At 39.7% G+C, this 115,957-nt stretch overlaps 1 protein-coding gene and 1 long non-coding RNA gene across 3 annotated transcripts; one reads left to right on the top strand and one right to left on the bottom strand.

The window, feature by feature from the left end:
* Positions 1–37,303: 37,303 nt before the first annotated feature.
* On the top strand, positions 37,304–48,228 carry LOC141775574 (uncharacterized). Its single transcript, XR_012595620.1, has 3 exons — positions 37,304–37,485; positions 47,422–47,541; positions 47,659–48,228. It is a non-coding gene; the product is annotated as an uncharacterized LOC141775574 (long non-coding RNA).
* ankrd50 (ankyrin repeat domain 50) lies at positions 38,465–80,795 on the bottom strand. Of its 2 annotated transcripts, XM_074649065.1 has the most exons (5): positions 80,502–80,795; positions 78,065–79,195; positions 62,348–62,580; positions 41,049–44,584; positions 38,465–40,216 (listed from the first exon to the last, which is right to left on the bottom strand). In XM_074649065.1, exons 2-4 carry the CDS (start codon positions 78,568–78,570, stop codon positions 41,052–41,054), a joined length of 4,272 nt encoding a protein of 1,423 aa, XP_074505166.1. In that variant the 5' UTR covers positions 78,571–79,195; positions 80,502–80,795; the 3' UTR covers positions 38,465–40,216; positions 41,049–41,051. The 2 variants fall into 2 exon arrangements, with proteins under 2 accessions (XP_074505166.1, XP_074505165.1); XM_074649064.1 differs by having other exon boundaries at positions 38,465–44,584.
* Positions 80,796–115,957: the final 35,162 nt, after the last annotated feature.

The raw sequence follows: 115,957 nt of genomic DNA, 5'->3' as shown, positions 1-115,957 counted from the left end.
GTTCATCTTCCTATTTATTGCGAACTGCTGCTGCTGCAGCTCCTTGTGGCTCATCACCTACTGTGTGCCACCAGACACATGTTGTAAAAGCTTTCAGGAACTTGCTTTAGGTTAAATCGCTATTTTGAGGGGCAATTAGCAGTGTCACAAAGCAGAAAGGTATAACAAGCTAGCCATGGTTATAGGTTATGGTCCCAAAATACAATTGTCACATGGATAAAAATAAATGGCAGGAAACGTTGCTGTTTTTTAGATCCTTAGTGTAAAGTCTGAGTTTGGCAATGGAGAAAAGATTGTGACAGTGTCAGTTGGTAAATTCACTGTACAGTGGCCAGATAGGACATTTCAGATTCACCTCGTCAGGCTCAGCTTTACATAGTCAAACTTGGCTTAACTCTCATCAGGCTAAATGGGAGTTAAGCAATCCTAAACCACTTTTAGACATTGTTTTGACATTTCTCTCTTTTACTTTTTCTCCACTGCCTCACTTGAGTGAAAAGCTATTGTAAGGCAGTTGCATTTTACAAAGTCAGCAAAAAGGCTTACCTTTATCCAAAAACATTTTTTCCATCCATGGTATCAAATCAGAAATTCCTACACACATAATTCTCAGTCGATCTCTGAACCCCATGAGCTATCGGTCTGACGACGGTTTAGCCTCTGGAGGCAACAGCCACTATTTCTGGGGTTCCAGTTTAGCCAGCGGATATCCGGATAACGGAGTCACACACGGATTGTGTACCTGCATGCAACCCTAACCTATAACCCTAAATTGAAGAGATTAGGCAATGTTTTCTACATTTTGCATAACCAAAGAGAACTACAGTAGCCTAGTTAACTCATTGGTTCAACAGAGCATGCAATGAGTGAGGAGGTAGATGTGTTAATCATCCAATAACAGGCTCCTGCTGTCCACATGTTGAAGCGTCGATGAGGGGAGGTTAGGTCAGTGCCCTGCATGGTAGTTCGGTACCATTGGTTTGTGACTGTGCGTGTGAAAGGGTGATGAGAGACACCGTTTAAAGCACTTTGTATATATATTCTATGTAGTTCACTTAACATTTACCAAGGACGTGTGCATTTTATACACACGTGAATTTTGAATTCGAAACAGGACTTTCACCAAGGAAACCATGGTGTTTTTACTAAACCGAACCAAGTAGTTTTGTTGTATTTTTGTTTTGTTTCAATTTACAACATTAATCACACGTTTAAAACTGCAACCTTAGTCCAGGAGAAAATATGTTTCCCTTAAAAAACCTAATTGAGAATACAGTTTAGTTGTATGTGAACATTATTTTGTAGGAGACAGGGTTGTTTTTGAAGTATCCTGTCATGTACTAACTGATGGTGGCACTACAGAGGAAGCATCCGGGATCACCAAAGTCATTAGGATTTATCCTTTGGGGACTATGAACATCTCCTCCAGATTTCATAGTATGATCAATCCAATAGTTGATTTCAGTTTTCGTTGTGGCTCTGACATGTTAGGCTGATCCTGTTTTGCAGTTAGCAACATTGAGAGAATAGCAAATAAAAGCTGAATGCCTTAGTGGACTGCAACCACAAGGTGGTAAATGTTGGAGGTTAATATGTCTTCTGAACTTCTGTGAAGGTGAGCTTGTTAAAGTCAAAATGTTCTATTAAGGGGAAATGTTGCTTTTAAACGTTCAGTGAGTTGACTAGAGCATCCTGCTAGTAAGCTCTGGAATAGAGAGACCTAGATCTGTCTCTGGGGATTCAGCAGTATTGACCGTAAAAATGCAATGAAGGAAGAAAGAGAACCATGCTACTGGGATTGCATTGGGTGAAGTTGTAGTGCTTTTATCGATTCTGTTCCTATGTTCTGTTGCGTTTGTGATATCGTGTAAAACTAACTCCCCATCAAAATTCCTAAATCTCCAAATCCAGACACTGTATTGCAGCTCTTCAGTAATACAGCCAAAGAGGGGAAAACATCAGGTAACGCTGTTTTCTGCACCCTCAACAGACCCAAGATGGAACAACTTGTACTCTGTACACTTATTACCTTAATACCTACATGTGGCTGCCCTCCTTCCTCTCCATCTCATAGGAGAGAAAGTTGGAATTATTTGTTCTGCAAAATCAATAATCAGCTTTCACCTGAATCCACAGCCTATTTGTGGTTTAACCTTTATAATTTGTCACAACTCGCTCCTGGTACCGCAATTACCAACAGGAACAAACTGCCAAGAGTTCTAAATTATATGTCAGCAATGACGGAACAACTCAGCTGGAAAGCACCAAATGCTGGGAACCTTTATCTTGAGAGTCGATCAACAGGGCTCCATAGGTGATAATGGTGCCACGCTATAACACGCATTTCTCCAAATTGCATGTAATTTTAAGAAATGTCAATTGCGTAATGGGAAATATAAAATCTATATTTAAAAGTATAAAGTGCATTGATCCTTTTGTTGTTTTGCATCAGGTATACGGCCTGCCATTTGTCTGCCATTTGAGGGCTGTTAACATCAATGACTACTCTCCCTGGTGGATGTCTGATATGAATGTCAATCCAATGACTCCTGGGAAATAAATCCAAAGTACTGCTTGAGAATAAGGTGAAAAGGTTACCGGTTTGAATCCCTAATATCCAGGGTCCCGGAGAAAAACATCAAACTCTTACCTGTTCAGTTATTGTAAGCCCCTCTCAATAAGTGTTCAGCTCAACGTCTCGAGGGTGTTATTGTTTCTCTGCTCACACTGGCTTTAGTTTTATCGATGCTTGCCGTGCTTCTGTCTGTGCTTCCACTGTTGGAAAATCTTTACAATGGAGTGCCGTTGTAGAGCCTAGGGAAAGCAGCACAATGGCGCCATTCGTCACATATATTGGTGTGTTGTCGTTTGTTTCAGAATACAAAATAGGTTATCCTGTTGGTACGTTCTTACTTTTTAGTCAATAGTTTCCACGCAGGTGCAGTACTTAACTGGGCCGGTATGAAAGTACATACATCACATTGTCATCACTGGGATCGATGTTGTGATGTTACTTGGTTGAACAATAGGCCATTAAGTTGGCAGTCGAATCAGTCAATCAAAACAACAGGAATTATGTTGTTACCATCACATCTGTAGAGAAATATGGGGATTTTTAATGATTGGATTGTTGGGGCACATAAGGCCATACAGATTGAAAAATGGACAGGTGACACTGGTGCTGTCTTGTTGATAGATCTTTCTTGTCATTTGTCTACGATGCAGACATAAAAATGGCCAGAGTCAGCCAAAACATCATACTGGTACACAGGGTGCCACTTTCTTATAAGTTTGCCTTTACAAAGGGCTTATAAGTTCTAACGAATGGCTTTATTAATGGTATAAAATAATTTACTAATGCTTTATAGCATATATAAGAACAGTTTTTGGATTGCCTGGTCGTTATGAATACATATTATTAATGAAGGGTCAAAAGTTTGTAGTTTTCTAATAAGCTGAGAGCAAAAAGTCTGCAACTATAAATGCTCATAAGTCATAAATGAAGGGTTTGTAAAATAAACCAAGTCTGCAGTTGCAAATTTTAATAAGTTCTTAATAAATGATTTTGGTCCGATGCTTTGCAGCATTTTCTTAGAAGGTCAGACGTAAAGTGGTCCAATGGAAGGGTCTACCTGACAAACTAAAGAGCTAAATGACTTGAGGAGGATACATAGCAGGCTAATAGATTGTTCATAGCAACCCCAAAGTTGTTCTTAAACTTATCTATAACATATTAGTGACAATCCATAAACAACTTATAAACCTTTTATAAATTGTGCCTTGTTATAATGTGGTACCGCAAACAGCAATCTGCATCCAGCCAAGCAACATGTTTTTTTTTTTACATTTTCAGTTAATTGCACTTATCACTTGACTGAAATGGTAGGAACTTTTAACTTTGTGGTGCTAAATAAAGTTGAAAACGTATAGATTCATTAGAAAAATCTGGGTAGAGTAAGCATTTATTACTTCCCTGGAAAAAAAAAAAGACCCTCGGAGTGTGCTTTAGAAAAGCACTTACCCACCACCTGCTCTAGTGCAGCTGCTCAGTAGCCAACAGAAGACAAACTAATTGAACTGCAAAGCTCCTGGGTGTGAATATATGCAACTGACTGAATGAGAGGCAGGGTGCTGCTTTACCAGCACGTGGCCATCTAAAAGATGCATGAATAGATAGATGGATTCAAATCTGCATGGATGTTTTTCACTCTAAGCAAAAGCAAAACAAAATCTCATCCTCCCCCAGTGTCCTGTACAATCACCTTCTGGTTAGCTTTATGACAGATGTGGCACTTTGGCAATCAATTCCAGGCTGGTGTCCCCCTGTTTATCTGCAGGCAGGGCACTTCGGTGCCCATTCACAGTATTGATGGTCGGGCCGGAGCGGACCCTAATCTCCTTCTATGACATGGCTGTGACGGCAGCCTGTAAATCATCTTCTGTAGGGAGGCAGCACATAATACAAAATATATCTCACCACATGCACTACATGCACAACAATACATACTTCAGGCTCTTTGATTTCAGTTTTTTACAGATTTTTCAATGAAAAAATACCGAGATATTTTAAAAGTAAATTTGTTTAAACCAATGTTCACGTGGATTTTTTGCAGTGTTTACTGCTGCAAGAATACATACATCACTATATTTTGCAATAAACTAGGTCCTCCTGCGATTATGACAGCTCCCACATTATCTTCAGATAATAGAAAATGAAAAATCACAAGAAAGTTAAGTAATAATAATATTTAAAACCAGTTTTCACCCACTTTTAATAAGCCAAAGAAATATGGATTATTCCCCAATGTTTTTTTGTCAAATTTCTTGATCAACAAAGAATCATCATTTGATTTTCAAGTCATACGGCAAAATAGGTTATATGACTTAAACACTTGGCTTAATGGTATCGTCTGTAAAAAGCAAAGGTCTTTAATCCAGCAAACACACAACGCACTTGTGAGATCACTTCTTCATGCACAAACACACAACTTGCACCTGTATTAAAAGAGTGTTTTCCTCTTTTTTTTTTGTCTCCATCCATTTCCCTGTTTTCCATTTCACTTTCTCCGTCTGTCCTCATCTCACTTCAGAGAATTTAATTTCTCTGTTTTGGCCCTCCTTTCACCTCCACGTCTGTCTCCGGCTCACGGAGAGTGTATCTTAGGTCTTAGCGAGCAGCTCCACTTAAGCGCGATAAGAGCAATTGAATGCAACGCCACAAGCCAATCCACTGTCAGCTCTGGCTGGAGGGCCGCTGAGGGGACGTTGCGCTGCTTTACAAGTAAATAAGCCACTTGGGAACTTATGGAGTGCCTCCCTGGAGAGATGGAGAGTGAGGACACAAAGAGAAGAGGCCAAGAGAGCAAGCCTAATGGAAGCTCTGCCACCCAGGAGACCCCTCAACCTTCCTGAAAAACCCACCATTATCAACTCATTAGCTGTAAAAATATTATAGCTTATACAAAGAGGTATTTTCTCTTCCCAAAAACACTTGTTAAAGAGAGGGAGATAAAATTAGGCTACATTTAAATGGGTGAAGAATCACTCCTGGTCCACACGTGCCCCCCTTACAAATTTAGATTGTTTCAAGTGTTTGGGAACTCGGGATGAAATCCAAGTCAACCACCTGTTATTTAGAAACTCAATTCTTTAGGCATGCAAAACAAAAAGTAAAAGCCTCTTCATTTAGCCAGTTAATGTGTTACTCTGGCTAAACACGGTTTCTGGATTTCCTGACTATAGCATTGTGGCCACAATGTTTCTGAAACAGACGGCAACCTCCTAGTCTGAAAAGTGAAGCCAATGAGGAAGTGCCTTAAATTTGCATTATTTCTAATAGCCAGCAGGGGGCGACTCCACTGGTTGCAAAAATAAGTCAGATTGTATAGAAGTCTGAGAAAATGAGCCTACTTCTCACTTGATTTATTACCTCAGTAAACATTGTAAACATGAGTTTATGATCTCAATCGCTAGTTTCAAGTCTTCTTCAATACAGCATGATGTTCATTTAGTAAATTATGGTCCTATTTAGAGTCAAATGGACGGCGTTGTTCGATCTGGGTATTGTCTGTGTTTTCGTCTTAGAACTTTAACCCTTTCACGGTGTGTTTTCAGTTCATGAAAGTTAATTGCAACATTTTGATTGCCGAAAAATGTCTTATTCAGCATTTGGTTGTACTTAGCTCCATGATCTCGTGTCACTTCTGGTTGCAACAAAACAAGATGACAACGGCCAAAAACCAAGATGCCGAATTGTAGAATATGTTTTACTGATTTTGGTACATTATATATTTTCTTGGAGCCAGCATATAGTGGTCATTTCAGGAACTGCAGCTGTGGCACCCCCAGGCACTGATATCAATTCTCAGTCGGAGCCATTTGATTTAAAGACCGATAACGTGATGGTTATGTCCTGACCTTGCTATGTCTAGCTGATGTGTGATTATGGTGCTTCTCTCTTGCTTCCCTGCAATTTTTGTTGTTTATTTCTTGTCTATTTTATGTTGTTTTTTTGTCTGACTTGACCAAAGATCACCTTGATTTATATATTTGAAGTTATCATCTTCAAAGTTTCTTTCGGAGTAGATATTTTGGAGTACTTTGTTGGTCTATCTGAGAAGGTCGTCTGGCATCAGACGACCTTCTTTGCTGATCCTGCTTCTGACATGGGTTGAAAGATGGTTGGCTGCTGACCAGCTTTGGTGACCAGACGTCTCTATTAGGGGTGGAATTTAATTTTATTATAGTGACATTTAAACATCATTTATCCAACTCGCCAAAAAGAGAGAGAGAGAGATAAATAATACATGCACTGTTTCTTTAATGGTGACAATAAGAGATTAGCACATGTGATAGGTGTCTTATATGAATGGGTCCAATGTGCATTCAGTAAACCCGTGCCATATGCACATCTTCATTATGAAATAGTTATTAGTGAACAGGGATGTTAGATGGACGCATTTGAAATTATCAGAGACACGCAGAGGATTGTTATGGCTGCTAGTGGAGCATTAGCTCAACAGCTATTATATGTTATGGAGATCATGAGTGTTTCCCTTTTTTTTTTATTAGCATTGTGCTCTGCTCCTCCACTGAGACTCTGATGTAAAACGCTGTCATCTCAGTGCCAGCATGCAACTTGTCAGCTCCTGAAATTAATAAAATCAGATTTGTTTTTCAGATATACCTGGCGACTTCATACGCTTAAAGAGGTAGATTGTGAAAGATGTGAGGCTGGTGTTAATAGGGTAAAGATGGAGAGATTTGAACCATTATGTTATGGTTTTCTTCTCCCCGTGAATCAATGGTAACAGGATTTGCTGCAACCAATCTGAATTGCTTTGTGTTCCCTGCGGTTTAACAGGTCTCCTTGCACTGTCAGTGAATGTTTCTTCATTTACCTTCTGAATAATTTGATTAGTCAAATGCAATTTAGTGGATTTATTATTGGGCTCTGTTGAAGCCTAACTGCAAATGGCTGTGACAGAAGTGGGTTCTGAAACATATGCACACACACAGACACACACAGAGACACACACATACTGGCTGTACACTACATCTGTGCTAGCCCGTCCGTGGAGATTGCCCAATGTGACAGCTGTTGGCACGTTAAGTTTTTTTTTGTCTAAATCAGGATAAACACAGTCTTTTCCCATGAACCATTCTCGAGGCCTTGCCAGCGTACAACTAAACCCCCACACATCACCGTTCATTCTCACACACACAGACACGAGTGGTATGTCAACAGCTGCACACTTGTCCACATACGTTCTCGCTTAGCAGTTATCTTTAGATTGGATATGTCGTTAGATTAAATTCCCAGTATAGGGAAATAATGCCCAGAGACAGCCAGAACCACTCAAACTAAAGAGCATTGAGTGGTAAATGCCACATGTCCCACTGTGTAGCCTTTCATCTCACTAGCTATACACAATTAGACTCTTTTGTTTGTATTTGTTAGGCCTGTTTTAGCCTTGTTAAGCTGTAAATGTAACAATTCCTCTCATGATTTCATAAAGAAAAGCTGCATATAAGTGTATCTTACATTTATAAATACAAAGAACCACTTATTAAACAAGAAACAAGTAAATATATGAATTGATTTGAACTAACTATAAGGTGCCTTTTCAGTTTATCTCCATTGATATGGGATGTTGGATAGGAAAAAAAGCAATCCTTATCCAGCATGAAAGAAACTGCTCTGCATAAAGCCCTCATTTGTGGCATGAATAAAGAACCAAACCAGAAAATGTCTGAAGTGTAAAATGGTTTGTAACTGACAAAATGAACTTCTGACCTCTGTAAGCTTTGGGGCTGAACACAAGCGGACTCCCAACATCTAATCATGACCTAACTGACAAGTAATGTTAGTCGCAGCATTCGAAATATGACACGGGCGTCACATCTGACAAGTGGGTGTGGAATGTTTGAATTGAAAAGTAAATCTGCTTGATTTCAGGGCGTGGTTGGCGTTTACATGTAGTTTGTCATTTTTGACAACTGCATGTTAAGAAATAATCATTTTAATGGATATTTGTGTTGTTTTGGTGACAATAACAAGAACGTAAATACTCTAGCTAAAGTTTTCGAACTTTAGCTCAAATTAGCAAACCGATTGTGGATGGAAAGCTCAATGCAATAATCAACTTTAATGGCACTGTTCAGTACAAAATGTGACACTTTTGCTAGAAAAGTAATACGATCAATATTCAAAAGCTTATAGTACTAGTCAAACAACACATTTCCTCCCAGCTTGTCACATGACACTTGGTCAGGACCCCTTGGCGTCACTTTCTAACGCACTTTTGGCCACTGCCCAAGTGTCGGTATTTCATGCCCTGGGAGTGACACCAGGCTGACACACATACCAATGTACTGCCATTTCTAAGTCTTGAATGGAGCACTGTATAACATTCTGCTGTTCAATTTCATATTAACTATTCAAAAGAAAGCTATTTGAAAAACGTTTGACATTTGCAATATTGGAATGCTGTGGTCAGTGTTTTGTAGTGACTAATGCCATAGCAATCAGTTGTTTTGCAGCACAATATTAACAACAAAGCATCAGGCATATCCAGAGGGGTGAGTCCATCCCAGAGCAATGATGAGGGCACTCACTAACTGGGGAGCAGTTATCAAAGGTTACAAGGGAGTCGGGACATGACACCATGTTGGAGGAGTTACAACAAAAAGGAAAGCTTTCCTTAAGGAGAAGCTGATAATGTTGTAAACGTTCTCTCTGTTGTCATTCCTCCAGCGTGGTGGCCTTTCCCTCGCAACCACCAGTAAACACACTGTAAACACGCCACAATGGATCCAGCACTCTGCTGTTAGAGGCCTGCTTAATGACTGGACCCAAAACACTCTGTCTGCTGGCTTAAACGTGCATCATGGGGTATGAAATTAATAGCTTATCAAAATGTTAATTAAAAAGTTCATTATCATGCAAATTAACGAGGGGTGAAATAGGCTTTTTTGACCACCTCTGCTGCCAGAATCCAACAAGTCCTCAAAAGGGCAAAATGGGTTGTTTCTGCATTTGAAAATCCCTTTGAAGGTTTTTGATCTGACATTTCTACGGTTTGGGTATAGTTCATGCTGCACTAATATTGTTTTTATTAGCAATGGATTAAATGCCTCAAGTCACTCGTAATGACAAACCCACAGAGAATTATCACTCAACTCTACAATTTGTTTGTGCTCTTCGGAGCTTTTTTAGCATTTTTCAGCTCATTGTTTTGGTTTTATGGTCCACAATTTTACTCTCACTGCTCTCTTCAACCCTTTTTCCAGCAGTAGCCAGTGTGCAGCAGCTGTTTTCAGTGAAAAGGTGAGCTAGTGAGCATAGTTAGTAGCTAAAGAGAGAAATATTTCTCTGTGGAGTTGTTGGAGACCAAAATGGACCTAAAATGAAGGTGAATGGGTCCAATAAACACAGGATTTTCAACCAGGAGACCATTGTTCGAGACCAGTGTTTTGTAAGTGACGTTAGTGACATTTGTGACATGTTTTTTTATTGACGTTTGTTAGGTGTATTCCGTACTTATGTTAGGTTGTTTCTGTAAGTAATTCACTTAGTTTATGTACTTACAGTATATTAAACCCAACCATTAAGTTTTCCTAAATCTAAGTGAGTGTTTTTGTTGCCTAAACCAAACTGCGGATGTTATTGTAGTTTTGTTGCGTGGCATACAAATGACACATGCGAAAAGGCAAAAATTTGTCCTCATGACACCCATCTTTGTAATGTTGCGCTATTTATACGCCTTCCCGTGAGATCGGGTAGCAACAAAGATAGTTTTGAAGACAAATACTTTTAACTTTTCATTATTGTGCTATTAAAATGTCTCTCTACTTTTTGCACTGGAGAATCCAAGGTGTGGTTGGTAGTCACGTTACAAATCTCCCCAAAAAGACACCACGGTACCCCTTTCAAAGTTTTCATATCAAGGAAAAGAAAATTATCTCCTCCTTTTCAGTGTAGCTGAGAACGAAACCAGTCATCAGTTCGTCCCTATCTACCCTCACAGCATGATATTTCAAGTTTAAGAAATTCATGAATTCTTGCATCAAACTTTCTTAACAAGACCAGAAAGAGGATTTAGGGGGAGCTTTAAGCAGCCTCCTCACAGGTTGAGAAGAGACTTTGATCTGTTTGATCAGGACATACTCTGAGCTTAACATTATAATGCAAGAGATTTTTTGTGAGCGCACCAATTTAAAATCTGCCACGAGATAAAGAGCAGTGATGCAAGTGCATGCTTCAAGTCTCTTCAAATAACATCAGTGTCTTTTTTATAATAATGACAACTCCAGTGTGTGCTTTTGTCTAGCACTGCCATGGTTTTATTTCATTCTTCTGTGCAGTACGGCAAAATCTGAAAAAAACAAAAACATCTGGTCATTAGGTTTAATATGTGAAATGCAACTCAATCTGTTCCACCAATTTCCATTAATAAAATTGAGGTTTCACGAATGGTGAAGATTACTGTTGTCAAGACTGTCAAGAAATTTCTTGGGACAACCAAATCTGCGTAGGAAACAGTCAAAATTAATTTTAAAAAATGTGTGTTTAACACTGAGCAACTAAAATGGTTTATTTTACATTAGGATATTTTCTGCAGTGTCTGTCTTTTACTTCAGAACATCAGCAGTGGGTTCCTGGGTGGAAACTGACTACAAAGCATTACCAACAGCCTCCAGCTCCCACTTCTCCCCCCCCCCAACCCCCAACGCCATAATTGCAGGGCCCTTGCACCCTTCAACCAAAATGGCTTCCATCCACGGTGATGCTGTTTGATTACATGAAAGGGTTCAGTTGTGTAATCATGGAAGTAATCAGGAACTAGAGGAGGAAAAAGGAAAAAAAGTACAGGACATCTATAATCTCTTTTAGAACTGAGATGGATTGGAATAGCCTGCATGAAGAATCTAATATCTAAAAAAAAAAGGACAGATGGATAGAAAAATGGATACATGGATGGCTGGTTTGATGGGAAAATGGATGGATGGCTGGATGGATGAAATAATAGAAAAATGGATTGAGGGATGGAAAAATAGATAAATGGATGAATGAATGGATGGAAAAAATAGATCCATTAATGGTCATGAAATGGATTGATGAATGAATGGATGGATGGAAAAAATAGATCCATTGATGGGCCATAAAAATGGACTGATGGATGGAGGGGTAGAAACAATATGAATGGATGGAATGGATAGAAAAATAAATCAATTGATGGATATAAAAATGGATGGGTGGTAAGATGAGTATACAAAATGATGGACGGATGTATAGATAGATAGATAGATAGATAGATAACGATGAAAATAATGTTTAGTAATATTTTCTGCAATCTATCATATCACCTAGCCTTTACACAGTGGCATCCCACTAATGGAAACCTTGCCATGTGCATGTAAGATATGCACACCCACTGCAGACAGTGCATGTGCATGCAGACAAAGACAAATAGGAACCAGGAGCTTCCCACAGCTCAGGTTGAAACTGGCCAGGCTCCCCTGCTGTGGCACCCCACCTTCCTGTCCGGAGCAAACTGACGCAGGGTGCTAACAAGTCAAGCCTCCCTTTCATCTGGGCCTTGGGGGGGTGCTGAGTGCTGGTGGAATTGGGGGAGAGGGCATGTGTGTGCGTGTGTGTGTTTGTGTGTGTTTGTGTGTGTGGAAGGTGGAAGGTTTAGAGAGCCGGGCTCGCATCCGTTGATAGTCATGAAATATGTATAGACGCTGTGCCTCAGCCGGGCCATAATTGATCTGAGGACGCCATTAACCATGGCACACCCCCTTTTGGCTGCACCTGTGAACCCCACCCCCATCCTCCCGAGCCCCCATCCCCACCCCCGTCTTTAACCAGCTACAACGATCAGACAGACAGAGAGGGGGAAAGAGGGAGATTAATGAACGAGACACGCCCAGAAGCTCGGTCACGGCCAAAGCAATCATTTCCCGTCAACGTTAGCATTCTGTCATTTGCATATTGTTGGACTGCTTTTTCACGCAGTCAAGCTCGACTTTAGCAAATATTTGCGGCTGAGTAAATATTAAGTACACTATCATGTTTATGACAACACAATCAATATCGCAAAAAATTAAACTGTCAGTTTACCTCTGCAGGCACACTTTTCTCTCTCTGGATGGATTGCTGTTTAAGCACCTTTTCAGCTGACCTGTAATCAGAAACCTCAGTCACACTCTGTGAGGAAATGACACTGGAAAAGAGCCATGTGGAACGGTTTCATTTCATTTACATCCAGGAGATTAGCTGACATTTTTCACCTCAGAGTGACTTACTGTACAAACACTGAGATGATGGTGCTTCATTGCCTTTTGCTAAGGGCCACTTCATCACGCCATGTTGTTATTTATGGACACGTTGGCTGTTGTGAGGCTAGATGGACGGTTTGGGACAGGGTTTAAAGAAAGAGAATTGGGGAGTTAAATTAAGATAAAAACAGGGAGTCTTTGCAGGAGCATAAAAATGCAGATAAAGCAATAAAAAAGCAATAAAAGCCATAAAGACCAATAAAAAGCTATAATGCTGGCTGTGATTCAGCCACGTTTTGACATCATGACATGCAGTATTGATATTCCAATGTTAAGTTATAGATTAATTCACTGTGGCCAACTAAATGATGTTGACAATCTCCCAGCACAAAACAGTAAATTCCTGCTCTTCTCAGGAAAGACTCGCCAAAATAGAAATCAATGGTTAGTGGAGTGCACAGATCAGTTCCTCCTTTCAGAGTCGGTCTGCGTTCTCATTAGATGCAAGATGCAATACCAGTTATTGTGTTGATGGAAATCCAATTTGCAAAGCCAGTAGAGAAAATGGTTCCCATCAAACAAAACGGTGGACTGCACTGGACAACAAACACACCGCCCCATTAACAGTGTTCAAGGTTGAAGTATTACTGCTATCACTGCATTTGTAGTAATGTAGTGTGCGCAGTATCTTCTTCAGCCCAAATGACGCTGCACTAATATGACACATGAGTGTGTTTCCCTCCAAATTACCATGTAAAGTTGCTGTCGGCCTTTATTTAGAAAAATGCAGGTTGTCTTCCTGATTTAGTGTAGAGCTCAAGATAGCCGGTAACTGCTGTTCATACTTATACAGCTGTCTCAGATTTCATATGTCAATATGATTTGACACTCATCCATGAAGACAGGAACTAGATGGAATTCCTTTAAAGGATGAGGCTGGTGTTATTCCTTTTTCAAATTAAACATCTAATTAATTTCCTAAACCAACTGGGCACTGTAGATTTTAGCAAACGTCACTTAAACATGACTAAATAGTACATTTGTTATGGACTATTTCTAGCAGCGGATTAATACACATTAGGTGCTGTACAGAGTATTTAGGGCAGTAGGATGGTGTATGTTGGATTGACTCATAATAAACTACAGAGGTTGTGTTAATGATGGGTTATTATTAGTTTTTGGACAACAATTGGGCTCTATCAAAAAGAGGATTAAGGTATATCAGGATTTTTCTACACATACAGTAATTCTTTGTTGGGATTTGCTGGCAATTCTGAAAATATAAAAGTTATCATTTAAGAGTCTCTCATGAAACAAAAAAATAGACAGGATGTTGAATTTTCACATTCAAATATGTTAAAATAATATTTTAGAATGAATCAACAAATAAAATCTAGATTTTTTTAAAAGTCTATCCTTAACCGGTCTTTCATAAGGCAGGGTTAGGGAACTTCAGGGAAGACGGAAAGTTTATCTGAATGATCATCAAATTATGTCATCATGCTTATTTACAAAGAACGCTGTAAATCCACCCCAAGTGGTCAACTTGATTTATTGTTTCAAAATCAAAAAGGGAGACCAAAATACAAATGTTCTATTGAAAAGCTAGCACAGTCTCACGGCAGTTCCTGAAATAGTCATGAAGTTTATTATTTTTGATTTGTATACATTAACACAAATTCCCCTTTTTCAGCATGACTTTCCAAAATGTATTTATTAAAACGTTTTCCTACGAATGTCCAGCAACACGTGATGCACGTGCCAAGTTCCGCTCCAGTTTTTAAAAAATAAAACAACTCAGTTAGGTTTAGGAATAGATCAACTTGGTTAGGCCTGGGCAACAAAACTACTTAGTTAGGTTAGGAAAACATCCCAGTTTAGGGTTAAAATAACTCCGGAAGTGCCGGAAGTTAAGTACAGAAGTTATGTGACAAATAAATCAACTCTGACTTGTGGTTTCACACGGGACACAAACACTTTTACTTCACACGCTCTTTATACTTCCCGGTTCACAATTATGTGGATTACATACAAATTTATTTTGTTCTAACCATCATGAAAAAAAATTTAAATTTGTGTCTATGTACACGAATCAATACATTACATTTTGTGACTATTTCACAAACTGCTGTGCGACTGGGCTGGGAAAGCAGTTAGCAAGCACAGAAGAAGAAGCTGGACTGACCACTCTCACATGCTTTGCATTTCCTTTATGTTTAGTGTTAACTGGAAAACACAGGGGCTGCGTTCAGTCTGATGACAGGATGTTTTGAGTATTGACCTTCAGTTTTAAAGAGGGAATGCAGGTAATCAATTTAAAACTGTCCTTGAAAGGGCGCTTGGTCAGTCATCAGTAGAATCCGTTTCAGATAAATCCCAAACCTTCCCTTCATGAGGACTGTTGATGGTCTGCCTTGCACACTGGGCACAAGACTGTTGATGGTCTGCTCTGCACACTGGGCACAAGGGATGAATTATCCTTCATTCACTCCAATATAGTGATTCCTTGTGTCTGTCCAGCATCTATCAACTATCTATAGCCTGTCAAATCAGCTGTTAGCTGTGTCTGTGTGTGCAAGACTAGTGGGGGATGGTACCTAAGGAAACCTGTGCAACACGTTTGGACAGCTGCTGAGAGGATATTGATTGGCTTAGAAATTATTAAACCCCCAGGAGTCAAAAGAGGCTGTTGCCGTGCTGCAAGACTCAATTTAAAATCGCTATCCACTCATAACCAATATAAATAACAGTTATAACAAATCTTAGTGTGTCACAATTATAAAAAATGCTTCTGAGAAAAAAGGATTGGTACAGTTTTGTTGTGATTGTTTTTAACAATAGTGTATCAAGGTCACCAAATTACCTTTGTTCATACAAAAACCAGTGAGGAAAAAAATAGTGATAATGTTAAGCGTTGGTATTTCCATAACCGTAACAACGCTTGTTTCTATTTCTGCCCATTTTTTTTTTAATGAATGTAGCTAGTTGGCTATGTAGAAAGATCTCAAACGTGTGTACAACCGTATTTAATGAATGAACGATATAACGTTTTTGATCATTTGTCCACACATGAATTACTGTAGTCATTTCTACCTTTTAATTGATCATATTTTTGCACAAAATAATACATAACTTAATATTGTCATTACATTAATTCCATTTGTCCCCTGTATACTTTGCTTCTCACATAGTGTTGATGTTGTTTCAGCACTCGTTCACTCATTGTTTGCTGACTTTGGCTCCAAAGTGCCCATATGCTTTTATGTAATGCAATGCAATGCAAAATGCAAAGTTAACGGTTCTCTATACGATATACAGAGCATTGATATAGCAGCAAACAACTATTTGATGTGTAAAGATATAGAGGAGTAATGTCTACCTGAGCAGAGAATGAAGTCCCTCTCTCTCTATGTATGTTGTAAAGACATCGCCGAGCCGTCCGTGTGTGCTTAACTAACTAGAGGGTACAAATATCTAATATTGTGCATATGAGTTCCCCCAGATACCTGCTGAGCTCCATACTGCTGCCAGTTATGGTTGTCAGAAGATTTGTGACTCAGCTGCAGAAATATATCTTTGTCCCATCCGATTTCCTCCCCGATCAATCAGTTACAGCATCAATCAATATGTTAGTCTCAGTTCTCCACATTGAACCGTCTGTTCTGTAACGTTGTAGCAGTTGGTCGTGCGGTGAGCAAAGTGATCCTCTGATTTTCTGAGTGAGGCTTTCAGATTTTGTTGCATACTTCATAGTCCCGTCTGATTGCTAACTGATTGCAAGCTTCTCTTTTTGTTTATTAGTATTCTGGAGATTAAAGGCCATCGCCGTGTGCATCCGTTCCTCTCATTTAAGTTCTTCAGCCGTGAAATAAAACGTATTAAAAGTATGATGCCTGCATACAAATTGTGACTGTTTGGTGACAAATGTTGTGAAGTTATTTGAAGAGAAAGAAAGTTTCCCCCCATACTTACAGGTAGGCCTATGCAGCCTAATATTATATAGTATAATATCCATGAGCTCAAAGAAAATACACTTGAACATATTGTTTTCTAAGGAGCGAGTTAAATGCACTTCCAATAACGGTTTAAGACAGGAGTTGACCTAAGTATTAGCAAAATGAAACTGTGGAAATTAGATTGGATAAAGTGCAATAATGGGTGTTAAAATTATGTAGTACATGGAGTTGTAATACAAACAGAGAAGGCTAACACGTACTTGGATATTAACGTACAGTTATGGCTCCGCTGTAATGGTACATGATGCAAGGAAGAAACAAAATATCATTAGTGGAAAAAAACAACATCCATAACAAGTGTAACACAACATAATAGTAAGTACACAAGATGAATAAAACACATGCAGTAAAACAGTATCCGAAAGCAAAAATATTGTGAAGTGACACACAAAGCAACAGACAGGAGGTATACATTATTATTGTAGACAAAGTAAAGCTCTAACAAGGCCATTTAAAAACAGGATAAAAGATGTTTGCTTTGCCTCGTTCTGACAAGATGGTGATTGTAACAATGTAAACGGCAATAACTATGGAGCAGTGGGGGTTGCTAATAGCAACAGGACATGCAACTGGAACTAACTACTAGTGACATAATGTGGTTTAACTTGGGGTTAGTATAATAATACAACTGTGATACATGACATAAGGCAGTGGTGTGGATTCTTACTAAGTGACCGAACTATTTTTAAAGTTGTAGGGCAAGTCGAAGGTCTTTTATGGTTAGAAATCATACAGAGAAGAGGTAAACCACATGTACTGTAGCAATGGATTATGTTGCTTGATACTTAGAAGTGTAGGCTTAGCCTAACCAACAAATGAATTGCATTGCCCCTCTGTGATGGTACATGACGCCAGGAAAAAAAAAAAAATTCTTACTTACTACATGCACACAAAATCGCAGACATTGGCTTAAACATATTGGATAAAAAATGCCTGTCTATATTTGTTTGTATTTCACTGTAGGCCTATTTGTCACAGACTCCTTCTGAGATGGTGGATAACAATATGTCAGTGAAACAGCTCTGGGACTGTGCCAGAGGAGGTTGCTTATAGCAACAGAAGTTGAAACTGAAACTAAGTGCTGGAGGCAGAATGTGCTCTAACTTTGGATTGGTGGCATAAACACCAACAACAACAACAACAACTGTTAGTTAGTTCAATCTCAAGTCCTCATTTTTGTGACTTAAAGGTGTGTAACATTGCAGGAGATCTATTGGCAGAAATGGAATATAATATTCATAACTATGTTTTCATTAGTGTATAATCACCTGAAACTAAGAATCGTTGTGTTTCCGTTAGCTCAGAATGAGCCCTTTATATCTACATAGGGAGCGGGTCCTCTTCACGGAGTCCGCCATGTTGCTCCGCCATGTTTCTTCAGTAGCCCAGAATGGACAAACCAAACACTAGCTCTAGAGAGAGCCTTTTTTCATTTTTATGTTACCTGAACGCCACTGTAGTTCTACGACACACTTGTGAAACTGCAGTAATGTGAGCCACAGAGTGCTAAACTGTGGTATCGCCAGCCTCCGCCTGACTTCCGTTGATCCTAAAGTAGTGTTATGATGGTAAGGATGACCTCTGAGCGAGGCAACTGCGTTAACACAGTTTTGCACTCGGCGGCTCACATTACCGCAGTCTTGGGGTACTCAGTTGGTTGCAATCTGCAACCACACTACTGATGTTGTCAAATCCTACACACGTACCTTCAAGTACATTTACTCAAGTGCTGTACTTAAGTACAAATTTGAGGTACTTGTACTTTACTTTATTTATTACTTTAAATTGGACTTTTCACTCCACTCTTCATTTATTTGATGACTTTAGTTACTTTGCATGTTCAGATTAACAATACAAAATAACATCAACAAATAAATTAAGTAAAATTATGGATTAACATTAACCTTGATCCCTGGGGTGATAATGTAAAGGCTACCCAGCAGATTAAGTATATAAAGTAGTTGAAATGAGTCACATCTTTACCAGTTTCAACAAGTGATGAACACATTAATGTATAAATAATTATAATCCAGTAATATACATTATTCTGAAATGGGGCTACTCTACCTAATGATTACTTTTACATTTGGTATTTTAATTTTGAATCTAATACGTTTGTACTTTTACTTCAGAAAACCCCCCCAAAAAAAAAACATTTACTTGTAACAGAGTATTTCTACACTGTGGTACTGATTTGAGTACTTATTCCACCTCTGCCTACAGACCAATGAAAGTACTACCCCTCTTCGCAGGGAAACATAACTTAACAAAACAACAAAATACAGGTCGATAACCTTTTACTGGACTTTACCGTATTCAGTATTATCACATAACAGGAAGAGGATGCAGGCACAGCATTGTTAATAGACAGTTGTGTCTTTTAATGACTTCCTGTGGTTGTACAAGGCCAGTCTGATGTCATTGTTCTCTCAAAGGATGCTGTATGACCTACTCATCTCGTTGTACCGTGTGACCTATATTCTCTTGTACTCGCTACTGCCAAGTTCCCTCATGCCAGGAAACACAATGGGAAAGGTGCAATGAATCAAACAAGGACACATTGAGCGACAGACATGAAGCTCCTGTACAGGTCATTGAGTTAAATAAATGAGGTGAGTGAGTGATCGTGGTCCAGTGGGTTTTCTATGCACAACACAATGACTCCTAACAGACACTATAGGGATGGATAAGCCCTGAACGAATGCGAGTGAGATGCTTTCTCTAGCCACAAATTACTCATTATTGTAAAAAAAGAAAAGAAAACTCTGAAGTTGATATTTTTTTCAGATGAATTTTAAATAAAACACATTAAAAACACGTCTATTTAGAGCCACGCAAATTAATGTAGATTGCATTTAAAGGTTTACACAAGAGCTGAACAGATCAGAGAATGTGTAGGTAGTTTCATTTAGTTCACGTTTTCCCTCTAAAGGTGTTAGGACTGGAATTGCAACTGAAATTTAGGGCTTTTTTTCTCTCTTCATTGTCCAGTTTTGACATTTCATTGACCCATGTCTCATTAAGAATTCTCTGTCTTTCACCATTCATTCGCCCTCCATGCAGGCTGAGCAGTAAATTGCTGCAGGGGCGTTGATGTGCAAGAAGAGACGGCCGTCTTAATGGGGGACATGAGTGGGTGGTCTGCTCTCTGAGGGCCCTCTGCAGCCCCTTACCTTCATGTAATGACTCATTCAGTTCAGCTTAGTCACCCTAAGCTCTTTGCTGGGTTTGTGCATGGTATTTTGAAACATGTTGCAAAATTGCATCTCTTTCCTATGCCTTTTATCATGAGTCACTTATAACTATCAGCCCGGAAGATTACTGCTGTCTGGAGATGTTCTTGTGGCTTTTTGGTCAAATTACACCTGATGTTTGAAGGAAACGGATATGATTTTCATTACGGTCATTGGCCTTTAATCTGAGAGCTGGTGCAGTCTGAAACCAGGGGCTGTTTTCACTAAAGGGGCCAGGGAGTGAAATTTCTTCCTGTCTTCCCATGCCCTGAGTAATTTATTCCTCTTTGCAACTGGCCCCTTGACTTTTACTGTTGCCAGTCTTGTCCAGATGCGTGGATGAGTAAAAAACAAACAAACACAGGACTTTCACCAAGGAGTCCGCTGTCCTTGTGAAACCAAAAGTAAATACTGGCATTACGTTTGTTAGTTAACGTTGGGTAAGAAAGTCCGCTGATACCTCGTTTCTACACAGTTTTGTTTAATACCCGTAAAGCTGTATACAGATTACGCCCCTAGTGTTCAACACAAGGAAATGCATCCCTTGGATGGATAGAAACACCACCGCAGATATGGGAGAGAAGGTATGACATTTGTTATTGTCTATTTTTCGCTGTTCAGTCTAGACGAGTCACATCAACGTTCCATTTTTTCTAAGTGAAAAGTTCGACAGCATATTCAGTTAACATCGGTAGCATGCTAGCTGTGTGACAGAGTGTTAAAGTGGTTCATACGTCTTTTGGCAAAATAGTTCACAAACACTGCTAAAAAGGCCGTTGAACTAGAGCTATATTGTATATTCATCAATCGGTATATTATTTCACTAGTTCCACAGGAAGTTAGTATACCATACTTACTTCCTGTGTTACACAATGCATGTTGTCTGTCTGTGATCTGCACTTTGAATTGCCCTGTTGTTGAAATGTGCTATACAAATAAAGCTGCCTTGCCTTGCCTTGCCGCAAAAGTTCAACGCACTCGAGGTAAATTACGGACCGAAAAAAAAAACTGAAGGAGGAGTTTCGCTAACACATTGGAGACCTCCGAGGTTCCCATTGAAATGAATGAACTTCCGGTTGCATACGTACACAGAGCTATGTGGAAACAGAGGGCAGTTCTTATTTATTTACAGTAGTTAAGTCGTCATGGTTGTTGCGTCACGCTGTTACTCTATTATTTTAGCACAAACCATCATTTTCAAATGATCTTTTTTCTAGCCTTAGCCAAGTAGATTTGTTGCCTAAACCTAACCAATCATTTCACAACGTTAACCATGTGACATTGTGCGTTTCTGCAAGTGTGATACGAGGCTGATATGAAACTTTTTTTTGTTGTTGTTCAAAAACATAGACATTCAACGTATCCCGTGATTTGTAGAAATGTACCATGCCAACATTTTTTCTGCCGACTGGGATGAAAATGTAGTCTTTTCTAGCCTAGTCTGTCCTGTTTTTTTTTTTAGTTCACACGTCCTTCAACTCTGTCCAGTGCTTATTGTGTTTCTACTGTATCACATACTGGTCTGTGTCTGCAGCAGGGCAGCCATGACAGATGTGTATTTATATATCTAACAGTTGGCAAATAAGGTGTTCCTCATTTTGAATTAAGTTACATACCCCCTATTTTACTAAACTCATAACATGACACTGTTGTTCTATGTAGATAAACGTTGTTTACACACACGTGTGTGCTGATAAAAATAGCAACGGCCCTTTTACTGTAACATACAATTATACAGTGATTTTGTTGGATATGCTGGTTGTTTACTGCACTCCATGTTTGAAGGCTGTGACAAACATAGGGTTTAGCGAGGCTTGGCAGAGCAGCAGTTATAGAGTCATCTTTGATTGAGGAATGAAGGTTTGTTAGTTTAGAAACGGGTGTACAGTGCACTGTACAGTGTGTCCATCTCATCCGGAGTAGAAACCCATAAACTCTGTTGTTAAAGTAAGTGTTATATTAATACTCTATTACAGTAATATGCACCCGGAAGGTGAAGTTATTGCTCTTTGCCCAAAGAAAATCCATTTAGAAAGTAGTACTTTTCAATAAAGAAGGGGTATAGATTTGAATATTTAACAACTGATTAAATTACTTTATACATGGGAGACTTTTTGGAGACACTGTGCGTTCATCTCCCTCACTTGCATAATATCTCGAATGCCAAAACTCAGTTTAATAAAATGAACACCGCCGACAACTTCAGCTTGCAAAGTTTATTGAGGAAGGAATCCTCAAGCTATTTGATAAAGCCATGCAGCAAATTAATTATAGGTTTGTTTTTCTCTCAAGAAAAGCTCAGAGGTATTTTTAGTAATATCAACTAAATATATTGGAAAAAGAAGTAAGAACCAAATGTATTTCTGCTACTGATTTGCATTGCATTTTAAAAATACTACGTGAGAGGCCACTCTTCGCAAGCAGGAACATTTTCAGGCTATTCATTTGGAGCGTCCTTCAGTTTTAGGGATACCGAGGCTCGACATCCATTCCGCGAGACACCTTCCTGTCTCCTCCTCCAAACCTCTCTGACTGCACATCATTGGTATAAACAGATAGGAAATGAAGGGCAGGATCTTGCCTGTAGTTTCATTTATATGTTAATCTTTCTATGGTCCTTGGTTAGGATTTGAGTGATTCCAGCATAAGGTTTAGTAATGCATTCAGCTGGACATATTCAAGACGGCAGTAGAAAGCCTATACATCCTTGTAGCGTAGAAGCAATCTATCATTTGGTAGGTTTGGCAGCATGTCGGGCCTCCAGACTCCATAACCGTTCCATTTATATAGAAGACTACCTGTAAAATATCTGTTGAATATAGAGCTGCCGCGCAGCTGAGGTTAACTTTTGCCATAAATCCAGAAGACAAAGTAGGAACTTGCCTGTGTATGATAGACTATACTCTCTTTCCATGCGGTGACTTGCAAATTGTAAATGGCAAATGTGGCGGAGAATGGAGGAAACAAGAGATTTTTCACAGGCCGCTAATGCAAACGCAAGCCTGTTGAAAGCCACGGAGAGAGTGGCATGATGGATGGAAGCTATTGTCTGACGGAACGGGAGAAAATAAAAAAGGCCTTGGATGGTTGCTGCTTTGAAAATGTAGCATATTTAAAAAAAAGAAAAAAGGTTTCAGGCCAACAGAGGCTTGTTTAAAATGTACATACAGTATATATAGGTATATATATAATATATATGATAAACAGTAGCTATTATAATCTAGCACTTAACACTAAAATGTCAATACTTTATTTGTCATTATGCCAATACATTTGTATGAGTCCTTTCAGAGTTACGTTTCTCATTAGCTTTTTATTGCTCTTTATAGCTGTTATTTGTTTTTATTGCTTTATCTGTATTTTTCATGCTGCAGTAAAGATTTATAGTTTTTGCGTATTGATTTTTCTCTTGATATTTGCTCTATTTATCAAAATCTGTGTGACAGCTGCTTCAGCATACAAGGAGCAGATTTAAAACAACAAGGTTAAGGTTAGGTATTTGGGAAACGGCGGCAAGGAAACCTATATAGGCTCTGGGTGGGCGGCCATCTGCTTCAACCGTTTGGGTTAACAGAGAGAGAGAGAGATTATTACAACCCATCCAGAGGGGGACATGAGTGTCTGAACCACATTTAATGGCAATCCAATAGTTGTTGAGATATTTTATTCAGGACCAAAGTGGTGGACTGACCAACAAAACAACATTGCCTATCCCTAGAGCCACGCTGCTAGCAGGGCTGAAAAGACATTAAAAAATATATATATGTGTAAATTAATCCATACAGTTCACCCCTACATCTTTAGGTATTTATAAATCCATCCTGCATATGAGCATCCAACAGGGGAGGAACTCTTCACTCCCCTCCTGGCGCTCTGCAGATCAGTCCATCCTGCTCCCTCACTTCTTCTTCTTCTTCTTGGTCATTCATCGACAGACCCGCCTCTGGCTGGCTGCCATGGTTCCTAATGAGGTCAGACTCCTGCCTGCTCGGCTGCCCTGATCACCAATATGTGTGTGTGTGTGTGTGTGTGTGTGGAGAGACAGAAAGCAAGCAAGACAAAGAGAGAGACTCATAGAAAGGCAAAGTGAGTGTGTGACTTTGAGAGAAAGAAGGGATAAAGAAAGTGTGCAAGAGAGTATGTGTGTGTGTGTATTGGTGGTGCTGTCTATGTGCCGTAGGTAGTGACCTGTAATAGGGTTAGTGCTAATAAGGAGAGGGAGAGAGGGTGACATATGTGAGGGGAAGTGCAGGGTTGCCAGGTCAGGCCTAATTCACATTTAGGGGAGTCCCGATTTGAAAAGTCATGCACTGGTTGTGCTGAATAGCAGCAGCTACTTTCAGGGTTTGGTGTCACACTCAAAGGCTTGGCCAGTGATTTCAATGGTAGTAAGTGAATGTCTACAGCAAGAGTAGACACCCCAGCCAGCAGCTATTACTAATACTGTAGCAACTGTGTATCAACTTGGAGTTTCAGTTATGCAAATGTGTCTCTGAGGTAAACACAAGACTAAAGGTCTAAAACCATGCATGCAAATTAGCAGTAAACACAAAGTGCAGCTGAGGCAGATGGGAATTTCATTATTTTTTTGCAGGTATTTAGCCATAAAACAACATATTGGACAAATACAAACATGGATCTGATACATGAAATATTAAGTGATCATCAAAGTTGCTACAATTCTAACTGGTATTTTTCAACCTGGACCCTGTTTTCCACTGTTTTTTAGTCTAAGTGACTAAGAGGGAGCTGCTAAACAAGCAGCGAGGGCAAGTGAGCAGCGCAATGTAAAGTTACGTTCTCTAAAAGTGCTTGTTTTTGCCACTGACAGGCTCAGATTGTTATTCGAAATGTCTGACAACATGATGGAAAGGACCCTACAGAGAAATAAAACATTTTCTTAACCTTTCGCTTGATCCGGTCTGTTTGTTATTGTGTCCAAGACTCGTTGTGAAATCTTGATATCCGTATACTCTGGCTCAAATAAATCAAACGGCCATCAAATTCGAAGACCTCATCCACATTGTCGAAATCCTCTAAATATTCAGCCATGACATTGAAATTCTTTTAGATATCACTAAGCTACGCTTTCTGTACTCCAACACAACAAACTCTACCCGCCTGGCACTCACGTTTCCACCATGGATGTATTCCACTATTCCATCGTTGTCTTCTGGCAACACGTCACCTCGCCAGATGTCAGAATGATCAAGACTCTTTCCATAATGCCAGACACAACAATCAGTGAACGTAAATGACCACCTTGCCCCAAAAGATAGATTATATTGCCGCCCATGAGTGGCTACAGTCTGCACCGCTCTCCCTCAATACCAGACCAATTTCAGAAATTGTGGTCACTATTAGTCAGTTAGACACAAAAACATGGTTGAAAAATACTGAAGTTACCCTTTTAAAGTCACCAAAGTCAGTAGGGTTTTATAATCTGGGGACTGCCAAATTTCATCAGAATCCTCTTTTTACCAGCCTAAGCTGTTGTCAGCAACTGTAAATACTCTACTATGTTCACCAGCTAGTCGCTAGACTTGTCTGCCTTTTAGTACAGCAGCATATAGTGGATTTATCAGGGCTTGTTTCCTGCAGACTAGGTAGATGAGAGCGATGAGGGTGAGCCAAAAAAGTCGATTTTCATGCCATAAAATCAACACGAGCTCAGTCATTCCATTGTTAATGTCAAAATATTGATTGCAGCTTTCATATTTCAATGTTTAAATGTTCATATTTAACATGTCAACATGCTGACATTTAGTATGTTACATTTTGCATGGTAGCCTACCAACATTAGTAAAATTCAGCTGAGGCTAAAGGGAATCAGTTGTTCATGTGTTCTGTCATGAAGTGGATATTTTGACCTGTTGGTGGCGTCAAATGAAAGGTCAGGGAACACCAAAGTCTCTCTGGGTACCATAATAACATCTGTACCATATTTCATGTAAATATATTCACCATTTGTTGAGCTATTTCACACTCAAGTGTTGGAAAGATGATGGGTTGGCCAGCGTTACCATCCCCAGAGAGACTCTGCTGGCGTGGCTAATCTGACTGGTTGAGTTCAATTTAAACATTTGGATTCAAGGAACAACAGTCTTTCAGGCATCCCAGTGCTGGAGATTTTCCCTCAGTGTGATTTTCCTTTTATCGTATTGCATGATTGTAATGTTGGATAAACAAAACTGATATATTTGTCCCAAAGCTGCCACCTAGAATCGGATCCTTCCATTTCCAAACCCATGTTGTATACATTGTGAAGACTGATATCCGTTAAGGTCTTGAGACTGCTGATTAACATGTGCTGCAAAAGTTAAATCAGCTCAAATCTGATAAGCACTCTTGACAAAACAAATTTAAATACTGGCAGGAGCAAGACGGAGCAAAGACATCGCAAAATTGAAGCCAAGAGGACAGAATCTGTGCCAGATTTTTTTCATGTGAAAAAAACACTGTTGAACAGCGTCCACTTGTGATATCATGTGGCATCCTAGTCTGTAGAACATCTTTGTTTCGTCTTCACGGTTCTCCATCTGTCCCCGGGCCCCATTACACCCAAGACTTAGATTTAGTCGACAAACGGTGTTTGTGCAACAAGAGCAGCAGAAGCAGCAGAGCTGGGTTTTGTCCTGAGATGAACTCTGCAGCAGCCGTGGCGAGGAGAGGGCTGCTCGCTGCCGACGGAGGGAAGAGGGGAGGGCGAAAAACAGACAAAGAGAGAAAAGGGCGACAGAGAAGGCGGACATGACAAATAAGAGTAAGAAGAAAGATCTAAAAGGCACAGTGAAAGAAAAATGAAAAGACGGAAGAGAAAGAGTCCACAATAACGGAATAAAAAGCACATGAGTGAGTGGCATGAAAAGAGAGAGAATGAGCCACGACAAAGAAGCAGGGCAAGAGGGAAAACGGCAAAGAGAGACAGGAAAATTAATAAAATATGGAAAAGGGGGGTCAAAGGGAGGATAACAAAGCCAAGAAATCAGACAGGGAGAGGGGAAAAAATGCAAAAAAAAGAGGAAGAATCACAGAGGACGCGGGCATGGGAAAGGAAAATGACAGAGACCATGCAGGAAAGAGAGATTACTCAGAATATAGACATAGAGGATGAGAGAGAAAAAAACAAGATAGAGAAAAACAAAGATGATGAACAGGGGAGAAAGAGTGACAGGAAGAAACACAAATAGACTGGAAGCAAGTAAAAAAGGAAAAAATAAAGGAGACGGAGCCAAGAAGAGAGACGGAGCCAGGTAGAGGGAGTGAGAGAGCGAACCTTTGCCAACACTGTGAAATTTCCTCTACTCTCGGTGATAATAGCTCTGCATAATAAGCCGATTTAGCAGCTCAGTACCAATAAAACACCCAGGTGGTGCTCACTTTTCTCAGCTTGATGAGCAAACGCTGTGTTTCAAGCGAATCTGCTTCTCATTGTTCTGTTTGTGCTCAGCTAAAGTGAAACTCGGAAGGGAGGAAGGAGCTGTGGGGGGGTTCACAGAGCGTCAATGATCATTCCCGCTTAGATAAAAATTAACATCGTGGTGCTGTGTTTATTGATCTGTCTAGGCGTTTGATGCCCATACCACATGCTGTTGAAATGCTTTACAGAAACTGGCTTTGGTAACTCCTTAACTGTAGGTGGTTCAGACATTGCTTGTAAAACAGATTTCAGTATGTTGTGGATGAAGTTGTGCACTCATCAGTACAGGAGATCCTCAGGATTCTTAGGTCCTGTCCCTTTTATAATTTACATTACTAATTATGACCAAATGTTAAGAATATTTGTGGATTTCAGTTATGTGCAGATGGCGCTACATTTCTACACAAATGCAAACACAACTCAACCTGGTTTTTGATGCTTACAAAGATCAATCTAAAACTGATTGTACACTTCACATGGCTTTCTAGTTTTATTTTGAATGGTTTTACATTTTAAGTATCTTGGAATTTGGAAATATTAGTTTTTTGTCAGATTAAAGCAGCAGTGGGTAGAAATGAAGCAAATATGATTAAAAAAAGTCATTTTTATAAATTGATCACTATATCCTGACAGTAGTTCATGACACAGGTAATCTGAAAAAAAAAATGTGCCTCTATGTTCTCCGGTGCTCCTAATGGCATCTGCAAGATTTCACAGACCGGAGGAAAACAACCAATCAGAGCCGAGCTGGAGCCTGCTGTCTCTGAGCAGCTGTTGATCAAACGGTCAATAGGCAGCGCTGATTGAATTATTATTTGTGACCCTTAATATGCTGAAAGGTAATTATGGAATTGTTTGCCCAATGATGCAAAAACATTCTGTCTAATGCCACGTTAATTAGGACCAAATGGGATCTGAATGATTTTACATTTTAAAAAGTATCCACCTATAGATATCTTGGAATTTGAAAAATGTAGCTTTTGTTAAGTGTCCGATTAATAACATTTATTAGTGACAGTATTTAACAAAAAATAGAAAGGTACAATTTACACTTCTCGCAATTCTTGAGTATGATGTTGTAGTTTATATTCCCAGTTAACCCTCATGCCTAAAAGAACCAGAGAAATATAAAATGTTCTTTTCCTGCGCCCTACATTAATGGTGTTATCTCTTGGTACAGTACCTATATGCCAAATAAAGAAAGAGTATTGATATATAAAAAAAAAACTTTTTTCTACTCCTGAAAACTGTTAGCTTGTGCGTCATAGTAGCTAGTGTTGCTTTACTGCAACAAAACAAATGCTGAAAGACTGTGATTGAGGTGGAATTTGTTCATTTCTTCCTCTGCCCTCACTATGTGATCTAAGGAAGGAGCTGTGGGTGGAGGTGAACACTCGTCTCCACCTCTGCAGTGCTGTGAGTCTTTAGAGACTCATGTTCTCTGAGCTACTCCCACTTTTGTATGATACAGTCAACCCATTTAATCAAATCCCTCTCCAAATGTTACCTCACCCACATATTCTGTTCCACTCAGTAATACGTCACATTATGGAAGCTAGAGATGCTCTGCCGTTTTCACTGTCTCTTGAAGAAGCTCCTGGATTACGGTGCCATTTCTTTCATCACATACTGTACATAATCATCCAGTCCATGATTCAGTATTTATTTATAGGCACTATTTGTATTACAATTAACAGATCACTTGACTTGTAATATATTTGTTGTTGTTTTATTTATTATTTTATTGTTGGTCATTGGTGCTCTTTATATATTATTCTATAATATGTATATACACCTTTTTTTTCACTACTCGTGTAAATAACAGTCCTGTCTATTCTTTACCTTTATTTGTCCAGCTTTGTTGTCCTTGTCACTAGCTGTTTTTCTATTTCTGTGTAAGTACATTAAACCCTTTCTCTCTCCCCACTCGTCAAATACCGCTGATTGGGCTGTGCGCCTTGGCATTGGGAACCGATGCACGGAGGCACCTTTTAGCGATAGTATGTGACGAACCAGGCTTTCAACTAACTCTAATGCAAACCCACCCGCGGCGTTAATAGACGTTGTTTTGTCACATCAGTCTTTAAACACCTAACTTCCTGTGAAAACAGAAGTTTATTTTGAAAGGACACTATGCATGTAACAAGCTTATATTGACACTCCGTCCCTGGTCCATCGAAAAGTAACGCAAGAGGGGTACCCTGTGTGTCGGTCTCCAATGCCGAGGGCCAACCGTAGTGAAATTCCTTTTATGTATGTACCTGCCTTCAAATACGTTTTCAGATTCCTTCAGTTCCAATTGTCATTGGGACTCACACATGTACAGTCTTCTTTTGGAAATTCCTAGGCTTAAGACAAACTTTGGAAAATCAGCTTCTAGTAGAGAAATACTTTATCAATGGAACAACAATCAGAATACTATTGGACTTGGTTACTCATAGTTTTCCTCTATCATTGAAACATGGCCACAAGCTGAATGTGACTGTTTGCATTTGTCTGCTTCACTGGTGAACTTTTCAACTTCATCTTTCTCATCTTCAGCTTTTTTTATCTGATAACTGCATCTTGTTTTATGATTATTATATTGTACCACCCAGTAAACAGGACACTCCTTAAAAAGAGAGCTTTCTCCCCCATATGTATTTAAAGCTTGCAATTCCCAGCTGCTTCTTACAGTAAACCTCGTAACTCCAGTAGGGGCGAATGAGAGGATTATATGCTCCATGGGTTGGGAAAATTCTCTGACCTCTTGGGATTATAAAACCTTTACAAAAACACTGAGTGGCTTGAAAACTGGATTGTCTTCAAGCTGTACACAATGCTGTTTTTCTAAGTTTCTCAAAAAGCTGACATTTTGGAGATACAAGGTTTACATGAGTGTGATGAAGAGAAAGCATGGAGCTATGGCAAACTGATCTCTCTGGTTTAACAGGCAACTGCTTTTGTCTGACACCAGAATATCTCGGTCTGTGGAGCTACATCCCTTTCATTGTGTAGAGCTCTAGTCCATTTATTGTCCTTGGCTTCAGCCATAATGATTAATGATGTGGAATATGACGGTGCACTTTAGCCAACTCACCCACGCTCAATTTTTTTGTCAGTGTTTTGTCTCCCAAGAGACAGATATTTTGACTTTAGATTTCACCGTCAGGTGTTTTACTCCTGTTCAGTGTTTAGTGAAAGTGGAACACCTGTGTGCATGTCGGGCCACTGTGTTGAACTTCAAAGAAGAAGATGGGTTTTCCACAGAGAGTCGATGAAAGCTTTTCATCCACGCTCCTTGATGAGAGACTGTAGGGATTATGTAAACAGGCAACAAAGAGGAATACAGTATGTTTAATCTCTCATTCTCCAGCTTTGTTGGCAGTGAGTTACTTCATTGTTGTCGAGCGGAGACTCCTTTCATAGCTGCCTGTTTTAAGCACTGGCTTATTTTTTATTCAGCTTTTTGAGATGAGGCTGTCCTGCAACAGTACAGTTTGAAAAGGTCTTTTAAAACCTTCCTTTTGTAAAAAAATGCATTCATAAAAGTACATTCAGTCCTTTTGATGGATCTAAGAGCTGTTTATGAAAGCAGATGAGCACAAGCAGGTCTGTTAAGCCGTGTTTTAAATGCTTGGTACCCGCGGGGCTCGTGAATACCCACCTGCTGTACTACACTGACACAAATCCAGACTAGAATGGCCTTGTTCATCTCAAACGCTCTGTGTTTGAACTGTTGCCAATAGAGGGTATAAAATTCAGCAGGCTGCTCTGTCACGCCAGTATCTGAAACCAACTTTGTGATTACTGCTTGTTGGCATTGTGGGAGTCCAAGAGTTTATTGGGGCTATAACTAAGATTTATACTGCCCTATAGCACAAAGTGATCATAATGTATCTGTAGGGGGATGATGGGGTTTCTGATCAATACCAATGACTCAATGACTGCTTCAGGAGATTCAGAGATTTCTGGCTTTTAAACTCACTTTGGAGGTTGTTGGAACTGAAGCAAAAGTTATAAATGTAACTGTGGTTCTATGAATTATGGCTGTCGTCGAGAACATCATCAATTGTTTAGGAGGGAGGTGTGGAAAACAGGTTTGCACAGCCTCTCATGAATAGGAATCAAGGCTTGAGAGTTTACAAGGCTACCAGAAACTAGTCATGACAGGAATTTAGCACTCTGAGTTTTGTTATACTACATGGTACAAGAGTTTGTCCACTACTTTAAAGTCAAAACTGCTGCACCAAATGAAAATCTGCTCAAAGATTGTAGGTCAACCCCCTCAGCCTATCATAATAACATATTAAGGCTGGCTAACACCATCGTCTCTGACCCCAATCATGTTTTGAACAGTGAATATGAATTGTTACCATCAAATCGGAGATACAGGGTTCCACGATTTAATAAGGTTAGACTGAAGAAGCACTCTTTTGTACACCAGTCAATCCTAAAACTAAATATGGAGCCTAATAATCCCAGATCAAATGTACATTGAAGGGCCCTGAATATCGTCTTCTGTGATTGTAATGTTTAAATGTATGCATGTCCTTTCTGTGATGTTGCAAATGGAGCTGGTGTGATGCAAAACAAATTTCAGACCTATCGTATTATCGTATCGTATGAGTGATATTTTCCAAAGCTACAGCCTTTTAGCATCAAAATTCATACTTTGTGTGTTCTCGCATTATATTTCCTTACTGTGCTGCTGTGGAGGGATATGTTGTAGTCACAAACAGGGATTTTGCTGGAACAAAATGTGGGCAATCAACCAACATGTAACTGTCACTTGATTTGGCTGGACTAAACTAGCTAGACTACAGAAGCTTCTATTAGCTTCAAATATTCATATTACATCATAAGGGCAGTTTTAGCCATGCAGGCTTATTATTCCAGCTCTTTGCCTGCTAATACAGAAGTTGCCTTCATTAATAGTTGCAGTTCTCTGATCTCTTTAGTTAAAAAGTGTAACGTTTTCTGTCCGCTACAGGTCAAAGAGGCCACGCCAGAGAGCTGTTGATGTTGCAAATCCTTGACCAATAAAATAGGTTAGTAACAAATCACTTGATTTACAAAATCTGGATGGGGAATCTCAATATATTCTGCTGAGGGACATAAGCCTACCCTCTCTTAAAGCGATCTCATTTATTTTTTGCTGAACAGTGGCCACAAATGGCAATTGATAATGGTACAGACTAAATTGTTGTACTGTAGAGAGAAGTCATAAAGTTGGTGAACTGACTCTTTAATGTAAATTAAACAACTATGTATATCTAATGTTTGCTAACGTTAGATAACGTTAACCATCATAGGCTAATTGTCATAACAAGTTTAGCCTATAGGTTGTAGCAGCGTAACACCAGAGTGTATTGAATTGAGCAAGGGTGTGTTTTATTCCCTCCAAGTTCAACTTTTCATTTCTGAGAGAATCAATCAGTTATTCCTTCCTTCAAAAAGTTACATCATCTCACTTTAAGAGCAGCTGCTAGGTCAGCCAAAGTCTGTCTTGGAAAAAAGTCGAATAGAAAAAGGATCTCATTCATAAAGAAAGGGAAACAACGGAAAATCTTTGATTCACCCTGATTTCTAAATTATGGTAAACTATATAGCAATTAGTGAATGTAGCTGTGAATACATTTGAGGCTTCTCTCAAGGTCAGTGGACCTCCAACTACAACATGGATTTCCATTCAAAATACTTGAAATGCAATAGTTTCCTCTTCAGTATTGTCAAGTAATTGCTGTGAGTTTGGAAAAGAATCACCTTTTTCAGCTCACAGTTTGAACAACGCTCAAACACTGTCAACGGCAGTCAATCTAATTTGAAGCCCGGTGTGATGAAGGGCTCTGCATGGCTGCACTTGTGTCATTATAAAAATGGATGGACAGATTTAAATACCTCTTTTTAAAATTTCTCCATGAGTCTGACACTTGGCTGCCTCCTCACCAAATCACTGCTGGCATTGATCATGCAGGAGTTGACTATTTATTTGTGTGCGGATGCCAGTTTCCCAGAACAGCAATTAACATTTGGAAAATAAAAATGGTCTGACAAGATGGACTGTTAAACAGTGTCACTCAGATACTTACTGTATACTGTGGGACTTGTAGAAAGGGTCAGTTTTGCAAATGTATACTGAAGCGTTTTATCCACAGTATTTGTGTCATAAAAATAGATGTGTACTACTTTTTCTATGAGATTTTTTTTTTATGTACTATACTATGACATTTTTGGTGACAATGATGTATAATATGAAATTTTATATAACATGTTTTATTACACATTATGGCATACTATATTCTGAAATGTTTTATGATATTTTGTTATGGCATACAATACTATGACTTTTTATGACTGTTTCGACATACTATAGTATAGTATATAGTATGTTGAAAAAAGTCATACTATAAAATGTCGGAAAATATCAAGGAAAAAGTCATAGTAAAGTATGTCGAAAATTTTATTAAAGAAAAGTCATAGTATAGTATGTTGAAAATGTTCATGAAAAAAGTCATACTATAGCATGTCAAAATATTTCATGAAATGTCATAGAGCATGTGTCAAATTTCATGAAAACAAGTCATGGTATAGGACGTCGAAAATGTTCATGAAAAAAGTCAGTATAGTATGTCGAAAATGTTATTAAAAAAAGTCATAGTATATAGTATGTCGAAAAATTTTCACGAAAAAAAGTCATAGTGAAGTGATGCAGTCAAAGTATAGTATTTCGAAGAATTTAGTAAAAAAAAAAATATTGTATAGTATGTCGAAAATTTCATGAAAAAAAGTCATAGTATGTCAGCAAATTTCCCGAAAAAAGTCATAGTATAGTTGGTTGAAAATTTTCATGAAAAAAAGGCATAGTATACTATGTCGAAAAATTTCATGTAAAAAGTCATAGTATAAAAATGTCATAGTATATGTCGTAACTTTTCTCAAAGAAAAATCCTAGTAAAGCATGTCGAAAAATTTCATGGAAAAAACTCACAGTATAGTGTGTCGAACATTTTCATTGAAAAAAGTCATAGTATGGTATATAGAAAAGTTTCACGGAAAAAAGTCATAGTATACTATGTCGAAAAATTTCCTGAAAGAAACTCCTAGAATAGCATGTCGAAAATTTCCCAAAAAAAGTCATAGTATAGTAAGTCAAAAGATTTCATAAAAAAGTCATAGCAACGCATGCCAAAAAATTTCATGAAAAAAAAGTCATAGTATAGTAAGTTAAAAAGATTTATAAAAAAAATTCATAGTATACAATGTCGAAATATTTCACGAAAAAAGTAATTGTATAGTATGTCGAAAAATTTCAGGAAAAAAGTCATAGTATAGTATGTCGAAAATGTTCATGAAAAAAAGTCATTGTATGGTATGTCGAAAAGGTTCCATAAAAAATTTATACTACAGCATGTCGAAAAATGTCATAAAAAATGTCTACAGTATGTCAAAAAAAAAAAAAAAAAAAGTCATAGTATAGTGTCGAAAAATTTCACGGAAAAAGTAATAGTATAGTATTTCGAAAACTTTCATGAAAAAAATTCATAGTATAGCATGTTGAAAAATTAAACGAAAAAAATTCATAGTATAGTCTGTCAAAAAATGGCTTAAAAAAAATAATACTATAGTATGTCGAAACTTTTCATGAAAAAAAAGTCATGGTACAGTATGTTAAAAATTTTCATTAAAAAAAGTCATGGTATAGTATGTCGAAAAATTTCACGAAAAAAGTCACAGCATAGCATGTTGATAATTTTGATGAAAAAAAAAGTCATAGTATAGCATGTCGAAAGATTTCATTAAAGAGTCATAGCATAGCATGTCGGAAATTCTCACGAAAAAAGGTTATGGTATAGTATGTCGAAAAATTTCACAACAATAAATTATAGTATAGCCTTTCGACAAAAGTAGGAAAAAAAATCATAGTATAGTATGTTGAAATTAGTCGTGAAATAAGTCATACTATAATATGTTGAAAAATGTCGTAAAAAAGTCATAAAAACTCATAGTATAGTATGTTGAAAAAAGTAATAGTATAGTATTTTGAAAAAAATAAATAGTATAGGATTTTGAAAAAAAAAAAATAGTATAGTATGACGAAAAAAAGTAATAGTATAGGATTTTGAAAAAAAGTCATGGTATTCTAGTAGAAAAAAAGTCATATAGTATGTCTAAAAAAAGTCTAAAAAGTCATAGTAAAGTATGTAAAAAAAATCATACAAAAAGTCAAAGTATAGTATGTCGAAAAAAATATCCAAATATGTCTTAGTATAGAAACCATATGAAAAAAATAATAAAAAAAATCACAGTACAGTATGTCAACAAGTCATTGTATAGTTAGTAAAAAAAAATTCACAAAGTTACAATGTGGTATGTCATAAAAATGTCCCCAAAAAGTCAGTGTAGTATGTCAAGTATGGCATTTCTATGTTATACTATAGTATTACTTTTTACATTACATTTTTATAGCATACTATGCTATGAATTTTTATGACATTTTTATGGCATACTCCACTATAACTTTAATGACATATTTTATGACATACTAATTTAAGTTTATTGATAACTACATTACATGACATTGAGTCTGCGGTGGTGTTTCCACTGTGCAATTAGTGTACAACCATCAATCATATGATTGATCAAGAAAAATGAGCATGAAAATGGTAATGTCTCCACAGAAACACGATTTTTGGACCATATACTCATATGCCCATCTGCTCATTCATAACATAGTCTCCTAACTTTAAAAAAAAAAAAAAAAAACTTGGCCCACTATGCTTGCATTTTCCACCAACTGAAAACTGAATTTCTAGAAAACCCTCATAGAAATCTCCAGGTCTCATTATGCACGGGCTCGTCAACAAGGCTAATGTATCACTGTTTTGTAACAACATCTGTACTCTCGTGATGATGAGCTATACTGAAACACGACGTGATCACTGAGAGAGTTGGAAGCAAGATGGCAGGCACGCAGCCCTGCCAAACTGCAAAGATATCTTTTCAATGTTTGCATTCTTGTAAAGGTCCTTCTCCTAAAGAGAGCTGTGGAAAATGTTCCACACAAGGACAAAGCAATCAACATTTTTCTTTATTTGATAATGACCTTGAGCCAGTTTCGAGCCTTATATATGCAGCTTTTCAGTACAACCAAACAACAAAGCAGCTGGTTTCACTCTAAAAGAGCTAAAAAGTGCTAATCAGAGAAATCTAAAGCTTAAGTGTTTTTCTGGAATGAAAACCTGCACGCACATGGCTCTTGATGGCACATACTGGAGATGTGGAGCATTGGCTTTTAAAGTTGTGTCTGGAACGAGTCGGCCACAACTGTCGCCATGTTGTGTATATTGCGTGGGAGCTTGTTAGCACTGTATCCAAAACAAGGGCATGGGTGGGGAAGAACCAGATGTGGCCATTGGCAGATGGTTCATGAGGAGATCCTCCAAGCTTGGACAGTACATATTACATGACTTCAGCAGCAGATGGTTTACTCATTAACACCCACCCCTCTCAAATCATACAGAAAAGGCTGTGCTGAAAGTCCAACAATTTAAACACCACTTTAGCTGCTCTGCGGCACATTTTTTCATGAGATGTTTGGAGAAGGCAATTAAGCCTAATTAGTCGGTTTAACAACTTTGTCCAATCCTCACTGTTTAGGCCTGAAGCTAAAACGCTGCTCATTCAGTTAAATGCATTTGAAATACAGCTGAGGTTTCTAAAAATGTTATGCATTTCTTTTGAATGACGGAGGAATGACGCAATACATGATTCATAACGACAACCAAGGAGTTACAGTTCTGAATATATAAAGTTGTAATTTTATGAGATGTCATGAAATGTGTATTAAAACTAATAAATACCTCTGTATTTAATCTCTCTTGCAGCTCCTGTTTGACTGAGATGAACTGAGTGCACTCGGGGGGTGGGGGGGAGAAGGGAGGCGGTGATGGCACTTGGCACACGTGTCTGCTCTACTTCAGCCTGATCCATGTGTTGTGATGCCTGCAGTGTCCCGGTCTGGCCCTCCACCACCAAATGACCCAACAGTGAAGTAGGTATTAACAGCATAGGGGAGGGGGGGGAAACATGTTTGTGGAAAAAAAAGGCCTCGGAGGTATCGGAGATAGGAATCGATTACAAAATAATTTGTCACTGCAGATTTGTCAATATCTGGTAGTTGTCATTCCCCTCTCAATCACAGATTTTTACTGTCTATATTATTATCCATCTTTAAAAAAACGCAGACTCCTTCAAATTCAAGGGAGCATCAGTGCTAACACAAGCTTACCGGTTCCAGAAATATCAATTAATCAGCCTCCAAAAGACAAAGAAGTGAAAAATCACCTTCAGTATAACTTCAGATAACGGACATATTAATTTAAATATCCTCCTACCTCCATAATGAGATGGTTTCAGACTTCCATAACATTAAAGGTTCTCTATGTGATATCTGGAGCATTAACAAAGCAGCAAAACTATTATTGAAGTTATTTTTCTATTTAAAGACAGAGTGGATAAATATTACCTGAGCAGAGAATGAAGTCGCTCTTCCTCTGTGTGTTGTAATCTGAACTTCTCCATGTTTTGTTGACATAGCCGGGCCAGCCGCACGTGCCTTTTGGTGCATGTCCGTGCATCTAAGCGCACCCCACTGGCTAGCTCATGGCCACCGCTCTCATACAGCGGTAACAGCTGCTAACGCTGTCCCGACAGACGACATCATGGCGAAAGCGTAGCACCCAACCTCTGGTCCCCCCCGGTAAACACTGTTAGCTCTGTCAGCACTGTTGCCGTTGTTTGCACTACTAGCGCTGTTTGCACCGTTAGCACTGTTTGCACCGATATCGTTGTTTGCACCGATATCGCTGTTTGCACAGTTAGCGCTGTTTGCACAGTTAGCGCTGTTTGCACATTGCCATGTTGAGAGCCGTGCGGAGGCAATAGACGTGCTCCGAAACTCGCATTTAGCACCTTTAATTTATTGCATTCCTCAAGTCCTGTGTATTTTGTTGAATAAATTAGCAAAAATATTTATTTTTCAGCAGTAAAGCAAATATGTTTATTAAGCACTTTAATATACATCGGAAAATTCCACTTCATATAATACAGGAATTCTTTTTAAAATGAAAGTTGAATGTACATGTTAAGCTATTTACAATCCAATCACTGACAGTCAAATCAAAGATGACAGACAAAACAGTCAAGACAAACAAGATAACTGCTTAATAAGACTATACAGTATGTTTTTTCCAACACTGTTTTCTAGACCCGATCCTGCCTTGAATCCTTCTATTGACCCTTCATGGCATACGTTTGAGCTACTGTAGTACTGAAGAGCTGAGAGCTTTCACTAGGGCTTATAAGTGTTTGTGCATGCGATAGGTTTCTAGTCCCCCCCAGTTCTTGGCAAAAAATAGCTCACTGTTGACAATATGAAAAGCCTGCAAAAAATATGACACAGTCTGTAAACGCTAACGCAGCTCCACACAGTTCATGAGAAACAGATGTTTCAGTTCCCTCAGCGTCACCTCCTCCCCTCCATCTCTCGTGGGGTTAAGTCCTGTTGAACTGATATTCAGCTTCTCACAGGGAGGAGGTGGGACAGAGTTATGTTGTTTCAACTTTGGCTTTACAACTCTGCATTCCAAACAATATCATTCACAGCTATGAGTTGTCTAAATGGCTGAACCCTTTTTGAGCCATTTTTGTGCCATGCCCCTGAAAAATCCAGCAGGAATTACTGGAAATTAACCACATGACAAGAAGGAAACAAAGCTTGGATTTTGTTTCTTGCATTGCAGTAGGTTATACATGTATCTCTGCGGACAGATGCATTTTTTTTAAATCACTGCTTTCACTTGAAATCGCTGCATTTAGCACCAAACTGTTGCTGACGGTACACAATGTGTTATTTAAATAGTTTTTTATGAACACACAAAATAATAACACAAGCAACTGAGAAATCCCATAGGGACAAAATGAACTTTTTTTTTTTTTTACATTTTCAATGAACCTCCCTCTTTCTTAGATATTTTGTAATAATACACAAATGCACAAAACCAACAAAATTGGGAGTCCAAAATAACTGCAGGCAACTTCTGAACACAGCACCATGGTAGAGCGTAATGCAACACAAAATGCAGCAAAAGTGGCTTTTTTCCAAAAATAAATATGCTTGTATATACTTGTGAAGTAAATTGCCATAGCTATTAACATATTACACACAACATAGGTTTAGCACACTGATCCAAGATTAACACAGATTATTTGGGGTCTCTAGAAAGGCAGACTATCAATGCGCTTAAATTTATACCATGGCATCGGTTGCTGTTATGTCCTCTGGTCTTGTGACAATGTACTCAGTGGTACATTGCTGTCAGTGTGAAAAAGTAGACAGAACAAACATAATATAAAATAATAAAAAAGCATTGGTATGTTTCTCTCAAACTTTGATAAAACATGGATGGGATACAAAGTGAATAAAACAAATGCATGTCTGTCATTTTACTCTTTTAAAAGTGCATACACTGTTAATTAAATAGCATTACATTAAATTAAAATGATAGTTTGCATGAATACATGAAGGAGGCTGTAACAGATGTAGGCACATTGATGTATCAGTTCACATAAGCCGTAGGCAGCAATCAACAATCGTCCCTAGGTATTATTTTGAGGTCTCCCACCGATGGAAAAAAAAATCTAGTATTTTTTTATGCAGATGAAAACGGTTGCTTTGGCACATTCCCCTCCAATGTCTGCATGACGAATGGCATTCAAGACATCTGAAACGGTACAGGAATGGTTTGAGTTAATGTTTTGTTTGGGAAGAAAAAAGGTCTACTTATCCAGATTGCAACCCTGTCTCCTAAAAGTTGCATTACCGTATAACTAAAATGCATTCTCAATTATGTTTAGAAGGACACGTATTTTGACGCAGATTACGTTCGTCTTCGACGTATCACAAATACGTTTGTAAGTCCGCGGACGGCTGCAGCAAGTGACGTAGTACAGCGAGCGTGTATCGAGTTACCATTAATGGAAGTTGTTTGGAATAATAACGTCATTGAAGGATACGTGGTATAATGTGTAATAACCAATTACAACAGTGGGCCAGGAGCTAAAACAGAGCGTTTCAGACAGAGGGTGAAAAGATGTGCTGCAACACAGCTGGTATGAGAAAAGTAAAGCCTTTTTTTGAACATTAAAGCATGTAAACATGTTCTAGTAGAAACCCAAAACACAAGTATGCACCTGAAAATAAGCATAATAGGTCCTCTTTAAAACAGCGACCATAATCCGCGACAAAATAAGTTTCCCTGGACATGTAGTTGAGAATGCATTTTAGTTGTATGGGAGCATAATTTTGTAGGAGACTGGGTTGCAGATTGAGGCATTCTTCATGCAAGTCCGATTAAATCCAACTAATGATGGTTGTGAGTGCAATCAAGTATCAACCAAAAATCAGCCTCATTATTTGCCACTATAAATGAAGAGACAAGCCAATGTATTGCCTACGAGCCATCATCCTGACCTTAATTTCAACGCTGAGACAAATGCTTGACGTATTTCAACAACAGCACATACTGGAGGACAATTTTGAAAAATATCTCTTACCAGCTATAATGGAGTCTCCTTTTTGTAGTTAAACCCAGGGTCTGATCCTTCAATCTGCAGTTTCAGGGCTTGTTTAAGGCTTAGTTCGGTTTCCCCAATGGGATAGTTCTCTAGAACATCCTGGTGGCCTCTGTTCTGTACTGTCCGAGGAACTGATACCCTACTCAGGAAAACCTGATTACCCTGTAGATGATAGTTGGGGTTGGTCATGATGCCATTCCTCTTCTTCTCAGCACTGCTCTGCTGTTGGATAAATAATTGATCTTGACTTTGCCCCCTTTCCTGCCGAATTGAACCACCAATCACGATCTTGCAATGAGGATCCTTCACTGAAATGTTCGCTACTGATTTGTTGAGAGCAATCCTCTTGTCGAACTGTGTCATCTCGTACTCGAGAACCTGACCTTGGGATGATCCGCTGTTCTTGACTTTTTTCTTGTCTCCCTTACTGTTCGATGTCCCATTTCCGGTCTTACTTCCCTTTGTTGACTTGAGACCAGATTTTAACTGAGACCAGTCAAAGTCATTGGATGGAGATGATGGCGGCTGACCAATGGACTTAGTCGTAGAGGAAGGGGACACAATAGACTGTCTGCTCCGGCTGCGAGGCAGTGAGTGCTGTTGGATTTGTTCTGTGAATGTCAGTCCATGAAAACTATCGATGGGCACAGTCTGGGCTGTGGCTGTGGATGATGTGGTTCTCAAGGAGGAGTTCTTTGAACTCTTGAGGGAATTATTTGAAAGGGAGGATTTCTGCCTATCTACAGTAGAATCAGGAGATTCTGATGGTGAACTGAAAGCATGGACAGGTCCATTGGGTAAACCACGTCCAGACGACTGCATATCTCCTGCCCCGGTGCTACCAGAGCTACTTGATTTAATGGTGAGGGACTGCATCTTGCCAGTCATAGCCAATGGTGTTTTTTCTTCCATGGTGTGTACTGGGGAGGGATTGCAGCCGTTAAGAGTTGTGCCCCCATACTTTTCCAGAAGTTTTATGATCATTGAGTGGCCACCCTTTGCTGCCACTCTCATTGCTGTGCGTCCAAACTGATCAGCGTGGTTGGGGTCGGCCCCATTTTCAAGAAGTATTTGCACAACATCAATGTGACCCTCTTGTGCAGCTATGCCTAGTGCTGTTGCTCCCTGGTTACACGTATGATCCACATGTGTGCCGTTCTCTATCAAAAACTGCACGACTTTCGTGTGTCCTTGCCATGCAGCAGACTGGAGGGCAGATCGCTTCTCATTGTCACAGGCGTTCACATCAGCATGATAGTTGATCAGCAGCCTCACCATTTCAACATGCCCTTGCCAGCAGGACACATGGAGGGCCGTTCTGCCCTCAGTGTCACAAGCTTCCACATTTGCTCCATTTTCAAGGAAATACTCTGCCATGGCCAGCTGATTTTCAAGTGCCAATATGTAGAGTGTTGGGCGTCCGTCTGCGTCTTTGTGATCTATATCAGCACCGTGGCTCATCAGCAGTTCAACAATGTCCCTGTGGCCATCCAGTGCAGCCACCCTGAGAGCATTCCTCCCATCGTATCCCCTCTCGTCGATGCATGACTTGTTTTCCAGAAGAATTTGCACACAGTCATAATGTCCCTCTTGTGCAGATAATATCAGCGGTATTCTACCATCATTATCAACCTCTGTACAACGAGCACCTTGCTCAATAAGGGCATCGCACACTTGGCGGTGGCCCTCAAATGAAGCCATGTGTAGCGGGGTCCAGCCTGAATCGTCCCTGTGATTCTCGTCCAGACCTCTGTCCAGCAGAGTTCTGACCACCTCCACGTTACCCTGAGCAGATGCAATGCTCAGGACTGTCCTTCCCTCACTGTCGATGCTATCAACAGCAGCCCCCCAGAAAAGTAATGTGTTGACAACAGAGGCGTGGCCCATTGATGCAGCAGCAAGAAGAGGAGTGCGACCATTGTTGTCTGTGTGATCCACATCAGCCCCACCTTCCAAAAGCAGATCAACTACATCGACATGTCCTTCATAGCCAGCCACAAGGAGAGGAGTCATGCAGTCTTTATCACAGTGGTCAACCTCTGCTCCCCTTTCAATCAGAAGGCTCACAACAGAAGCATGGCCTTTACTTGCAGGAACACAGAGAGCAGCGACCGAGAGGGCAGTCCTTCCATCCACATCTTCATGATTAACTTCGGCCCCGTGCTCCAAGAGGTGCTCAACGATTTCTCTGTGTCCCATGTATGCTGCTGCGATGAGAGCTGTTCTTCCTTCATTGTCTGCCTTGTTGACCTCAGCCCCGTGCTGAAGAAGGTTCAATACTATGTCTTCATGACCTCCCCAAGCAGCAGCTCTCAAAGCAGTTCTACCATCAGCATCAGCACAGTCCACTTTGGCACCAGCATAAAGCAGCGCAGATACTACCTCTGAATGTCCACCCCAAGCTGCTGAGCGCAGGGCTGTCCATCCATCATGATCTGTGTGGTTTATGTTGGCCTCACAACCAATTAAGCAGTTGACCACTTTGGTGTGGCCCTGCCTCGCAGCAAGAGTAAGTGCCGTTTGTCCATGGTTGTCTTCCAGCTCCATGTTTGCCCCTCTAGATATGAGCAAGTTGACCACATCAAGGTTTCCGCTGTATGCAGCGTTGGCCAGCAGAGTTCTCCCACTGGAGTCACACTGGTTCACAGATGCCCCGTTGTCAAGTAATGTCCGTATTGAGTCCTCTCTTTCCAGGGCCTGTTGTACAACACACGATGCATGGTCGTCCTCATTGTTTACATGAGCTCCAGCTTTGACCAGAAGTTGCAGGACCTCCTGTTCTCTCGGTATGGAGGTGGTCAGAGAGTCTTTAGCAGGAGTTCCATTCCAAACCATCCAAAGAGCCAGATTAAATGGCTCAATCTGCAGATTGGAATTGACAAGGTGCAGTGCAAATTCTTGCACTTCGAGTGGTTTGAGCTGCTTTGCCCGGCAAGTGTAACTCATCGCCAACATCCTATGTCCCTCTGCTGCATTGCACAAGTACTTCTGGGTGCAATGCTTAACATCTAGTAGCCATTCTGCAAAACTGTAGTGAAAAAGGATTTTACTATTCCCAAGGCCATCGACCAACAACTTGGAGAGAATGTCCATCTTTTTCTGAAACTCTTCCATAGTCAGTGTCATGTTTTTGGTCCAGACTGCATGGTACAGTTCCTTGACCGTAAGTGGCCTGCACGTTGCCAGGATTACATTAAGGATGGGCTGGACTTTGGCAAACTGTTTTCTGACAAATAGTCTCTGGCAGAGCCACAGGTAGAGGCCATTGAGGGTGCCAGGGATGTCACGGATCTCGCGAAGCATGATAAAGTTCTCCACCACGCCATCCAGCACACGCTCCAAGTAGAGGAAGCAGCCGCTGCTTTTGATGTGGAGTTGGTTGAGCATCTCGGCTGTCTCCTTGGTCAGGTGCTGCCTCAGGGCCTCCTCCTGGTCCAGCCTGTGGAGGATGTACTGTTGCACATCCTTGACGATGTAGGCCTTGCGCAGATCATCAAGGCTGATTTTGCGGAATCCTGTAAGAAAAGAAATGGACATTAGAGGAGTCTGATGACAAATGAATAATCTAGAGGATTTAAAAAAAGACACTTCAAAAATAAGGCCAGTTTATGAAGAATGTGAAAAGAGGTAGTGGCAGTGATTGTAGAAATCATAGCTGATGACGAATAGTGTTACTTTCCCCACAGTGCCCCTTGAGTAATTATCTTATGTCTGACCTTGAGATCATACTCAGTATTTATCCACTGATCTTGTACCTTAGGAAATTTAAGGTTGGCTTAACCCAATTATCCAAAGGCATAGGATAATTAACAGTAAAGCCATGTTGTTAAAGAAAAAACCTTTCAGAGGAATTGAGTGCATAACCCCTCTGGCTGCTGGAAGCAGACATGATCAGCAGGAGTTCACAATCAGTTTAGTCCATAAAGAACTATGGGGGAAAAAATGGTAGCAATTAGTGCACTACATTGTCTCTGATGTAGAAAGCAATTTCAGCTGTAATAATTTAGACTGTGCTCGTGTGAGGATGAAAACGGTAGGGCTATCCTAAGCCCAAGAAATCATTAGTCAACTAACACTCAGGATTTTGTCAACTAATCGATTAGTTTATTTAAACGACAGATCTGTAAAACTGTAACTCCACAGTTCCTCCACAAAGAATAACACAAAAGCACCACTTTAAATCTTGTGTTTACCAGAGATGTGCTCATAAGTTTCTTGTAAAAAGGTAATTTAGCATGAAAAAAAATCATAAAAAAACAACTAACGAAATCTTAATCCACCAAAACCAAAACGACCAATTAGTCGACTAATCAACTAAGAGGGGATAGCCCTAGAAAACAGCAATTATTCAGTAAAAAACATGACTGAAATAATGACTACATAATATTAAAATATACCTGTGCTGTTGCTTATACATGTACTGCAAAACTAAATGTATAAATACACATCAAAAGAAAAACTAAGCACCAGTCTTAGAAAGAAAAAAAAAACCTGAGAAAAAAATAGAAGTTGTTTCAACACTTAAATTGAGTTGATTGGTCATTTAATCTGTCCATTGACTGTAGAGTTTATTAGCACTTAATCAGCAGGAGCAAATCTGTAGTAAGGGCTGAAGATGTACAAGAATCAAACTGGAGGAGAGCAAGGGACACATCATTTCCATGCCAGTAGCACATCAGTGGTCTGTAAAACATCTCTCCAGTGCCTCAATTATTATCGTGCTACATGCTCCCAGCACAGACCTTTAGAAATTATCACAGTGGGCCTTTAATGAATGATCTTTAATGGGAATTCCTCTCTGAGACGTGGAAAAATGGCCCCATAATGGCCTCGGCTAATGGGCATAAAGTGAACTTTCCTCCATGCTAAAACAATCTGTTCATGGTCTGTGTAGCCAGCCAGAGGGCAAGGAGAGCATTTTTGCATACTTATATTTACAGTTCCCATGGTTCTCTGGGTTACTGGGACAGGAAAAAAATGTCACCAGAGGCTCTCAGTGATATTGACATAATGTTTTTCACAATGACTAACAGGCCTCCTACTATGGGAACAAACAGTCGCATTTTTCTCCCTAAAAAGGTGTACTTTGCCAGGCAGAACATGGACTGATTAACATTAACCTTTTCAAAGTCAGGTAATTAAATCTCATTATAGCATCTCATTACTGACTGAACAGTTTATGTACTGACAGGAAACTACCCTTTAGAGATTTTGTTGAAAAGAATTTGTCAAATTCAGTACCAGCACTTTTATCCTTAAGAGTAACTGTGATTGCTTTGATTATATAACACATTTCCCTGTACATAATATGAATCACTGTCACCAAGCCTGAGGCAGCGCTCTGTTCATCTGACTGCTATTGTGTGGGTAGAAAAGGCTGTGAAATCTTACTCCACACAGGACCGGTGCTAACCACACCTGGAAGCCAGATAACAGACCTGATGAGTTTAACGAGAGTTGTTCCCAAGCAGGTACTGACAGTTTGAACAACAGACCCTGGTAAACAGAAGGAGCGATGGGTTTTCTTTATCATCTACTCCTGAGTTTGTTTAAGATAAGCACGCCTCCACTAACTGTGCCTCACAATAATCCTCTGTTGCTTTGTCCTTGAGGCCTTCGTTATAATTCAAACTGTGATAACGCAGGGTAAATTAAGGCATTCACACCTCAGATACTGACTATGTGCAATTACATCCTGTGATACATGGCAGAAAATAAGAATCAGGGAAGCACTGATGTTGATTCTAATGAATCACATTCTTTAGTCTGACTTTTTTACAGACACATTACCTAATAGGGTGGGGGAAAAAAAATTATTCACCTGTATATATCGCAATTTCTTTACGATTTTGAAATACATTTTTAATGTCAGAATCGATATATTTGCTTTATTTCAGTCTATGCAGAGGTAAAAGGAAGTTGCCGCCTTTATTATTGTTGTCTGAGTAACATGACGTCATATCCGTTCCGTACCCTTCAACCAAAACAAACTAGCCGGCCGCAGCGAGCCGAAACGAGATGGTCGGCGTGGATACGACCTGCACTCTCACATTTTAAATCCAACTTGGTAAACACTACACATACAGTAAAGAATGGAAACACTTTGGGTTTCACACATTGCCAGGAAAAGCAGAGCTAGACATCACGGGTAAAGCTGCATGCTAACTCTGTCAAAAACCTTTCAAATACAAAAAATTATTACTATGAATATCCACGTCCATAAATATAACCTACTGTATGACAGCTGTGCAAACATTTTAAACAAATAAAGCTGCAAAGTATCATTCTCCAGCATTTTACCATATAATTGCTCAATCACTACAAAAACTCAATGACCCTAACCTACTTTCAGTCTGTCTTTGTTTTCAGTGACTGTGCGCATTTTCCACCCTCCCTTCACCCTCTTCTCTCTGGCTCCATGACCCCCTGTACCAGCACTCAAGTCACGGACATTACAAGAGACAGATACACGGTAAGCATGCATAGTAGCTATAGATAAGTAAAAACACTCAAGCACTTTTGAACACCAAAAACCATTAACAATTTTGTGTATATTCAAAATCCTGACTCTGATTTCTCATTTTGACAGGACCACGGAACGAACTGTAACGGGCCATTATGAGTCTAATGTGCATTCCTGTTCTCAGTGTACTCACTACTCCTCTGGCTCAAACTTCAAGCATTAAAGATCACATTTCAGCCTATCATGCAATCATCAGAGGATTTCTCACTCTCCCCCTCCTTATTGTCTCCAGCCTTTTGTTTCATGTCAGGTTCTTAATTCTCTTTTGTTTAGCTTAAAGGCCAAACTAGCTGGCGTACATGCTTCCTTTCCCTGTTTTTCAGGCTAATGCACAATCACAAGTGTCTCAGTCGACACAGGCATGCTGTATCAAATTTGCATTTACAATTTATGTTTAAAGAAATACATCTGCTGCTCGGTATGATCCCCTGCCTATGGTGTGTGACTTGGAGGTCACTGACTGTCCTCCCTCTGGACCCAATCCTTCTTTGGACATTCTGGGTTTGCTCCAGTTGGGACAGGAAACCCACTGGCTGAGAGAGGGGAAGAGGCCATAAACGGGGAAAAACAAGGACCAAGAAAAAAGAAAAAAATGTCTTTACCCAGCGAGTGACTACAATAAAGTGTGACATTTAATACTTTGTCTTGATGTTGATTTGTTCTATTCACAGGGGGACTAAGAAAAACATTGCGTGTGCATTTCAGCCCAATTCTGGAGATGTTACTCTATCATGAATATTTTCTCCGGGGAACAAAAGAGAAATGCTTCTGTGCTGCAGTTTATGATAAACAGTTTCTCCAACATTCCACGGTCGCTGACACGCCAATTATGAAGATACAGTGACGAGGAAAGCTGGAGGAGGGGAGGAGGACACAGACATTTGACTGCAGCCACCACGAAAAAAAAGCACTTGCTTGGATAAAAATAATTAATTCCTATATGCAAGAAATAAAAGAAGAGAACAAGCAAGATCCTCCAAGTGAGAACACACCAAAAAAGACCTTCTTTCAGTTACTGCACATGGTAGAAAATGACCTACAATTTCCACTTTAGTCATCAGCAGACATCACTTCATACGGCTTGGATGTCAACTGTGAAGTCATGGCATTATTACTGGCCCACTCCTGCAGATAAAGCAGTAAAAACAACCACAGGGGGAAATCATCCAACCTGCATTTGATGACTGTGGTGTAACAGGAACTACTATTAAGTACTGCATAAGAATGCAAGAACTTTCATTGGCTACAAATGTTCAAATGCCTTCCAAGAGCCATTTTCTTTCTTTCCAAAACCCAACACTCAACACTCAACACACAAGGCCTGGGTTTTGCATGATTATAAGTGGGCTATACAAACTGTGGCTGAGTATTGTGTGTGTTGAGGCTATTTATGTGTGTGTGAGAGAGGATGGTTCAGAGTCTGAACAAAAGCGACTGCTAAACAAGCAACAAATGACACATTCATCGGGGTGAGGGATGCAGCTCCCGAGTACAGGCCTCTGAGCCAGCTGCTGCTCGTTACAGAACTGGATACCAGTCACAAGAGACGGAGCCCCGCGTACAAAAGAGGGACTGTTTGCCTTCTAGATACATTTTTCAGATGACAAACGAGGCAGCGTGTGTGCATGCGTGGTGAGAAATTAGAGGTCCGAGCTCATCAACCGGGATTTCAGAATGGCAAGCGGCTCCGATTCGGCACGTTCTTTGCGAGACACCATCTTAGGCCATCTGATCCATAAAGAAAACAGAAACCCAAGCCTCGCTGCCCTCTCCTCAGGCGCTCCAGTAAACCCGCCGCTCGACAAACGTCTGTTCGACAGCTGCAGCGTTCCGGGCTCCAAAAAACACGAGAGCGCCAACCTCCTAAACACAAGTATGTGGATGAGAGTCAGCTCCAACGGTCTGCAAACAACAGTCCTTTGAAAAGAGTGCTGCTATTTAATCTTTGAAAAATACCGTTCCTTGTTCGATTGTGTACACTCTCTAATTCCTACTCTAACAGACGAATGGAGATAACACTTTCTAGTTTATCTCGGATAAATGTGACTTACTCACAAGTGAGAAAAGACAAAGCGAGGCGCTGAGAAGCTTTGACTCTAATGGGGCACTAATTCAACTGTGCAAAGATAACCGTTGCAGGAGAAAATCATTTGAGATTTGCAGCTACATTTTATGTGTACTGTATATTTCCTGCCATACGAAACGACCACCAGGCGAGACACTGAAATGATTACACTTTAACAATTAATCTATGTTACGCTGGAGGCAAAGCACATGAAAACGCTCCTGCCCAAACACGCCTCTTGCTGGGTTTCAAACGGGATGTGAAAGGGTTTCCAGTCAAACCTGTTGTGGTGCAACTGAACAGTGCTGAGGAGGTGAGGGGGTAGGGCAAACAGGAATACATTTAACACACTGAAGCCTTTTTCAAATATGGAAAATGCTCGCTTCATCTACTGTATCTGTTTAAGTGTTGGTCATTCTCACAAAGGTGACTTTTACGTTAATGTTCTTCACGGCTTCATTCAGACATGACAGGACACTTACAGAATGAGCGGCATTTGTCACCGAGTGAGAGAGAACAGTGGTGAGTCAAAAGAGTTATGATGGCCATTCTCTCTCGGGCTGCATCACTGATGGATGTTAACACTTATTTTGCCATTGGAGCCTTAATTAATGACCACCATGAGCGTAAGGGACGGTCGCCATGGCTTCTGACAGAGAAAGTACTCACACATTTTCACATCACCTTCATCGTATAATGTTATTAATGGCCATTTTGCTGCCTGTTTTACAATATCCGACAGTGAACAAGAATGGAATGACGTGAGAGATAACTTGAGACTCGTTTAATTCCTTTTTGCTAAAAAATGCTTTATGTAAAGAGTTTTGCTCAATATTCATTTATTCATTCATGCAGTTGGCATAAAGGATGATGTCTTAAACATGCATTTAATCTCTCTTACTCCTCATGAAAGGGGCATTACAGCATGGCTCAGCTTTAGAGGTGCATTCTAGGCTTGCCGTGGTAGTTGGTGTTACCGGTGGTACGTGGTGTTTTGGGCATACACCGATTACATTACCTGCACCGTCGCTTTTTTTCCTTCTTTTAAAGAAATAACACCCATTTAGTTAATTTTTGCGCATCAGTGTTATCAATACATAATCGGACAATGGACGCTACAAACTGAAAGTCTCAGCAGAGTAGCAGGAGTCGGATTTCACACACGGGACGAGAGAGTTGACAGGCGATGGCGGAGGATTTGGTGTCAAAGCAAAAGCGCCTATTCGGCATATTGCGGATTTAAACCCAATGCTATAAGGGAACCATAACGTTAACGAGGCAATCACTGCGTGCGAAGGAAGAAGCGATTGCAATCGGTGTGCGCGGTGCAGCGGTGCCGGGTGGAAACCTGCGGCTTCGCAGCGAAAGCTCAACCAGTGAAGCCAGACACACAGCCATCGAGAGTTAAAGATCAAAGTAAGCGCGCTACACATATTGACCGTCATCATTTCTTGTAAAATATCCGGTGTAATCGGTAACACCGGTGTTGTCACGAGTTTCTTAACTGGTGGGAAAATTTCCTCACATCCCTAATGAATTCTGATCAAAGAGTTAATACATTTATTGTAAATTTGGCAGCAAAACTCGCAATAAATAACATCATAAGATTAAAGTGATTTGAAAATGTAGCAGTACTTTCTCTGTTAGAAGCCATGGCGAGCATCCCTCATGCTCATGATGGCCATTATTAACTAGGGCTTCAATGGCAAAAAATAAATCTCTGTTCAATCTCTCTTCGTGAAAGGGCTTTTACAGCATGGCTCAGCTTAAGAGGTCCATTCTGCTCAAACTGCAAAAAGAATAAAACATCAATCATACGACCATCTACGCAGAACCAAGCGGCAACCTCCGATGCTGAGAAATGAAAGACAACTTGGAAGTGCCAAAAATGCAGTTCTTCAAATGTCCACTTGAGGCTCCAAACGGGAGCCAATCCCTGTAGACCCTCATGTTAAAATGCCCAACTTTATCTTTATCTACGGGTGACGTCACGAAGACTACGTTCATATCTTATACAGTCTATGTGCAGAACACACCAGGATTTTTTTTTTTTTTTCAAACAACCAAAGACAAAAAAGTTGCTGTACATATGACTTTGAATGACAGGAGCTCATTAAGATGGTGACAAGAGACTGAGTCATGAGGCTGCGCACCTGGTCACATGTGTATGCCTCCACTCACTGTATCCCATAATGGATATCTCTCCAAGAGAGTTGTAACCATATATCATGGAGCTTCTTGCAGCTGCACAGATGACTGGAAATTTCATCCAAGTGAAGAAATTCCAAAAGAGAACTGAAATAACAAGAGAGTTGAGCCAGAAATACACAACTCAAACAGGACCAGCAGTGCATCAACAGTATGAACTTCATTCAAACTGTTCATCTACCAATTTCTGTAACGGGGGGAAAAAGTGGGGTTTGTACAACCAGTAATCCTTCTTTTCATGCCACATAGGGCTGGGCAATATGATGATATATCGTCAAACAATGTCTATTGTATATGTTCATATCGCAATATATGCTAGGCCTATATTTATTTCTTTTTTTCTCTATAATTTCACTTAAAACTGTTACGTTCATTTTGCACCGAAGTTCTTAAAATGGGAAAATACTCAGGATATGAAATGACCTATATTATGATAGAAGATTTGGGCCATATCGCCCAGTCCTAATGCCACATGCTCCTTTACTTCGTAAGATTAAAAGTATTTGTGCTAAATATGTCCCATTATTCTAAGTACCATAAAATCTGTTCCGTTTTAAACTAGCAATATCCACTCATCACCCTAAAAGAACTTATTTCTGAAGGTCAAGTCTTGAGTCTATATGGTGGCAGCAAGCCCTCGTAGTGCTGGAGTTCCCTGCTCCACACAGGATCAAATTTCTTCAAACCCGGCCCTCGGTTTTTGTTCATCATTACAGTGGCTGACCTCCCGGTGACCTCATTTAGCCCCACCGGCACATGTTTCTATTCACCTGCACAAGAAACTACTAAGTCAAGCATGTCAGTCAAACAAGCCATTATCTGCTACCAACATACAGTGCCAAGAAGGTCTGGAATCATTTTAGAAGGATTTTCACAGGGAAATGATCAGACAACAGTTCCCACAAAGGTGCAGCGGATTACTGTGGAATCAGGTACTTGCAAAGTCATCCTTGGCATGCAGGTCAAGAGGCAGTATGGTATAAGAAACAACCCTTTCTTTACTTTAAAAGCATTTACCCCTGCAGCAACACCAGCCAATAACGTGCCAGGAATTCCACCGCATTTATTCCAACCAAAGTTAAATTAAGACTGAATTAAAATACCCTTCAATTAAAGCAACAACTGACAAGTCGTGCTTTGTACTTAAGCCTTGAAAAAATAAAAATCTCTATAAAAATGTGGCAGGGGCATGCCACATACCAAAGGGCATCACCTCAGGAGGAAAGAGGCCAGCCGGTTCGTCCGCCATGTTCAGAGTCACGTTACTGCAGTGGGGCAACCGAGGTGTTATAGATACAGACACGGTAGACCTGTAATTTGCCCGGCTGTCAGACTGCATGGTGGTAAATTACAGTATTCAGCGAGGATTATGGTCTTCAGCTCATCCAAAGTGAGGCTCGACATGCAGCCTCACAGACGACAACTCGTACATGAGTATGGACATAAATCAGCTTGTCTGTGTAAGCCAATTTCAAGAAAAGGGGGGGGTTAAGCTAATTAAATATGTTGTCCTTGGTCTCGTTACCCGGGCATCGAGGCACAGAGACAATCAATACTGAAAAACTCCAAGAAGAGAGGACAAAGAGGGCTTTTATTATGTTTGGTAGCAGGAGGCATTTGTCGAATGTGCTCTTTGGTTTAGTGTCGTGCAATTTAGTCTCTCTGATGAAGGCCGCGGCATGACCAAAACGTGTTGGAATTGGTTTTAAAGTATTAAGTAAAGACTTTAATTTTCAGTTTGAAGAATGCCTCGGAGCTCCTTCTCCTTTCAATACTGAAAATTGTTCTTGGCATCTGCTCTCTCATAAAAAATGTATTTTCATAGTTAAGTTTCAAATTCATCTGTTGCATTCATACAAGCTAAGCGTCCAATCGTCTAAATGATGCCACAAAATGTCATTTACTGGGGAGTCAGTAAGCAGAGCAATCCTTTGTCTGTCTTCGGGGAGCATTCCACAGCCCAGAAGAAATAAACCGTCCGCGCTGCTTTACGACTGTGTTTGTGTTGTCAGTCGGCCAGACGATCTCGCGGTCCCTCCAGTGAGGTCTGACCGAAAAAAGAAAGTATACAAAAAAGAAAACACATCCAGGGAGATGTTAAGAGTTGTGTTGACCTTTTTGCGGAGGAACGACCGTGCCCTGTGTCGGATTCACCCGCAGGCCTCGGGACAAAGGGCTGCTCAGAGAGGTGGAGGAGGGCGCATACTTTAAAACAGGGCTGCTCTTTTCATTTGTGATCATTGGTGGTAAATCAGTTCTGTCTCTTGGCGGGGTTTTGGGGAAAGAAAGCTCCATTCACGGCAGGCAGAGTGGAGGTGGAAGATGTGGTTCAAGTGCTAGGGTTGGCTACCCTCCCTCCAAAGAGACCAAATACAGGAAACAAAAACACAGGCCCACCCCAGAGTCACATAATTTCCTGAAAGTGTAGCTTTTACTATACAATAGCTGTGGTATTTGCAATGACTTATCTATATACTATGAGGTATGGAAGAAGACCTGCTGGTTACTTTTGGGTAAAAAAGACTTGTGTGTCATCTTAGGAAAGGAAATGAGTAAACCCCGCATCCAAATGCCTCACAGGATGAGTGTCTTCTTAAAGCGGCCACACGCTCCTGTAACATTCCTCACGCTGAGCCAGGAATATAACCGTCTTAATTACAGCTGTGATTCATAACTAAGGGGGGCTTTTATGTGTGGTTTTGTGTGTATATGTGTGTGGCTATTCTCCAAGTGTCTTGCTGGTACACCCCACGATGCCTGCCGAGTGCCCCCAGTGTGACCAACGTGAAGAACTGAGAGTAAAATTGAAAAAGAATGAACATAATAATGTGTTTTATGATAGTGGAAATCAATCTAATTGAAGTTGCTATAACACTGCAGAGCAGGAATGTGGTTGTTTAAGGGGCGCTATTATCTTTCACAGCTCCAGTAGCACACCGATACTATATTATTATAACTACTGGCACTGCAGTTGACAAATCCAGGCCTTCTCCATCCTTCCTCATCCCCTTGCTCATGTTGGCTTTTCTCTCAAAATCTTAAGTATAGCTTGCATTTTGTGTATTGTTTCCTTTAAACTGGGCTGTATCATTGTCATCTACCTCTTTCTGTATTCGCGGATTAGTCGCAACATGCTTCCACGCGGGAGGAGAGACTTGAGCGGCAATACTCTGCTCGTGCTGATTATCTCAGATCTTTACAGCATGCCTTTTACCTCTATAGAGCTGCGTTCTGATAGTAAAATAGCCAGATTGGATAAGAGATAAAGAAGTCGTTTATCTCCTCGTTTATATATCTAATTATTTCTCGAGGCACTTTATGCTAGCAGTGAAGAGATGACAGGGAAATGAGACGAGATACGGAGACGAGGGAATGAAGACTGCCAGAGTTTTGATTCCTTTGAATGTCAATCTTTGAGTTTAGTTCTTAAATATAAAGTTATTTAGAACTTTTGCTGCTTAATTAAAATATAAATCAGTTCTCTGAGGGAGTCTAAAGGAGTCTGATCTTATAAGTTGATTGAAAACACTGTCAATCCCAAACCTTACCTCTCTAGTTAACCTATTACTATATATGTGAAGCACTTCTGTCACAGTAATGTAGTCAGAGTGCTATGTCTGTGACCTTACATGACTTATTAGCTGGATGTCACAATGACAACGTGGGAAAGCAGGTTATTTCTGCCTCTAGGGCTAAAATATAAAGGTAAAAGTACTTAGTGAAGCACAGGGGATAGACAGGTTTACTTTTGCTAACAGTAATATGGGTGTGCTGGATTGATGACACAACTCAAAATTAGAGCATCATTGTGAAACGGAATGTGGCACAATAATCATTTAATGCTGATTATCTTGTTTTCATTACCACTGGAAGCCAAAATCGTAATTGAAATTTGATTAATTGCACAGCCCTAGTGGATGGACTTACTAGGCAGTGATGTGCTACTCCCCGTGCGCCAACCAAAGCCAACTTTCTCTCCTATCAAAGAATTATATGCTGAAACTCCCAGCACTTTTTAGACATACTCTCATGTTACTCTGTGCAGAACTCCCTTCTACTCCTACAACAGCGCCTACACGTACTTAACTACTTGAGAAACAGTGACTTTGACAAGCATGCACCCTAAACAATATTGGGCAGATGGTAGCCATTACAGTTCACTGATGCCTCCACACGATAAAAAGATCACACACTAGGATGGATCAAATGCCAGGAGGGGATTATGATTATGGATTCAAACGACTTTGTAATTATTTTAATGAGACCATAAGCAACGTGATTTAATAAAAAATAAAAAACAACTCAAAAACACAAAGAATCTTCAAAAACTCTAAATAAAATGTCTGCTTTATAATATATTAAATAAGGCCAATCGGGAATTTGAAAAGTTATAGGAGGCACGTCTGAGTCAGCACAACATAAGTTCTGTCTAATTCTGAGATATCGTCACCTTTAAATCAGTCTTGTAAGAACATTTTTGAGGTAGGAGCTGAGCTGTTGAAAAAAAAATATATGTCTGAGAGACTGTTTCTATTTAAACGCCCAACCCCCCGCCTCCCGCCTCCACCCAGCCCTCTCTTTCCCCTTTCCCTTGCTCTCCCTGCTGCCGGAGGCCTTGTTAAATTGGCACAGATTCTACCCCGGCTCCCAACCAAAATCGCTGCCTAAGTGTTTCCACTCCGCTACCCCTATCATGGCCTTACAGTAGCACAGCACACAGAGGGAGTATGCACAGGAAAAACAAGCATCTCTCTCCATAGGTCTGCTGTCACTAGGGACATAAAGAAGCAGCACAGCTACAGATCGATTTCAGTTCTTAGTGCGATGAAAGACTGCATTTTTAGTCCATTTGCAAAGATGATAAACAAAGACTAAGGCGTAATCAAATCTGTGTGATCATATAATGTGAGTCAGCCAGTAGGATACTCTGCAAAAATTCTTGTACTCCTCCTCACAAACAGAACGGTCTTTGTTGGTGAGGCTTTAGCCGAGCGGATGCGAGCGAGGCATTCTGCTGCAGAAGTCAGTATGCCTCCTTCTTCCTGCTCGGTCTCAGAGGTGTTGAAAACTTCCCAAAGCACATTCCTCCCTGAGACAGACACAAGGAATAACAGTTGAGCAAGGAGGGAAGAATCCAGAGCTTTGCTCCTGGGGAAAAAGGCATCCCTTTTTGGAAAAAATAAAGACTCAAACTAGGGCTGTCAAAGTGATAACACGTTAACACAAATCTGTTTTAACCTCTCAACGCATTAACGCAACTTGCGAATATTAGGTTGTAGCGGGCTCAGTTTTAAAGCTAGAATGAAGATATTGATACAGCCACTGATACAGATACTGTTACAACATATTAAACTACAAAAACCTAAGGAATCCATTGGTACCAACCATGTCATACTAGCTTGTCGCAAAGGAGGATAAATAACGCTCCAAACTTAGGCTAAATTTTGGCGAGGAAAAACTGGCACGGACATTTTCAAAGGGGTCCCTTGACCTTTGACCTCAAGATATGTGAATGAAAATGGGTTCTATGGCTACCCACGAGTCTCCCCTTTACAGACATGCCCACTTTATGATAATCACATGCAGTTTTGGGGCAAGTCATAGTCAAGTCAGCACACTGACACACTGACAGTTGTTGTTGTCTGTTGGGCTGCAGTTTGCCATGTTATGATTTGAGCATTTTTATGCTAAGTGCAGTACCTGTGAGGGTTTCTGGACAATATGTGTCATTACTTTGTGTTGGTAATTGATTTCCAATAATAAGTACATACATACATTTACATAAAGCAGCGTATTTGTCCACACCCATGTTGATAAGAGTATTAAATACTTCAAGGTACATTTTGAGCATATAAAAATGTGCAATTCATTTGCTATTAACCGTCATTAACTGTGGACAATCATGTGATTAATCATGATTAAATATTTACGTCGACTGACAGCCCTAATTCAAACTAATGCAGGTAGTATGCGTCAGACTCAAGTGAATTAAAAACAAATTAAAGACAACTGAAACTCTTCAGTTTCTCTCTTCAGGAGTATCTTAAATTCTTTCAAAACTCTCAAAAGCATCGGACTTCTGGTCCAGCAGCTTTTCAGCCGAGCGACCTTCTGGTTAAAGGTCATTCCTCGAGCTTTATCGACACTATATTCACACAACCACAAGGTTCCCATCACCGCAGACCAGAGTATACTGGGAAACCCACACAACCTCCACCCCAGACGAAATAGGCCGCTCATATAAAATAGGAGTTGGCTTTGCACAGAGCATGAAAGTGGAGTCTTTTGGCAGGTCACTGCCATCTCTGACTTGTAAACAATATGGAGGGTATTTTTAGGGGACACTTGGCCTCAATTTGATACTCTGAAGTCCTTTGGTCTATTTTAGGTCCAGTGCTGCATGAATAAAGAGTATTCGCACTGCTGTATTCAGAATAAGGAGCACAAGCTAATGGAGGATATGACTGTGTGTTGCCTGCATGTCTACATCCGTCTATGTGTGAGGAAAAAAAAGCCAGTCTAGCAGAAGAATTTCCAGTGTTGAGCTAAAAGCGGAAGACTGAATCTAGACAAAACAAAGACGCCGCTAAAAGCATCAGCCAAGGAGAAAGGCCACATTTTATTGTAGGTCTGTAGGAGCATCTCAATGCACAAACTCAATAGGATCCAATGAATCGCTGCAATCATGAAAGCATTACATCTAGAACAGCCTGTTCACATAAACACAGCGACATCACATATGTCCTTCACTCATTTCAAATGGGGGCATCACATCTGATGTCTGAGTTTTGCTCTGTTCTTCTGTTCAAACAGAGACTCGCTTTTTAAAACAAATTGCTGGGCAATTGGAATAAGAGCTTGACACAAAAGCTTGGCCATTATCAAAGAGGCAGTAAAAAGGGAAAGAGATGAGAGCCAGTCAAAAGAAAAAGAGTAAAAAGAAAGAAGATAGCTGCTGTTTATCAGATGGTTCCAAGATGAAATTCCCTTCAAAACTATATCAGAAACAAAAAGAACACACAGCTCATCAGCTAGCAACATAAGAGGAGAAAATGCAAATATGCAATCACAGAACTCCCTGAGATACTCTGAAGAAAGTTACAGATAAAAATGTCCCATTAGCATTTACATCCGTGCCATATACGGCTATATATTCCCCTGTGACTCCGCTGTCAACTTTTATGTGCAACTGCAAATAAAAATACACGATTTAAATCTATGATTCGGGCCAGACACGGCAGACAGCACACACACACACCCACACAGGATAAACCAGAAAATACGATTTAATGCAAATTGCTGCTGAAAGGAAATCAAATATAAAACTTCTTCTCCATCTGTGGGCTCAAAGTTTTGGAAAATGCAGCGAGGATGCTTTATAGTACGTTCTGATAACAATCCAGAATCTAATCTAACACGGGCACCTACGTAGAAGCTTTGATGTTAGAAGAAAGCGTGGGTGGGCACGTCTCTGCGATTATAAAGTGGGCAGCTTGCATCACAGTTGGTTTGTTGAATTAGATGCACGACACCCACAAAGGAGTCAAAAAGAGTTCTGGTGTCCTGAAACCCAACTGCCCCCGTCGCTGCCCCTGTCAACACTGATCAGATCTGGCCTACACTTCCACCAGTCTGACGCTTACATTTAAGATTTCACTTAATCCCCAACACTGCACCCGGTCATTTACTTTCAAACTACATTGTTGAGTTAAGTTGTAAACACATGAGTGTCATTCTAATGAGAGACAGGTGCTCTGATAATGTTGACACTGAACTGCACCATGAAATTATATCCAATCAATACACAAATGACACCCATTTAAAAACAGGGAACTTAAGTCTGGACTTAACCGACTGACCGACAGCCTTCCTTAGAGCTGGATGCACTATAGTTGAGCTATAGGGTCTTACTATTTAACACGGAAGCAGTATGTAGTTTATGTTAAGAGTTAGGTTGATTTCAGGTTTTGCCGGTCTGGTTCGGTGTACGAGCTTAAACCGGTTTGATTTAATGCACACCGCCTGATCCGGCATTTGTCATTATGACACGTTCTGGCAAATTACCGTCATCAGCAACCTGTGCAGACGGAGTCATGGTGCTAAATCTAGCTTGTATTGTATTGGTGATGATAAGCAATATGACAACGTGATCGACATAATATTATATTTGTTTATAGACGGACTAACGGAGTCACTAGTGTCTGATGGTTGTGCCCAATTTACTACCAGCAGCATGAAGGAGATCAAGTTTCAGTTAGGGATGTGCATTTCAAGAAAAAAAAATCTATTTGATAATCACTGGGAACTAGTCGATCATTTTTCAAAAATCACGATAGTCTCTCGACAGTCAAATAAACTATTAAATTTTTTTATAATTGAATGACTATACTAAAAATCATGACCCATCCCTAGTTTCAGTAGAGGTGGGAGGGCGAAGATGCGCACGACACACGTCATGTTTGTTTTCTAGAAAGTTCACGTGTTTTTGGGGTGCAGAGACAACGGTGCCGCTTCACTCTGCTTCTTCTTCTTTAGTGTTTATAGGCGGTTGGCAAACCAGAGTTGCATTAACGCCGAGAGTGGACTGGAGTCGCTACACTCTCATTCATAGGCTCTCTCAGTCTCTATGTTCCACTTAGGAGCGGCTGATGAGTCAAGTGTGTTTCCCTAGTGGTAAAATTTGGTATACCGGTCCGGTGTTTGGCCTAATATCAAACCGATTTGAATTTTGCTGACCGGCCCAACCCTAGTATATGTAGATTAAACACGGTCCATTGGACTCATTTTTGCCATTCTGTAAAGTTGAACAACAGGCTCACCATTACATTTGGGCTAAAATCAAGATAATTCTGTTAAAATCTACATATTTTAATAATGAAAATGTGGTTGAAAGACTATGGTTAAAATGAAAACATAGCAAATAACACTGGAGAAGCTGAAACCACAGAAAGTGACATTTTGCTTAATTATTAATTGATTATCAAGATGATTTTTCTGGTGGTTGAGTATGAATTAATGGATTAATTAAGTTGAAAATGGGTGGTTTTTTTTCTCCCTAATGTGCAAAACAAACCGAACCAAGACTGTGACCCAAAAAACCTTTGTTGAACCGTTGCACCACCAATGTATACATGTTAACATGTATTAACAGTATTCAAGTGGACATATTATGAGTATATACAGATACATTATCGGTATTGTTTTCCTTTAATCTAGCACTTGTTAAAAGCCAGCGGGTGTAAAAAAAACATGCCTACGCACCATCTGACTTCTAGCATACCTGCAAAAACATCCTGGCATTCTTCTGAACATATGCCAGAGATCAAATTCACCTCCCACTAAAGGCTAAACGCTGGTGTTGAATATCAGCAGGATTTACCCGTCACCAAGTCCGCTAACATTTTAAGATGATACCATTTGAAGGCCTAATTTGTGAACATTTTATCTTTACATCATCTTAAAATGTTCCAACAATATGCACCCTGACGAGAGACAAATCAAAACAAGATCAGACAGGTTCCCGATTGGCTGCTCTACACAACACATGATGACACACAACATGAGCAAAGCCACCAGGAAGAAAAACACTAAAAACCTGCTTCTGTCTTTTTGCTAAATTCTCAGTGTCTCATTCTATACACAAAATAACATTGAAAATGTGCAAATGACAAATTACAGTTCAGAATAATATTTTATAATATTTCCGTGACCTTGCACCATTAAGGCAGTAAAAGAAGGAAAAACAACATGTAGCTCACTCAGCCTTGAACCTGACTTTATGCATCTCCCGAGTGGGGAGTAGCACAGAAACGGCTGCTTACACTGCTGGGATATTACGTAATGGTTAAAAAGAAGCGAGCCGAGGGAATGAGAAGCTCCCACATTCAGTGGTTTTTGGAAAGGTAGAGGGAGGCACACAGCAGTGCGAGTCTGCGGAGGAGACTTCCTCCCACACACTCAGGTTCTTGATTAATGTTATGCCAGCTCATCACCACCGAGGAGGCTGCTGGCCTGACAAGGAGATAATAGCAGCTGGTATGGTACAGTGTCAGAGGACATCAAGGAAGCGCTGCAACTCTTACAGAGGTCTGCAATGGTGACCCTAATCTCTTTAGGCATGTCATGATGGTAGAAAGCTCTTTGCATCTGTGCTATTCAAACTGCCGGGTACAGAAAAGCAACGACGCCGCAGGCTTTGTTTGTATCCACATTTGCAGGTGAAATGTATCGCATTTATACAGAAAAATAGCTGCCATTGAGCTGAAACAAGCGTGGAGCTGTACTGACAGGTGCAAATATTGTCTCATCTATCAAACAGTCTCTTTGCATCAGCTCAACTGACTTGTGATTAATGGTATTACAATTATTCTGACAATGATATATTGATGCCACATGACACCTTCAATCACTTATTTGGAAATCACTTACGGGATAATGACCATAATTGACCAACAGTGTAATTAATTAAAGAGAAACGCTTACCTGTGAAGAGTTTAGTAATGGCCTTATTCTGTCGTCGTGCAGAGCAGATGAGCAGCAGCCAGGGAGGCAGGAACTCGTGATGACAGGCCAGGAGCTCGGCGATGGTCCTGGGAGAGCCGACGGAGGACCTCTGGTCCCCCTCGCCCAGCTGACAGCCCTCGTCGATGGAGTCCACCAGCAAGAAGAGACACTGCTGAGGAGGCTTCACACTCAGGAGAGGCAAGAGGATACATCTGAGGAAATAAGTAAACGAGAAAGAAAGAGAGAAATGTTATCATGTTTTCATTGTGTTTGACAAATATGAAAGAAAATGTAATATGTTTTTAGTTTTTGTTAAACATTTCTGAGAGACAACACTTGTCTGAAAGCAGAATATAATCTGCTATTAGTAAACTATGGTAATATGATTGTATTTCCTGCTTATGGTGCCAGCTAGCATTAGGCTACTGTTCGCCATTAGCATGTCTTAAATTGGAATAGACCGTTTCATTGGAATTGCATTACTAAGCAACAGCTTGGGTCCATGTTTACTTCCTGTCAGCTGATCAATCACATAAACTGCACAAAGGAATAATATATAAGAGAAGGAAGGGTCATTACGTTATTGTGACGTTATTCTAATTTTGCAAGTACTGGTATAAAAGGTACAGATTTATAGCGGCATATAAAATTTGGCGATTAGCGCCACCTCCTGACAATAATAGGAAACATTATGAAGAGAGCTGGCTAATGTTAGCCCTCCGGAATATTATTAAATATAGTTAACAGTTTGATGGTTGGTTAATTACCGATAACAAAGATGCTCTACTACAATCAAATACAAGTAAAATAGAGCTGCAACGATTAATTAATTAGTTGTCAAATGTTAAATTAATCGCCAACTAGTTTGATAATCGAATATTCAAGTAATGTTTTAAAGAAAATAAAAGTCTAAATTCTCTGACTACAGCTTCTTAAATCTGAATATTTTTGGTTGCTTTACTCCTCTATGACAGTAAACTGAATATTTTTGAGTTGTGGACAAAACAAGACATTTGAGGACGTCATCTTGGGCTTTGGGAAACACTGATCGTCATTTTTCACCATTTTCTGACCTTTTATAGACCAAACAAGTAATTGATTAATCGAAAAAAATAATTGAGATTAATCGACAATGAAAATAATCTTTAGTTGCCGCCCTAGTCTGATGTTGGAATAGAATCTCATTTTCACTCTTACTGGTACCAGCAAATACCAGGCTTCTGCTTAACTTACAACCAAGTAATGTATTGTTTAATACAGCCTCTTTTATACTGAGCAACTTTAAATAAAACAAACTCAAACTCAAACTTATGGCAGTAAATGTCACCTTTGCTAGTACAATTATGTGTTCTCATTGTGATGAATCATCCTCAGGTCAGAAGCACACCTTTTGTTCCCACACAAGCTGCACAAACTGGTATGTCATGGGAATGATTAGGTCTCCTACTTAGTCACCTTTATTCAAGTGCTGACTGCATGCTGAATGCAGGAGATACTGGGGGGGAAAGCAGTCTGTCTGAGTCACTGTGTCAAAATGATCTCTATGGTGCATGTTCGTTTGTTTGTTGGTATTTTTGAATGGGATTGTATTGCACTGTAAATTGTTATTTTGTCCACAAGCTGTACAACACTACATTAAAATTCAGCCCAATACAACAACTGGTCTCGGATTTGATTACAAGAATAAATGATGTATGATGAGGAAGTGTATTAGAGAGAGAGACTGAGACAAAGAGGACAGGAGGACTTCAAATGAAAAATAATTTCTACAAGTGTGAAGGTGATCACATTAATACGGTATGTTTTGTATTCCACTGTGTGATTAATTGGCAAAACATTCTGTGATATTATATTTCACTTTATATTAATAATATTCCAAGACACATTTAGTAATTATGTTTCTAAACGTTATTAAAATATTAGGGCTGTCAATCTCACGGTTAATTGCATGATTGTCCATAGTTATTGGCGATTAATCACAAATTAATCACACTAATTAAAATCTCAAGTGGTGTTAATGTGTTAAAGAAACTAGTGGCATTAAAACCAATTTGTGTTAACGCATTATTATCGCATTAACTATGACAGCCCTACTTCGAATAAAAAAACATTTCTACAAGTGTGAAATGAAATGAGGTGATCGCATTAATGTGGTTTGCTTTGTATTCCACTCTCTTTAATTAGCAAAACATGCTGTGATATTATAGTTCACTTTATAATAATAATATTCCAAGGCTCATTTTGTTTGCGAACATTATGTAAATATAAACTGATGCTACTGCCATATACTTTTTTTGGAAATGTTCATGAGTTTTGTTTTGTTTTTTCAAATGTAAGCAAAAGTTTTCTTGAATTTTATTCACATGTTGAGAACAATGTGTCGTACAAATGTTGTATTAATAAATAAAACATTATGAAAATGTCTGGTTTATTGTAGTTAATTAGTGTAACATTGTTTTAATATATCAAAATCAACTAAAATTCAATTCAATTTTAAATTACGGTGTCAGTCATGATTAAAAATCTGACGTTTATTCAACATTAAACATATTGAACGCTTTCAATTTGGTTTCAACATCAGCCATCAATGACAATATTTCACTGTGGGGCATAGTTTGCTATCTGAAGTGCAACTCTGCCGCTATAACGACATATAGTCGTGCTGAGCAAGAGAGCAATTTTCTCGAGGCGTACCATCTTCAGTTCATCATTCTCAATTGGTAGAGTGTAGGCGTTTAAATATGTCTCCATCCAACCCAAATTGCATCCATTAACAGGCCCGCTGCGGATGATTTGAGCTCACAGAAACATCTAGAGCAGATACAGTCATTTATAATTCAGTGGGCTTTTTTGTGCTCCACAAAAAAACTATACCTGAGAGCTAAATGTTCAGCCTTGAGATTATATCAAAGACGTGGAGAGAAATGTGTTCAGCAACTATCATGACAACTAAACACGCAAGATTTTGTCCCAGTCAAAACCCGACAAATTTCCCTGCAACATAAATATTGATGTTTGAATATGAGGAAAAGGTTAAAAGCAGCCCTGTGGCATCCGGCGCTAAAGTAAACATGATGTATAGCATTCTGTATCAAGTATCACATCAATACTCAGCTGAGCACAACAACATCTAACAGTTTAAATGCTACATTAACCTTTTATCGACGCCAAACTGTCAACCAGATGTGGAATGTACTTGCTCCAGTGCTAATGTGTGACTTCGCACATAAACGCTCACTGAAGCTGGATTTGCATTTTTTTGTTCTGAGGAGTTATGTTTGTGCTGGCAGGACCTCTGTTCCACTGAGACTGCCACCAACAGTTTGAAGCAAGCCATAAGACGTCCGCTGGGGAACATGTCATTTCCCAAGACTCATAAAATGACTTCCTGCTCAACTGGCCGTGATAAAGGATCTGAGGGTTTCATATTAGTGACATTTTAATCTGGGTCTAGGTAAATTAAACATTTAAAAGAAGGGGCTGAGCAAATCAATTAATCGACATGAAAACTTGCTTCAAGAGTAGAGAGACGGCTTCGGGGCATCTGAGGCTTTTTCACGGGTAGCTGTCGCGCAGATAAAAATCGGTCACCTTCCAGATGATGGGACTCTTCAGCTACCACTCTTCCTTAATGGAACTGACATTGGTTGTAAGCTTTGTCATAAAACACTAAAATACTGTTTTAATGAGACTTCCTCTAGATGCTCAACAGCCTGTCACTAAGCCTGTGGCTCCAAAGCCGTTCCTTTTAAGCATCTACCATTTTAGGCTTACATTTTACCCATAGCTCATTATCCTTAAGCACATGGGAGGCTGAGGTGAAGGTCTGTGTGCTTTCAGTCCAAAGTACTGGGACATACAGAAGGGGGCATTTTTACAATGACTTCCCCTTGGTTACTACAGAGAAATGCAAGTTTACAAGCCTGATATTGCATTACAAGATTCCATAAAATTAAGTCATGCAATCACGATTATTTATCACAATTATTCACTGATTTTATGGACATATTTCAATAAACAGAGCACTGCTTTCACTTCCATGTTGCGCTGCATTCCTTCTAATGTACAACTCTTTGCATCAAAATAAGACTGGTCCGTGTTCACAGTGCATCTGCTAGAAGCAAAATAAAATGGAACCAAGACTTTTTATCTAAAATTAAATCAACAGAGCACTGCTTTCACTTACATGTTGTGCTACATTCCTGCTACTTAACAGATCTTTGCCTTAAAATGAGACTTAAAATAAGGTTCTTCTTCACCTAAATTCAGTGCATTTTTGATTTGCCCGTCTGCGCTACTACTCTGGACTGCAGCTGCAACATTCAGATACGTTTTCAGCGGTATGCTCCCGAAAAGTGAAGCCAAAACATCTCAATCGCCGGCTGTTGGCTGGCTGTTAGTTTAGGAAGCGCCTGATTTGATATGCAGCAGTGTTTTCTGTGAGCGAAGACTATCACAGTTGATCGTGTTCATTTAATTGTGGGAAGCCAAAATCATGATTGCGATTAATATTCAATTAATTGTGCAGCCGGGTAATATCAGACAAGTCTGATAACATTTAACGCTATGTATTAGTTGCAATACATTTGACCTCACTGCGACAATGTACAATATATCAGAGTGAATAAAATGTTGGGAACGTCTTGGAGGAAAACTACACTGAATTGGAAAAGTTTGTGCTGACGTTTGGTACTTTATAAGACTGCTTAACATGCATATTTCAAGCCTGATATTTAAGTGTACAGCTTACTTTCAGGTCTTCAGAAATCACACTTTACCATGATCAGCCTCTCATACAATACCAATGACCAACACTGCAAATTAAAAACCTTTACTCAACTATTTGAAACACATTTTACCATGGTTACCATTTTGGGATGAAATTAGAGGTTGCATCCAAAGATGATTTTCATTTATTAAGCTGTCATTTTTTTCTATTAACTAGAGCTGCAATGATTTATGAATTAATTGATTACATGTCAATTAATTACCAAATATTTTGATAATCGATTCAGTTTGAGTATTTTTTTTAAGAAAAAAAGACTAAATTCTCTGATTCCAGCTTCTTAAATGTGAATACTTTCTGATTTTTTTACTCCTCTATGACAGTAAACTGAATATCTTTGAGTTGTGGACAAAACAAGACATTTGAGGACATCATCTTGGGCTTTGGGAAACACTGATCGACATTTTTCATCATTTTCTTCATCAATTGCTTAATGGAGAAAATAATCAACAGATTAATCGACAATGAAAATAATTGTTAGTTGCCTTTTTTTTTGTCAATCATCTCTTCTAACAATCAACTACTCATTTCTACTAGATGAAATCCTTCAAAGTGGAGCTTCCCCTCAAGGTGGCCACTGGACAGCTAAACCTGTTTTTCAAAGCTCCTACAAACTTCAGCTTGTATCCAAAACTTTTTTTCCAAGCACTTTGAACCCTCAGCAGGAAAGAAAGCAGTTCAACGTGTCTCCAACCTTCACGCTCTGTCGTCATGTTGCGCAGCCTTTCAAAAACACAGTCAATCACTCCATCTGATGGCTGCAGCCCACAGAGAACCTGCAGCGCCATCTGGGAGCCTCGCCAAAAGGAATGTCCATCCACAGGGGTAACTGTGTGTGAGTGTGTGTGAATGGCTGTATCTGAGGCCATGTCGCCTACTGAGACAATCAAATCCACAGTGACAGCAAGTGGGCAAAACAAAGGGACATTCTTCTCTCACAATTCAGCTACTTTCAGGCTGTCAAAGAGTCAAAAGACAAGAACTGCAGACAAAGAAAACTCCACGGGATACTGGAGATGGAGAGAAAATAAGCTCAGGAAAAGCTGATTTGGTTTGCCAAACAAACCTGCAGCATACCTGAGCCAGAAAATTAAAAGTGAATTGGCCACACAGTGTGGTCTTGGACATTTGTACCAACTATTTTGGTTCTCGCTCAAGTACTCAACATATGCCAAAGCTGATGCCAATTGCTATTTAAGACAAGGGGAAAAAAGGGGGAAGAAGGGGGATGTGAAATGCACCTAATGCACTCGCCATCTGTCGTGTTGTGTTCGCGACTGCGGCGGACGTCGCTCCCACCACAATGTGCAAAGTGAAGCTTTCAGTGTGACGTTTAGTGAAGATGTCTGGACCGACAGGGCAGCACCGGGCACGGAGCCAGGGCCTTACAAATTTACACAGCTCATTTTATGGAGCGGGCGCAGAGCCTGAAATCCATGCCACATACCCAAACACCGCCACACTCACACACATAAACACTGACCAGGATACAGCAGGAGCTCAGGAAAACAGAGGGTGAAATATACCAATCATATGCGGCTTTGACACTACTGCTCTATTAATGGAAGAAGGGCCGACTGGTGAGTCGACCTCTCAGCCTCAGACAGACCACCACACAGTAGGGATGGGGGAGAAAAAACTATTCACCTCTGTATCGCAATTTTGGTTTACGATTTTGAAACCAATTTTGTTAATGCCAGAATCAATATATTTGCTACATTTGAGTCTATGCGGAGGTAAAGGAAGTTGCCGCTGTTATTGTTGTAGTCTGAGTAACATATCGAATTGGCACCCAAGTATTGTGATAGTATCGAATTGGGAGATAGGTGTATCGTCCCAGCTCTACCCCACAGAGTGATACTGACAAAGCTTTCAGTAGAAAGCCAGAGACGCCCTTTTCATTAGAGGAACCCCCATCTCTTCATTTAGCGTCATGTCAATTTGGAGGAAGCCTGCTCAGCATCTTTGCAAAGTCAGGAGAGCTTAGTGCCACGGAGTTGGACGACTACAGCCGACTCATGCACCGGCTCACCCAAAGTAAAAGAGACAACTATCTTGCGGAGTCTTCCCTCGTACTTTCCTTGTGCAATTCTTACATTATGCATAATGTTTCTGCAATCATCTTGTTCAAAGCAATCACACTGATGAGGACAATAAGACTGATGCGAGCGGTGCAGAACAGCCAGACACTTTAACTGTATTCCCCCCGTTACATCGGCCATATGTTCTCGTTTCCTCCTCAATCTGTTATCATCTCACTCCAGTTTTATCTGATTGGACATAAACTCCAAATCTAAAGCTTCATTACAGTTTTTTTTGCAAAATTGAATAAAGCTTGTTTTTCAAAGCTTTTTATAAATCAAGGGTGTGAAGCAGAGACTGAGAGAACTGCAGTTATGTAAGCTGGGGACAGATGTATTTACATTAATTTGTGCTGAAAGCCTTTCATTAGGCAGATAACCATCTGAGGATGTCAACCTTGCAGCAGTAAATTAGTTATTTTTCAAAAATGCAGAAATGGTCCTTATAATCATCTGTTTACCACGACTGAGTGGAGAATTGGGCAAAAAAAATCCTTATTAAGCTTGAACAACTGCATCGTGTTTAGACACAAATGAGCTTAAACTGTGCTGACGTTTTTTTTTTACTATTAGTGCACAAAGTATCAACACCTCCCCTGACATGAAGCTACTCGGCCCACATTTCATATCTCATTGCGTTGTTTGCTACATGGGTAGAGTTGGGTTATTAGAGCCGGTTAGAGCTCCAATTCTGATGAATTTATTATTGAATATTTAATCTAGTATCTTTAGCTGAAACTCTTCATACCACACCTCAGTCAGTGATGTAAAAAGCAGGTGTTTCCCACCAGCTGTCGACAGCAGATTACCTCATACACTGACATAACACATCAGCAGAAAAACCTCCAAGAATCACTTTTGAATGGCCCTGTAAGTATTTAAAAAGTGCTTGTTTCTGCCGTTCTTTAAACATGCTGGACAATGCGAGAATCTGATCTCGGCTTAATGGATTTGCACAATCAATTCTGTGCTGGATCCCGAGCAGACGAATGCCTCCAGCTGTCTGAGAAACAATGTCCTGCAGACTGCTTGGTCAGGGGGAAGAGGGGTGCGTGTGAGAACCAAATCTGGGTGATTTACAAAAAAACAACAGTTTCTTTTAAAAAGAAACCCAAAATGGTTCCCCATAATCGACCCTTACTAATGTCTTGTTTGTATCTGACTATCTTTGGGACGAAGTCTTATGATACGTTTGACTCTAAACAGCCAGTCATGGGACTGGTCACACACAATGATCAAACTATTTTTGTGAGGATGAGGGCTTCATCTGGGAGTGTTGTCCATCTTGAAATCTAACCGTTCCCACCCTTCAATTACATCACACCAGACTGCTGCTGTTAAAAAGTATGATTCTCTCTTCACTTGACACTTTTAGTCAAATAAGAGACCTCTCTAATAGGTTGCTGAAAACCCAGAGATTCATATAAACTAGTGCAAAGTTGAAGTCAAAACTCATTTCAACTATTAAATTAATCCCCAACTATTTTGATAAGCGATTATTCAATTTGAATAATGTTTTAAGGAAAGAAAATGTCAAAATTCTCTGATTCCAGCTTCTTACATGTGAATATTTTCTGTTTTCTTTACTCCTCTATGACTTTAAACTGAATATCTTTTGAGTTTTAGACAAAACAGGACATTTGAGGACGTCATCTTGGGCTTTGGGAAAAACTGATCGTCATTTTTTACTTTTTTTCTGACATGTAATAGACCAAACTAATCTATTAATCTAGAAAATAATCAACAGATTAATCGACAATGAAAATAATCGTTAGTTGCACTCCCAATGTAGAATACTACCAATCCAATGTGAGTTCAGTGACATAATGACCCTTCCTTCTTTTATAGGTTCCTTGCACTGCAACAGGCAATAAACTGAGACACATTTGGTATGTTTACGTTTACAACTGTGAAATGGTCTGATTTTCAACAAATATTCGAGAATAATAATCGAGAATGATCAACAGATTAATCAACAATGAAAATAATCCTTAATTGCAGCCCTAATATGGACCAAATTCTAATTAAAAACATTTAAATCCAGCCTCTTCAATCATCAGTCAAACTTCTTAACCCCTGTAATGAAGCCTATTAATGATTTGCAAAAGTGTAAACACACTGCACACACTTCTTTTCTGGCCAGCACACATACCTTGGATAACTATTCCAAACCCCCCGAGCTCTTCCCAGCCCAGACGAGGTGTGCATTCCTGGCCAGCTATCCAATACTGTCAAAGGAATCTGAAATTTCATCCTCTTCAACCCCCTCCCCTCTTCTCCCCTCCACTCTCTGCTCTCCTCCTGCTGTCCTCACACAACTGGCTTTGTGTGCAGAAGACTCAACACATGAATACACACAGTGCACATGGATTTCAACACGGCCAGGTAAACCTGTAAGGTGTCCGGTGCGAGCCAAGACAGGATTTTGTATAAAGCAATTCAACAGATTTCAGGTGACAAATGGCAGCAGTGAGAGCTGTCTGGCACAGAAATGATAGAATACTAATGACATAGTGCTCATCATCAGAAAACTTATTTTAATATTCAAAACCTATTTTCTCAATGAGCTTCTAATTGTGCCGAAGTGAGAACAGGAAGTATTTCTGCTCTCTGTTTCTCTGCATTGCTTTTTCTCACTGCTTTGAAGTGGGCCGACTCAGTTGGAAAAAGATGATGTCACATATTTACGCCCACCAATCAGAGATTAGCAGTATTTGAATCAAAATGTGATGACAGATGTAGGGTTGTTTGCTTATTTTGCCAAACCACTTTCAATGAAATGTGATCAAAGCACACCCACACAGTCCTTATGAAGCAGATTAGCTGGGTTTTAAAGTGTTAAACTCTTCATAAATATATTGTAACCAAAGAGATTTAGCTTTAATGTTGCTTATTTAGTGATGAATTTAGTGATGAATAATATTATTATTATATATAAATATATATATATTCACAAACAATTGGATTTGCTGCTTTCTTCTGTCATTGTAAATTGAATACTTTCCGGTTTTGGACTATTGGTCAGACCAGATAAGCAATTTATGGACTTAACATTCATTCTAGGAACATAGGATGGGTATTTTTCCCTATTTTATCATATTTTATATAGATCAAATGACTATTCAGAAAGTTACAAAATCAAGTTACAGCCCTCCTGTGCCTTCATGAATGAGTCTAAACTTGCATCAACTCCTTCTCTGTGCAACTTTACAGAAGCTTGTGCACCGTCATATAATGAGCTTTATTTATTGCGTGGGATAACAATAATGTGAATGAGTTATGTATGCCCACACAAGCATGTAGGCACATCCACGCACACAAACAAACCTTCACATAAACACACACACACCAGCGGTGTGGAGACAGAGGCTGGCCTCAGATTGCTGAGTCATCGTTGCAGCCGCACCAGTACTGCTGTTTCTCCTCATCTGCTCAACTGGAGTTGATGCGTCACACTGGGAGCCTTTTTTTTTTTTTGATTCTAAAACGTGGCCCTAATCTGCAGCGAGTTTTCCACAGCCGTGCACCACATGAAAGGCCGCTTTCATTTAGCGTCCCTTAACCCCAATAAGCAGGGCCGCCCAATGTGCACCAGTTAGAAAGTCAACACAAAAGAAAAAAAAAACCACAAAGCTCCCTTGCAAACTCAATAAAAAATGTCTTGGTTGGTTTTATTTGAACCTGAAATGTGCCCCAGTTTGAACTGTGTTCAACATCAGACACAGAGAGCCAACAGATTGTTGAAATTACTGTTTTCCATACACCATTTGAGGGTTTCTCTCATTTAGGTAACTGTTAGATCCCAACATGTCAAGACAGAACTGCAAACATCATATCTATTTATATCTCTGGCTTTGCACCTCACATTTTCCTACATTTCAAAGATCCTGTAACTGGAATTTACTTGTCAAAATGTACCAAAAAAAACTCACTGTAAGCCAGTAATGCCATGCTGTCTTGTTAAATGACAACTTAAAAAAGCCAAACAATTTTTCATGTTCACTCGAGGCTGCCAGGCTAGATCTAATCATGCTTCTGTTTTGATTAACGTCACTACTTTATCAATTATCAACAGTTATTTGGAACAAAGCAAGAGGCAAAGTTTGATGTAGCTGCCAGAAAATCAACATTTTTAACCGTCTTGTAGAAGAACATATTAACTGCAGCATCAATTTCCTCCGCGGACACGCTATGGGAATAAAACACTGCCAAAACACAAATTTTGTCCACAAATTCAAGCCTCGGTCATTCATCATTTCTGAAGTCTGTGCCCTTTACAAAGAAGTAGAATCTTGTCCAGCCACAATTCAAGCCAAACTCATGTTCAGCCCAACAACATAAGGTCACACATAAACTAAAAGGCAGCTTTGTCCCGTCAGCAAAAAAAGACCTGTTGCCTTTAGTTTGACCCACATGGCTGGGTTAAATCCACCTATTTGAAGCCAGCTCTTTTGTCCAGAGGAGAGAAAGTGAGGCACGTTGGATGGCAGGAGGCTGACTGGATGAATTTGTTAGTTTTAAACAACCAAGCTGGAGGACTCTAGTCAAAACATGGCAGTGGCCTTTGATAAAGGTAAGACAAATAGAGGAATGTGCTTTGGCTCCGTCTAGAAATAAAATCCTTGACGGTGCACTACCAACCAAGTGTCAAACCCTTCAGATAGTCCAGTACAGTGCAGTCAATGCACCTCAAGTATCAAGTTTATTGTCTGAACAAGACATCAGCTTGTTCTGGTAGACTTGAAACGGAAGAAAGGCAAACTGAAAGGTGAACCTGCCTTTTGTCTGGAGAACTGTGGCCCATGACTTTTGCTGGGAGGCATCTGCCCTGCTAATGCATCACATTACTTTTAGGAATACATGAAATAAATTCTAGTAAGGATGGGCGATATGGTTGAAATCAATACAACAGTATTAGTAAGGATGGTTTTCTATTTAATGCTAAGGCTGCAACTAACAACTACTGTCACTGCTCAACTTATGAGGACATCTCTGGTAAACACAAGATTTAAAGTGGTGCTTCCGTGTGATTCTTTGTGGTAAGGCTGTCCTCGCCCAAAGAAATTCTTAGTCGACTAACATTCAAACGATTTTGTCGACTTATCGATAGTTGATTTAATCGACAGTGTAAAACTGAGTTTCTCCACAAAGAATCACACAAAAGCACCACTCTAATCTTGTGATTACCAGAGATGTGCTCATAAGGTCCTTAGAAATAAGTCATTCAGCATTAAAAAAAAAGCATAAAAAAATGACTAATCGACTAGTCTGCCTGTGTCAGAGTTCTTTCGGTCGATTCAGCATGTTGAATCGCCGGCGGTGGCGCCCATCGGTGAAAGAAATCACTCCGATTGGCTGTTCAGTTTGAACGAATCAGTGCACGAGAAGAGAAATGGAAGTGAGGAAAGCAAGCCAACGAGTAAAGTCAAGAACAAAAACACAGAAGGCTCTTCTCATTTTGCATCTTCATCTCATCTGATCATTCCAATACACGGATATTTTCACAATTCCATGGCCATCTGGAATGAAGCTAAGTGGTGAGTGAGAGTGGTGTGAAACGTTGTTGGCAAACGCCGCTTTGTTTCATGTACGTATCATAACAACGGCTTGTATATCCGCCGTCCTCGGTCTTTCAGTTTCCCTTTTTGAATGGCGAATACAAACCGCTACCTACTGGTGTTGAGTGTTATTTCCTCTCACGCAGGCGCAGAACGTACATTGTAGTTGGCCGTCGGCTGTAGTCTTTGCGGTGTGTTCGAGTGCAACTTTTTGGCCAAGACAAAAGCGACGTGAGGCGACGCAACTGGTGGCCTTTTTCACCGCAAGTTCTTTGATGTCGACTTGGTGTGTCCCCAGCTTAAGACCAAAACGACAGATTAGTTGACTAAGAGGGGGCAGCCCTATTTTGTGGAGAAACTCAGTTTTACAGATCTATTGATTAAATCAATGAATCGATTCGTCAACAAAATTGTATGGGTGTTAGTTGACTTAGAATTTCTTTTGTTGCGGACCACCCTATCGATTATTCTATATTTTTTTTCATTTAATTGATTAATGAATCAACAAATAGTAAAACGTGCTCATCACAGGTTCCTATAGGCCATGATGACATCCTCAATTGTTTTATCTAGCCGACAGTCCAAAATCCAATAATATTCACTTTACTATCACTAAGAAAACCTAAATAGATTCATATTTGAGAAGCTGGAACCAGTACATGCTTTAGTGTGTAAAAAGTGTGTCAGCACATACAAAATGTGAAGGGGATTTATTGATAGTAAGTTATATAATTCAGCTTCAAAATGTCTGGCTGACTGTGGTTGCGGATGCACAGATGGGCAAAGCAATGATCGAGTTGCACAGAGTGCAGACGTAAACCCGTGTCTGAACTAGTTTCAATGTATTAACACAAGACTGGTGATTACTATCAACAGACTTGTTTGTCTTTGACTAGGCTGAAGAATTTGACAGGGCCTCTTACATTCACTCACTAGCTAACATTTAAAATCACAGTTGGAGTGGGGTCGGGGGCCTGAAATCTGTGTTAAACAAGGCCCTTAACTAAATGAAACTTGTATAACTTTTATTGAGTTAAGTACGGGCCATAATCTGCTCAATCAAAACGAAGCTTGCATCTCTCTGTGAATGTTTACCCCTGATGTAAATTAGTGCTCATAATGTTGGAATAATAATAAAGTTTTACACCCTACATTTCTTGCTCCGCTTTATTGTTTTTTTAATGTCACTGCCAGATGCAGCCGACAATCTTGACTTCCTGAAACCAGATAGCATCTAGAACAGCAGGGGAGCCGTTGAGATTATTTGTGTATGACGCTGCTTTTACACCTGAAATGGCGATAAGGCATTCGCCCAAGTGCTTATTTGGCTCACAAAACAAAACAGGCCGTGGTGATAAGCATGGTGTCTTTGTTGTCCGCAGATTTAGGGGCCCGAGGCTTCGAGCGCTACAGAATACTCGCTTCACGAGGCGACGATGAGCGAATGTGACGGTCTGCAAAAGGCCCTCGACATCCAGCGTGACACAGAGCAGAGCTGAAGTGAGAAGTCCGTCCCAGCTGGGTTCACTCTCCGATTGTGTCCCTACGATAACCTGCCTTTTATCTGAGAGGGTCAAACTGGAGTCATAGTCGCCGGTAGAGGAAGCATGATTACAAGCAGATGACAAGAGGAGCACTCACTTCCGAGGGAACAAGTGTTGAAAAAAAAGAAAAAAAGAAGCGTGGGTTGATCTGTTGAGCGTTTAAAAAATTATTTACCTTGCTGAACGTTTGACCTACTTTTTTCCCCCGTGTGTGTGATGTTGAGATGGTGGAATAAGCATCACCAGATGGCCAGACAAGAAGCGTGAGTGTGTGTGTTCAGTGCTGCATTCCAGCCTGTGTTGCATAGACTGCCTGACCTATACTGTGTAGACAAGTCGTGCAAGGAACCCACATACACACATGCTCACGTGCAGCTCCTTTCAAAGCCTGCACTAACAGTACATCTTGATCGCGTTACATGCCCGGGCAGGGCGCTGGAAGTCCACAAGTCTGACTGTACTTCAGTTTCACATTTGCACTTCATCTTTCTGCAGCATAGTGACTTGGGTCAGTCATTCAGTCAGTGAGTCAGTCGCAGTTCAAAGCTCCTTCCTCGTGAGTCTCTGGCCACCTGAGCTCGGCTGCAACTTATAAATATCTGACCTGTCTTAAGTCAGAAGCCAAGCAGAGGCAGTCCCACCCAGCATGCCACACCGGCGGGGGGGAAAACCAACAAAACCATGACATCAAATAAGTGGAGAGGCTGCTGAGGCGGAGCTATGTGATGAGTGTGAGCAGTCAAAAAAACGGGAGGGGGAAGGGTGCATCAGGGTCAGGAGGTGGAGAGGAAAGGAGGGGGAGGGGTTGGCTCTGCTTTTACATTTCTAGGCAAACCAAATATCCTAGATTTCAAACACGACCTGCAACCAGGAATTGTAGGATCAAATTTCAATGTTCTGATTTCAGATGTTACAAATAATCCTCAACCATAAGCATGTGGGAGGAAGCAAGGAGAGCAAATAATATTCAGGTTTTTATTCCTAACACATTATACTGAAAGGTGATTTCAGGAAAGACTGCAACGATCTGTTGTTTTTATGAGCAATTCACCAGGTAATTCTTTTTTTTCAATTAATCATTCAGTCAATGTTAGAAAATAGGGAAAATTGCTACGGCTGCCCCCCTTTTAGTCAACTAATCGGTCATTTTGGTCTTAGTCAAGTAAGATTTCTTTAGTTGATCAGTCCTTTTTTATGCTTTTTCATGCTGAATGACTTCTTTCCAAGAAACTTATGAACACATCTCTGGTAAACACTAGATTCTTTGTGGTGCTTTTGTGGGATTCTTTGTGGAAAACTCAGTTTTACAGATTTTTACAGATTCGTATGAGTGTTAGTTGACTAAGTATTCCTTTGGTCAAGGACAGCCCTATCGATTAATCTAGATCTTTGGTCGAATACAACTCTAGAAATTGCCCACGGTAGCATCTGCAAAATGCTTTGTTTCATCCAACCGACAGTCCAAAACTGAAAGATAGTCAGTCAATAATGATTTAAAAATGAGAGAAGCAGCAAATGCTCATATTTGTGAAACAATTGTTTGGCAGTTTTGCTTGATAACCGCCTCAAACAATGGACTGCCAAAATTGTTGAGAATGAATTCTCCATTGATCGACTACATAACTTCATGGATTAGTTCCTCCTCTGTCTCAAGATGGGCTGATCGGTGAAATCATTAGTTGATAGTGAGTAGGAAGAAAGAGGGTTGTATTTGTGTGTGTGCTTACCTCTTGAATGCCTCTGTGGGATTCCTCTCACACTCTCCAGGCTGCAAAGTGCTCTGCACAGCTGGGTCGCGCACCTTCTCCTCGTATCCCGGCACCAGCCCGCTGCGGCAGATCTGAGCCACCAGACCTCGGATGAACCCGCCGACGCACAGCGTGTCCGAGTCGTCCGCCCGGCAGAAGTGGTAAGCCAGGCTCTGCTGCTGCATACCCCGGTGTGTTCCCTGGGCCGACGCGGGCCATAACAGCTCCGTGCATAGTGCGGTTTTCCCGCTTCCCGGGCCCCCCACCAGCAACACTCCCCAGGAGTTACCTGACTTTGTGGATCCTGCTGTCAGGGTGCCGGGGTTGGACGCACCCCCGCCGGGCGTAAACGGGGGCTGCTTGCTGGGAGTGCTGGTCACTCCACTGAGGTTGTTGGTTTTCTCCTGGAGGCAATGCTGGATCTTATGGAAGACCCACTCCCGACAGTAAAAGCGCTTCCCCTGCAGCAAACTGGTTTGGGCCATTTTGATCTAGTGCTGCTGTTCCTCCTCTTCATAGGGGTCCCTTCATTCTGACCCTCACATTTTCAACTCCAACAAAGGCCGGCAGTAAACTCGAACATCCATTTTGCCGGCTGAAAATGTGCCTCTCAGAAAGCAGGTTGCAAGTCTAGCCGTCCTTGGTGTTGATGTTAGGAAGAAGCCAGAGTGAATGCAACGTGAGTGAAAGTAAAGAAAGAAGCAGAGCCGCCGCAGATGGCAGGAGAAGCAGCCAAGCTATGATGCGTTACAGAATATCTAGGTCAAAATAAAAAAAGGAAATCAAAATTGAGGCTCAAACCATAGATTTTCCACCAACTTTTTCCACAGCTTTCCCACTGGTTGAACTGAGTGCTCCTTGTTATTATGAGTGTGTTGCTTTAGCATGGCGCTGGGCATGGCAGGGCACCCGGCTCTTGAGTGCATCCACTGGCAAACTCAAGCCACCGCCGCTTGATACAATTAGCCATGGGAGTTGCTGATATATTTCCGCTGATGCATTTCAGATGCTACCGGGGGTGACCAAAGCGCGTTTCCATTACATTAACATGGAAGGGGCTGCCAGCGCAGAGTCAATTTCTCCAATAACATACTAAGCCTGGCTCTTTTCCTGGAAAACAGAGACAGAAATGAAGGGCTAAATTAGGACACATTTAAAATACAACTTAAATGCTTCGTGCTGATGCAAAAATTAACCAAGCAGATTGTTGAGATATAATTTGCATTCTTTGAGTGGATAACATAAGTGGATAAACAACCACCAGTATGAACAAAAATCACATTTATTGGCTTTAAAAACATCCTAAAATAGTGCAACTCCGTATTATGATGCACATTATTGTTATGGATATTTGCAAACCTACAAAAAAAGGGTTAACTATTCCTGCAGCTACAAAAAGGTGGGTACTGTAAGAGGGCTTTTTGGTGCTTTCATCCTCCACAACACACATCACTGCCTGCCTGCCCTGCAACTAAATTCTTGGCAGGGGTTCGTCCAGTTTCTCTAGTCTATCCACTGATCCCCCCCTTCCTTCCTTCCTTCCTATGTGGCTTTAAATCCCAAACAGTCCACATCCGTCCTCAACTGTAAAAAAGGGGAGGGGGACATCCAAACTGAGAGGACCCCCTTTTCCTGCACTTACAAGGGTCGTTTACATGGAAGTGGAAGGTAACCCCACCTAAAAAAAAAGGGGTTAATAGCTTCTTTAAAAAGGTGACAGAAATCTTAGTTTAATCCAGACAGAATACATGATAGTCTGGGATTAGGGAAATGGTGTGATCCATGATGATGAGTATTTAAAAAAGGGGGAAAGGGAAATTTAAGCTTCTCTTGATTTTATTTCTGCAGTTTAACCACCTTTTTTTTTTTTAATCCAGCCCTTCTTCATCCCAGTCTACTACTACTGCTTGCTTCTCTTACTGGATGCAAATGCAAATATCAGTCAGCTTCTCCAGCACAGGAAAACACACACACACACACACACCAACACAGTCTTTGCTGGTTACTTTGTAACGCTGCCAAATAACAAGATACATTTCCACCTTTTCTGTTATTCTAAGGCGCTTCCCTGCCTCCTACACAAAGCTTATTAAATACATATGCAATGTATCAAAGCAGGGTCAGATGGGTTTTGACAAATAATCAATCAAACGACATGAATTCACTGAAGTCTTTTGTATGGCCACACAAACCTCACCCATGATACAGTTTACACCTATGGGGGGTGAGTCCAGACTAGCTAACAGTTGCATGCTTTTAAGGAGAAAAAAAAAACATAAATAAAGGTTAAATGTGACCAGTCGTGTTGCAAAACTGTTCCTTAAACTTCAATGTAGCCAATTTGTGGAGCGTTTCACTGTTTTCGCTACAGTTTCAAAAACCTCTCTCCAAAGCCCCAGAACGGTTTTCCTCTCACCTCTTTGCCTCTCTTCCTCTCGGTGTGTTTTTAGGGGGGTTGTTGCTGTGTCCGTATAGTCAACACCCTTTCTCTCTCTCCACGTTCAAAACCAAACGTGTCACATAATAAACCAGTCGACCGTTTTCCTCCGGTGCAATTCTTCAAACCCCAAATATTTGCATTTGAGCAATGTCTTTCTTTTGAATCGGTCTTTTCTGTCGTCGGCGTCGGCTCCTCCTGCTGCCCGACACACACACACACACTACAGCTCCTCCGCACAGTCAGAGAGCCGACTGACTCTCCGCCTCCAAACACTCCACATCTCTCTCTCTCCTGCATGCAGAGCACAACGCCAGTGAGCGGCGCAAGGTCTTCTGGGACTTGGAGTTTTTACCCCTCTAGTCGCCATTAGTAAAATATAAAGAGGTTGCCAGCCTACTATTGGTAAATACACATATATATATATATATATATATATATATATATATATATATATATACAAAATGATGTACATAAATGGTACTCAGCCGCTTTGCTTTAAAAATCATTGGACACCTTGCCTTATGTGGAATGAATATGATAATTGTTGCACTCATAAACTGCCTGAACTGTTTGCCTCAAGTGTTCATTTCTATGTGTACTGTATATTGTGGTTAACAAAGCCAGCAGTGAACTGGTTTCCTGTTAACAGAAAGATGAACACTGGAGAGATTGTAAGGACCAATTGGCAGAGCATTTTGGCAAATCTTTCTTGGGGGCTACCCGCATAATCAGCTGTGTTGCTCATCCCACAAATGCATGATCCTTACAAGTTTGACATCATTGTGAAGGTAGATAAACAGGCTTTCCAACGATGTAAAATACAATGCCAATTAGCATTGTAGCAACAGAGAAATAATCAACCAAACACAAGTTTGCGAACTTTTTTTTCCCAGTTTATATATATATATATATAAACAAGTTTATTAATGAAATAATAAAACCAGTAATGAGATTAAAAAATATGCCTCCGCGGTGAACAGATAATCCAAAAATGTAGAAAATTCTTGATGAATTGAAGTAAATTCATATCAAAACATCCTTTTACGAACTCTCACACACTTTTATAGGCTACTTTTTCAAAACGTAAGCACAAGTACAAGCCAAGTATACCTTTCTGTATAGGCCTATAAGGCAAGAATACTTAATTATACTTTTCTTAAATATATCTCGATCAAAAGATCGAGTACAAGTAGGCCTATAAGCCAAAAATAATTTTCTGTATACTTGACAGTTTAAGCCAAGTACACTGAAACTTTTCTGTATACTTATCAGTATAAGCCAAGTATACTTAGACTTTTCTGTTTACTTATCATATGAGCCAAGTATACTTAAGTATACTTTTGTTAAGTATATATCTGATAAGTATAAAAAACCTGACAGTATTCTCTCTTATTTCAAGTTTAAAATAAGTATACTAATAGCACACTTGAATAAAATTAATTAAATATTATTAATTCAATTAATTTTGGTAAGGGCAGTGGTGGAATGTAACAAGTATAAAAAGTATATTTACGCAAGTACTGCACAATATTGAGGTGCTTGTACTTTACTTGAGTGTTCTCATTTTATGCTAAAATATTTCTACTCCACAACATTTCAGAGGGAAATATTGTAATTGTTACTCCTCTACATTTATTTGACACTTGTAGCTCCGTTTTACAGAAAAACACATGAAATGTGAAGGCAAAATGTACAGATGAGGCCTGCAGTGTTATTCAACTTACGTCCTATAGTAAAAACACAAGAAAACAAGTGCAACAACACTTAAAAAGTTTTTTTAATTTAGTTGTCTTTTTTAACACATTGTTTCCAAAGACAAAACCCATTTTTCAACAAACTGCGCTGACTGTTTGATGTGTTTTAATATGTTTTTATTGTTTGTTTGTTTGTCTATTGTACCCAGTACTCCCTGGAAAGCAGTAAGTAGTTTATCTTGATGAAATGAAGTGATTGATTGAACTGACTGAAATGTATTATGAGTCTCATAACATTCCTCTTTTTTTTTTCTCCGTCCTTGTCCCTCGTCAGTCTCAAAGAAAATATAAAATCCGGTCGTAAAAATAATTTATTAAATGCAGCATCAAAACAACTGCTACTGACTTTTAAGAAGGACAAGAAAAACAAAATCCCAAATCTGATTAGTTAGACTGTGTGTTTATGTGTCACGGTGGCTGGTTGGTCACGGCTCAAGTCTGTGGTTTGTTTTTCTCACACACAGAGAGGCTGCCAGCATTAAAGTACTAGATGCAAATGATGAGATTATGTTTTAAAAAGCTGTGTTGCATCCTTCTCCATCTGTGGAAACCAGATCGTACAAACACTCCTGCGTTGAACTTTGGCGATGTTTCTTTGATGGTACACTGGAGTATGTCTTTTGGAGTCGGCGTGAGATGCAATAGTTTAAAAACATGATGTAAGAGTTGTTGGCTCCCTGTTTTGCCCAGGGCTTTTCATTTCAGGAGATCCTGTGTATTTGCAACATCTGCCCATGGTGAATGGGTTCAAACAGCACCTGAGATTGATATTACAACACTAACAAGAGCCTATACGCTTAATCAATGATATCTTAACAGAATAGGGGTTTACGGAAAGTTATCTTTTAAGCCACTGGTTCCCAACCTGGGGGTCCCGACCCCTATTAGGGGTCGCAAAAGCTTTGTGTGGGGGTCCCGAGGCCTTCTTGATATTAAGGGGTGTAAAACAAACTTTTTTTTAAAAAATATACAGTTGGCCTTTATCTCAGTATTTCCTTCATTTCTGTGAAGAAACCTAAATTAAATTATTACATGGATTTGTTGAATACTCGATTCTGATTGGTCAATCACTGCGTTCTACGGTTTGTCTTTATAACAGACCGTTGCTACGGACGCAGTTCTGTAGTTGGACTCTGGCGTACCATTTTTTGTGTTTCAATTGATTTCTTAAGTAAGTAGCCGTATAAAAAGCGGGATAATGTACAGCTAGCAGGTCATTTTTGTGAAATAAATCCCTTCAGGGCGATGCAAGACCTCTATGGCGCATCGGGGTCCGCAACATCGTCTGGGTTTATTTCACAAAAATGACCAGCTTGCTGTACAATGTCCCTTACATTTTATTTTAAAAGTTTGGATTATTATTTAATATATAAACTTATCTTTAAAAAAAAAAAACGTATTCGTATTCACAGAGCCTTCCCTCTGCTAAACAGCCTCGTTTTTGCATTAGAAAAGAGCAATGGCCAACTGTCAGGGAAAAGAAAACACTGAATTTGTCAAAAAATAAGATTTTTAAGTATGTATGATTGTTAAAAAATAAAATAAATACATAATACAGACAGTGATTTGTGTTAAAAAGTTTCTAAAAATAACAGGAAAACTCATCTCTTATGAAATATTCAAATAATCTGGTCAAAATTCATCCAAATTGCTAATTTTGCATTCACTATTTGGGTTAATTGTACAGTTTATTAGTAGTTCTGTTCTGTTATGCATTGAATATAATATGAAATATCCATTAAATATGTCAGGGGTCGTAAGTTTACTCAATGATAGAAAAGGGTTGTGAACCACTGCAAAGCCACAGGTAGCATATGCTGCATACTGGAGCAGACTTTACTATTGATGTATCCCCTAATACTAATTCCAATTAAATTATTCTTGCTTAAGTATGTATGTTTGTGGATCTGCTGGAAAATAATAAATAACAAATTAATCGGAAAGAAAAACATTTCCAGGTTGTCCTTTCCACAGTCCAGCCGTTAACTGTGATGTGTTTCTGTCCTCACAGCTGACTCGCCAGATGTTGTCATTGTTAGTGAGCAGCAGGCTGCTGTGTGTTTTGGAATTATGTTTGACAGTAATTTGAAGAGGCTTTCCACTATTTTGCAGCCTGAATATGAAGGCTGATAATATGTGTTTTTATTTGGCAATGTCCATGTATTGGTGCTGATTTATTATGAAGTGGTAAATAAAAGCAAAAAAACAAGCTCAGCCTCATCATGTCCCTTTTTTTCTGGCTGTGTTTCATCAAAGCAAAAAAAACAGCTTGTTGTTCTTTTTTAAATTTGAGTGAAATTCAGTGGTTGGCTTTGTGTTTCAGCTGTAGCACAAAATTAAATTTGTTACATAAGCTTCAGAAATGACATTGCAAGTGAGCAAGTTGTAGCAGAAATGTGAGATTTTTTTTCTTTTCCTTCCAGCAGGGATGCACACGGGGCTCGCAGGTTGATGTGTTTTGATCTAACTGGAGGCTGCTGATCTTACAACTTATTTATCACTCCCCGAGGAAGGACTTCAGGGACTTTTTCTTTGAGGTGTAGCTGCAGTAGGTTCTAATAACTGACAGTGTATGCTGTCTGGGCTCACACGAAGATAACCCACTCCTGTGTTGAAGTCAGTTTCAAATCACGTTTCCTGTGGTGCTGCTTGGGGTTAGGCTTTAATTAAAGGCGGTTAGGTGTCACGGAGGTGATTGGTTGGGGTTAGGGCTGACGTTTGGTTCAGGTTAATGTAAGGGCAAACACAAATCGATGGAGAAACAGACCGTGACACAACACCTGACAAAGGACAAAACAAGTAATTCCATGGACTGTGTACTGACTGCAGCATTGTTGTACTTTTAATGGTTATGTTTAGGCACTAACAACACTTACTGTAAGGTTAACACTTTTAATTAAGGTTAGGGAGAGATCATAGTCCTGGTTTAATACAGACAAAGTTGCAGTGACTTGAACAGTTTAGTTAATAGTTTTAACCATGAAACATCCCCAGTTGATTATTTTCATTAAGGCAATTATTATTTGCATTAAAGGATTTCTGAAAGGTTATTCAGGTGAGGCATTACGTTATTAAATATGTGCTATTTTGCATATATTTCCAGAACAGAAATCTGAACATTGGATAAAGTCAGGTTCAAAGGTTTGTACAGAGTGAATTTTGGATATCAGATCCAAATTGGCTTCTAGCTAACTCTGGTGCAATTAGTTTTTAATTGTGTGCTATCCATGCTAAAATAAACAATAAATTAAATTAGATTAAATTTTGGATATAAAAAAAAACTTCCCCAGTTGATTTCTGACATTAGGGCAATTACATTTTATATTACACGTTTTGAATTGTATGTTTAAATATGCAAATGAGGCATTATCTAATACTATGTTTTGGTGAATTTAGGAGAAATCTACAGACACAAATACACAAAGTAGTAAAATAAACACCTAAATGTGTATTTTGTATAATATAAACTCGTTGTGATTCTGGTGCCTGGTCATACATGCAGCACTTCATTCACTCAAAACAATTGCTGCATTTGAACATAACCCAGGAAGAGATTATAATGTCATTGTGAAAGCAATTTAGTATGTCATTTCTAGGATACAGGGTTGTGCAGCCTGTAAACTCGTGCACAAACATGAGGGATGTTTGAACCCTCACTTACAGAGTAAGCAAATTATCTAACTGAGAAGTATGATGACGTTGGATGAAGCAGAATGACTGTACAATGACTAAGTGAGAAGTATGACTGTGATTTACGTAACTTACCAGCCGATCAGGGTGGGTTTATTTGCAGAAGGAAAGGATGTGGAGGACTCTTGTAACATTACAGTCTATAATGATAATGCAGAATCCAAGTGTTCAAAGCCTGTGACAGTTATTTATTATGACCAACATATGCAGCACGGCTGGAATCCCGACCAGGCAACTAGGGGCCTCTTTGCCTCGAGTTGTTGTAGTTTATTATTGTGCTCACATGGTGCACATTCCTAAATATAGGGGACAGCGGCCCCCTAACAGATGAATCTGGCCATAATCAGGCTGGTCTCATACACCGTTCATAGCTGTATCGATTAAAAGTAATGCACTGTAATTTGTGTATATCCCACAAAATCAATTTGTGTGTAATTCACGTAATCATGAACCATTTTAACCCAAACCACAATAATTTCCTAAGCCTAACTAAGTAGTTATCTTTCCTAAGACTAACTAAGTAGTTATGTTGCCTAATCCTAACCAAGTCCATCTTTTCCTAAACCTAAATGAGTAATTGTGTTGCCTAAACCTAAAGAAGTTGTTTCCTGTGAGGGTGGAAGTTTATTTTGAAAAGACTGTATGCATGTAACAAGCAGAAATTGACACGCGTTGCTGGACATTCGTAGAAGAAAGAACAAAAAAGGAGAAATAACTTTTCCATAATATACAGCACATCAGTTTAGTTCAGTGCACGTTGTCACTAAAGCAGTTGATTTTAAAGTTGACAAAAAAATACATATCCACATTTCCATGTTTAAAAGATGTAGACAGCATTTTAAAAGTTCTAATATCACAGAGAAAACTGCAGGCCAAACACTGCGTGTCTGAAAACCCAACAGTAATAAGCCTAAGTTTGATAAAGTCCCTATAAACACACTCATTACTGAGTTCCACAAACATATTAGAAGCCCCTATTGGAATATTTTAGGAGAATTATAATGATCTTTTTGTTAGGTTTATCGAAGAGCAAAATAAGCACTCCGCCGAGATAATAACAGGGTTGGAAAAAAACACTATTCCAACAACAGTAGGAAACCTGCTGATTGGGGAAAACAAAACACTCTCTCTATACTTACCAGCTGTCCGCTGTCAATTCACTAACAAATTAGGCCTGGTTCCCCGCAGAGAGTTTAAAACAGTAAATATTACATCAACAACTACCATTATCGAGCGTTGTGTGAACTTCCCTCACTGAAAACGTGCAGACGTCGGTGTTCATTCAGTTTCTGTTCGGTCGGATGCGTGTTGGTGTATTGTTGGTGTTGTTACCCTGCAGGGTGGGGAGTGTGGAGGTGCCCCCTGTGGATGCAGAGAGGAGATAAACAAATCCATATATTGAACTGCCCTCCAGAGTTATCACAAGCACTGATCGACCTTACATGATACTTCATCTGCTAATGTCTCCTCCTCAACAAATAAGCAGTAGAAAGACAGGAGGAAGATGAACCATCTGGGTCTTGTACTTCACCTATAGAGCTGCAGCTAATGAATATTTTCATCATTGGTTAATCAGTAAATGGGTGATCCCTTAATTTTACGCTATTATCAGGTCAAAAGTTCATAGTGTTGGTAGGTTATGAGCAAATACCTGCAAAACTAATGGCATTCCCATCAGCTTAAGCTTTACGTTTATGCTCAACGCGTTGTTCTTTACAGTATTCTCCAACACACCACGGGGCATACAAACAAAAGATTCAGTGAAGAAGCAAGAGGTCAAAGAGTGTGACCTGCAAAATGCCATAAACGCTGCGACAGCTTGCAAACCCTTCGCACTTTACGTGATGATGTCATTTTTGGCTCGCACACCCTCGTGCCGGGGACACTATACGGCGAGCATGGAAATGCCGATATAAAAGATCATATTGAGACTACCAGATAGCAATAAGCTATACAATAGCTGGCAGAGAATGTGTCTTTTTGCCAGCAGCCTGTGCTTGTGCATATACCGACAATCACTAATTATATTACACCAATAAAATCCTTATGTTTACTTGTGTTGTTTTCAAACAAACTATGTTTTTGTGGATTTTGGGGAGACAAAACATGATTTTTCATCTGCTGAGGTGCTGTCCATGGTGGTGAAAGGTGTGCTGAAATTGGCTAATTGTCCTCAATCCTGATGAAAATGCCTGTGGTGTGTGCATAAGCACATAAATGTGCGCGTGCATGAACATGCGGTACACTTAAGGATCCCGGTTTGAACAACGTAATAGCATTGTCATTGTGAGAATGTTATAGCATTTAGCTCAAAGTACAGCTGTGCCTAAACTTGCGTGGCTGTAGACACTTAGTCTTGGTTTATCACTCAGCTCCAGAACTTCTCTGTATATTTCAATTTCCTTCTATAAATAAGAATGAACCCTTTTACTCGTTGGCCTACAGTAGTATAGGCATATTTTTACACCACGTTGCACACAGACACACATTATGTGGCCAGTTCTTAGAGAGCTCTCAGCAAGACACGAGTACTCTCTCCAATCTGCCTGCCGTTCCCGTATCAGCAGGAGCCAACTTGCAAGCTCGCTGCTCCCCACAGGAAAACTGCAACGCTGCATGTTGCTGTTTATTCCACTTTTTCACACCGACACCGAGGTGTGTATATCCACTCCCACTACGCTCACCAATCTGCTGAATTCTCTTAATTGCGACAATTTTTCTGTCTTCTTGCCGACTTGATACAAACTGGTGACTGGTCCAAGTCGTCGTCCTCAGGAGGCTGGATCAGCAGGAGCTGCAATGATTGTTCCCTCTTTTGTGAATATTCAGAAATGTTCCCCCACCTTGTTATTAACAGCGTGATGACGCACATTTGGTGATTGGGGTTTGGCTTGGGGACACTAGATTTGCTTTAGAAAATTGAGTTGGACCGGTCCATGTCTTCTCTGCTTTGTGTCTCTTCTTCTCTCGGACTTGGCTGCTGCTCCAGAGTGGTGTAGAAAGTAAACTATGGAAGGCACTTATTGTGGTTGTTTTTGCATGTTTGACTGAAACAAGTGCTGAAACTAAGTTGTTTTTTCGCTGTAGGCTGCTTGTTCCTCATTAATCACCTAATTAGCATAAAGGGCACTGTAATGTGTATAAGCTTTGGGGGAAGATGTCTGTTTATGTTCGTTAAGCAGTGTTCGTGCCATTGCTTTGGGAATCATGTTGTATTAGACATCTTGTTGCTCATATTTACGAAGCAAAGCACAAAGCACAAAAGGCTAATTGTTGACTGTGGTTAACTAAGGCGAATGTTGCATTCTAAATAAAGGCTCATATTGGGTGTTGCACATTGTTTACAGTGGCAGTGCCCAATAAATAGAGGCAACAGAAGCCCAAAGAAAGAAAAGGCTGAAGGAGGCAGCTAAAGAAAGCTTTGTTGTAAAGCTGGTTTCAAAGCAGCAGCCAAACCAACAGCTGAATAATGATGCAGCCAGTTCTTACACATGACCTCCAAAACTATATTTGTTTCTGTATCTTTTGTACTTATATAATGTAAGATTAACTTGCCTATGCCCTATTCTATATCATATTGTGTAAATTGGGCTGGATTTTAACAAACTATGTGGACACTGCTGTTTGTATATCCAATTAGATTAGGACTATTGTTGAGCATTGTTTCAAATTGTTCAACATTACTCCTGATACATACCTTACATTTGGTACTAAGATACGTTTTTTCCATAGGTTACTTTGAGAGTTATAAACATTTCTCTAAAAATCCCTGTTTTTATCCAATAAAAGAAGCCAAAGCTCTGTTTAATGTTGTCTAAACACAAGCAGCCACAAAAGAACTTTACCTAAATAAAATAGTCTATAATTGTCAAAATGATGTGTAGGATTTGGTGGCATCTAGCAATGAGGCTGCAGATTGCAAACAACTGAAACTTCTCCCGTGTGCCAAGCGTATAGGAGAACTACAGTGATGACATGGCCCTATCTATAGCCAGTGTTTGGTTTGTCCCTTCTGGGCTACTGTAGAAACATGGCGGATTCCATGAAGAGGACCCGCTCCGTATGTAGATATAAACGGCTATTCTAAAGTAACGAAAACACAACAATTCTTATTTTCAGGTGATTATACACTGAAGAAAACATATTTATTAATACTATGTTCCATTTCTGCCAATAGATTACCCTTAAATGCTACACATTGTTACTTTAATGGCTAACACGAGAAAGGCTGTTCACATGTCATGTTCAACTAAATGAGCAAAATGATTTATGCACTTTCAATAAGTCACTCAAGATACATTGTAAAAAAACAAATACTTAATTACAGAAACTACAAAAAGATACAAGAAAAAATATTTAAATATGTTTCAAATAGGGATTCACTGCATGATATGAAAACACTGTACAAACTTCAACAGTTATAAAGTTAGATGTTAAAAGGGAAGAAATCTCACCCCAAAATGGAGAATATGTAGCTGTTGTAGTTATCAATAGTTACATCATAATACTGGAAAATAATGATGATAATAATTTTATTAATATAGCACCTTTAAAAACAGAGTTTACAAAGTGCTTTAACAGACCAAGCAAAGCAAAGGCAGGATACAAGGCAATATAACCTCAGAGAGTCAAACAGCGAGGCCAAACAAAACTAAGGTCAAATTTAAACACAGACAAAACAGTACATTAAATAAAAACAATTTTAAAAAAAAGATCAATTAAATGAAAGAAAAAGAAAAAAACAATAAAAACAATTAACAAATAAAAATAAATAATAGACCTTTTTCATGGCAGACATTTGGACTTATCGTGCCACGACACTGAGCCAGCATTCACAAAACCAGGACCCTGTAGCTCAGCTAAATGGAATGCACTCGTTATTACATCTGTGCTTTTCCTGCTGTGAAAAATATCTGTTCACCAAATAAAAATATCCAAAACCCAGTAAATAACAAACCACACAAGGAGATGTAAATGTGTGTGTGCATGTGCATACATATGAGAGATGAGTGTTGTGTGTGTGTCCTGATATGACATTTCATTTGATATAGCATGGCTGGCCGACACTAGAATGAGGTGAGTAGACGAAACAGTTGGGGGATGGGGAGACGTTTCTTTTTTTTCAGCCACCACCTCTCAAAATGTCCGCACGGGTCCCTGCTGCAGTACAACTGCGTCATATTATATGACTTCTACACAATGACAAGTGAAATCAATATTTCACCCCCCAGAATGATAATGTGGTAATAATGAACAATGGGGATGCTGACCGTGATAACTCATGCAACAGCACTTCACTCCGTCTCTGAATAGAGGCTGAGTAAAATATAATTGGCAATCATGGAGCCCAAAGCTACAGGCCTGTAAGCGCTAATTTGCAATCACAGGGTGGGGCAACGCTGGCTCTCCAAGACTTTTCTTTCGGTGCGTGTGTGTATGCCCTAATATACAATATGTGAGAAGGTATGTGTGTGGGCTCAGGAGCCACAAGTGCAGAAATAAATCAGATGCATGATCAATTTCTGTTACTGTGGGCGATGATAAGCTGTGCGGAAACAGATTAAACCTGGCATGTACCTTGGTAGCATTCACAGCTGATTAGTGTGTCCATTTATTTATAGAATAATATTTCATTGAAGTGATTCGTGGGGGCACATATTCCCTTCATAAACCAGTGCTCTGTTCCGCTTCAATGCAATGCTTTGAACGTCACCCAGCAAGCAAATGCACTGAAATAAATATTTTTTGTCTGTAATTGAGTCCTTAAAATGATCATCCAAATCTCTAGCTCCCTCCCCTCAACTCTATGAAATGTTTTTCAGTTTGTTGTTTTGGTTTTTCTGGTCCGCAACTCTACTGTACTCTACTCTCACTGTATTCTAATCTCATCAGCATCGTTTTCAGCCACAGCACACATCTGTTTTCAGCAAAAAAAGTTCAAAAAATTCACGGTACGCTACCTGCTCAGCACCAACGCAGGGGGGAAAAAGATTAGCAACCCGCTGGTTGAATGTAGTGGAACATGTCGCAGCTAAAGAGACAAATATTTCTCTCTAAAAGCTGATATTATGTCAGTGTTGTGTTGACAGCGTGTTTCTGCCCCTCCAAAAAAAATCAGTTAATGCAATTTTAAACTTGTTTCTTGTGAAAATTAACTTGATTCAAGAATTTTCAAAAAAACTTTTATTGTTTTATTTTTTCTTGATGTTATTACAGCAGCGTGCCTCACTCTTTCTTGTTTCGGGATGCTGACACTCAATTACTTCTTGATGATTTGTTCACAGCCCGGCAAGGTGTTATGGGGAAAAAAAATAAAAAGTATAATTTGTTCACCTGATGAATTTGCGTGCATAAATAAAATAATTTGTGTTCTCAAATTGGTTGACTTGTGCGCAAAATAAATGAGCACATTTTTTGATTTTTTTTCCTGTTAGACAAAGTTGTGTTATCTTTCGCATGAATACCAGAAATAGGGTAAATGCCAGTAATATTGTTCAATGTTAAATTATGTTCTGTTAATTCATGTGCATTAATTACTTAATACAAGAGCACAAATGACTAATTTCTCATTTTACCTTACCATAACACTGTTAATGAAATACAAGTGACTCACAGTGTGCAGGCATTTTGGGTACTTGTCAGTATTGACAATTGGTTGAAATATACCTACGATGAAATATTTTAGTTTTTACTTTTAAGAAAATACATTGCATTAGGTTTTAAGACAGACATCTAGGCAAAAGTGACACAATGAAATGGAGATTTGTTTTGTCTTGCATTATATATTATATATTTAATATTCAATAAATGTAGCTTATTTTGAAAGACTTGAGATTATTTCCGTTACTTTGTTATAATGCTCTGACATATGTGTTTCAATTAAATCCATTTTTCCTGTGAAGCTATTGCTCAATCTTGAAATATATACAGTATCTCATTTCTATTGTATGCGTTTTACTGGTTCATGTCAGTTTTCAGATTGTGTTGCCTTTTTTTATGATGGCTGTAGAGCCCAAAGGCCTTTGGAGTAAATACAGATTTTCTCTTTTCCCTGACAGATCGGACAAGTCTTCCCTGCTCCGTATCCTCAGGCCGACGCGCAAACAGTTGACAGTGATTCACATGAGTGACCCCTCGGAAAATGAGGGAGCACACTTGGCAGTTTCAAGGCTAGTGAGCTGCATAAAATGATGCTGTGTTCCACAGCACAGCTTTCCTCAGATCAGAGAGATATGATGATACATATGTCAGGAGTTGTTTAGCATATTTAGATGTTTACTTTATGGGGGAAACGTGATATGTCTGATAGAAAGAAGGGACCAAAATTAAAATGTCATGTTTTTGAAAGGAGCATTTGCATCTTTTCCAATTATCTTATGATACTTTATGACTAATTGACAAATTGCACTGCAGGAACATCCATCATACGTTCATCAATCTTATGTTGAATCTTATTTTATTGTGTGACATATTGTTCCACTCCAATTCACATGCACTTAAAAATAAAATATCAGTAGGATGTATATTATTTTTGATTCTACATGTCAACACTTGATTCCACAAAATGAAATTTGGAAACAAATAGGACTACATTAGGGGGGAAAAGCCTAAACAGAAGCCTCAAAGATTTGTCAAATTACAAATTTTTGATTGTTCTTTACAGTCAATAAAGACACCTTCAAGAAATGACATGTTGATATTTAGGAAATGAATCACTACCTAAAGATCGAACATCTGGAGGCTAATTGAAGATAATGAGGCTAATTGATTTGATGGGAGTCAAAAGTCAATCTTAGACAATCCACTTTCAGCACAGATTAAAGAAACAAGACAAAAAAAGAAGTTATCACAGAGAGAAAACAACCTGTATTGCTGACTTGAACACTTTTATTTATTTTCAGAATTTGAATTTCTCCCCGAAAGACTTCCTTTAGGCGCAACAAACTATGAAATCATTAAGCCAGATTGCTTCCACGGACTTTATTTCCCCTATATGGGTCATGAACTCGTGTCCCTCTACTCCAGAAACTGGTGTTTGCTGCTGCGCTACAGGCTCGTCCAGCTCAGCAGACTGGAACTAACAACCACTCTCTGAAATATTTATGTCCCTGGAGAGAGAGAGAGAGAGAGAGAGAGAGAGAGAGAGAGAGAGAGAGAGAGAGAGAAAGAGTAAAAGTGGCACAATATAACATCCAAGCTAATGTGTGCACTGCATTAAAGCAAAGGTTCTCCTCCGTGTGCCTGCAGGATGTTTCTTTCTCTGTCACTGTCAACGATATCTTGACTGGTTGGATATTAATAAAGATGTGATTTTCTCAAACTTCTCAAACAATAAGCGACATAGTGTTTATTGTTTTAGCAGCTTGTGGAGAATTTTTATAGACTTGCATGTGTCACAGTTGCAGTTAAAAAAGTTAGATTCATTAAAAACGGTCCCATATAAACTACAAGAATAAAATGCCCTATCATAAAAGTCAAATTTATTAATTTAGACTTTAAAGGATAATTCCAGGGTATAACAACGTTGGTCTTCTATCAGTTTTGTCCATCAAATACGAGTGTTTTATGGTGAGCAAATGCGAGATGTCAGTAAGAATCCCTCATTGTACAGGAAAACTATCTGCACACACCTGTAAGAGGTACATTGTGTCAAAGTTGAACCAGGGAAGTCAGTTTATAAACTGTGATGACCGTTTATAACGGTTTGATCATTTTATTGTTTGCCTTCTTGGTGCAGCATTCACACCAAACACGTAGCGAACTTTTCACGCGGCGCGATTACTGAGTGTTACGGAGTATATTGTTTTTGTTACCAACAGGAATGATGGCCAAAAGTATATGATAATAACACAGATTGTAATAAAACAGACTTGTCCTTTACCTTCAAGAAGGCTTACTTTATCACAACAATAAAACAAGGACACCTTTCTTCTTTTTATTCTTAGCTGCACAGAATGGCTCTATAGGGATTACAATGTCAGCCAGTCGGCCTGTAGGTCTACTGAAATATCTCCACAACACCCACATGGGTTTGCCTGATCCCCAGAGGAAGATGACTCTGGTGAGCCTCTTGCATAAGTTGTCACTTATTCAGTGAAATATCTCAACATCTACCAGATGTATTAGCACAACATTACATACTTCATTTCTAATGTTGCTTTGGATTATCAATAACATTGTGGATGAACGATACCAAATAATAAACAAACAAACACACACAATTAATGAAATATCAACAACTGAATGAATGAATGAGCTGAGTTGAATAAATGTTCTTCGTCAACATGTAAGTCAAGCACCTCAGCTTCAGTGAGCTAATGATATCACTACAGATTCCGTTCTGAAATGCAACACAAACGTCTCATTGTAAATTCATAACCTCTCTGAATAATTGATTCTAAAACAACACAGAAAGTCATCTTACAGCTACATGTCATCTCCAGAAAATCTAGGACACGGAAATCGACTGGTGAACACTGTACAACAGTTCCTACAGTTTGTGCATCATTAATGACAAATGTGCTGAAGGAGATGATAGAGGTGAGCGAGGTGCGAGATGTTTGTTCCTCTATACCTCTGCACAGGACTGAGTTTAAAAATACCATCCTGTTGTGTTTTCTGTTACATAACCGCCACAGAACAAGTTACAGGCGTCATTCTTCATCCGTGTTCTCCCTCTTTTCTGAATCCGAAGTTTCAGAGTTGGGTTTTTTGTTCCAAATGCACTTTACTCGGTAGCCCAAAGGTTTGACACACTGACATGAAACTTTGTGTGTGCAGGGCAATGACACAACACAGCGTTTAGCACGGACTTCGAACCTGTTTTCACTCCAAACTTTTCAAATACTGAAGCTTGGTCAGTGCCCCTCGGTGTCTGATACCAACGCAACGAAGCACTAGCGTCCGTATGAGACACACCAGGCTTTTAACTAAGTTCAATATACAGTCAGACATTATTAGATGGTCAGAGCAACTGACATAGTATAAAGAACAAGAAAGTCCGCCAACACTTACTTTCACAAACTTTCACAAATCCAAACCATGTACGCTGAACCCAGCGGCCAGCACAGCGCAAACCACGTTCTACAGTATGTGAAAGGCCCTTAAGTAAACCTAAAAACTAAATAAACCTATGTTGGAAGTTTATTTTGAAAAGACACTATGCATGTAACGAGTGGAAACTGACACACCGTCCCTGGGATGTCCAAAACTGACGCTAGAGGCATACTTAGGGCGTCGTAGTTTGAAGTGTAGGGCCACTGACCGAGCGTTGGTATTTGATGAGATGGGAGTGAGAACGTGTTGGTACATCATGTTTCTTTGCTTCTTACTTCAAATGGCACATGTGTAACTTAATTTGATTCAGGTTTGGATGCACAGAGGGAGAAAATGCATGCATCAATGATGTTATCATGCAGTCCTTCTTTGTATATATACAGTATATGTCAAATTGTCTCGCAGACCCCATTTGGTAGTGTGAGACCCTCGTTCTAAAGCATCTTACCAGACAGAGCAGACAGGTCATCTCATACTTAAAAGTGACAATCATATCTAATTAAAATGACATTCACAATAGCAAACCAAAAATATAAAGTAATATAAATGAATACATGAGTTCAAATTAAATAAACATAACAGTAAAATACAGCAGTATGCTTTAATAATTCCATCGTTTTGCTTTCCTTCACAATAAAACCCCCAAAAACCGAAAGTCTGAATCCCAGGATCGGTTGGTTTTTAATTGCAAACAGACAGCAGCCTGAATGACACAGAACTGCTCTGCCCTAAAATACCGTATTACCAAAATGCTGCTTGTGACGCTAAGAGGAAAGAATGTGTCATTAAATGGGTTTCTGTGAAATGAAACAAACGAAAGCTTCTTTTTGTTGTCTGTTTCAGACGTTTGTTGACCTGCACTCAACATTTCTTCCAGTGTTTAGTGAAGAAGCTTGTCTGTGTGATTTTATGACCGTGATACTGGTTGTTTAAAGGACACACACACTCTCAGCTGAGGCTGTGGGGTCGTGTTTGTGGACGCCATAAAGTCAATTAGAGCGAGGCCTCACCAGTCTTTCCTCTTTATTCTACTTCCTCTCTGAGTGATCTGATGCACTGATGCAAAGTACTTGAATCAAGTAATATTTGCATGTCATCGTTTTAACCAGCTTGCAACTATAGACATGATGATACCATCAATGTCTGATTATTTGATTGTTAATATCAGATATTTTTCCACTTTATCAATGTAGTGCAGTTTTCCTTGTTTTAAGTAAAAGAGTGTCTGTATCTTGAAATACGGCGAGAAATAAATGAGAGATAAATGAGAGAATTTATCTTGAAATCGGTGGAATTGTAACAGAAACTATTTAAAAAACACCCGAATTCTCTCTTACTTTGAAATATAACAATTGAGGACTCAATAATAGACTAAAAAGTTATTGAGAAACATGATTTGCAGATTGACAACTTCATCCAAAGTGGGTTAAAGCCCAATGTGGATTAAAAAAAAATACTGACATACTGTATGATCACCTTATAACGGGCAACTTTGGTATTTTTTAACTTGAACCCTATTTTCCCGTGTGTTTGTGTCTAAGCAAAGCCATCTTCCGTTTGGTTAGTCCGAAACAGAGTGAAATTGATACTTATGGTTAATTTTCAAATTAGTCGGGATGGGTTTCATGGTGCACAGATTAAAGCGGACCAAATAAATAATTAATTTGCCAAAGGGCGTGTACGAAGGAGCTAATTTATGTTTTTCGTCTCGAGAGAGCTACTTCTATGCAGGGAATCGCAGACTTTGCAATATTTCTGTCAACGTTTTTTTACTTTGACTCGGTACTGATCTACTGTGCATGTGAATCCCTGCTCCTCCAGTTTAACTGGAATGACTTTATAAAGGTCACTATTTTTTTTAATGTTCTCTTTGGCCCAGATGTCAAGCAAACATCAGACTTCTGCAGAAGTCCAAGTCGGTCCTCTCCCTTTCATTTTAACCTGTCGTTTACCTGTGTCCATCTCAACAAATACTTGCACAGGCATTCTGCATTTTGGTCCAAACGGTCCAAGACCACCTCTCCTGACTGCTGTCTAAAGCGTTCTCCCTCAATACTGGTACAATTTGTTGTCCCCATTAGACACTTACACACAAAAACATGGGAAAATAGGGTCCAAGTTGAAAAATACAGAAGTTACCCTTTACGTTGATATGGTGAACTTAGCAAACAGTTTCTTATTTACACATCTAGCAGTTACAGAGCAACATTATCATTCAGTTAGAGTAGCGTTTCTGGTCACCTGCTGAAGGTAAGTCCAATATTCTCACTCTTTCAGCTCAGATTTTTGGTCTCTACCAACTCCTTAGGGAAATATTTCTGTCACTTCAGCTGCTAAACACGTCACAATGTTCACCAGCAAGTCTCTAAATGTGTCTGTCTGCTGTTTTCTGCTGAGCAGGTATAGTGCACAGTGGCTTTTTAGAGCTTTTTCTCTGAAAACATCTTCTTGCTGCGGTCGACAACGACAGTAAAGTTGCGGGCCAGACACTGAGCTCCGTAGCGCTGAAGGAAGCTGCAGATTCATGTCATAATTCTCTGTCGTTTCATCACTATGAGTGACCCCTTTTATGACATTCGATACAGTGTGATTATAAAAATATTGATTATAGCTGCTTTAAGGATTAGTTAATGCTACAATAAAATGCATATGAGCGAGTGCTGTTTTATATTTCCCAATATTTTTCATCAATAAAATATCTGGTTTTCTACTCTGTGCTGCCAGTTGATACGACAGAGCAGCGATTTAACAGATACCCACCGAATAAACCTTTTCTGCACATGTGCTGCTCTGTTTGGTCGTTCTTTCCAACTAAAACTCTCAGTGCAAATAAATTTATGCATTTTATGTTTCCTGGTGCACCACCACTGTATATCAAATATGGAAAAATGACCAAAACAGGCCCATACAATTTCCTTACCCAAATCCTGACTCTGTTGCTCTGGTCAAGGCTGTTGATAACACGAGGTTGTCGGGTGGGGGGGGGGTTGCTCTGCAGTGACCTTGCAACAAATGGCTCAATTATCCGAGGTACCAGCAGACTTCATGCATTCTTTGGTTAACCCCTCGCTGTCACACACAGTCACACACACGCTCACTCAAGTGTGCAGTGGCCGAGGAGTTCAGAGGTCAGCGCTCTCTGAGCAAAGGCTCTTAACTTTTCTTCTCTCTCTTCCACTCGGACTAATTTGGTGACTTAATGACCAATGCCGGCAGGAGGTTATAAGAAGGTTAGTTGAAGTCATGTGCAGTAAAATTTGTCATAAATGCCAGGTAAAGTGTATTGAAGTCGTAAAACGCATCATAAAGACTCTTTGCAGTTAAATATTTTTGGATTAAACAAGGACCTCTTCATGCTGTAGGAGCTGGTTTTGGTTGTGTGACAGTCAGGGACGGTGAAAATCATCGCCTCAGTTTGTGAAAATCGAAATCTGTTTCATTAGTCATAACGTCTTTAAATAAAAACCTCGGCCACATTTTAAAGTCCCGTACTGTGCAGAGTGTGTGAGATGGAATGTGAAATGAAAATCAATCACAAATGCTTGTGCTGTTCCCTCCCAGTCGCTCTACTCAGCTCTTATTTTGTTCACAGCATTTCCCTTCAACATGAGATCATTCTGGGTCGCTGCACACATACAGCTCCAATAACTACCACAGATTGTTTACTGCAATGTTGGTAATAAGCATTTAAGATTATCCTAATGTTGCATTCATTGTAAGTTACATAAGGGAATCAACTAAGTGCTTAAAATGCAAATGTAAAGATTGTTAAATGAGAATCATTTTGTACCATTTGCATAAGAAGGAGAAACAATCTGTAAATTGCAAACTATGCAACTGAAAAAGAAAAGTGAGAGTAATCTCAGTCCTTCAGAGTTGAAGTTAGTGCTAAAATTAGATGTTTTTCAGAAATCGGTGTCGTGACCCACCGATGAGCTGGGGAAGTTTTGAAAGGGTTGTCAAGAAATAATTAAATTATTAACCAAATGCTTTAATCCAAGAGCTGTCTGTCTCTTCCCTGCAACCCCCTGCTGCCTTCAACCTCTGCTTTAGTCATAGGTTATAGTAAAATAAGATATCAGTATTAATGCAGCTGTAAGAGCTGCACTAAAGTAATATACACCAGTATTTGCATGTGTTTGGTCAGTGAAATTATATTTGTGAAAAATATATTTGTTTTTCTTTGAACTTTGAGTCACCAGAGAAAAAATAACTAAAAACCCTCAGGTGTATAATATAATAATGATCATTAATATCACAAAAAACTGCTTTGGAGAAACTGTCCACACTTACGCACACTGCCAGAAATATAACATTTAATGTTCAATGTGTGCAATGGAATTACAATTAGTGATAAAGTACTGTAATTTGGACCAATGTTTTCTCCAATTGCCTTGTTTACTTCTTATACCGTGTAAATGTATTTTTTTTTTTTACATTTTGTAAGAAAAGTTATTCCACCTAGATGATCTTTATCAAAATAATGAAGAGACATTGTTAACCCTTGTGCCTCACTAGGGACATTTTGGGCTGTGTTAATGCATATGGCATACATTTTGGCAAGGGTGTAATGTTTTCGAATTCTAGAAGTTAAACCTCAGCTCCGATAATAAATCTTTAATAAACTGCGTAGCCAGAATACAGACACTCAGACCCTTGAGGAAAAAAATGTTCCCATTGAAACTCATTAAAAACAGTATTTTTCGACTCACGTCCATTACAGCATAAAATCATGCATTCTATTATATCAGGCTTTCGATCTACAGCCTTGCTTCACAATTTTTAGTTTTTAATATTTCCCACCAGATTGAGTCATTTTCTCATGTTTGCCCTGTGAGGCCAATCCATGCTATTTTCTTGGTTTCCTGCACACAAAAAAATGCATCAAAAAAACAATCATTGAAATACCCCACACTGTGAAAAAAAAAAAAATCCCCCTAGCATTTACAGAATTTTTTTTTGTGTTTTTTTCCATAAAAAACGACCGTGGCATTATATAAACAAACTGACATTAAATTGGTTAAAATTCTGAAAATTAATGAATTATTAGAATTTGGTAGTTATGATCAGGACCGATGTTCCTTAAAAGATTTAACACAGTGAACGTGGAAAATATTAATATATAGTATTTTATGGCAGCCGTTTGACACGGACATTTTTGTCATCGAAGGACATCAGAGCAGCTTTTTTTAACGTTAATTACAGTGTCTGCCAAGTCGTAAAATGTTGATTCACTAGCAACATATTTCATCTGTTTTCCTACAATATCTGTTTATGGCATCTAAAGCAGGATACAGCTTTGTGATGGTTATGTTTAGACTCTCACGTCTCCTGGTTTAGGTTGAAATACGACACATGTTTACTAAAACATTTAACCAAAAACACATTCCTTTCCCTCACCTTGACCAAAGTTTTGTTGCCTAAACATAACCACCCTTGAGGCGACTTTTGGCTTTGTCGTGCTGAATGTCCATGTCTATTATAGTCCGCATCCTGTAATTTCATGATTGTTAAAATGTCGTCTGGAACAATTAGTTAAATTACCGAGGAGCCCAGTGAATGCTCATTCAACACCTCACCCTGTAATGTTAATCCTGACTGTACAAGGACCCACTTTGGAAACTGTGGCATCTTCAGTTTTGAGGGAATGAGGTGCTTTTCTCTGCCGTGGCCCCATGTTGTCATTTAAATTGGTGTATTTTTACATAAAAAATCATGCTCAGTGTAGCTCTAAGTCCCAACATTCACCCACAGAATTGATTTAATTCCCTTAAATCCAGCATGCAGCATGGTTTCTCCATTCCGGTAATAAGAAAGCACAAGGAACTGCTTCACAAAATGTAACCTGGAAGCACAATAGCAAGACAACAGGGACTTAATGCCTTGAGAAATATACAACTGATCTGCAACATTTGCAAGCTGTTCTCCTCTCTCTTTCTCTCTGTTCCTCCTCCCCTGTCTCCCTCTGAGCGTGCTCCGGCGCTCCTTCGATGCATTTCAGAGAAGATTGCTCTGTCGACCTCTTTAAAGGTGGCGATTCACAGCGTGCCACTTCCTTCCCCTCCACAACCAATATGCAATTATTGCCTAAAGTTGGCTCTACGCCGCACCAGGTGCTGGAAAATTGTGTGTTTTGTAGGAATGCTATCCACCCAGGGTATACTGACATTATGGGCCTTTTATGGTAATGCACTGTTATTCCTAAGCAGGTCCTTAAAAAAAGCCACAGTTTAAAAGGCATGTGTAACGACATTGTTGGCGACTTTGGGGGGAAATGCACTTTTTTTAATAAGAATGTAGCCTGCCTTCCTCTATTGTTGTGTCTGTGCTGTTGGGACAGGATAAATAAAGAATGAGGTAGATGCAGAACACACACAAAAGACACTGTTCTGGTACAACACAGGCCCACAGCCGCCTACACCAAGCTTTTAAGGCTTTTTATTCAGTGTTTATTTTTTACCCTGAACACAACCCCAATGTTTCTGTAAATGCTGCAGGTTTAGTTCAAGTTGAGAAAAGAGAAAAGCGAGGGTGTGTGTTTACTGCTACAAAGACGGGCAAAAGAGTTGTCTTTTACTTTCTGTTTGTCCGTCCATCAGCAGTTTGTCTCCAAAGCTACATGGGCGGGTTTGTTTTTTGTTGTTATTTTTAGAGGACAGACGGACCTTGAATCAAAAACACTCTTGCTCAGATTGTGGTGTTGATCTGGATTTCATATTTTGGTGCCGCTTTCTAATAAAGCAACCTTTGTACCTACACTTTCTCATCCCAACCCATCACATACCACTGCGTCACTTTATTTTTGGCATCAAAACCACTATAGTTACTCTTGGCGTCACTTTAGGATTAGACAACAAAACCATTATAGTTAGGTTTAAAAAAGAACTACATGGTTGGGCTTAAAACTACTACGTTTGTACAGTGTAAATGACACTCAACGCTGTGAACACGGGACATGAACGAACAGCTGATTGTAGCGTGAATGTGAAACTTATTAACGGGAATGCACGGGACATGAACAGCGGCCTCCTGGATGAAAGTCTTGTGCTTGTTGGACCCATCCACCTACCCTCCCACCTGCCCAGCGTGTGTCTTTTTTCTCTTTAAACTACATCACCACCCTCCTGATGCACTTTCTTGGAGTGTTTTACCGTTGCTGCTGATGGGTTTACATTGTAGTTAATGGAATGCCCTACAGGCGCTAAAGGGTGCCTTGAGCGGCGTTGACAAACGCCAACGGCCGTGACTAGGCCTCTAGGCCCGTGACGCCCTAGGAATGAGAACGGGCTGTTTGTGCAGGGTTTATAATTTGTAATTTTATCAATGGTTAATAAATCGTATGCTTTATAGATCAGTTATAAGCTTCTAATAAGAACAACATTTGGGTTGCCAGGTTAACTTATTAAGCATTTCTTTAAGGTGCAGTGTGTGGGATTTGGCAGCATCTAGTAGTGAAGTTGCAGATTGCAACCAACTAAAACTTCTCCCGTATGTCAAGTGTGTAGGAGAACTATAGCGGCCGACAAGAAAATGAGCCAGAGTTTGGTTTGTCCATTCTGGGCTACTGTAGAAACATGGCGGGCGGCTCCGTGAAGAGGACCCGCTCCCTATGTAGATATAAACGGCTCATTCTAAGGTAACGGAAACACAACAATTCTTATTTTCAGGTGATTATACACTAAAGGAAACATACTTATTAATATTATATTCCATTTCTGCCAATAGATCCCCCTAAATGTTACACACTGTTCCTTTAATGATGCACCAACATTTACAACAACAAATAGATGATCACCACCCAAAGGGATTTTTCACAACCTGGCAACCGAGAATTAGTTTGGATTATTGGCTTATATAACTGATCTATAAAACATTAGTAAACTATTTATTAATGAATTAACCGTTGGCAAAATAAAATAAAAAGAATTCATTCACTTTTCATTTAATTTAAAATCCCCATAAAGGATGCTTTAGTTAGTGGTTATGTTGGCATTGCCTATAAGTGCAGGCCATTCAGTATTGTCCGAGATATATTGCTGAGAATCATGTTGAATGTGGAGCTCCATTGTGGTCCAACATACTACTATCATTCACATTTACCCATCTGGGTGTGCTACAATGACTCTCCTTTGTATACAGCCTGAAACAACAACGCTGTATTCAGAGATACAGAGAGTCTGCAGGGGCTTTTCTATCGCTTGTTTATTTTCTCTTGGACAGTGGCACCAGCCACCGACACTGGCACGCTGGGCAGTGGATACACAGTAGCACTGAGACACTTCTTATAGAAAGATGGCTTCTCGTTACATTATGAAAAGCCGCTTCTTGTTAGAGGAGAGAAAAGCTTCCCCCGAGCTGAACTGAAGAGAGCTCACAGAGTGCCCAGATGGCCGAGTGTGTGCGAATGTTGAGCGGTGGAATTGCTTAAGAAATGCCAACTGAGCTATGAATTCGAGTGATGGATGTTTTTCATTATAAGTTCAGCCAGAATAAGGAATAAATATCTTCAAAGTAGTGAGGAAAGGTTAGTGTCCATTCCAAGCATTTCCAGTTTTTTTTGGGTATCCTTTGATATCTGACGGTTACAGAGCTCAGTAGATTAAGGCCTGTATTAAAGCTCTTAATGAGGTTTCATATGAAAACTCTCACCTTGTATTTGATAAATTGAACATGATTCAAGTTATCCACCTGTTATGTGCATATTCCTTTTATTTTCAGTATTTGTGAAGGCACAACTTAGCAAATAATGCAAATTAAAGGTGCACTGTGGCAATTTTGACCACCAGAGGAGCTGTAGAACAATTATTTTGACGTGCTGCGTGGTCCCCATTTTGTTTGCATGATGCTCTCAACAGTACGTGTACAAGCATGAGGTGATACATTAATGCAACTGAAGAGTGTAACAATAATAAAACTGTGCACTGAGCTATGAATGGCAACAGAATGAACAGAATAGATTCACTGATTCCTTTGCTTTCTAATATGATGATCTGTTCTGTGAATTTACAGGCCAGTAGCTAAAGTTTGAGTATTAAAGGAATCACCTGAAAGTAAGAAGTGTGTTTTCGTTAGCTCTGCATGAGCCCTTCATATCTACATAGGGAACGGGTCCTTTTCACGGAGTCCACCATGTCTCTCCGCCATGTTTCTACAGTAACCCAGAACGGGCAAACCAAACACTGACTCTAGAGAGAGAGCCTTTTACGTTTTTACGTTACCTGAAGGCCAACGTAATTCTCTGACACACTAGTAAAACTCTGATAACGTGAGCCACAGAGTGCAAAACCGTGATACTACCAGCCTCCGCCTGACCTCCGTGTTATTATGGTCAGGATGGCCTCTGAGCGAGGCGAACAGCGTTACCCCGGTTTTGCACACAACCAGAATGGGTATTGAAACAGTGCTTCTCAGCCTGGTGTTAAAGGTCCCATATCATGCTCATTTTCAGGTTCATACTTGTATTTTGTGTTTCTACCAGAACATGTTTACATGCTGTTATGTTAAAAAAAAACGTTATCTTCCTGGTACTGTCGGCCTGAAAATGCCTGTATTCACCTTCTGTCTTAAACGCTCCGTTTTAGTGCATTTCAACGGAATTGCAACAGGATTGCGTTGCTAGGCAACAGCTTGGGTCCATGTGTACTTCCTGTCAGCTGATGTCATTCACATACACTGCAACCAGGAATAAACTGGGACACATTTAGAATATTTATGTTTAAAACTGCATCAAGGGTCTAAATACTGTATATTTGTGACATCACAGATGGACAGAAATCCTGACGGCTTGTTTCAAATGCAGAGTTTCTGAATACGGGCTGTGTGTATTTCCCTGTGGATTGAGCGTTTCGATACTTTCACAGTATTTATATAGGACTTAAGCCTGCTTTATAATAAAAAAACATGAAAATCTCACTTTTTCATAACATGTCCCCTTTAAGTCACACTTTATGGATATTTATGTTTTGGTAATAATGTTTGTTTACACAAAATCCCCACAGTGTACCTTTAATCCAAAATATTTAAACAAATTAACAAAATGAGCAGCCACTTTTAAAAACTTGGATCTTTTTTTATCTCCTTCAACTTCAGCTAATGAATTTAATTCATCCACCATAATGAGTTCCATCCATTTATTTAATTTAATTAGCTTAATATTTTTGCTGAGCAGAGGCACATTAAGTTGAATGAGGTTTTGATGCAGTGTAATGGATAAATCAGTTGATTAAACTTCACTTAAGGTAAAAAAAACCTCAGGGGATGAGGCATCATGACATTGATGACTGACAGCGCTGCAATGCGAGGCATCATTATGACAAGGAGATTGAGAGCTAATTGCCTTTGCCAACATCCTGACCGCAGAGATGTCGTACCACTCAATAAGCTTTACAACAAAAATATAGACACATAATGGGTTTTTGTGGTCGCACAAGCCCTTCAAGCTAATGTATCACAGCCCTTCCCTGCTTGTAACTTGACAGCACATTTAATAAGTGTTATAAACAAAATAAATCTGAAGGTAAACTCTATGGGTGATGTTTCTCAATTCTAGTTTAAGATATTCTAGATATATTTTCCTCAAAATGTCAGATGCTCGCTCTCTCTTCCATTTCTTTCTTTCTTTCTTTGCCTGAGAATAATTAAAAAAGACACAGTTAACTATCTTAGTTTGAAGACTCCACAGAGCCTGAGCTCATTTGTATCTGCTATGATGGAAACCGATAGGAAACACAGAAGTCAGACCCAGCGATCTGGCTCCCGAGTCAAAACCCACCCTGTTCCTCACACCATCTGGTGATGTATTCTGGAGACCTGTGGGTGATATGTATGAGATGTGTGTGTGCGAGCGTGAATGTGAACTCTGTGTGTGTTGAGTATGTCAAGTGTGAGTTTGTGTGTTTGTGCAGGAAGCGAAACCCGGGGCATATGGCCTGTGAACCTTATATCAGAATAGACAGAGCAGCAGGAGGAAGAGGAGGGGGAGGAGGAGGAGGGTGAGGCTGGGAGTGGTGACAGTGAAGCTGTTTAACTGCTTGCATCACAAATGAGATCCACGAGAGGTTTCACATCTTCTTCACGCCCTCACTTTCTCCTTTAGTGCTGATAATTGATGCCTTTAACCTTTTTAATTTTTCTTTTTTTATCAACTGCAGCCACAATGGAGAAAGGGTTGTTAGATTTATTGTGCACATTTATAATTTTGCCATAAAATGAGAGGAACATATTACTTTAACCCCACCTTCAATATTTCTAATGATTTGTATGTGTTTTACAGTGATGATGAGCAACAGGCTGCTGAAGAGCCTGAAGAGCATCCTCCCCAGAAACAGACAAGGAAAATGCTTTGTGGCATCGCACAGCTAACTTTTCGTAGAAAAACTAATAGGAAAATAACAGAACTTCTCTGTGTGTTGGTTAGAATGATAATTTTTTTTCCCCTGATTCCCAAGACTTGGGAGAACATATTTCAAGAGCCCCAAACTGTGTTCCTTATTGTTCTCCGTGTGGTTTGAATACATTTCTGTGAGATTCAATTTCCGTTTAATTTTTTCTCTTGTCTTTATAGTAACTTTAATTATTTATACATTCAATTGACATCAATGCAGCCTACATATTCCGATAGCCCAGTTTGTTCTGAAAAAAAAGATGTGTATGTCATGATTGTGCATTATAGTGTTGAGATTCTAGAGTATTTTTACAAAAGGAGACCAGGCAGACCAAAAATAGCAAAAAATGGCTTAGACCCCAGCGGGTTTTTAATAAGTAATAGTCATAAAGTCATAGACAAATTGTTTGTGTATATGTACACAACTGACACAGAGTTTAACACATGAAATGTGACAGCATAGTGCCATTAAACTGGTACAAAATGTGAGTTTTAGCTCTCGTTTGACACTTTTCATGCAGAATGGATCATCTGCATTTGAGAATGAATGGAACACTGACAGAGTTGCACTCAACTCCCACACAATTAAATCATAATGCATCGTGTTTGAGTAGTCGGCCAGTGAACAACCTCAATCCAAAACCTAAAAAGGAAACAACAAACACGTTTTGTTATTCTATTGTTTGCAGAGCTATTTCATCACCTTTCTCGTCAGTTGGAGCTCTGTTCTAATCAGCCAGATTACTCGTCTCCTTTGTGGAAATGTGGTTTTATTGTTCGTGTCACTCAGAGGCCGCCATAACTCAGGAGGACGGGCTATAAAGATTTTTTTCCCCTGTCGATGTTCCAAAGAGGTAAAAAATTGTGCCAAAAAGGTTTGTCAATTGATCAAACAACAGAAAATTAATCAAAACAGAGTTCTTTATTGCAAGAGTGCATTACGTAAATTTGCTTACATGATGGTGATGGAGATTTATAATTCTAACATTCTCACAGTATTTGAATATTGCACTGTGATAAAATAAGAATGAATAAAAATGATAGGAAAGGGAAAAAAAGAATAAAATGTAAAAGAGAAAACAAAAAAACAAACAAACAATATTCACCACAATTAAGCATTTAAGTCAATTATCAAGCGCAAATGTCAAACCTTTGCAGGTTCTTGCTTCTCAAATGTGAGAATTTGCAAATTCCCTCTTTTGTTTTATATTCTGAACTGAATATCTCTAGGGTTTTGGACTGTTGGGTGGACCAAACAAGACAGCGTCATCTAAATTGTGACATGCATTTTTTAATAATTATTGATTAAATAATTAATCAATCAGCAGAAAACAATTTATAGTCAAAATAACCTTTGACTGCAACCCCAATCAAAGTCATGGAAAATGTCCATTTAAGACACTCTTATGTACTGTAGTAGTTTTGCAATGACCCTTTCTTAGAGTTGAGACGTTACTGCCCAGGGGATAAATATGTAAAAGCATCTCCAAAGATATTTCTGCCATTCACTTGAGGATCCTAAATAAATGGTTATATGATGAACAAACCAGATCAGTAATCTACCGGGAAATCTGACCCCAGAACTGTTTTGGGCAGAAACAAACAAAGAAGATTGAAAGCCTGAACTAACCTCTTAAATATTATGGATCTTCCTAAGTAGTATGGATCTCTTTGTGTATATATTTTGCATTTATGCGTATACATTGAAGTGGAACAGGACCAATGCAAAACACAAAAATGCTCCTTGACCTTTGAACACTTTAAAAAAAGAAATATGAGAAAGAACAGGTTAAATGTCATGTCTGAGTAAGTCTGAGTAGCATGAATTATTTTTTTTTACTTTCTAGCATCACTATGTCACGTGAGAGCAGAGAGAGAAGTCATCTGACTGTAGGAGTCCTCCATCATAAGTCCTGAATAGTGATACAAAACAAATGCAGTTTTTGCCAGCGCTCCACCACGTCTCAGTGGCATGTCAAGTATGCGTGGCGACGGTTCATAAGGCGTCTATTGTCTGACTGCAGCTCGAGAGGCAAAAGACGTCAGCGTTACAGTATGAGTGATCAGCGGTCACAATCTGTGATTCTCCAAGCTGTGAACAAAGAATGACTCAAAACACAGTGTTAGCAAGATGTAGTCCAAGCTGCACTGTGAAATGACTTCATATGGAACAAAGTCAATCCAAGAAACCAACACAAGGTTAAATCTAAAGAGGGGGATTGAATTACATCATCTAAGGAAACCTTTACATTAGCCGTATTACATATTTTTATGCATATTTTGAAGTATCGCATTAGAAAATGTGTATGGAATGGTAAAATATGATAAAACTAAAATGTTTTACGCTCACTTGAGGTGTTTTTTGCCTTTGTCGAAAAAGAATCGATGTGTTACATTGGATATGGAAATGCCTTTGCCGAATAAATTCTGACGTAGCGGACATTCAACTCACATGACTGATCAGCTGTTTCTGCTGTCGGCGTCTTCCTGGATATTCCCATAACTTGTCTTCGTCTTCAGACAGCATGAAACGTGGCCAATACCAGCTGACATGAAAGAACAGGTAAAACTTGCCCAATTGAAAAAAAAAATCCTGAAGACCTCTCTCTATTTTTCTCTCGTAGATGGTTAGATCGGCCAAGCCAACTCATTTTGTTTCTACTTCTTCTTCTACTCTGTTTACTGGCGGATTACAGCCATGCGTCGCCTATAGCGCCAATTTCTAACCAAACTACGTTGTAGCCGATGATGGAAATGCGCCAAATTTGCATTTCTTTTTTTTGCAACATTTCAAAAGTTCGCTCAAAATTCGCTTTACAATTGAATGGAAACACGGCTAATATCAACTAATCATTCAAAGAATAAGACAATTCAGTTTACTGTATAAACCCATGATTATTTTAGTAGCATTAAATCATTTGTCAGTTCCAAAAGGCTTACAAAGGACCCTTTTCTGATCTGACACCTCTGTGGTTGAATTAGATTTAGGCAGGTTAAGACTGGGTCCCTGCTTCGTCTTGTGCACAAGAACGAGGACGCGCATGCACACTCACACGGGTGACGCAATAAGCTTTGAGCTATAGGCGTGGTCCTCTCCTTTTCGGGTGTGTGCACACTGTCCACAACAATTAGTGTGTGCTTACTCTCGTCCTAACAGGAGTTATACCTTTGCTCTGTGACACTGTAGTGGACGCTGTGGACTAATCTAGAACAAGCATACAGGAAGGCTGCATGTTTGTTTGACCTTAAGGACCTCACACACACAAAAACACACACATGCTGGGTTTTGGTGAGTGGAACACTGAATGTAAACATAAGTTTTTGTTTGTTTACAAGAAAACTCCACAGGGCGACTTTACGGCGATTGTGGTCGGAGTTAAAAGAAACCGATGTCTGTTGACCGCTGGAAGGGGATGAGATGCAAACTGTGGTTCCGAGTGTTAAACCCAGATGCTTTTTACATCCAATCAATCACCGCGACCTTTTGCCTGAAGGGGATTGCAACGACAAATTCAGGCTACTTCTGCCTTTGTTTCCCAGAGACAACAGTTATTTGAAATGTACTTGAAGCAGTCCAGCACATTTGATAAAGTTGATGTACATGCATGATTCTTGTAATTTTTGGGTTGTATCCACATGGTTGAATGCATTTATTGTAAGTTGCTTTGGATAAAAGTGTCAGCTAAATAAATGTAATGGTAAAAATGTAATGTAATGTAATTATTCGCATGACCACAAAAGGTCCTTCTGCATCAAAACCTACAAATGTTTATAACCAATGTCGTTGTTTTTCTCCTGCATGTGTCAGCCCACTAAAGGCCCTGATGTACATTTGTAAATCAGGAACCTGGTTTAAAATAGTACAGTAAATAACAGATTAGTTCCATTGCCGAGGTAGAATTAGTTTGAAGACCCTAATTGAAAACCTGAGATGAAATTTGCTGTAATTAAAGATAAACTACAGGCTTAGTATATCCACATCACTGGGTGGAATATGATTATTACATTATGAACTATATCCCATGTGTGGAATAAAAATGCATGTAGTAACAGCTTTGGGCCTCATACAGGAAGCTATATAAGAACAAATTTACAATTAAATGTGTGGGCTAAATGAATACTATTGGTCCATTAATTCCAATTAAGACTATAAAAACACTTGGATAATATTGCTTACATATACTGCTCTTCGATTCTTTTTTGATTTTCCTGTAACACCAGTACTGACGCTCTGTAAAATCACATGTTTACTTTGTTAAAGTTTATTTAACAGCACCTCAATTTCACTACTGTTGAAGTTCTTTCTTCTTACAGCCTTTTTTTGATGGCATCTCTCCAATTCTTAGGCAGGTGCTAGAGTATTTGCACACACGGCACAACACCTGTCCTTTTTTATAGTGTTTAGGCATTACCTATGCTATTAATAAACAATCAGCCATACACAGCCACAAATAGCCACTCCAATTTATGATAAAGTGGGATTCATCATTCAGCACACCTGGTGGGTAAGAGCAGATTTGGACGGTTAAGAACGTTTGGTGCATCTGGAGTTGAATTCTAAAATAAATAAAGAGACATTTAAGAGAGTGTTGCTGCATGAGGCTCATTGTGTGGCATTTTGGATCATTCCAGAAAACATTGAAAATGTCTCAGAAAAGATTTATAATTTCTTCTCCTCTCAAGATGTAGAAATAACCAAAACTGTCACTATAGTTCACAAGACTTTCATATTTCACATGCCAGTGTGTGTTGGTGTGTTTGCTGAGGGTTGCCATTAATCAGTCTGTCCTCCACCAGTTAGACGAGGGAGGTTTGTCTGAGAATGTGAAGCATTTCGGTGGGAGAACAGGCTGATTGACAGATAAGACATGCTGTACTGATGAGCCAGAGGCCTTTTAGGTGAAAAGGAGGGATAAATACATTAAAAAGTGTCCTTTTTCAATCAGCACCACCTACACTACTTACATACACACACACACACACACACACACACACACACAATGAAACGCACATAGTGACCCGCAAAGGTCTCTGCTGTCACAACAAACAGAGCGGTGGGTGACACGTGGAGTCATCTCAGAAATCAGCCGTCTTCGTGTAAAAACAGTCTCTTGCTGTTTGTACAATCGGGTCATTTCCAAACTCAGCAGCCTGGACGGAAAACATGTGCTGAGAGCCGTGAACTTCCAGATAACGTCTCCATCCTCTGGAGTCTTTTTTAAGTCCTCACAACTAAAAAGTGCAGTCTGCCCAAAACTATAATGTGCTACACTCGGACAGTTGTGAAGCACCTTTTTTTACACAACGCAGATGGCCAGCGCTGCCCTGAGCAGGCAGAGGAGCTGGCAACAGGCAAGAATCAATATTGTTTTAACATTTATTTAACCGTGCACTTAACAAAAGAACAAATTCTTGTTTACAGGAACAGCCTCTCAAAGTAGCTGCAGGGAGACAGAGAGCTCATAGAAAACACAGCAGGCTGAAGCTCAGCCTTCTGCTGCCGGATACTGAGCTGCTCCACTGGAGCAGTTAGAGCGTAATGGTTTGCTCAAGGGCAACTGGGCAGGGGAGTATAGTGCTCACTGCCTTCCTCCTGATCTGATTCTCTGGAAAGAAATCAAACCAGTGGCTTTACAACTTCTTTTCATGGTTTCATGGACATTTTTTAACCAAATGATTATAAAAAAATAAAAATAAATACATTTTGATACGATGATTTGATGATGTAAAAACAAAAAAATAGACAGAGGTTGTCAAAATGGTTAAAATAAATATCATATCAAAGCTACTATGAAGAACTTTCATTTCTGTGTTGATTTTGGCGGTCCCTGTGGACAAAAGCGGTGGTGTTTCCGAGCACCAGACTCCCTTTAGAAAACCTCTAATTTTACTGCAGCAGGGTCTGACAGCAGCGTGTTGTCGGTGTTGGCTTCCATTGGGGACTGGCCAAGCAGCAAGGCCGAGGAAGAGGAGGAGGAGCCTCTGCTGCCTGGCACAGACCACCTCCTCCTCTCAAACCTCCCGCCGGAGCTCTAACTGCAGGTCGAAGGCGGCGTCGAAGCCGGATCTGGGTCTGTCTGAGGCCCCGCTGGAGTCTAAGCCGAGTGCCGTAAATCGTTTCGTCTGATTTTGCGAGGAATCGGACCTGATGACAGGCAACAAGAATATATATATAGAAACAGCCAATCTTCTCACTGATGGTTTCATTTACTTATGTAGGTCATATAGAGGCATCAGTGTTAAATTGAGATTGTTTCATAACCAGTTAAAAATGCCTCAAAGTAACTTTAATAATGTTTTTTTTTCTAATATCGATATACCATATAACAATATGAGGGAAAAAACTTCAATATTTGAACTTGGTAATTACGTTATGGTAAATGTTAGGGAAAGATTTTGGTTATCAAAAAAGTGAGCATTAACTGCAGGTCTAGGTTGCAAACTCTGGTCACTGTACAAAAGCTGCATGTGTTTCAATTCAATTCAATAGGCTTAATTGGCATGAATGGAACAGGGACAATATTGCCAAAGCGTCAAGAAATAATGATATAATAAAGAAAAAGAACAAGATACAATTCATAAAAAACAATTAACTTACACACCCATCCAACATCCTGACCTTCACACCCATCATTTTTGTCTCTATACATATAGGGCACCCTACTACCTCCTGCATTGGCACCGAACTTTGGTATATTTTTGATGTAAATCGTGTCGATTCATCTAATAAAGTCATTATTCCTGAGGAGGATGCTGGGCTGATTACCTAGTTTGCACAAGAAAAAATTACTTATGTTGAATTATTCCGGCTCCAGATAGGAGAATACAGACAGACAGGCTGACAGAATAAATAAACAGAGAAATAAATCAGTTTGGAGCTGGCAGTGTGAACCAGGTCACAGTGACAGCTTTAATGCAGCGAACAGGAGCATCATGGCTGGTAAAGAGCCCCCCCCCCCCCCCCCAACACCCCCTCGGCCTGCCTCCTGTAGCCAGCAAGTCAACTGTGTCATTGGCCTGCTAATGGGAGGGATCACGCATGGCTGTATAACAAGAGCAGGACAAGCTGTCAGTGGTCCTCTGACAGGTGCAGCTTTCCCAGAATGCCTTGCAGCCGTTGCCGCAGAGCGCCGTCGAAGCCCCTAAATCTCCGGCTGCTCTCTGCTGACGAGCCAAACACGTCCGTCTCCCACAGACACAAGTAATTAGGTTTTCACCCGGGCCTTACACAGCAAACTGGGAGCAGACTCTGCTGCTCCTTCGCTTCCCACTCTTCCTCCTTCTTTCACCTCCAATCAAACTACCTGCAGCTCTCACAGCCAAGACCAGTTGAGTGTGTGTCTGTTTGCGAGACACAAGGGAAACAAGGAGGGGGAAAAGACGAGACAGAAAGCCCGAGAGAGAATGAATGACGACGATGAAAACTCCCACAGCTAATAATGATTCGTTACAGTAACTGCCAAAACATCTCATCGAGCGAACGAGAGTGGGAGTGGAGCCCCCTGTCATTCAGTCAGGCCCGCTGAGCAAACACATCATCACAACAACAGCTATTTATTTACATAATACGGTTATATAAGGAATGTAGTGCAGCAGCACTCAGAGGCCAGAACTAATCAGACTGCCGAGATTAAGAGCATTCACAACAATCAGTCTGGAGCTTCGAATAATTCCTGTAATTGAGATCAGAAGTGAAGTTTGTTTTTTGAGTCATTTAAGTTTATCTGAGCTATAAGCTTCACCTTCCATGAACCAGTCGGGTATCAGCATCTGATTTGGTAACAATGTATGGTAAGGATGAATGAATTATTATGAATTTGTGCATGAAAAGGTTATGAATTCAGTCATGTATTACTTCATGAACTATCAGGAATGTACAAGAACTAACAGTTTCTCATGCACGACTTAACGCAAGAGAACTAAGGTATTTTCTATTGTGATTTCTGAGTTATTAATGATGTTCATGTCTTCTTCCTATAGGTAAGTCTGCAGTTAAAGGGACAGGCAAACAAAACTGACCAGTCACAGCAGTGGACATGTATTCTGTTCAATTATCATGATTAACTAAGGATTATTTTGTCATTACTTCATGTTTGTGGCCCGTCAAATAAAGTGGTGACCTGATCTGTCTTGATAAATAACATAATTAATGGTGGAATTATTGTTAAATTACTAACCATTTGTTGCTTATGCATACATGATATATATATATATATTTTTTTTTTTTTCTTTTCTTTTACTCAATTGAAATTGAGAGGCAAAGTCGCTCCCCTTCCGGTGTCCCCCATGGGACCTTATTTGTCAATTTAAGAGATCATTTTGCAAGTCAAGAAAGTCTCAGTTTGTCCTAGTAGGCTATCATTTAGTTTTGTGAAAAACCGCTCAATGAACTCCAGCTATTAGCTATGACCACGCACAAATGAAACGTTATCTTACCTGATGCGTTTTATCCAGCGACTCCCGGTCTTTTTATCAACCGGGAAGCGAAAGAAAGTGTGAGTACATCCCAGTAGGAAACACACAGGCATCGTAGCGTCAGAGAGAGACTA

Source organism: Sebastes fasciatus, chromosome 10 (genome assembly GCF_043250625.1).
Source record: "Sebastes fasciatus isolate fSebFas1 chromosome 10, fSebFas1.pri, whole genome shotgun sequence".
NCBI classification, from domain to species: Eukaryota; Metazoa; Chordata; class Actinopteri; order Perciformes; family Sebastidae; genus Sebastes; species Sebastes fasciatus.
Note: the sequence above shows the minus strand (reverse complement) of the source record. Positions and strands in the feature narration are given on the sequence as shown.

What these genes read in the sequence shown, in the direction of transcription:
- ankrd50 (XM_074649064.1), bottom strand. Translation starts at nt 78,570, where the DNA reads ATGGCCCAAACCAGTTTGCTGCAGGGGAAGCGCTTTTACTGTCGGGAG. An exon ending in CCCACAGAGGCATTCAAGAG is followed by an intron (nt 62,581 to 78,064) that starts GTAAGCACACAC and finishes TTATTTCCTCAG; the next exon opens with ATGTATCCTCTTGCCTCTCC. An exon ending in CATTACTAAACTCTTCACAG is followed by an intron (nt 44,585 to 62,347) that starts GTAAGCGTTTCT and finishes CTTTTCTTACAG; the next exon opens with GATTCCGCAAAATCAGCCTT.